A 141,020-nucleotide genomic window follows, 5' to 3' on the forward strand; every position below is an offset into this window, starting at 1 on the left:
TATCACTTCACTCCACATACTCGCGGGCAATAACTTTCAATCTGGATAACAAAACAAAACAAATTATAAGGCCAGAGAAATATATCGACCAATATCATCAATACAATCAACACCAAAACATGTCAGAAAGTAAGCATGGAGAACCAATCCCCAAAAGAAAACGTGACTCCTCAACGGACACAGACAATGTATTCTTTTCACCACTGGGAATGGTATGCGTGGAAACTGACTTGCTAAAGTTGTCAAATTATAAACTGATCATACTTGAACAAGTCAGTAAAGATATAAAGGATTTGAAGGCGAGCCTCGAGATGATTGACGAAAAAGCTGTGACAACGGAGAAAGAAAGAAACAAGCTAAAACGTACACACAATGCAATAAAATTAATTAAAGAACTTAGAAAGGAGAACACGTTTCTGAGAGAAGCCTTACTTGAAACACAGACTACATATATGAGAGAAAATCTAGTACTTACTGGTATCAAATAAAAGAGGGTGAAGATCCAGAATATGTGGTGAAAGAATTCTTTCTTATAGCGCTACAGATCTCAGGTGATACTGTCGACAAAATTAAACTCTAACATTTCGGAAAGAGGACAGAGATATGAGCGCCCAATCGTTGCCCAATATGCATTCTTTGAAGATAACCTAATGATTAAAAGCCTGGGTAAAATATTCGCTGGCACAAAAATAGGCATGAATGATCAGTTCCCGAAGGAAATTACAGAACGGTACAAAGATCTGAACCTCTTCAAGGTGAATAGATTAAAGGGAAACGTGTAGCTCTTATAGTCGATAAACTGTATATTGACAACCAATTGTTCCGAGACACCAAGACTACTCCATGGCTATTTTAAATATTGCAAGTTCCCATAGAGGAGTTGAATAATGGAACACCCAATACTATCCATGGTAGGGATTGTAATAGAAAGAAACTAGGAAAACAATAAAATACAACAATCGATAAAGAAATAAACTACAAATAGACTACAAATAGACTATACCATTCAAGATAGGGAATGTTGTAAAATAATTAGTATTCAACTTCCTATTTATAGTGTTAATCAATAGATAAGACAGCATTAGGCGAAAGATTGATTATTTATATAATACATCTTCAAATGTAAGGAAAACAAAAGTACACAAAAGCCAGATATTAGGTAGGAATCAACATGTTCGGAATAAAACACAGCAAACAGAGGACATAGATGGCACAGTATGTGGGTATGTGCAGGTGTAATGTGATGGAAGGTGGGGGGGTGTGTGTTTTTGTGTTTGGAAAAGTGTGGAGATAAGTGAGTGAAAAAGGAAAATGGTTGTAAATGCCAGAGGCCATATGCATCTGCCAGCTGGAGTTGTGACAGAGAGAGCTTTCAATTTTGTGCAGATATGGGATATACAAAATATTGTTTATTTATTTATTGTCCTATCATGATAGAACAGTGACCAACCCTTGTAATGTGGACACTGGGAGTCTAGAAGCAGGTGGTAAGTTTAATATAACAAAGAACATGGAACGATAGGAGTAGTGTGTTGACATGAATCAGAGAAACAATACTGCCTGGGGAAAGAACATAAGAGAGTGTAAGATAAACGGGAGGTAAAGAGAGAGGTAATGGAGTCCAGGTGTGCCTCATGATGAAGCGCAGGTGGGCGTAATGATTGATGCCAGGTGCACGTAATGATGGTTGCTAGTAAACCGGAGGGGAAATAGACATGACAGTACCCTCCCCCTGACGCGCGGCTCCAGCCGCAGGACGACACCGGCCGTTCCGGGCGGTTCCACCGTAACCCAACACCGCTCCTCTGGGCCGTACCCCTCCCAGTCCACCAGGTCCTGGAGCCAACCCCCACGACGTAGGTAGTCCAGTAGGGATCTGACGGCATAGGCGGGACCTCCCTTGGTGTCCAGGGGGTCCGGAGGGGTGTCTTAGAGGACAGCATTAGCCAGGGGATCAGGAACCACCAGCCTGAGAAGACAGACATGAAAAGAAGGTGAGATACGGTAGTCACTGGGAAGCTGTAACCTATAAGTCACCTCGTTGACCCTCCGGAGAACCATGAATGGTCCCACAAATCTGGGGGCTCAGCTTCTTGCAGGGCAGGCGGAGTGGGAGGTTCTTGGTAGAGAGCCAGACACGATCCCGAGGATGGAACACTGGAGTCTCACTGCGGTGGCCGCCTGCCTGCTCCTTCTGAAGGTGGACAGCATGCTGGAATCTCACGTGAGCCTCGCTCAACACTTCTTATGTGCGCCTGAACCACTCAACCACCACAGGAGCTTCGGTCTGTTCCGGGGTCCACGGAGCCAGGGCCGGCTGAAAACCTAGGACACACTGGAAGGGAGTCAGCCTGGTGGAAGAGTAACTTAACAAATTCTGGGCGCACTCCACCCATGGAAGGAATCGGGCCCACTCTCCCTGCCGGGCCTGGCAGTGACTCCTCCCCAGCTCCTGGTTCATCCTCTCCACTTGCCTGTTTGACTGAGGCCTATACCCTGAAGTGAGGCTGACCAAGACTCCAAGCTTCTCCATAAAGGTTCTCCATACCTGTGATGTGAATTTGGGGCCATGGTCAGAGACAATGTCCTCCGGAAGGCAATAATGCTGGAAGATCTGCTGGAACAGTGACTCACCGACCTGGAGAGCAGTAGAGATACCAGAGAGAAGGTTGAAACAACAGGATTTGGAAAATGTATCCACAACCACCAAAACGGTGGTGAAACTGTTGCTGCTACTGTCTCTTATGACCGAAAATAACTTCTGGACATCAGAAAAGTGAATACTCACCCTGGACTGGAAGAAACTTTTTCCTGAGTCTGACAAGAAGGATATCCTGCTTCCACTGGAACAGGCACAGATCCACGCCTTTTTGTTGAAGAAAAGACTCCAGAAAAGGGGCCGCAGATCGGGCAGCCTTCCAAGAATCCGTAGGTAAGCGAGTAAACTCCCACTGCAATCTGTTCTTCTTGCTAACGTGCAATCATTGGAAAATAAAATTGATGACCTACTGTTAAGATTATCCTACCAATGGGACATTAAAAACTGTTACATCTTATGTTTCACTGAGACTTGGCTGAACAAAGATATGGACAATATAGACCTAGCAGCATTTTCCATGCACCGGCAGAACAGAGACTCTGGTAAGACGAGGGGTGGGGGTGTGTGTCTTTTTGTCAATAACAGCTGGTGCGCAATGTCTAATATTGTTTTCTTGCGACTAGGGGGCAGTATTTTAATTTTTGGATGAAAAACATTCCCGTTTTAAACAAGATATTTTGTCACGAAAAGATGCTTGACTATGCATATAATTGACAGCTTTGGATAGAAAACACTCTGACGTTTCCAAATCTGCAAAGATATTGTCTGAGTGCAACAGAACTGATGTTACAGGCGAAACCCAGATAAAAATCCAATCAGGAAGTGACGCATTTTTTGAAACCGCTTCATGCCAATGACTCCTTATATGGCTGTCAATGAGCTACGAATGAGCTTACGTTTTCTACGTATTCCCCAAGGTGTCTACAGCATTGTGACGTCTTTTTACGCATTTCCATTAAAGAATATCCGTAAGGGACCACATTGAGCAAGTGGTCACATGGTGGCTCCCGCAGAAAATCTTGCATAAAGGACTGAGGTGGCCATTTTTCCAATCGCTTCTTATGAGAACCAACTGTCCCGGTGGATATATTATCGAATAGATATGTGAAAAACACCTTGACGATTGATTCTAAACAACGTTTGCCATGTTTCTGTCGATATTATGGAGCTAATTTGGAAAAAGTTTGGCGTTGTAGTGACCATTTTCCGGTCGATTTCTCAGCCAAACGTGACGAACAAACAGGAGCTATTTCGCCTACAAAAATAACATTTTTGCAAAAACTGGAAATTGGATTCCTCCCTGCCAGTTGCAATGTGGCTATCGGAAGTTAATAGTTGTATCCCTTTGGAGAAAATCACTTACTGCTTGAGGAATAAGTTAAAGACATTTTATAGAATTTGGCAACCTTTTATTGACTATATGGAGAATCTCCCCCCACATCTCATTGATTGAGTCTATATATAATCCTCACATAATGTTTCACGGCAGGTGATCCAATGTCTCGTTATAATTTTTTTTCTTATTGTATGTTTGTTTATATAATTATTAGTATTTTTTATTTTTTTGTTACGCTCGTCTGTTACTGTCACTTTGTCCTATCGTTGTCTAATATCTTTTCACTTTTGTTTTGAATGTTCTTAATTGGAAAATGCAAAAATAAAATATAAAAAAAAAAAAATAATAATAATATTTTTGGAAAAAAGGAACATTTGCTATCTAACTTGGAATCACCTGAGTGAAAACATCCGAAGTTCTTCAAAGGTAAATTATTTAATTGGATTGCTTTTCTTATTTTCGTGAAAATGTTGCCTGCTGCCAGCAGAGCCTAGCATAGCATGATAGGCTCTGCATAGCATGATAAACTTAGCATAGCATGATAAACTTACACAAATGCTTGTCTAGCGTTGGCTGTAAAGCATATTTTGAAAATCTGACATGACAGTGTGATTAACAAAAGGCTAAGCTGTGTCTCAATGTATTTCATTTGTGACTTTCATGAATAGGACGATTTTGTAGGAAGATTTATATCTGCTGCGTTATGCTAATTAGTTTGAGGTGATGATTACGCTCCCGGATCCGGGATGGGTAGATCAGAGAGGTTAAAGAAGTCTCTCGAGGTATTGCTCGCCTAAGGTAGAGTACCTTATAATAAGCTGAGGACCGCACTATCTACCAAGAGAGTTCACATCTGTATTATTCGTAGCCATCTATTTACCACCACAAAACGAAGCTGGCACTAAGGCCGCACTCAACCAACTCTATAAGGCCATAAGCAAAGAAGAAAATGCTCACCCAGAAGTGGCGATCCTAGTGGCCGGGGACTTTAATGCAGGCAAACTTAAATCAGTTTTACCAAATTTTTACCAGCATGTCACATGTGCAAACAGGGGGAAAAAAATCCTAGACTACCTAGACTACTCCACACACAGAGATGCATACAAAGCTATCTCCCGCCCTCCATTTGGCAAATCTGACCATAATTCTATCCTCTCCTCTGCTTACAAGCAAAAACTAAAGCAGGAAGTACCAGTAACTCGCTCAATACGGAAGTGGTCAGATGACGTGGATGCCACACTACAGGACGGTTTTGCTTGCACAGACTGGAATATGTTCCACAATTCATCTAATTGCATTGAGGAATACATCACCTCAGTCATTGACTTCATCAATAAGTGCATTGATGACGTCGTTCCCACAGTGACTGTAAGTACATATCCCAACCAGAAGCCATTGATTACAGGCAACATCCGCATCGAGCTAAAAGCTAGAGCTGCCGCTTTCAAGGAGCGGGAGACTAATCTGGACACTTACAAGAAATCCCGCTATGCTCTCAGACGAACAATCAAACAAGCGTCAATACAGGATTAAGATTGAATCCTACTACACCAGCTCTGACGCACGTCAGATGTGGCAGGGCTTGAAAACTATTATGGGCTACAAAGGGAAACCCAGAAGCGAGCTGCCCTGTGACGCGAGACTACCAGACGAGCTACATGCCTATTATGCTCGCATCAAGGCAAACACTGAAGCATACACAAGAGCACCAGCTGTTCTGGATGAGGCAAGGGTCTGGTCAATAAAATTCTCGCGGCATCGGAATTCGTTAATGCTGTAGAAACAGTCCATGAGGGACAGTCAACTAGTGTGTTCGACACCAAAAAGGGTTTGGCAGAAAGGGATGAAGAGGGGATACTCACTCCTGCTCCTGCAGTAGTTGGAGTAGGCGCTCACCTTCCTCTCTGCCCTCCGGTGGACGGTCGAAGATACCTCTGAACAGTGCCATGAACCCCTCATACGAATCCAGCTTCTCCTCTCCTCTCTTCCACATGGCTGTGGCCCATTCCAATCCCTGCCCAGTCAGCAGAGAAATAACCGTGGCAACCTTGGACGTCTCAGTGGTTGGGGGCTCCCATCTGTTGCGCAAAGTAAAGGGAGCACTGTAGTAGGAAGCCATGGCATTTAGATGGGGTGGCGTCATATTTTTCCGGTAGGGACAATAGGGCATCGCTGACTTGGGCGGGTTGTTGAATGGGCTGGTGTGCTGGGTCGACTGGTGGTAGAGTATCCTCCGCTAGATGCAGGCAACGCCTCTCGGGTATGTTCGAGTCATTGAACACTGCGAAGAACCACTTTCATAGCCATTCCCAGTTGCGCCAGCTGGTCATGGGGTTGACAAACTAGGTATCCCTGCTCGTCGACCGTCCGGGAGATGTTATGATTTCCTGCTGCTTCCATTTTGAGAGGTAGTATTTTGTAATGTAGACGCTGGGAGAAGCATGTGCAGGTGGTAAGTTTAATATAACAAAATACATGGAACGATATAACATAGGAGTAGCGTCTTGACATGAAACATAGAAACAATACAGCCTGGGGAAAGAACACAAGGGAGTGCCAGATAAAGGGGAGTTAAAGAGTGAGGTAATGGAGTCCAGGTATGCCTCATGATGAAGCACAGGTGCGTGTAATGAGTGATGCCAGGTGAGCATAATGATGGTTGCCAGGACCGGTGGGAAGGAGTGGGAGTAGACGTGACAACCCTATACCCTAGACACCCACCTGAACAACCCATACACTGAGAAGTCCTTACCTGTCTTATAGGCTTACTGCAAGTAGCATACACACAGCCAAGACAGAAAGATAAATGCAATCAGAGACCCACTAAAGCAGCACTGCTTCCTCAAGATTCTGAGCCTGCCTGGCAGGGTTGGTCCTACAAACCCAAAGCCCCACACATGGGTGAGCATAATATACAAGGAATTTCTCAATGCTGCTAATGAGAAACTTGATGATCTTGTTACTAGCCGATTCCGGTGGAGATTCCAGTAGGGTGCCTCCATCCAGGTAGTGGCAGTACTGGCAACACTAGCTGCAGTAAACCTTGGGGAGGGGTCACACTCGAACAATCAGAGAGGGGCCCAGATGGCGTTGGAAATGCTTTTGGCGGTGGATCTGCTTCTGTTCTCTGGGTGGCACTGCGCTCTTTTTGAAGGATGAGTCCCGGTCTCTCGGGGGCTCTGGGATCTGGAGAGATGGGGGGTGGTTTGCCAATCACTGGGGTGACAACTCAACAAAGGGATGGTGGGAGGTTTAGTGTGTGGAATAGAAGAGAACAATTGGAGGTTTACTTAGTAGCAGTAAACAATATCATGGTACAGCTATATGGACACTCAATCATTATGGTATTTTTTAATGGTAAGTTTACAAACATATATTATGATAAATAGAATTGAAACTTGTATCTCATTATTGTAAACAAACAATAATTTTCTTCAGAATGTGCAAATTCTCCAAACAGATCTGCAAGGTAGAATATTTAAATATTTTATTGGACCATAAATCGATTTGGCTCATTAATCTAATCAAAGGTGATTCACTCTTATTTGAAAATATATATAAAATGATCAAACCTACAAGCAATACAAGAGTCTATTATTATGGTGGGAGATTATAATACGATTTTAAATACCTCAATTGAGGGTAAAGGAAATAAAACTACAAAACTATCACCCTCATACACTTTAAGTAAATAACAAATATCATGGATATATTGGAACTAGTGGACATATGGAGGCTTAAATATCCTGACCTAAGAGGCTCAATCAATCTAGTCATGTTGACTACTTTCTTATGTCATTCTTGCTGGCACCAAAAGTTTAAAAAGTGTTGATAGGGGACAGAATGCGGTCGGACCATCAAATAATTGGCATATATAGTTGAAGTCGAAAGTTTACATACACTTAGGTTGGAGTCATTAAAACAAATTTCTTGTTAACAAACTACAGTTTTGCGAAGTCGGTTAGGACTACATCTACATCTAAGTTATTTTTTGAACAATTGTTTACAGACAGATTATTTCACTTATAACTCATTGTATCACAATTCCAGTGGGTCAGAAGTTTACATTAGTTCACTGTGCCTTTATACAGCTTGGAAAAATCCAGAAAATTATGTCATGGCTTTACAAGCTTCTGATAGGCTAATTGACATCATTTGAGTCAATTGGATGTGTACCTATGGATGTATTTCAAGGTCTACCTTCAAACTCAGTGCCTCTTTGCTTGACATAATGGTAAAATAAAAAGAAATCAACCAAGACCTCCACAAGTCTGGTTCATCCTTGGGAGCAATTTCCAAACGGCTGAAAGTACCACGTTCATCTAAACAAACAATAGTCCGCAAGTATAAACACCATGGGACCACCAGCCATCATATCGCCCAGGAAGGAGATGCGTTCTGTCTCCTAGAGATGAATGTACTTTGGTGCAAAAAGTGCAAATCAATCCCAGAAAAACAGCAAAGGACCTCGTGAAGATGCTGGAGGAAACAGATGCAAAAGTATCAATATCCACAGTAAAACGAGTCCTAGATCGGCATAACCTGAAAGGCCGCTCAGTAAGGAAGAAGCCACTGCTCCAAAACCGCCATTAAAAAGACAGACTACGGTTTGCAACTTCACATGGGGACAAAGATCGTACTTTTTGGAGAAATGTCCTCTGGTCTGATGAAACAAAAATAGATCTGTTTGGTCATAATGACCATGTTTGGAGGAAAAGGGGGACGCTTGCAAGGCGAAGAACACCATCCCAACCGTGAAGCACGGGGGTGGCAGCATCATGTTGTGGGGGTGCTTTGTTGCAGGAGGGACTGGTCCACTTCACAAGATAGATGGCATCATGAGGTAGGAAAATGATGTGGCTATATTGAAGCGATATCAGTTAAAGTTAAATAATTGTCTCAAATGGGTCTTCCAAATGGACAATGACATACTTGCAAAATGGCTTAAGTTAAAGAGTTAAAGAGTGAGGTAATGGAGTCCAGGTATGCCTCATGATGAAGCACATGTGCGTGTAATGAGTGATGCCAGGTGAGCATAATGATGGTTGCCAGGACCGGTGGGAAGGAGTGGGAGTAGACGTGACAACCCTATACCCTAGACACCCACCTGAACAACCCATACACTGAGAAGTCCTTACCTGTCTTATAGGCTTACTGCAAGTAGCATACACACAGCCAAGACAGAAAGATAAATGCAATCAGAGACCCACTAAAGCAGCACTGCTTCCTCAAGATTCTGAGCCTGGCTGGCAGGGTTGGTCCTACAAACCCAAAGCCCCACACATGGGTGAGCATAATATACAAGGAATTTCTCAATGCTGCTAATGAGAACCTTGATGATCTTGTTACTAGCCGATTCTGGTGGAGATTCCAGTAGGGTGCCTCCATCCAGGTAGTGGCAGTACTGGCAACACTAGCTGCAGTAAACCTTGGGGAGGGGTCACACTCGAACAATCAGAGAGGGGCCCAGGTGGCGTTGGAAATGCTTTTGGCGGTGGATCTGCTTCTGTTCTCTGGGTGGCACTGCGCTCTTTTTGAAGGATGAGTCCCGGTCTCTCGGGGGCTCTGGGATCTGGAGAGATGGGGGGTGGTTTGCCAATCACTGGGGTGACAACTCAACAAAGGGATGGTGGGAGGTTTAGTGTGTGGAATAGAAGAGAACAATTGGAGGTTTACTTAGTAGCAGTAAACAATATCATGGTACAGCTATATGGACACTCAATCATTATGGTATTTTTTAATGGTAAGTTTACAAACATATATTATGATAAATAGAATTGAAACTTGTATCTCATTATTGTAAACAAACAATAATTTTCTTCAGAATGTGCAAATTCTCCAAACAGATCTGCAAGGTAGAATATTTAAATATTTTATTGGACCATAAATCGATTTGGCTCATTAATCTAATCAAAGGTGATTCACTCTTATTTGAAAATATATATAAAATGATCAAACCTACAAGCAATACAAGAGTCTATTATTATGGTGGGAGATTATAATACGATTTTAAATACCTCAATTGACGGTAAAGGAAATAAAACTACAAAACTATCACCCTCATACACTTTAAGTAAATAACAAATATCATGGATATATTGGAACTAGTGGACATATGGAGGCTTAAATATCCTGACCTAAGAGGCTCAATCAACCTAGTCATGTTGACTACTTTCTTATGTCATTCTTGCTGGCACCAAAAGTTTAAAAAGTGTTGATAGGGGACAGAATGCGGTCGGACCATCAAATAATTGGCATATATAGTTGAAGTCGAAAGTTTACATACACTTAGGTTGGAGTCATTAAAACAAATTTCTTGTTAACAAACTACAGTTTTGCGAAGTCGGTTAGGACTACATCTAAGTTATTTTTTGAACAATTGTTTACAGACAGATTATTTCACTTATAACTCATTGTATCACAATTCCAGTGGGTCAGAAGTTTACATTAGTTCACTGTGCCTTTATACAGCTTGGAAAAATCCAGAAAATTATGTCATGGCTTTTACAAGCTTCTGATAGGCTAATTGACATCATTTGAGTCAATTGGATGTGTACCTATGGATGTATTTCAAGGTCTACCTTCAAACTCAGTGCCTCTTTGCTTGACATAATGGTAAAATAAAAAGAAATCAACCAAGACCTCCACAAGTCTGGTTCATCCTTGGGAGCAATTTCCAAACGGCTGAAAGTACCACGTTCATCTGAACAAACAATAGTCCGCAAGTATAAACACCATGGGACCACGCAGCCATCATATCGCCCAGGAAGGAGATGCGTTCTGTCTCCTAGAGATGAATGTACTTTGGTGCAAAAAGTGCAAATCAATCCCAGAAAAACAGCAAAGGACCTCGTGAAGATGCTGGAGGAAACAGATGCAAAAGTATCAATATCCACAGTGAAACGAGTCCTAGATCGGCATAACCTGAAAGGCCGCTCAGTAAGGAAGAAGCCACTGCTCCAAAACCGCCATTAAAAATACATACTACGGTTTGCAACTTCACATGGGGACAAAGATCGTACTTTTTGGAGAAATGTCCTCTGGTCTGATGAAACAAAAATAGATCTGTTTGGTCATAATGACCATGTTTGGAGGAAAAGGGGGACGCTTGCAAGGCGAAGAACACCATCCCAACCGTGAAGCACGGGGGTGGCAGCATCATGTTGTGGGGGTGCTTTGTTGCAGGAGGGACTGGTCCACTTCACAAGATAGATGGCATCATGAGGTAGGAAAATGATGTGGCTATATTGAAGCGATATCAGTTAAAGTTAAATAATTGTCTCAAATGGGTCTTCCAAATGGACAATGACATACTTGCAAAATGGCTTAAGGACAACAAAGTCATGGGATTGGAGTGGCCATCACAAAGCCCTGACCTCAATCCTACAGAATGTTTTTTGGCAGAACTGAAAAAGCGTGTGAGAGCATGGAGGCCAACAAACATGACACCCACAACCAAATACTAATTGAGGGGTATGTTAACTTCTGACCCACTGGGAATGTGATGATAGAAATAAAAGCTGAAATTAATTATTCTCCCTACTATTATTCTGACATTTCACATTCTTAAAATAAAGCAGTGATCCTAATTGACCTAAGACAGGGAATTTTTACTAGGATAAAATGTCAGGAAAGGTGGAAAACTGAGTTTAAATGTATTTGGCTAAACTTCCGACTTCAACTTTATATACTGTATTTTATTCCATCTTTTGCAGCTTGCCTATGCCGCTCGGCCATTGCTCATTCATGGACTTACATGTACATATTCTCATTCACCCCTTTAGATTTGTATGTATTAGGTAGTTGTTGGGGAATTATTGGATTAGTTATTAGACATCACTGCACTGTCGGAACTAGAAGCACAAGCATTTCGCTACACTCACATTAATATGTGTATGTGACAAATAAAATACAATTTGATTTGATTTACAGTGGTCTAAAGAAATGATCAGGACATACTCAGTATTAATATCCCGAAAGAATAAAATTATCTGACACACGCAGCTAACAAAAATATATTGAATTGGTTGTTATTTGGGGTAGAACAGACAACAAATTGCATCATTATCGTAAAAATAGAAGAAGCAAGTTGTAACCGGAAAAAGTAAGGAACTTGTCTGTCGGCCCTGCATTAAAGACCAAAATTGGATAAAGAAAATTGTGATAAATAAAAAAAGGTATCCTCTTTAATTTAAGGACCAAACAATTGACAGCTGTGCCTTTTAGCTTGCAAAATAGTTGGGAAGAGATTTTCGATGTACCGATTCCATGGCACATGGTTAATGAACTGACGACGACACCGGATTCAAAACATTCTTGCAAACAATAGAATGTTATTTTTGTGCAGGATACAACCATCCCCGTGCTGCAGATTTTGCTGCAAAAACACAGAATCAGTGGATCATTTCTTTTGGTACTGTCCATATTTAGCTTGTTTCTGGTCACAGGTCCAGGAATGGCTGAAGAATTGTAACATTTACCTGGAGCCAACTCTGAAAATAGCAGTGCTGGGTGATTTCAGAAGTCATAGTCAATCGATCAATAATATAATAATACTTTTAGCAAATGTTTTATCTTTCATTTCCAATCTGTAGAAACTATGTAAATAGAAACATTTTGTAAAACATCAGCACAGTATATACACACAGCACACAATATACGGCAAATAGAAATAAGAACATGGATGGTGTCAAGAGATAGATGGGAGGGGTTGAGTGGGGTTGAAGGTTGGGACTAAAACAACAAGATAACTAATGTAAAACATACTGTGTCTGTAAAATGTATGAAGTTTCAGAACGTTTGTTAAACAGAACAGTTAAAAATATATGGCAAATAGAAATCAAATTGGATGGTCAAAGATACAGTGAGGAAAAAAGTATTTGATCCCCTGCTGATTTTGTACGTTTGCCCACTGACAAAGAAATGATCAGTCTATAATTTTAATGGTAGGTTTATTTGAACAATGAGAGACAGAATAATATTTTAAAAATCCAGAAAAACGCATGTCAACATTTTTCTAAATTGATTAGCATTTAAATGAGGGAAATAAGTATTTGACCCCCTCTCAATCAGAAAAATGTCTGGCTCCCAAGTGTCTTTTATACAGGTAACGAGCTGAGATTAGGAGCACACTCTTAAAGGGAGTGCTGCCTAATCTCAGCTTGTTACATGTATAAAATACACCTGTCCACAGAAGCAATCAATCAATCAGATTCCAAACTCTCCACCATGGCCAAGACCAAAGAGCTCTCCAAGGATGTCAGGGACAAAATTGTAGACCTACACAAGGCTGGAATGGGCTACAAGACCATCGCCAAGCAGCTTGGTGAGAAGGTGACAACAGTTGGTGCGATTATTGGCAAATGGAAGAAACACAAAATAACTGTCAATCTCCCTCGGCCTGGGGCTCCATGCAAGATCTCACCTCGTGGTGTTGCAATGATCATGAGAACAGTGAGGAATCAGCCCAGAACTACACGGGAGGATCTTGTCAATGATCTCAAGGCAGCTGGGACCATAGTCACCAAGAGAACAATTGGTAACACTACGCCGTGAAGGACTGAAATCCTGCAGCGCCCGCAAGATCCCCCTGCTCAAGAATGCACATATACATGCCTGTCTGAAGTTTTCCAATGAACATCTGAATGATTCAGAGGACAACTGGGTGAAAGTGCTGTGGTCAGATGAGAACAAAATGGAGCTCTTTGGCATCAACTCAACTCGCCGTGTTTGGAGGAGGAGGAATGCTGCCTATGACCCCAAGAACACCATCTCCACTGTCAAACATGGAGGTGGAAGCATTATGCTTTGGGGGTATTTTTCTGCTAAGGAGACAGGACAACTTCACCGCATCAAAGGGAAGATGGACGGGGCCATGTACCATCAAATCTTGGGTGAGAACCTCCTTCCCTCAGCCAGGGCATTGAAAATGGGTCGTGGATGGGTATATTCCAGCATGACAATGACCCAAAACACACGGCCAAGGCAACAAAGGAGTGGCTCAAGAAGAAGCACATTAGGTCCTGGAGTGGCCTAGCCAGTCTCCAGAGCTTAATCCCATAGAAAATCTGTGGAGGGAGCTGAAGGTTCGACTTGCCAAACGTCAGCCTCGAAACCTTAATGACTTGGAGAAGATCTGCAAAGAGGAGTGGGACAAAATCCCTCCTGAGATGTGTGCAAACCTGGTGGCCAACTACAAGAAACGTCTGACCTCTGTGATTGCCAACAAGGGTTTTGCCACCAAGTACTACGTCATGTTTTGCAGAGGGGTCAAATACTTATTTCCCTCATTAAAATGCAAATAAATTTAGAACATTTTTGACATGCGTTTTTCTGGATTTTGTTGTTATTCTGTCTCTCACTGTTCAAATAAACCTACCATTAAAATTATAGACTGATCATTTCTTTGTCAGTGGGCAAACGTACAAAATCAGCAGGGGATCAAATACTTTTTTCCCCCATAACCTGCTATATAAACATTAAGCTGACCCCCGTGCACCTGGCTATGGCTAGTCTAACCCACTGAGGTATAATAAGAACTGGACACAAGACGTCCAACTTGTTTTCAAGGTAATCTAATCTACTCACGTTCGCATAGGCCGATTCATGAACAGTCAATATCCGAGTTGCATCGGGTTTAATACGGAACATCACATGCGCACTAACTCTCAGTGTGGGTCCAAAATATTGCTGGCCCCAAAAAAATCATTAATTTAGATTTTTGTGCAAATATATAAAAAATATATTTGAAAAAAAAACATTTACATAAGTGTTCAGACACTCTACTCAGTACTTTGTTGAAGCGGCTTTAGCAGTGATTACAGCCTCGAGTCTTCTTGGGTGTGACGATACAAGCTTGGCACACCTGTATTTGGGAAGTTTTCCCATTCTTCTCTGTAGATCCTCTCAAGCTCGGTCAGGTTGGATGGGGAGCGTCGCAGCACAGCTATTTCCAGGTCTCTCCAGAGATGTTCAATTGGGTTCAAGTCCGGGGTCTGCCTGGGCCACTCAAGGACATTCAGAGACTTGTCCCGAAGCCACTCCTGCATTGTGTTGACTGTGTGCTTAATTAAGGTCGTTTTTCCTGTTGGAAGGTGAACCATCGCCACAGTCTGAGGTCCTGAGTACTCTGGAGCAGGTTTTCCTCTGTACTTCTGTCTGGCCACTCTACCATAAAGGCCTGATTGGTGGAGTGCTGCAGAGATGGTTGTCACCTCCCTGACCAAGGCCCTTCTCCCCCGATTGCACAGTTTGGCCGGGCGGCCAGTTCTAGGAAGAGACTTGTTGGTTCAAATTTCTTCCTTTTAAGAATGATAGAGGCCACTGTGTTCTTGCGGACCTTCAATGCTGCAGGTTTTTCTTTGTTTTTACAATTTTCTACATTGTAGAATAATAGTGAAGACATCCAAACTATGAAATAACTTATATGGAATCATGTAACATTCCAGGTGTAGCTGGTTGAGAGAATGCCAAGAGTGTGTAAAGCTGTCATCAAAGCAAATGGTGGCTACTTTGAAGAAACTATTTTGATTGAACACTTTTTTGGTTACTAAATTATTCCATATGTGTTATTTCATAGTTTTGATGTCTTCACTATTATTCTACAATGTTGAAAATATTCAAAATAAAGAAAAAACATTGAATGACTGGTGTGTCCAAACTTTTGACTGGTACTGTAGATTTCACCTTATTCATATAGTTGGCAGAAATTGTAAGGGATTAAATATAGACGACTGGCGGAAGGAGAAGAGGATCTGGTAAAATAAGGGTATGTTGCTAACATCTCGGTAAGTAGCTATTGTAACTAGCGAGCTAGCTTCTTTGCAATACACTAACCTAGTATTCATTGCAAATATCTGACTGCTACTAGGATAGTATTCTGTACCAGACCAAATGCAAAAATAAGACAAAAAATATACTTAAATAAAATATGGAACAAATGAAAATGCTCAATATCTTTCTTTTTGGATCAAGGTAGATAGTAGCTAGTTAGCTGACGGCAAATATGTGCAGGAGCTTGCAGGGATTTGTAGTTATGCATGATGTCTACGTTGACGCTAATTAGCATTTTCAAATCGGAGAGTTAATACAGTGCCTTGCAAAAGTATTGATCCCCCTTGGCGTTTTTCCTATTTTGCTGCATTACAACCTATAATTTAAATGGATGTTTATTTGGATTTCATGTAATGGACATACACAAAATAGTCCAAATTGGTGAAATGAAATGAAAAAAAATAACACGTTTTAAAAATTCTCCAAAATAAAAAATGGAAAAGTGGTGCATGTATTTGTATTCATCCCCTGTGCTATGAAGCCCCTAAATAAGATCTGGTGCAACCAATTACCTTCAGAAGTCACATAATTAGTTAAATAAAGTCCACCTGTGTGCAATCGAAGTGTCACATGATCTGTCACATGATCTCAGTATATATACACCTGTTCTAAAAGGCCCCAGAGTCTGTAAGACCACTAAGTAAGGCGCACCACCAAGCATGCGGCACCATGAAGACCAAGGAGTACTCCAAACAGGTCAGGGACAAAGTTGTGGAGAAGAACAGATCAGGGTTGGGTTATAAAGAAATCTACTAAACTTTCAACATACAACGGCGCACCATTAAATCCATTATTCAAAAATGGAAAGAATATGGCACAACAATAAAACCTGCCAAGAGAGGGCCGCCCACCAAAACTCACAGACCAGGCAAGGAGGGCATTAATCAGAGAGGGAACAACGACAAAAAAAGATTACACTGAAGGAGCTGCAAAGCTCCACAGCGGCGATTGGAGTATCTGTCCATAGGACCACTTTAAGCTGTACACTCCACAGAGCTGGGCTTTACGGAAGAGAGGCCGTAAAAAAGCCAATGCTTAAAGAAAAAAATAAGCAAACACGTTTGGTGTTAGCCAAAAGGCATGTGGGAGACTCCCCAAACAAATGGGGTGAAAGTGCAGATGAGACTAAAATGTAGCTTTTTGGCCATCAAGGAAAACGCTATGTCTGGTGCAAACCCAACACCTCCCATCACCCCGAGAGCACCATCCCCACTGTGGTGGCACCATCATGCTGTGGGGATGTTTTTCATCGGCAGGGACTGGGAAACTGGTCAGAATAGAATGAATGATGGACGGCGCCGAATACAGGGAAACTCGAGGGAAACCTGTTTCAGTCTTCCAGAGATTTGAGAGTGAGACGGCAGGATAATGACCCTGAGCATACTGCAAAAGCAACAATCGAGTGAAACATTTACATTTCTTGGAATGGCCTAGTCAAAGCCCAGACCTCAATCCAATTGAGAATATGTGGTATGACTTGCTGTACACCAGCGGAACCAATCCAACTTGAAGGAGCTGGAGCAATTTTGCCTTGAATAATGGGCAAAAATTCCAGTGGCTCGATGTGTCAAGCTTATATAGACATACCCCAAGAGACATGCAGCTGTAATTGTTGCAAAAGGTTGCTCTACAAAGTATTGACTTTGAGGGGGGGTGAATAGTTATGCACTCTCAAGTTTTCAGTTTTTTTGTCTTATTTTTTTTGTTTGTTTCACAATAAAAAATATTTTGCATCTTAAAAGTGGTAGGCATGTTGTGTAAATCAAATATACAAACCCCCCCCAAAATCAATTTTAATTCCAGGTTGTAAGGCAACAAAATACAAAAATGTCAAGGGGATGAATACTTTTGCAAGCCACTGTAGAGCCGAATATATTGATAAAAGTCTCCTTGTCCAAGAGAGATTAACAGTTATCAAAATATAACGCCAAGGAAAACAAACATTAAACACACACCTTGTTTGAAGTGGTTTTAACATCCCCTATGAGAAAAATGTATGAAAATTAATTGGGACCATTTACATGTTTGACTGCTAGGTTTTATGTGTATTATGATGCATCCACTGTGGGGTTCTATGGTAAATTAAATTAAAAGCCAATTTATGCTTGATCCAAAAATGTGGTAGGAGGCTTCGTATGAAAGCCCTGATGTTTTCGCAGTAAATTCTGTACGGCCTTTTATCTGGAGATGACATCCTGGTCTTTGCAACCACCGAACTGCAGTACCACATTATGCCAGTAGAGATCACTCATACCACATGAGTAACATGAAAAACAAATCATTTTGGAGAAAGTCACAACTTACAGGGACATTTGTAACCCTGTTACACCTGGACCACTAACACTCCCTCAAGGCTTTTCATAATACCTGAGAATCCTAGAAGAAATATGATTACTTTAATTTACATAGGCATGCATGTAGGTTGATTGGCAGAAAACTCAGCACTGTACAATAATACACCCACTGGAACTCAAGGTAGGACCATAGGATGACTGAAAACAGAGTTTGTATGTTTATTGGATTGGATAGAGAGAGACAGGAGAGGCAAGAAGAGTGTGTTGAAAGACCCTTGGTCAGATTTCAAATCATGCTCTAAGACTCTCAGTGGTACATAGCGTTCTAGAGGAAGCAGCTTAGACCGTTAGAGCGGCTAGACCACCCCAGGCCTCTGGTGGCTTTACTATCAACTACATTCAATTAAATTTATATATCAATAATATCAATAACTGATAAAGGTCAGAAAACAAATTAGAAACTTTTATAGTATCACTTTTTATTAGAAATGTACCACAGAACATAGTAAAACAATTTGTATAAAATTGACAAAAAATACAAAAGATTGTTAGTGGATATGCATGCGTAACTTAATGTAAACTAAGGCATCAGATTCTGCACTGTATAAAGTAATCAGTTCTGCTAACAATTATTTTATGTGGAAACCAGTTGCCTAGAACCATTTGAGTAACCCAAGTATTTCAGTGTTCAATACTTAAAGTAATAAAGTGACATCACCACCCATATGGTCTTCTTAAGTTGTAAATACTTAACTGTTGAATGTTTTATGAACTTTTTGAAACTAAATTGCATGATGTATTCTGATCTATAACAATTGAAGTTACTTGAACATGGATATTTGTTGTAGTGAATGGACACACTTACAGTCTCTCTCATTTCAAAAAGGAGTTTGATAAAGTACAATTAGAATTTACATATAAATGCCTGGATTACTTTAATTTCGGTGAATCTCATATACATAGGGTTAAAGTTATGTACAGCAATGGTTACTTAGAAAGTATTGAGCTTTTAAGAGGAGTAAAAGGCTGTCCATTGTCTCCATATATATTCATTATGGCCATCGAAATGCTAGCTATTAAAATCTGATCCAACAAGAACATCAAGGGGTTAAAAACAAAAATGTGTCAATGTATGCCGATGACTCAAGTTCTCTTAGGTCTGCAATCTGGATCCCTGCACAGTCTCATTGAAGATCTTGATAACTTTTCTAGCCTCTCTGGACTAAAACTTAATTATGAAAAGTGTACCAGATTACGTATTGGATCGTTAAAAGTCAGTTTTTACACTACCTTGCCGATAAAATGGGCGGAAGGTGAAGTAGACATATTTGGTATTCATATCTCAAAAAATATAAATTAACTTACCACAACCAATTTCAATAGAAAGTTTGCAAAAATAGATAAGATTCTGCAACCATAAATCACATTTATTAACTATTTGGTTCTATCACAGTTTACTTACTAATGGCATTGCCTACTCCAGGCGACTTGTATTTTTAAAATCATATGAGCAACAAATAATTCACTTAATTTGGAAAGCTAAACCAGACAAAATAATTATTGTGTTTAGGGGCTAACATATTAAATATTAAAGCATTAAACCTCTCACTAAAAGCTTCACTCATACATAGATTACACTTAAAACCAAAATGGTTTTCCAGTAGATTATTAAGAAAGGTTAATCCTTTGTTCAAAAAATGCCCTTATACAGATTACAACTTCTCATTTCCGACTAATTGAAAATGAAACTTTGTTTAAAGTGTGCCCTTTCATAAACAAGCCATACAAAGCTGGTTACAATTTCAATTTTACCTCCAGAAAAGACAGAACAAATATTATGGTTAAACTCAAATACTGATTAATTTAAAAAAACATTCTTTATGGATTTTTTTTTTTTAAATGGTATTTTATGTATTATTGATATTATGAATAGAGATAGTGGAGTTAAGTAACATATGCAGCTATCAAAAATATATGGGAATGTCTGCTCAATGCAAAGTTACAACCAATTGATTGCAGCATTACCAAGGGCAAGGGGAAGAGGGGGAATGTTTGGAACTTGTTTGTCTGCCATATACTAAAGATACAAAATTGGCAGAAAATGATTGGCATAAATAGAAAAATATACCAGTTTCATTTGAGGGCAAAAATGTTGACCCTGCGCCATAGAGGTTGCAAAATAAATGGGAAGAGATTTTCGATGTACCGATTCCATGAAGCATGTTATATGAACTGATACAAAAAACTAAATTTGATTCAAGACTGACTTTTTCAATTAAAATTATTATACAAAATTATTGCCACCAATTTCATGCTATACATTTAGGGCATACAACAATCTCAGCACTGTAGATTTTTCTGCGAAGAGATCATTTATTATGGTATTGCCTTGTGTTTGGTAATGTATTATTATTATTATTATTATTAATATGTGATTGCTCTATAAAAAAGTACCATGTGTGTAAAATGTATATGTAAAATGTGTGTATACAGCGTATTCAGACCCCTTGACTTGAATGGTAAATAATGTATGGTCATTTTGGAGTCACTTTTATTGGAAATAACAATAGAATGTTTCTAAACACTTCCATTGTACATTATTGTGGATGCTACCGTGAAAATGGAAAATCCTGAATGATTCGTAAATAATGACAAGTGAGAAAGTTACAGACACACAAAAGACACACAAAAGACTCTCACCATTACAATAACAGAGGAGGTTATATTTTTTTTTTGGGGGGGGGGGGGGTTTGCTATTTCTGCATCTAACTTTCTCACTCATCATTATTCACAATTTATTCAGGATTATCTGTAATCATGGTAGCATCCACATTTTAACATGTAACGTAGAAGTGATTAGAAACATATTATATTCTGATTTACAATAAAAGTGACTCCATCATGAAACACTACATTATTTACCATTAATTTCTATTGGTCACAAAATAATCTGAGGGAGGGAGGAAGGCTTGGGTGATTGTTAGGTCAGTAATGCTGATCTAGGCAGTGGGGTTGAAGGTACCATGGAAACCGTAGGGAATATTGACAGGCACCTCGGCTCTCCCCAGCTCCTCCCATGTCTTTGCATTCAGAACCAGGAGGAATGTACTCTTATCCTGCACAGAGAGATAGAAGCTTCCAGATTAATCTACAACAACACTGTAGAACATTCTAGATTAACCTCTATCAACACTAAAACAGTTGCCATAAAGTGTTTCTTTACATGACCTTTGACTGTTGTGAAGCACAGTAGTGATCTAGTGGTGACATTAGGAACTGCATGTTACTGCATAGTTTTAATTTGGCGCAGTTTCAGATTTACTTTGAGACAAAGTTTAATTCATTCAGCCCTTCTTGTTTAATTGTGTGCTTGTGGTGCTTCAGCATAAACACTTTTGCATTCCTATCCACTGCCAAAAATAGGTACAACTTAAAAATGTGTCTAAGAAGGTAAACTGAACAAGTGTTTTGTATTTTTATATAAAGCTAATTATTTTTCCACATTGTATTGTTACAGCTTCAATTCAAAATCGATTGAATAGATCTCACTCATCTACACACAATACCCCATAATGACAAAGTGAACATGTTTTGTTAGACATTTTTTTTTGTTGTTGACATTTTTGAAAATGTATTATATTAAATAAAGACATCTAATTTACATATATATTCACAACCCGAGTCAATTAATGTTAGAATCAGCTTTGGCAGCGATTACAACTGTGAGTCTTTATCGGCAAGTTTCTAGAGCTTTGCACACCTGGATTGTACAATAATTACATTTTTAATTTTTTATTCTTCAAGCTCTGTCAAGTTGGTTAGATTTACAAGCCAAAATAAGTCAATATTGTGACTAGGCCACTCAGGAACATTCAATGTCATCTTGGTAAGGCACTCCAATGTATGGTTATGGTCCTGCTGAAAGGTGAATTTGTCTCCCGGAATATTCTCTAGGATTTTGTCTGTGCGTAGCTCTATTCCTTTTATTTTTATCCTGAAAAACTCCCTAGTCCTTGTTGATGATAATCATTCCCATAACATGATGCAGCCACCACTTTGATTGAAAATATGAAGAGTGGTACTCAGTGACGTGTTGTGTTGGATTTGCCCCAAACATAACACTTTCTATTCAGGACATGAATTTATTTTCTTTGTCACATTTTTTGGCGGTTTTACTTTAGTTCCTTATTGCAAATATATTTGTATTCTGTACAGGCGTCCTCCTTTTCACTGTGCCATTTAGGTTGGTATTGTGAAGTAACTGCTACAATGTTGTTGATCCATCCTAATTTTCTCCTATCACAGCCATTAAACTCTGTTTTAAAGTCAACATTGGTTTCATGGTGAAATCCCTGAGCGGTTTCATTCCTCTCCAGCAACGGAGTTAGGAAGGACACCTGTATCTTTGGAGTGGCTGGGTGTATTGTTAGACCCTCCAAAGTGTAATTAATAACTTCACCATGATCTAAGGGATATTCAATGTCCGCTTTTTTAATTTTATCCATCTACTATTAGGTGCCATTCTCTGCGAGGCATTGGCAAATCTCCCTGGTCTTTGTGGGTGAAATCTGTGTTTGCAATTCACTGCTCGACTGACGGACCTTACAGATAATTGTATGTGTAGGACACAAAGATGAGGTAGTCATTCAAAAATCATGTTAAACACTATAAGTGCACACAGTGTGAGTCCATGCAACCTATTATTTGACTTAAGCACATTTTTACTCCTGAACTTATTTAGGCTTGCCGTCACAAAGGGGTTGAATACTTACTGACTCAAGACATTTCAGCTTTTCATTGTTAATTAGTTTGTAAAACATTTCTAAAAACAGAATTGCACTACAACATTATGGGGTATTGTATGTAGAGGGTATTATGGGGTATTGTACACAACCTCTCCGGCTGTAACACAACAAAATGTGGAAAAGTTCAAGGACCTGAAGGCACTATAGTTGCTTTTTGGTGGTTATCATGTAAACCACAAATAAAATATTCTTACATTTAAATTAGAATATTTAGTTAATAAATTATAATTTGGAGCACATTGTGTAATAAAGAGGGTTTGTGTTTCATTCCATTTCTTAAAAAAGTAATTTAAATCGGTAGATATATGGGTAATATGTGACTTTTGCCTCCCTAAAATCCCATATCGGTTGGCCTGAATTTTGTTGTCTGAGTGAGTAAAATGCTGTAAATTACAAGGACTCTGTGCATTTTGGAAGATAAGATCTTGAAGATTATAATAAACACAGATTTGATGATACAAGCATGGGTCCAAATGCGCACTTCACATTTCCATATCATAAAACTTATGTAACGTTTATGATCACTACCTATCAAGATGACATGATGTTATACCCTGGGTTGTCCTGAACAGAACAGCCTGTTTGTTTTATTGTGAGGAAAATTTGCTACAGACCACACATCAGAATGCACTCATGACTCCATTCTATGCACACCAAAATTACAATCTGCTTCTCGGAATTTCCTTGTGAAAGCCTAACTCTGTAAGATCATATTTTATAATTTCGCTAGTCATGTGTGCGATATAATGACCCATGACCTTTACCTCAGTGGGCGTGACCACCACGGACAGGATGACCCCATCGTCCTCCTCCACGGCGTCCGGCGAGGGAACGAAAACAGGCTCTGAGGGGAACAAACCCTTCTGGTACCACACCTTGAAACAGAGAGAGAGCAGAGATGCAAACTGGGACCCCAAAAGGTAAACATGGTCAATCTTTGAAAAGTGAAAGATAATATTTTTTTTCTTCAGAGAACAACAAGTACATAATATATATTTTATTAGTCTCATTACTCCTAACTTCCCAAAACACAATTGACAGAGAAAATAGTGTCCCGGGGAACGGGGGAGTTGGGCTCTTTGGTCTGCGTTTAAAGTTTATCATGACATGCAACGATAATCTCAGTCTTCCCAGAGAGGAATACATAAGGCACAATCACATCTTTTTTTTTTTGCCAAATTACTTTTTGTCGGTTTTGTTTTTCTAGGTTTGAGATATTTTTCAGATTTTCACTCTCGTAATCACAATTTTTTTAATAGGAACAAAACCAAATTGGATGTTCTAAGTCCACAACAATGCTTAAACCTTAGAGATCAAATTAAAATTACAAGAGGGGATTGGTCATAAACCCTCAAAGTTCAATAATGGAGATAAAATGGCAGCAATCTTGGTCAGAGAGAAATCCAAAAATGAATCTAATTGGAATGTATGGCAGTAAAGCATATGTGATGCATTTCCTGCTTTTACTTATGCAGGGGGAAAAAAGTACAAAAAAAAGTAAGGCATTAGAATTATAATCAACCTAAAAAAATAATAATAATAATTCAGTTTATATCGGTTTTTATACACTTTTTCCTGTATAAATTGCCTCTAAACAACATGTAAACATACCATAAATGTCTCAGATGTGTTTTCTTGAAAAGCTGTGAATGAGTACTTGTTGCATTTACAACGTGTCTAAGTTCTATCATCAACTGATTTCAGAAAGCAGTACTGCCAACTCTCACACACTAGCCGTGAGACAAGTATTTGACCTTCTTTACACACTCACACGCATTGATTTCTATCCCGTTCTATATACTGCTATATCGGTCCGCTAATACAGAACAAGTAAAGGGCCCATTGTTATTTCATAGTTTTGATGGCTTCACCATATTCTACAATGTAGAAAATAGTAAAAGTTAAAGAAAAATCATTGAATGAGTACTGTGTGATACACTACTGTTCAAAAGTTTGGGGTCACTTTGGGGTCCTTGTTTTGAAAGAAAAGCACATTTTGTGTCCATTAAAATAACATGAAATTGATCAGAAATACAGTGTAGACATTGTTAGTGTTGTCAATGACTATTGTAGCTGGAAGCGGCTGATTCTTCATGGAATATCTGCATAGGCATACAGAGGCCCATTATCAGCAACCCTCACTCCTGTGTTCCAATGGCACGTTGTGTTAGCTAATCCAAGTTTATAATTTTAAAAGGCTAATTGATCATTAGAAAACCCTTTTGCAATTATGTTAGCACAGCTGAAAACTGTTGTTCTGATTAAAGAGGCAATAAAACTGGCCTTCTTTATACTAGTTGAGTATCCTGGGGAATTAGCATTTGTGGGTTCGATTACAGGCTCAAAATGTACAGAAAAAAAAACTTCCTTCTGAAACTCGTCAGTCTATTCTTGTTCTGAGAAATGAAGGCTATTCCATGCGAGAAATTGTGTACGCTGTGTACTACTCCCTTCACAGAGCAGCGCAAACTGGCTTTAATCAGAATAGAAAGAGGAGTGGGAGGCCCCGGTGCACAACTGAGCAAGAGGACAAGTACATTAGTGTGTCTAGTTTGATATACAGACGCCTCAAGTCCTCAACTGGCAGCTTCAGTAAATAGTACCTGCAAAACACCAGTCTCAACGTCAACAGTGAAGAGGCGACTCCGTGTTGCTGGCCTTCTAGGTAAAGTTGCAAAGAAAAAGCCATAGCTCAGACTGGCCAATAAAAAGAAAATATTATGATGGGCAAAACAACAGAGACACTGGACAGAAGAAGATTGGAAAACAGTGTTTATGGACAGACAAATCTAAGTTTGAAGTGTTCAGATCACAAAGAAGATCATTCATGAGTTGCAGAAAAAATGAAAAGATGCCGTAGGAGTGCTTAATGCCCTCTGTCAAGCATGGTGGAGGGAATGTGATGGTCTGGGGGTGCTTTGGTGGTGTTAAAGTAGGAGATTTGTACAGGGTAAACGGGATCTTGAAGAAAGAAGTCTATCACTCCATTTTGCAACGCCATGCCCTTTGGCGCTTAATTGGAGCCAATTTCCTCCTACAAAAGGACAATGACCCAAAGCATAGCTCCAAACTATGCTATAACAATTTAGGGAAGAAGCAGTCAGCTGGTATTCTGTCTATAATAGAGTGGTCAGCACAGTCACCGGATCTCAACCCTATTGAGCTGTTGTGGGAGCAGCTTGACGTATGGTATGTAAGAAGTGCCCATCAAGCCAATCCAACTTGTAGGAGGTGCTTCAGGAAGCATGGGGTGAAATCTCTTCAGATAACCTCAACAAATTGACAACAAATTGTACTGAAGAGATGAGTAGGCAGGTATGCTACACGTACACTACGGTCACAAGATACAGGCCTCCTTACTGTCCCTAGAATTTCTAAGCAAAGAGCTGGAGGCAGGGCTTTCTCCTATAGAGCTCCATTTTTATAGATTGTTCTGCCTACCCATTTGAGAGACGCAAACTCGGTCTCAACCTTTAAGTCTTTATTGAAGACTCATCTCTTTAGTAGGTCCTATGATTGAGTGTAGTCTGGCCCAGGAGTGTAAAGGTGAACGGAAAGGCACTGGAGCAATGAACCGCCCTTGCTTTCTCTGCCTGGCTGGTTCCCCTCTTTCCACTGGGATTATCCTGCCTCTAACCCTATTACACTGGCTTACTGGTGCTCTTCCATGCCGTCCCTAGGAGGGGTGCATCACTTGAGTGGGTTGAGTCACTGACCTGATCTTCATGTCTGGGTTGGTGCCCCCCTTGGGTTGTGCCGTGGCGGAGATCTTTGTGGGCTATACTCGGCCTTGTCTCAGGATGGTAAATTGGTGGTTGGATATATCCCTCTAGTGGTGTGGGGGCTGTGCTTTGGCAAAGTGGGTGGGGTTATATCCTGCCTGTTTGGCCCTGTCCGGGGGTATCGTCGGATGGGGCCATGGTGTCTCCTGACCCCTCCTGTCTCAGCCTCCAGTATTTATGCTGCAGTAGTTTATGTGTTGGGGGGCTAGGGTCAGTCTGTTATATTTGGAGTATTTCTCCTGTCTTATCCGGTGTCCTGTGTGAATTTAAGTACGCTCTCTCTAATTATTTCTTTCTTTCTTTCTTCTCTCTCTCTCTCTCTCTCTCTCAGAGGACCTGAGCACAAGGACCATGCCTCAGGACTACCTGGCTTAATGACTCCTTGCTGTCCCCAGTCAACCTGGCTGTGCTGCTGTTCCAGTTTCAACCGTTCTGCCTGCGGCTATGGAACCCTGACCTGTTCACCAGACGTGCTACCTGTCCCAGACCTGCAGTTTTCAACTCTCCAGAGACAGCAGGCGCAGTTGAGATACTCTGCTGCCAACTGACATTTATCTCCTGAGGTGCTTGTTGCAAACAACGTTTTCACACGAATGCTGCCATCAATCCACGGTTTCTGGTTAGGGAATGTTTTAATCTGCCAGCGTGCTATGGAACCCTGACCTGTTCACCAGACGTGCTACCTGTCCCAGACCTGCAGTTTTCAACTCTCCAGAGACAGCAGGCGCAGTTGAGATACTCTGAATAATCGGCTATGAAAAGCCAACTGACATTTATCTCCTGAGGTGCTGACCTGTTGCACCCTCAACAACCACTGTGATTATTATTATTTGACCCTGCTGGTCATCTATGAACATTTGAACATCTTGGCCATGTTCTGTTATAATCTCCACCCGGCACAGCTAGAAGAGGACTGGCTTCATAGCCTGGTTCCTCTCTTGGTTTCTTCCTAGGTTCTGGCCTTTCTAGGGAGTTTTTCCTAGCCACAATGCTTCTACACCTGCATTGCTTGCTGTTTGGGGTTTTAGGCTGGGTTTCTGTACAGCACTTTGTGACATCAACTGACGTAAGAAGGGCTTCATAAATACATTTGATTTGATTTGAACTAGAATGCCAAAGGTCTGTAAGCTATAATTGCTGCAAATTGAGGATTCTTTGACGAAAGCAAAGTTTGAAGGACGCAATTGTTATTTAAATTAAAAATAATTATTTATAACCTTGTCAAAGTCTTGACTATATTTCCTATTCATTCTGCAACTAATTTCACGTATGCTTTCATGGAAAACAAGTGACCCCAAACTTTTTAATGGTAGTGTATGTATATATTTCCTGAGTTTTTAAAAATATTTCCTTAATTTAGGACAGACACTTGAAATCTTTGTTTCTTATGATTTATTTTTTAATATCCTTTTTGCCATTCATGAATGTGTTATTCGATGCACTTCTATAGGTTTTAGTAGTAAAGGCCAACATCAATATTCTTTCAAATTATGTATTTTTTTGGGTTACCTTAAGGGGTCTTAAAATTCTAAATCAACTAGTCATACTGGATCATTTAGCTATCTTAAAACAATTCCATATGTCAGACAATTCCATATGTCAGATATGTCAGCACTCCACCTCCCTTCCCCAATGGCTTAGAATGAATACAAGTTAAGGAATTAGAATTTAGGATAGCCTTAAACATGTGGAATTTAGTTTGGTGTATCTAGGTTGAACTGTTCAAGAATAACTGTTGGTGAGAAATATGATTCTAATTTATGCAAATATATAATCTCCACCAGGCACAGCCAGAAAAGGACTGTCCACCCCTCAGAGCCTCATTCCTCTCTAGGTTTCTTCCTAGGTTCTTGCCTTTGTAGGGTGTATTTCCTAGCCACATGCTTCTACATCTGCATTGCTTGCTGTTTGGGGTTTTAGGCTGGGTTTCTGTATAAACACTTTGTGACATCTGCTGATGTAAAAATGGCTTTATAAATACATTTGATTGATATAGTTATACTAGAGTTTAAGTTTTAAAGCATTTGAAGTTAGGATAGCATGAACCTGTGAAAGTTTGAAATGATAAATTATTGTTGCTATTATATGCAAATCTTATGCACATTTGAGTAGTTATAATTTATAGCACAGACCAGAGCTAGACCAGAGCTAGTGCGAGCCAGAGCTAATGTAGCTAGCTACATCCAGTACCTGAGCTGAACCAGAGCTTGGGCAGACCAGAGCAGTAGTTGTGTGGTTGTGATTAGTATTTGTGGTCTGTATTTATCTTCAGCAGTGGTCAGTAGTTGTTGTCAGTGGTTTAGTGGTCAGTAGTTGTGGCGGTCAGTAGTTATGGTGATTCGATGTGTTGTCAGCAGTTGTGTGGTCAGAAGTTGTGTGGTTGTGGTCACTAGATGTTTTCAGCAGTTTTGTGAATGTAGTCAGAAGTTGTGTGGTTGTGGTCAGTAGCGGTCAGTTGTTGTGGTTCAGTAGTTGTGTGGTCAGAAGTTGTATGGTTGTGGTCAGTAGTTGTGGCCAGGTGGTTGTGGTCAGTAATTGTGGTGGCCAGTAGTAATGGAGATTTAATCTGTGGTTAAGTCAATAATTGTGATCAGTAGTTTTTTTCAGTAGTTGTGTGGTTGTAGTCAGTAGTTGTGTGCTTGTGGTCAGTAGTTGTGTGCTTGTGGTCTGAATTTGTGTGGTTCAGCTGTGTGGTTGTGGTCAGTAATTGTGGTCCCTCTTCACCCTTGTCATAATTTTTGCTCTCTTTTCGTCTGTGAGTACCCTTAGCAAAGGCTCCGTTTGGGCTGCCCAATGATGACACAGAGCTGTTAGAATACATTAGCTAACCATTGTTTGTCATTCTAAACTCTGACTAACAGTTGTAACTTTTTATTGGTAGAAGCCATTCCTAATCTGCTTTATCCAATCAGTGGGGTACAGCCTGCCCTCCTCTTTAGAGACTAGCCAGTTGAGTTATTTAAAGCACGGAGCATGATCCTGAGAAGGCGGACAAACCTAGTGAGCATTAGAAATATTCTCTTTATCATTCTAGGTCACCCAGACGGGGAAGCAATCAAAATCTTGGCGATTGTTGTTCAGTTAGAAACAGATTCACAAATCATGGGAATTTAGGAAGCTAGGAAGACATTAGCTAGGAAGACATTAGCTGTGTTCAAATACTCATACTAACTACAGGGGTAGCACTAGTATGCTCAACTGAAATGATACGTTCGTTTACAGTATACTAAAATGAACTACTAGTATATACTCATTAAGTATGTAGTATACAATATGTTAGTATGGATATTCGAACACAGCTATTATCTCCTTTGAGTCAAGCGTTGCTAAGCAACAGTAGCCTTGGCAACACTGCTCCCTTATGGCTATATTCAAGTGTGAGAAACATCCCAGTCGACACGCTGGGTTCGGGCCTATTCCTTTTGAGACTCCGAGGACTCGTAATCGACTCGGACTCGGGGGGGGCTTGATACGGGCCGAGCTCTTCTCAAGTCCGGCAGAATCATATTACTCTGGGTTCTGGCTAATGGTACTCGGGCCGAGTCCACCCCAGCATATCTGACCGATTAACTTTTTCAGAAGTAGGACCATATGTTTTTATTCTGCAGGTGATGAAAGAATAAAACAATTAATTAATGTAATAATTTCACCTCAAATTTGTAATTTAAATTCAAACTATTGGGCTATTAGAGGGAGAAGGACCCTAGAGAATATATGCTAAAAATGAACTAGATTTGACTACTGATTTTTTGGGGAACCCCACTCACACTAAATCTAATAATTTTAGTCCCACGGCAAATCCTGGCTGAAGAAGTGATGCAGCCTACAACCATGAATGTTGAATTAATGCAATAGCCTATTAAACTGTTACAAATTTTGACTGTTGCCTATTAAAATAGCCAAATAAATAACGACAGGCAAGGGAAAAAACCATGGTGCTCGAAAGGTCATAATTGAAGGTCATGATTGGGTTCGATTTCCGGGACCACGAACAGAAACTGAATGCATGTATACTGTCGCTTTGGATAAAAGCGTCTGCTTAATGTTACATGTATTATTTTTGCACACCTCATATTTGTGAGACATTGAACATGTTGACAGTGGCTGTGTGTGTGGCTATGTGCTGCCTGCACGTTCTGAGAAGTCAGGAGAAAATAAAACAACGCATCTAAAGCGGATAAAATATGAATTGCATGACCAACAGTGTAACTTTGTCATAGTGTTTCTTTGTCATAACACAAGGATGCATGCCACATTTTTGCTGAACCTAAACATAGACGAAGTCTATGTCAAGATTGAGATCACACATCAAGTCAAAAATAGGCTACTATGTCCTGTCTGTTTTATAAATCTGTGATTGTAATTTTCAACATATATACAAACATACAAATAGCAGCATAAAGTACATGTATCGGCAATTGACAACATCAATGCTTTCTGAAGTATCCTTAATAGGGAACTAGCATTACCTCTGAAGATACCAAAAACACATGATCCAGCAGCAGTAGCCTCTGCTGCTCGAGCCATCTGCTTTGCAGCTCGCGCTGGACTGATTTTCCAACGGTTATTGTCAGAGTCAGTCAGTTGATTAATAACAGTCGAGGCCAGCAGGAGGAGATACCAGAAAAAGGTCATTGTAGCTATTGTATTTGTAATAGTGTATTTCGTCAGTCACTAATTAGTTTGTGATATTCTAGGTAGCTTAATTTCTGGACTGGTCATGGTTGTTGTCAAAGTTTCTCCATTAATGTCAGCTAACGTTAATGGTAGCTAGCTATCTCAGCTAACTGTTAGAGCAGAGGTAGCTAGCTAATATGTTTAGTTTCTATCCTATGTGATATTAGGTAGCTAATCTAGTGTTTTTTGTTAGCTAAGACTAGGCAAGAAAGCACCCAGTTAGCAAAGTTAGCTAGCTAACAGTCACAGTTAGCTATGCTATCTAGCTAACGTTAGCTAGCTATGTCCAGTAGTCACAAAGGACTCACGCGACCCCCAAAAGGTCTCAAGTGGAGATGGCAGAGTGCTCCAAGATGCGATGACGGTTTATTTCATTTCATGTGTACTATGGAAGCATTTTTTTTTTTACATATGGTCCCGGTGGTACTGTGTAACGTTAGCTACCTGCATTATTTGGATGTAGTTAGTTTTGCGAAACTATTCATGGTTGACCCTATACAGTCAATGGGTCAATCAGCTACAGTCTTCTTTCATTGAAAAGCAAATCTATAAAAAAAGATAAATGTAATGTAAAACAACATTCTATAGGTTGAATGATTAGTTTCCAGCTGATCCCATTCCTTACTTGAACCCCATGTAAAGCAATGTGCTCTACAATACGTCTTCTTGTTAGTTTTCTTGCCAGCAGACTATCCCCACCCTCAGCCTCTGACGGACTGTATCCACCTTCCACCACCATGTCCTAAATACTTACTGTTCACAGACAGAAACGTATCTGTGAAAACAGTTATCACTCATACTAACATTATTTGTTGAACAACAATTACAGTCCATCCATTCTGATTTAAAATACATTTTAACTTTCCACTAATAATAACGTAAAACATTCTATAGTTTTTTATTTTACCTTTATTTAACTAGGCAAGTCAGTTTAGAACAAATTCTTATTTTCAATGACAGCCTAGAAATGGTGGGTTTAACTGCCTTGTTCAGGGGCAGAATGACAGATTTTCACCTTGTCAGCTCGGGGATTCAATCTTGCAACCTTTCGGTTACAAGTCTAACACTCTAACCACTAGGCTACCTGCCACCCCCAGGTTGAATGATTAGTTTCCAGTAACCACAGTCTTCACTTAAACCCTATGTCAACTGATGTGCTCTACAATATACACTAACTGTCAAAAGTTTTAGAACACCTACTCATTCAAGGGTTTTTCTTTATGTTTTCTACATTGTAAAATAATTGTTAAGGTTTCAAAACTATGAAATAACACATATGGAATCATGTAGTAACCCAAAAAGTGTTAAACAAATCAAAATATATTTTATATTTGAGATTCTTCAAACAGCCATCCTTTGCATTGAGGACAGCTTTGCACACTCTTGGCTTTCTCTCAACCAGTTTCACCTGGAATGCTTTTCCAACCGTCTTGAAGGAGTTCCCACATATTCTGAGCACTTGTTGGCTGCTTTTCCTTCACTCTGCGGTCCGACTCATTCCAAACCATCTGAATTTGGTTGAGATCGGGGGATTGTAGAGGCCAGGTCATCTGAAGCAGCACTCCATCACTCTCCTTCTTGGTAAAATAGCCCTTACACAGCCTGGAGGCGTGTTAGGTCATTGTCCAGTTGAAAAACAAATTATAGTCCCACTAAGCACAAACCAGATGGGATGGCGTATCGCATGCTTTACAGTGGGAAATACACATGCAGAGATCATCCGTTCACGCATACTGCATCTCACAAAGGCATGGCGGTTGGAACCAAAAATCTCCAATTTGGACTCCAGAACAACGGACAAATTTCCACCGGTATAATGTCTATTGCTCATGTTTCTTGGCCCAAGCAAGTCTCTTCTTATTATTGTTGTCCTTTGGTAGTGGTTTCTTTGCAGCAATTCGACCATGAAGGCCTGATTCACACAGTCTTGTCTGAACAGCTGAACTATGTGAATCCTTTATTTGGACTGAAATTTCTGAGGCTGGTAACTAATGAATTTATCCTCTGCAGTAGAGGTAACTCTAGGTCTTCCATTCCTGTGGCGGTCCTCATGTGAGCCAGTTTCATCATAGCGCTTGATGGCTTTTGTGACTAAACTTGAAGAAACTTTCATAGTTCTTGAAATGTTCCATATTGACTGACCTTCATGTCTTAAAGTAATGATGGACTTTCGTTTCTCTTTCCTTATTTGAGCTGTTCTTGCAATAATATGGACTTGGTCTTTTACCAAATAGGGCTATCTTCTATATACTCTCCCTACCCTGTCAAAACAACTGATTGGCTCAAACCCATTAAGAAAGAAAGAAATTCCACAAATTAACTTTTAAGAAGGCACACCTGTTAATTGAAATGCATTCCTCATGAAGCTGGTTGAGAGAATGCCAAGAGTGTGCAAAGCTGTCATCAAGTTAAAGGGTGTCTATTTGACAAATCTCAAATATAAATTAATTTATTTACAATGTAGAAAATAGTAAAAATAAAGACAAACCCTTGAATGAGTAGCTGTTCTAAAAACTGACCGGTATTGTATGTCTTCTTGTTTTCCCCTCTACGAGCAGATTCTGTCTCTCCAACCTCAGCCTCTCTGATGGACTGTCTCCTTCCACCACTGGGCGCCAAATTCTCAAAATGTGAATCTGAAGGCTGGCACCCTGAACCTGAGCTGGTGTGGCCGGACAGTAAAGGAGTCAATCTCAAATGTGAAAACTGTTTAAGGGTGTGTAGACTTTCACTAGGCCATTGATTCTTGAAGAAAATAAGTTATACATTCTTGTCGAGCTTAGTTTAACTGTTCTTCCCCATCTTCCCCACCAAATATAGGCCTGTTTAACTGAAAACACTGTATAGACTTAAAACATGGTTCAAACTATAAGTCCTTGCATCCATAACTCCTACAGTGCCTTGCGAAAGTATTCGGCCCCCTTGAACTTTGCGACCTTTTGCCACATTTTAGGCTTCAAACATAAAGATATAAAACTGTATTTTTTTGTGAAGAATCAACAACAAGTGGGACACAATCATGAAGTGGAACGACATTTATTGGATATTTCAAACTTTTTTAACAAATCAAAAACTGAAAAATTCAGCCCCTTTACTTTCAGTGCAGCAAACTCTCTCCAGAAGTTCAGTGAGGATCTCTGAATGATCCAATGTTGACCTAAATGACTAATGATGATAAATACAATCCACCTGTGTGTAATCAAGTCTCCGTATAAATGCACCTGCATTGTGATAGTCTCAGAGGTCCGTTAAAAGCGCAGAGAGCATCATGAAGATCAAGGAACACACCAGGCAGGTCCGAGATACTGTTGTGAAGAAGTTTAAAGCCTGATTTGGATACAAAAAGATTTCCCAAGCTTTAAACATCCCAAGGAGCACTGTGCAAGCGATAATATTGAAATGGAAGGAGTATCAGACCACTGCAAATCTACCAAGACCTGGCCGTCCCTCTAAACTTTCAGCTCATACAAGGAGAAGACTGATCAGAGATGCAGCCAAGAGGCCCATGATCACTCTGGATGAACTGCAGAGATCTACAGCTGAGGTGGGAGACTCTGTCCATAGGACAACAATCAGTCGTATATTGCACAAATCTGGCCTTTATGGAAGAGTGGCAAGAAGAAAGCCATTTCTTAAAGATATCCAGAAAAAGTGTTGTTTAAAGTTTGCCACAAGCCACCTGGGAGACACACCAAACATGTGGAAGAAGGTGCTCTGGTCAGATGAAACCAAAATTGAACTTTTTGGCAACAATGCAAAACGTTATGTTTGGCGTAAAAGCAACACACAATCCCCACTGTCAAACATGGTGGTGGCAGCATCATGGTTTGGGCCTGCTTTTCTTCAGCAGGGACATGGAAGATGGTTAAAATTGATGGGAAGATGGATGGAGCCAAATACAGGACCATTCTGGAAGAAAACCTGATGGAGTCTGCAAAAGACCTGAGACTGGGACGGAGATTTGTCTTCCAACAAGACAATGATCCAAAACATAAAGCAAAATCTACAATGGAATGGTTCAAAAATAAACATATCCAGGTGTTAGAATGGCCAAGTCAAAGTCCAGACCTGAATCCAATCGAGAATCTGTGGAAAGAACTGAAAACTGCTGTTCACAAATGCTCTCCATCCAACCTCACTGAGCTCGAGCTGTTTTGCAAGGAGGAATGGGAAAAAATGTCAGTCTCTCAATGTGCAAAACTGATAGAGACATACCCCAAGCGACTTACAGCTGTAATCGCAGCAAAAGGTGGCGCTACAAAGTATTAACTTAAGGGGGCTGAATAATTTTGCACGCCCAATTTTTCAGTTTTTGATTTGTTAAAAAAGTTTGAAATATCCAATAAATGTCGTTCCACTTCATGATTGTGTCCCACTTGATGTTGATTCTTCACAAAAAAATACAGTTTTATATCTTTATGTTTGAAGCCTGAAATGTGGCAAAAGGTCGCAAAGTTCAAGGGGGCCGAATACTTTCGCAAGGCACTGTATATGTTAATGGTCAGTGCTAACACGGATCCTTGGGACATCCCTACCCTAAACGATAACCCTAACCTTAACTCTTACACATAACCAAATCCCTAACCTTAACTATTTTAACAATGGGGTAGGGACATCCAAAGGATGCTGAATAGCATGGACTACATGTTTATTTTCTGAGATCTGTATCCATGAATACTGGGCAGGGGCACGAGATGAGAGTCTGGTGTGAGAGAGACAGTGGCCTGGCCATAGAATTAGGAATAATAATTGTATGACATATCCTGACAATAGATCACAGAAAATAGTTATATTCCCAGGGAAATTGATCCCAGGCCTTTGCGGCCCAGTGTTGCCCATGCCTGACCTAGAATTGTGAAATTCTGTGCATAGTTCCCTCTTCGCACAAGGAACAAATTTGCCTCAAGGACCCACAAAGAATGCCATGATGTATTTTATGCCAATTTGAATTCCTGAAAAACACTTAAATGACATCTCCTCCGGAGCGACAGGGCCGATCTGGATTAAACCCTGATATACGGCATCTATGGATAAATGTCTTTCAATGCAACATTTTCCAGACTAGTATGTCAAACAACTGACCAATAAACATTAATGTGGGCATGGTCTGGCACATAAATACATATAAATCAGACAGACATTTGTGTGGTAAACATGTTCTTAACCCTGTCAAGACTCAACATATGCAAGCAGATTTAGATTGACCACATGGTGGTGCTACAACAGGCACATATTTATCTCTTTTGATCTGTTTGACTCCATGCTGAAATTGAAAACCTCAATAACCTGGTTATTGTGACTTGTTGATGTGCTTCCCATTTGAGGTCTGGATTGTGATTCCTATGATTTTTGTGTGGTGTCAAAATCTGAATGATTGTTGCAACAACTTCTTTTGGTCTTTTTTTCTGTTATTCAAAAGGTGCTGTCAAGAGAAACAAATTGATACCATTTCATCCTTCCACTCTGACATGGTTGTTAGTTCTATCAGTTAAGTTGCTAGAGAAGTGGACTTATTGTTGATTTTATTTGTTTGATTGCTATGCAGCCTGGCAATGTTCTTATCCCTTGCTTGCTAGCTAGCCATCTGTGGCTGATACAGTCAAGTCAACTCTGCAGATACAGTGCATTCGGAAAGTATTCAGACACCTTGACTTCTTCCACATTGTGTTACATTACAGCCTTATTCTAAAATGTATACAATTTGAATTTATCATCAATCAACAGACAATATCCAATAATGACAAAGCAATAACCGTTTTTGGGGAATTTTTGAAAATGTTTATATTTCAGTTGTTTTATATATCACATTTACGCAACTATTCAGACCCTTTACTCAGTACTTTGTTGCAGTTCTTTGGCAGCAATTACAGCCTTGAGTATAACATTACAAGCATAGCACACCTGAATTTGGGGAATTTCAACCATTCATGAATGCAGATCCTCTCAAACTCTATCAGGTTGGATGGGGAGTGTCAGGTCTCTCTGTAGCTGTTTGATCATGTTCAAGTCTGGGCACTAGCTGGGCCACTCAATGACATTCAGAGACTTGTCCCGAAGCCACTCCTGTCTTGGCTGTGTGCTTAGGGTCATTGTCCTGTTGGAAGGTGAACCTTTGCCCCGGTCTGAGGTCCTGAGCGCTCTGGAGCAGGTTTTCGTGTACTTTGCTCCGTTAATCTTTGCCTTGATCCTGACTAGTCTCCCAGTCCCTGCCGCTGAAAAATATTCCCACACCATGATGCTGCCACCACCATGCTTCACCGTAGGGATGGTTCCAGGTTTCCTCCAGACGTAACGCTTGGTATTCAGGCCAAAGAGTTCAATCAGGCCATAGAATCTAGTTTCTGATGGTTTGACAGTCTTTAGGTGCCTTTTGGCAAACTCCAAGCAGGCTGTCATGTGCCTTTTACTGAGGAGTGGCTTCCGTCTGGCCACTTTACCATAAAGACCTGATTGGTGGAGTGCTGCAGAATTGATTGTCCTTCTGGAAGGCTCTCCCATCTCCATAGAGGAACTTTGGAGCTTTGTCAGAGTGACCATCTGATTTTGGTCACCTCCCTGACCGAGGCTCTTCTCCCCCAATTGCTCAGTTTGGCCGGGCGGCCAGCTCTAGGAAGAGTATTGGTGGTTTCAAACTGTGTACTTGGGGAGATGGCTGGGTTCTTGGGGACCTTCAATTCTGCAGACATTTTGTGGTACCCTTTCCAAAAATCTGTGCCTCGACACAATCCTGTCTCGGGAACTCTAAGGACAATTCCTTCGACCTCGTGGCTTGGTTTTGCTCTGACTTGCACTGTCAACTGTGGGACCTTATAGAGACAGGTTTGTGCCTTTCTAAATCATGTCCAATCATTTGATTTTACCACAGGAGGACTTCAATCAAGTTTTACAAACATCTCAATGATGATCAATGGAAAAAGGATGCACCCGAGCTTAATTTCGAGCCTCATAGCAAAGGGTCTGAATACCTAAGGCATCTGTTAGTTTTTTTAATCTAAATTTGCAAAATTTAGGTAAATGAAGAAAACATTTTTAAAAATACATTATAGAATAAGGCTGTAACGTAACAAAATGTGTAAAAAGTCAAGGGGTCTGAATACTTTCCGGATGCACTGAAGAATATCAAAGTTGCAGCATTTGTATTTGTTTAATCTGTTTTCTAATGACATTTATTTGGATACATCCATTCCACTGTTGAGGGATGACACAGACACAAAATCAATTAAATCTATTTAAATAAAAGTTTAAAATTAGAACATGTCATGTCTTTTGTTGTTCATGGTTCAGTTGATAGCTGCAATATTACTACCTACATTTAAGAAATATTACTACCTGACTCAGGCCTGATCCAGCAGCCAGACCCGGGCCAGCAGTTTTCGATCTGGAATACTTGAATCAGGCCAGATGTGGGCCAGATGTTTGCTAACATACAGTACATTTATGCTTAAATACTAAATAAATACTGCACTCTGATCCACAGAACTTACATGATAGTGTTGTTAGACAAAGCAAGGAAAGTCAACTTCAAAACATTATGTAGTTGTATTAGAATTTGCAGCTGTTGTTGGTAAATAATTAATATCCGAGCTTCTGACATGACTAACTGCAGCTAGAAAGAGAGCAGTTGATGGGTTACTTAAACAGCTCTATCTACTGATTGGTAAACGTTATTCCTAATCGGATTTGAAAAGCAGAGAAGTAGGGGAAGATTTTATTCCCTCTAACTTTTTGTCTAACTTGTTGGGGTAGTGGTGAAAAACCGCAGTTGTTTGTAGAAAAAGTTACAGCAAATGATGAAGCGGTTATTGAAACAGCTCCGCATTTAACCCCATAGTACCCTCCAGATTTGTCATTAAGCTCGAGACCCAGGGTCTCGACCCTGCCCTGTGCAACTGGGTCCTGGACTTTCTGACGGGACGCCCCCAGGCGGTGAGGGTAGGAAACAACATCTCCACCCCGCTGATCCTCAACACTGGGGCCCCACAAGGGTGCGTTCTCAGCCCTCTCCTGTACTCCCTGTTCACCCATGACTGCGTGGCCATGCACACTTCCAACTCAATCATCAAGTTTGCAGACGACACTACAGTGGTAGGCTTGATTACCAACAACGACGAGACGGTCTACAGGGAGGAGGTGAGGGCCCTTGGAGTGTGGTGTCAGGAAAATAACCTCAATCTCAACGTCAACAAAACAAAGGAGATGATCGTGGACTTCAGGAAACAGCAGAGGAAGCAGCCCCCATATCCACACCGATGGGACAGCAGTGGAGAAGGTAGAAAGTTAAGTTTCGTGGTGTACACATGCTGGACAAACTGAGATGGTCCACCCACACAGACAGTGTGTTTTCTACAACTTGATTGGAGTCCACCTGTAAATCCACCTGGTAAATTCAATTGATTTGACATGATTTGGAAAGGCACACACCTGTCTATATAAGGTCCCAGAGTTGACAGTGCATGTCTGTTAGTATAATTTAATTATGCCGATGTGCTTTCATCAATTGAAAGCCCTTCATCTATTTTATGAGAATTTGTAAGATTTCTTGTTTGCATAAAATAGACCAGTCTTTAAATAATAGGTAATAGAATTTATTCTCGGAGCGCGCTATCACTTAAACACATCCATGAGTTTATATACAGATCATGACGTCATTTCACTGCCTTAACCGAACCCCCTCCTCTCGACAGGACAAAGTAAGGTGAAAAGTTCATTCTAACTTACTAACACACTCCCAGATAACTTTTGATCCCTCTACATTATCGATCACCACTGAACTGACAGTTGTAATTAACAGAAACCCTAGGAATGCACTCACTGCCTAATCTAAAAACCCTAGAGCTAAGTTTCAGGTTGGGTCAACCATAGGCTAACGACCTTATGTGTTTACACAGTCCACAACCCATTTGTTCCTGCCCAATTGGAATGGTGTTCTTTAACATTTTATTACTCCTTTCTCCTGTCACATAATTTCTTCTTATGAACTCATATTGTCTATTAAACATACAGAGTATAAGTTTACCTAGATACAATTCTATTTAAAATGGGGATATTGTTTATTCATTTATCCATAATAAATCCATAATAAATTCAACAATGTCAGAGCAATACCCAAACCATGAGGTCGAAGGAATTGTCCGTAGAGCTCCGAGACAGGATTGTGTTGAGGCACAGATCTGCAGAAGGGTACCATAAAATGTCTGCAGCATTTAAAGTCTCAAAGAACACAGTTTCCTCCATCATTCTTCAATGGAAGAATTTTAGAACGACCAAGATTCTTCCTAGAGCTGGCTGCCCAGTCAAACTGAGCAATTGGGGGAGAAGGGCCTTGGTCAAGGAGGTAACCAAGAACCCGATGGTCACTCTGAAAGAGATCCCGAGTTCATCTGTGGGGATGGGAGAGCCTTCCAGAAGGACAACCATCTCTGCAGCACTCCACCAATCAGGCCTGTATGTTAGTTGCCAGACGGAAGCCACGTCTCAGTAAAAGGCACATGACAGCCTGCTTGGAGTTTGCCCAAAGGCACCTAACGGACTTGCAGACCATGGAAAAACAAGATTCTCTGATCTGATTAAACCAAGATTGAACTCCTTGGCCTGAATGCCAAGCGTCACGTCTGGAGCAAACCTGGCACCATCCCTACCGTGAAGCATGGTGGTGGCAGAATCATTTTGTGGGGATGTTTTTCAACGGCAGGGACTGGGAAACTAGTAAGGATTGAGGGAAAGATGAACAGAGCAAAGTACAGAGAGATCCCTTATGAAAACCTGTTCCAGAGCACTCAGGACCTCAGACTGAGGCTAAGGTTCACCTTCCAACAGGACAACAACCCTAAGCACACAGCCAATACAATGCAGGAGTGGCTTCGAGACAAGTCTCTGAAAGTCCTTGAGTGGCCCAGCCAGAGGCTGGACTTGAACCCGAACAAACATCTCTGGAGACCTGAAAATAGCTGTGCTCCCCATCCAACCTGACAGAGCTTGAGAGGATCTGCTGAAAAGAATGGGAGAAACTCCCCAAATACAAGTGTGCCAAGCTTGTAGTGTCATACGCAAGAAGACTCGATGCTGTAATCGCTGCCAAAGGTGCTTCAACAAAGTACTGAGTAAAGGGTCTGAAGACTTATGTAAATTATCAGTTTTTAATTGTTTATACTTTTTCAAACATTTCTAAAAATCAGTTTTTGCTATGTCATTATGGGGTATTGTGTGTAGATTGAGGGGAAAAAAACGATTTAATCAATTTTAGAATAAGGCTGTAACATAACAAAATGTGAAAAAAGTCAAGAGATCTTAATACTTTCCGAAGGCACTGTAAGTCAGGAGGACTTCAAGAGTTAGGTGTTAGCAAAACCATTGACTAACTGCAAAGTAAAAGTACTTGTTTGTCTGGTACAACATAACACAATTTGAAGTCATATGGGGCAGAGTCTCAAAAACATTAGAAAAGGATTGTGTGTGGATACGGTGGGAACATGTGGATCTGAGCAAGTGTGATGTCATTAATGTTGGTAAATGCTAAGTCTATTGTCTATTGTTTTTGTCAAATTATGGTTTTTATTGTTAAATATTTAATTGTTTGTCTGCTTTACTACAGATTGTTCAGGACTTTTACATTTCAAACCCGGACTGCTTGGGGAAACTCACTGATAACTGGATCATGGTCTTCAAGGACAAAACTGAGAGAAGCAAGCCCAAGATCTTCTCTTTAAAGTGCAGGTATAGTTTGAAATGACCGTGCTGGAGCCTCAGATGCCAATTAATGTTTTGACTGAAACAATCAAGTAATTCACTTAACATTCTTCTCTCCAGATACACAAGGTGACATCGCTTTAAGACTTCTGCCAGTGGTCCTCCCAACACCAGTCTACAAGATGGGCAGGAAGATATTCCGACCCAGCTTCAATGCAGTGGAGGCTCCTTAGAGGAGGAACGGGAGGACCATCCGCAGTATATTTAATAAAAAATCAAAATTGTAAAACATGTTTTTTTTAGATAAAACTATAGTAAATACAATCACACTATTTTGCGATGAAGGACTACAGTAGCCACAACAGCACTGTAGGATAGCACCATGGTGTAGCCGGAGGACAGACAGCTTCTTTCCTCCTCTGGGTACATTCAATACAAAACCTGGGAGGCTCATGGTTCTCACCCCCTTCCATAGACTTACAGTAATTATGACAACTTCCGGAAGACGTCCTCCAACCTATCAGAGCTCTTGCAGCATGAACTGACATGTTGTCCACCCAATCAAAGGATCAGAGAATTAATCTAGTACCAAAAGCATAAGCTACAGCTAGCTAGCACTGCAGTGCATCAAATGTGGTGAGTAGTTGACTCAAACTGAGAGAAAGAAACTGTTTAAGAAAATAATTTCTTCCTAAATGAAGAAGCAAAGAAATAAAGTATTTGTTTTCAGTTTCACTTAGCTAGCAAATGCAGCTAGCTAGTTTTGCTTACTGAAACACCCTGCTCAAACAGAGGGATGCTATGTTTGCTAGCTGGCTATGATTATCCAACACAAACTATTCCAAGTCAAGGTAAGCTTTTCGTTTGACAAATTTATTGTCACCGTGGCCCGGCAGCTTACTTACTGTACTACTCTGACAAAACCCAGCAGCATTGCAGTTCTTGACAGACACAAACCAGTACGCTTGGCACCTGCTACCATACCCTGTTCAAAAACACAATATGTTGTCTTGCCCATTCACTCTCTGAATGGCACACAAACACAATCCATGTCTCAAGGCTTAAAAATCCTTCTTTAATTTGTCTCCTCCCCTTCATCCATACTGATTGAACTGGATTTAACAGGTAACATCAATAAGGGATCATAGCATTCACCTGGACAGTCTGTCATGAAAAGAGCAGGTGTTCCTAATGTTTGGTCACTCAGTGAGTACAGTTACATGCACATAATAATATTATTATTTTGTCAGATTAGTATAATAGTTTGTTGAAAATGTTTACATGCTTTGCAAGAAGAACAATTTCCATAATAGCCCTGTTTACATGCTCATTTCTGAAAACAGGCCACCTGATGGGACTTAAATGCAGAAAATCACCAATCAAAATAAACTTTCTGTCACAGCGACTATGCTATTTTTGCAAAGCATATTTTATTCTGAATTCGGACATATAAAGTTCGGACATATACATAAGTAGGAGGCTTGCGCTACTGGCGCGGGCAGATATGCAGATCAAATACACCACCTGAACGCCAATTAAGCTGTTTACATGTACTAATTATTTGAAAGAAAATTTGCTGTTTTACTGAAACACCCTGCTCAAACAGAGGGATAATATGTGAGCTAGCTGGCTATGATTATCCAACACAACACAAACTATTCCAAGTTAAGGTAAGCTTTTCATTTTCCTAATTATTGTCACCGGGGCCCGGCAGTGTAACTGCTTACTTACTGTACACTAACGTTACAGCATGATTGTAGTGGGTTTACTAACGCGTTAGTTCTATTAGCTATGCTGACTATGACGTTACTTTAGCTAATATGGTAACAACGATGTAGGCTGTACGTAGGAGTTTGGCTTGGAAAGTTTTTTTGCCTGTTCATTTACAGCTGATGAGTTGTGCATTGAACTCCAAAAGTGAAGGGAAGAGGTGAAAGGAGGAGGGCGCATAATGTATACAAAGTGGCTGCTATGAAACTGAACTGCGTTTGCCGGTGATCAGAGGTGTATTCATTCCGCCAATGCTGTTGAAAAACTTTCTTAAACAGAAGTGAACAGAACAAAATTGGGGATAAACATACCTGAATTTGTCCAAAAGAAACTCTCGCTGTGACAGAGTAGCATTACATTTGTTACAAAACTCACCTTGACTTTCTTTCCCTCCAGGTCAATCTTGAGGAGTGAGTCTCCCACCAGGTGCCTAAAGCCACAGCCGTAGAAGTAGCGATAGGGCCGCGTGTTGTACTTGCTGTAGTTGATCTGGGGGAACTCCAGGCCTCCGTACTCATAAAGGTCCTCTCCATGGAGATCCTCAAACTGGCACACCACCTGACCAGGACGCAAAGAGACGAAGCTGAACAAGAGCTGATTAAAGGTAAAAGCTGGACACTTTAATCCCCTTCAACGATTTAAAGAATGCTGACACTTTTCAACACAAGCATCTTCATCAGTGATTGAGTGGCTATTTACAGTTCCCACAGAAGTGTATATGTACTGTAATGGTAATAAAGGAAACACTTGAGTAAATGATCAGATCAAAATACATCACTGGAACGCCCATTAAGGTGTTTACATGTCCAAATCATTTGAAAGATTGTTCAGAAAACCAGATGTTTTAATCGGTGTACACTTACTTTGACTTTGACCTTACACTGATTAAGATAAGCAGAGTAAGGTGTTTACATTACTATTGTATTATCTGCCGGCTGCCATAATCAGTTTAATATAGATTTTTTTGAGTGCACTCAGTGACTTTGAACAAGGGGTCTTAAAGGAGAACAGGGGGTTTAAACCGTGTGTGTCTCAGTCGCCAGAGTTGTGTACTACGAGCAAGCTAGATCTACTGAGGCTTTTGTAAAGCTAGACCACTTCAGTTAGCTTCACATTCCAGGTCAGGCTTCATCCGCGTTACGACAGTGGATATTGCTCGCCCGCCTGCCACTAACTCTAGCAGGCTTGTAACTGTGCATGCATGTCACACATGGCTAGTCGAACGCAGGACTCTTCATTGAGACAATTAATCCATGGGTGAGTCAGTGCCGTATTTTTGAAAATTCAGCAAGCTATGGTGTGATAAGCTTTTAGATGTTTCGTCTTTATTTTATTACTTATCATTAATGCAGTCTTTGATGTGCAATGCGCAACCACCATTTTTTCCCTATTGCTCCTTCTATCTGTGGAACAGCTTGTTGTGTTGTGGCCATAGACATATAATCCATAGAAGGGTTTTGGAAACTCTAACCCTGGCAATTTGACTGTACACTAGCAATGGCTGCAAGTCTTGACTTGAAAGGGAACTGCCATCTATGGATTATAAACTGCATTTACAAACATTAGGAACACCTTCCTAATATTGAGTTGGACCCCCTTTTGACCACAACCACCTCAATTCTTTGGGGCGTGGAAAACTTCCCAAATTTGTGGCAAGTTGGCTGGATGTCCTTTGGGTGGTGGACCAATGTAGATACAAATGGGAAACTGTTGAGCTTGAAAAACCCAAGAGCATTGCAGTTCTTGACACACATAAACCAGTACGCTTGGCACCTGCTACCATACCCTATTCAAAAGCATAATATTTTGTCTTGCCCACTCACTCTCTGAATGGCACACATACACAATCCATGTCTCAAGGCTTTAAAACCCATTCTTTAATTTGTCTCCTCCCCTTCATCCACACTGATTGAAGTGGATTTAACAGGTGTCATCCATAAGGGATCATAGCATTCACCTGGACAGTCTGTCATGAAAAGAGCAGGTGTTCCTAATGTTTGGTCCCTCAGTGAGTACAGTTACATGTACACAATAATATGATTATTTTGGATAGATTAATATAATAGTTTGTTTAAAATGTTTACATGCTTTGCAAGAAGAACGATTTCCATAATAGCCCTGTTTGCATGCTCCCTTCTGAAAACAGGCAACCTGATGGGACTTAAATGCAGAAAATCACCAATCAAAATAAACTTTCTGTCACAGTGACTATGCTATTTTTGCAAAGCATATTTTATTCTGAGTTCGGACATATAAAGTTTGTATGTGAAAACTACTTCTAATATGCATAAGCCCGCACTTAAGAAGGACGCTTGCGCTACTGGTGCTGGCAAATATGCAGATCAAATACAGCACTGGAACGCCAATTAAGCTGTTTACATGTACTAATAATTTGAAAGAAAATTAGGTGTTTAAATCGACGTGTGCTATTCCCTCCGTAAGGCAATCAAACAAGCTAAGCGTCAGTATAGAGACAAAGTAGAGTCGCAATTCAACGGCTCAGACACAAGGTATGTGGCATGTTCTACAGTCAATCACGGATTGCAAAAAGAAAACCAGCCCCGTCGCGGACCAGGATGTCTTGCTCCCGGACAGACTAAACAACTTCTTTGCTCGCTTTGAGGACAATACAGTGCCACTGACACGGCCCGCTACCAAAACCTGCGGACTCTCCTTCACTGCAGCCGTTGTAAGTAAAACATTTAAACGTGTTAACCCTCGCAAGGCTGCAGGCCCAGACAGCATCCCTAGCCGCGTCCTCAGAGCATGCGCAGACCAGCTGGCTGGTGTGTTTACGGACATATTCAATCAAACCTTATCCCAGTCTGCTGTTCCAGATGCTTCAAGAGGGCCATCATTGTTCCTGTTCCCATGAAAGCTAAGGTAACTGAGTTAAACGACCCGTGACTTCCGTCATCATGAAGTGCTTTGAGACTAGTCAAGGACCATATCACCTCCACCCTACCTGACACCCTAGACTCACTCCAATTTGCTTACCGCCCTAATAGGTCCACAGATGACGCAACCACACTGCAAACTGTCCTAACCCATCTGGACAAGAGGAATACCTATGTGAGAATGCTGTTCATCGACTACAGCTCAGCATTTAACACCATAGTACCCTCCAAACTCGTCATCAAGCTCGAGACCCTGGGTCTCGACCCCGCCCTGTGCAACCGGGTACTGGACTTCCTGACGGGCCGCCCCCAGGTGGTGAGGGTAGGTAACAACATCTCCACCCCGCTGATCCTCAACACTGGGGCCCTACAAGGATGCGTTCGGAGCCCTCTCCTGTACTCCCTGTTCATCCACGACTGCGTGGCCATGCATGCCTCCAACTCAATCATCAAGTTTGCAGACGACACAACAGTGGTAGGTTTTATTACCAACATCGACGAGACGGCCTACAGGGAGGAGGTGAGGGCCCTCGGAGTGTGGTGTCAGGAAAATAACCTCTCACTCAACGTCAACAAAACAAAGGAGATGATCGTGGACTTCAGGAAACAGCAGAGGGAGCACCCCCCTATCCACATCGACAGGACAGTGGTGGAGAGGGTAGTAAGTTTTAAGTTCCTCGACGTACACATCACGGACAAACTGAATTGTTCCACCCACACAGACAGCATTGTGAAGAAGGCGCAGCAGCGCCTCTTCAACCTCAGGAGGCTGAAGAAATGTGGCTTGTCACCAAAAACACTCACAAACTTTTACAGATGCACAATCGAGAGCATCCTGTCGGGCTGTATCACCGGCTGATACGGCAACTGCTCCACCCACAACTGTAAGGCTCTCCAGAGGGTAGTGAGGTCTGCACAACGCATCACCGTGTGCAAACTACCTGCCCTCCAGGACACCTACACTACCCGATGTCACAGGAAGGCCATCAAGGACAACAACCACCCTAGCCCCTGCCTGTTCACACCGCTATTATCCAGAAGGCGAGGTCAGTATAGGTGCACCAAAGCAGGGACCGAGAGACTGTAAAACAGCTTCTATCTCAAGGCCATCAGACTGTTAAACAGCCACCACTAACATTGAGTGGCTGCTTCCAACATACTGACTCAACTCCAGCCACTTTAATATTGAAAAATGTATGTAAAAAATGTATCACTAGCCACTCTAAACAATGCCACTTAATATAATGTTTACATACCCTACATTACTCATCTCATATGTATATACTGTACTCTATACCATCTACTGCATCTTGCCATCTTTATGTAATACATGTATCACTAGCCACTTTAACTTCTTGCTCCTACTTGAGACGCAGATGTCTCAAGTAGACACCTGGAAATGCAAATGCGCTACGCTAAATGCTAAATGTACTCGTTAAAACTCAAACGTTCATCAAAATTCACATGCAGGGTATTGAATTAAAGCTACACTCGTTGTGAACCTAGCCAACAAGTCAGATTTTTAAAATGCTTTTCGGCGAAAGCATGAGAAGCTATTATCTGATAGCATGCAACACCCCAAAATGCCTGAATGCGATGTAAACAAAGATATAGCTTAGCCGGCGCTACACAAAACGCAGAAATAAAATATAAAACATTCATTACCTTTGATGAGCTTCTTTCTTGGCACTCCTATATGCCCCATAAACATCACTATTGGGTCTTTTTTTCGTTTAAATCGGTCCATATATACCCAAAATAGCTTTCTATGGAAGCTGTGTCATTCAGAAAAAAAAATCGTTTTTAAACGCTGCGTCATTTTTTTAAATTAAAAAAGTCGACGATAAACTTTCACAAAACACTTCGAAATACTTTTGTAATCCAACTTTAGGTATTAGTAAACGTTTATAATCTATCAAAATGATTACAGGGCGATGTATATTCAATAGCTCCTCGTTTTCAAATCAATGGCTGCCAATGTGCACATTCAAAACATCCTGGTGGAGACCGGAAGAAATGGAATCCAGTTAGTTGGATTTACCAAGAAAAAAGTCCCTTGAAAATGACGACAATGGCGACATCGTGTGGAATCTGTAGGAATTGCATGCAGATCCATAATTAATTTTGTGCCCTTTTAACAACCCATGAAAGTGACGCATGGAAAATATTTTTAGCTTTCAGAGAGCAGTTTTTCTTGCGTTTTTTGATGAAACAAACGATCTGTTATAGTCACAGCCGTAATTTAACCAGTTTTAGAAACTTCAGAGTGTTTTCTATCCACACATACTAATCATATGCATATACTATATTCCTGGCATGAGTAGCAGGACGCTGAAAAGTTGCGCGATTTTTAACAGAATGTTCGAAAAAGGAGGGGGTAGACTTAAGAGGTTTTAAACAATGCCACTTTTATATGTTTACATACCCTACATTACTCATCTCATATGTATATACTGTACTCGATACTGGAGGTCGACCGATTATGATTTTTCAACGCCGATACCGATTATTGGAGGACTAAAAAAGCCGATACCGATTAATCGTCCGATTTTTTTATTTATTTATTTGTAATAATGACAATTACAACAATACTGAATTAAAACTTATTTTAACTTAATATAATACATCAATAAAATCAATTTAGCCTCAAATAAATAATGAAACATGTTCAATTTGGTGTAAATAATGCAAAAACAAAGTGTTGGAGAAGAAAGTAATATGTGCCAATATGCAATGTGCCATGTAAAAAAGCTAAAGTTTAAGTTCCTTGCTCAGAACATGAGAACATATGAAAGTTGGTGGTTCCTTTTAACATGAGACTTCAATATTCCAAGGTAAGAAGTTTTAGGTTGTAGTTAATATAATATTTATAGGACTATTTCTCTCTATACCATTTGTATTTCATATACCTTTGACTATTGGATGTTCTTATAGGCACTATAGTATTGCCAGTGTAACAGTATAGCTTCCGTGCCAATCCTCGCCCCTACCTGGGCTCGAACCAGGAACACATCAACAACAGCCACACTCGAAGCATCGTTACCCATCGCTCCACAAAAGCTGCGGCCTTTGCAGCGCAAGGGGAATAACTACTCCAAATCTAAAAGCGAGTGACGTTTGAAACGGTATTAGTGCACACCCAGCTAACTAGCTAGCCATTTCACATTGGTTACACCAGCCATTAGGCTGATAGGCTTGAAGTCATAAACAGCTCTGTGCTTGCAAAGAGCTGCTGGCAAAACGCACGAAAGTGCTGTTTGAATGAATGATTACGGGCCTGCTCTATCAAATCAGACTTAATTATAAAATAATAACACACAGAAATACGAGCCTTTGGTCATTAATATGGTCGAATCCGGAAACGATCATTATTTCAGTGAAATACGGAACCGTTCGGTATTTTATCTAACTGATGGCATCCCTAAGTCTAAATATTCTTGTTACATTGCACAACCTTCAATGTTATGTCATAATTACATAAAAATCTGGCAAATTAGTTCGCAATGAGCCAGGCAGTCCAAACTGTTGCATATACCCTGACTCTGCGTGCAATGAACGCAAGAGAAATTACACAATTTCACCTGGTTAATATTGCCTGCTAAACTGGATTGGTACCGTAATTGCTGGACTATTAAGCGCACCTGAATATAAACCGCACCCACTGAATTATTAAAAAATATGTATTTTGTACATAAATAAGCCGCAGGTGCCTACCGGCACATTGAAACAAATTAACTTTACACAGCCTTTAAACGAAACACGGCTTGTAACAAAAATAAATAGGCTTTAACGAAACACGGATTGTAACAAAAATAAATAGGCTTTAACGAAACACAACAAAAATAACAAACATTTAACAGTAGCCTACCAAGAAAGTCATTGGTCACTATCTTCCTCCTCCTGTGCACTGAAACCACTGAAGTCATCTCCTTCGGTGTCGGAGTTGAATAGCCTCAGAATTGCTTCATCCGATGTTGGATCGCTGCCCTCTTCAACACGCAGCAGCAGTCCAGCCTTTCGAAACCCGTTGATGATAGTGGATTTTTTGACAATGCTCCACGCTGTCAGCAGCTCTATTTCCTTTTCCAACAGCCAGATCGATCGCCTTCAACTTGAAAGCTGCATCTCCGTGTCTTTGAGGATGACATAATGACTACCGTAATCAGAATGATGGGAAGTTTGAGCACGCTCGATTTACGTCACATTATGTGACGGTGGTCAGTTTTTTTGGCGGCATGAATCTTGTGAAAACGGGAAAAATCCATAAATTAGCCGCGTCATTGTATAAACCGCGAGGTTCAACGCGTGGGAAAAAAGTAGCGGGCAAGCTGCTCGTGGAGTGCAATGGTTAGAGTGTTGGACTAGTTAACTGTACTGTTGCAAGATTGGATCCCCTGAGCTGACAAGGTGAAAATCTGTCGTTCTGCCCCTGAACAAGGCAGTTAACCCAGCGTTCCTAGGCCGTCATTGAAACTTGAAATCGGCCCTAATTAATCGGCCATTCCGATTAATTGGTCGACCTCTACTTGATACCATATACGGCATCTTGCCTATGCCGTTCTGTACCATCACTCATTCATATATCTTTATGTACATATTCTTCATCCCTTTACACTTGTGTGTATGAGGTAGTTGTTGTGAAATTGTTAGGTTAGATTACTCGTAGGCTATTATCGGAAATAGAAGCACAAGCATTTCGCTACACTTGCATTAACATCTGCTAACCATGTGTATGTGTATGACAAATAAAATTAGATTTGATTCAATTTTGATTTTAATCCAATTAAGATGAAGTATTTACATGACTATTGCCATACTCAGCCTACTGCCATAATTAGTTTATTAGAAAATTATTAGTGTGCATGTAAACATACTCAGTGTATGGCTATGGTATGTCAGTTTCCCTTTCACAGATTTCTAAATACAATCATTTTAATAATGTACTGCTTGGAATGCAAATGCCGCCATTACTAAATGTGTAAAGTGATAGTAATTTTAACATTAATATTATTTTACACACCAAAAAACTTGTGATTTAAATATTTTATTAATCATTCGTCATCCTCAAATTAAGGGTATGATAACACAATCTTTGCAAGAGGAAGGGTATCTGATATAATTGCTCCTCAACTCAGTCACTTCATTCAGGATACATGGAGTTAGTCTTGAGTTATCCTACCCGAAGCAGGTTAGTTCCGAAGGTTTCGTTGCCATAGAAATGTACCTGGCTGAAAGGTGAGCAACTTTTGTGGTACCGGTTATCCCGAGTGTTACTCAAGAGTTGACATAAGTTACCGTGCTAACTCCTCAAACCTGATTCATAGTATAGGGATCTGATCTCAACCCAATTGAACACTTTATGGAAGATTCTGGAGTGGCGCCTGAGACAGCGTTTTCCACCACCATCAGCAAAGCACCAAATGTGGTAATTCATCTTGAAAGAATGGTGTTGCACCCTTCAATAGAGTTCCAGACACATCTATACCAAGGTGCATTGAAGATGTTCTGGCGGCTCGTGGTGGCCCAACACCCCAATTAAGAAACGTTATATTGGTGTATCCTTTATTTTGGCAGTTACCTGTATATCATAACTGTCTCCATACTAGGGTTGAATGGCAGGAACCTGGTCGCCGAGATTTACCGGGATTTACCGCCCAAAACCACTCCCTTTTCCCAGGATAAATAACTCAGAGAAACAGGTAAATTATAATAAATTATTATAACACCTGTGCTCCTCAGGCCTCTACTTAGAAATCTCTCCTTTCTTATACCAAAAGACTATGCGAAGAGGGATGCAAGCTCTTTTTTTGCTGAATGTTAAAAACAGCAGCCCAATAGAACTCATAGGTAATTTGAAAGAGTGAACGCGCGATGGCAGTAGGCTATATCATTTATTTATTCAGACCCATAACCATTCAATCTGGAATATGAATGAGAGGCTTCCATTTAAGAACAGCCTCTGTGTTCTGTGAGACAAGTAAAGCCATAACACTTACGTTTTTTGCAGCAGCAGACTATGATCGATAATGTCAAACCTGCACTGAAGTTTAACAAGACAGCCCCCACAACCATTTTGTCATCAATTTCTCTCAGCCAATCATCAGTCATTTGTGTAAGTGCCGTGCTTGTTGAGTGTCCTTCCCTATATGCGTGCTGAAAGTATGTTGTCAATTTGTTTACTGTGAAATAGCATTGTATCTGGTCAAACACTATTTTTCCATAAGTTTACTAAGGGGTGGTAACAGGCAGGAGTGTACAAAGCTGTCATCAAAGCAAAGGGTGGCTACTTTGAAGAATCTAAAATCAAAAATATATTTGAATTTGTTTAACACTTTTTTTGGTTACTACATGATTCCATATGTATTATTTTATAGTTGTTCATGTATTCATTATTATTCTACAATGTAGAAATCTGTAAAAAAAAAAAAAAAGAAAAACCCTTCAAAGAGTATGTGTGTCCAAACTTTGCAAAAAACTGTCATCAACAACCAGACTTGGCAGGGGAAAGGTTCCAGAGCATGTGGATAGGTTGACCTACAATCACCACAGTACGATAACAAGTACACTGGAACTCTCCACAAACACTTATTTTGTTGTCACACTTGAGAAGGTCGAAAACATATACAAAAATAATAAAAATACGTTGGCAGTTAAGTACAGTAACTCCGCCCCAACCTGATCTTTCTCATACATGAACAAAAGGTGATAACTCATCCCCCCTGGTCATATCTTTCAAACACAAAGAACACAGAAAAACAAGGACACAATCAGAGTACAGAAACATGCACATTTCTAAAATACCAAACTAGCACTAACAACAACACATACAGATAACAGAAACATGTACATTTCTAAAATACCAAACTAACACTAACAACAACACATACAGATAAAAGAAACATGCACATTTCTAAAATACCAAACTAGCACTAACAACAACACATACAGATACCAGGAACTTGCACATTTCTAAAATACCAAACTAGCACTAACAACAACACATACAGATAACAGAAACATGCACATTTCTAAAATACCAAACTAGCACTAACATATTAGATAACAGAAACTTGCACATTTCCAGCATACCTTATCTTTAGCTGTTTTGAAAGAAGTGGCAGAGCTGGTGGGACGTGTGTTGAGGTTCACACCTGTCGGTGTGTCGTTGGTCACATTGAGGGGCAGAACAAAGCGCCGGGGGAACGCTCTGTACATGGTGTTGTAGACCTGTGGAACAAATACAGCGCACGTGAACATCAAAACATCACAATGTCACAGTATAAATGTGCGGTAACAATGGGTGTGTTTTGAGTTTCTGTGTTTAGGTTTCTGTGTGTTGTGTGTGTTTGCATGTGTTCGTGCATGCATGCGTTGGTGTGTGTACCCGCTTCGGAAAAAAGGTGCTATCTAGAACCTAAAAGGGTTCTTCGGCTGTCTCCATCGGAGAACCGTTGTGAACACGGTGCCCCATGGGGGCTGTGGTGTTATGGATGGGCAGGCATAAGCTATAACAAACACAATTGCATTTTATCGATGGAAATGTGATTGCACAGAGATACGTGACGAGATACCGAGGCTCATTGTCGTGCCATTCATCCGCCCCCATCACCTCATATTTCAGCATGATAATACACTGCCCCAAGTCGCAAGGATCAGTACACAATTCCTGGAAGCTGAAAATGTCCCAGCTCTTCCATTGCCTGGATATTCACCAGACATGTCACCCATTGAGCACGTTTGGAATGCTTTGTATTGACATGTTTGACAGCTTGTTCCAGTTCCAAACAATATCCAGCAACTTCGCACAGCCATTGAAGAGGAGTGGGACAACATTCCACAGGTCACAATCAACAGCCTGATCAACTCCATGCAAATGGTGGTCACACCAGATACTGACTGGTTTTCTGATCCGCTCCCTTTACCCTTTTTTAAGGTGTCTGTGACCAATGGATGCATATCTGTATTCCCAGTCATGTTGAATCCATAGATTAGGGCCTAATGAATTAATTTCAAATGACTGATGTCCTTTTATAAACTGTAACTCAGTAAAATCTTTAAAATTGTTGCATGTTGAGTTTGATATTTTTCTTCAGTGTACAATAGTTATTCAACACTTCTTTATAAATGTGTTATTCTATTTGTGTATTGTGTGATAGGATTTGTGCAATTTAGTATTATTTGTGTTTTTGTTAGCAATGGGGTAATAGTGTAATAATTTGTTTCAATGTTTTATTTGTATTTATAAATTACAATTTGTATCTATTTGTCTTTGTTACTCATTTTTTATATTTTTGAGTCTTATTTTCGTATATATTTGTATATTTATATAGTTTTAAATGTTATTATTATTTATTTGCATTGTTCCAAATGTTTGAAAAAAATTACAGTTTTTTTTGAGGAGGGAATGGGGAGGGGGCGCTGAAGGGGGTTTTGCCCGGGGAGCCAGATAAGCTAGAACCACCACTGATTACAAGCATATCCATAACATGATGCAGCCACCACTATGCTTGAAAATATGGAGAGTTGTCACCTTAGTTCTTTTGTTATGTCTTTGTTTTAGTATGGTCAGGGCGTGAGTTGGGTGGGTTGTCTATGTTCTTTTTTCTATGTGGTGTTTTTGTGTTTGGCCTGGTATGGTTCTCAATCAGAGGCAGGTGTCGTTAGTTGTCTCTGATTGAGAATCATACTTAGGTAGCCTTTTCCCACCTGTGTTTCGTGGGTGATTATTTTCCGTTTCAGTGTTTGCACTATTTGGGACTGTTTCGGTTTTCATTTTGTTTCTCTTGTTCTTTTTGTATTCATTCGAATTAAATTACATTATGGATACATACCACGCTGCATTTTGGTCCTCCGATCCTTCCTACTTCTCCTCTTCAGAAGAGGAGGAAGAAAGCCTTGACAAGAGTGGTACTCAGTAATGTGTTTTATTGGATTCCCCCTAACATAACACCTTGTATTCATGACAAAAAAGTTTGTTGTTTTGCACTATTACTTTAGCACCTTTAGCAAAAAGGATGGGTTGTTTTGGAGAGAGTCTCAGTCTTAAATCAATTTCCACACACAGTCTGTGCCTGTATTTAGTTTTCATGCTAGTGAAGGGCCAAGAATCCAGTCTCACATAGGTACGTGGTTGCAAAGGGCATCAGTGTCTTAACAGCTCTGAGCGCAGACCTATCCAGAAATCTGGCTGTGGCTTCTGATTAAATTAATTTTTTTGTTGCAATTTTGATGAGGCTCTCTTGTTCAGATATCGGTAAGTGGACTGGAGGCAGGGCATGAAAGGGATAACAAGTTGTTTGTGTCATCCGTTTCGGGAAAGTACCGGCGCAATTATGCACCCAGCTCATTCAGGTGCTTCGCTATATCACATTTGACATTGTCCGTAAGATTGAGTTCACACAAAAATCATACAATGATGGAAAGACCTGTTTTCCTTGTTAATGCAGACAGAAAAGAGCTCCAACTTCTTAATCACAGCCTCAATTGTGTCCCGCACATTGAATATAGTTGTAGAGAGTCCCTGTAATCCTAGATTCAGATCATTCAGGTGAGAAAAAACATCACCCAGCTAGACCAGTCGTGTGAGAAACTCGTCATCATGCAAGCGGTCAGACAAGTGAAAATTATGGTCAGAAAACTTTAAGCTTGTCTCTCAATTTTAAAAAATGTGTCAATACTTTGCCACTTGATAACCAGCGCACTTGTGTATGTTGTAAAAGCGTTACATGGTCACTGCCAGTATCATTGCATAAAGCAGAAAATACATGAGTACAGGGGCCTTGCTTTACCTAAGGTAACCATTTTCACTGTAGTCTCCAAAATGTATTTCAAGCTGTCAGGCATTCCCTTGGCAGCAACAGCCTCTCGGAAGATGCTGTAGTGTACCCAAGTGGCTTCGGGAGCAACTGCTTGCACGTGCGTTACCCGTCCACTATGTCTCCCTGTCATGGCTTTTGCACCATCAGTACAGATACCAACATATCTTGACCACCAAAGTCCATTTGATGTCACAAAGCTGTCCAGTACTTTAAAAATATCCTCTCATGTTGTCCTGGTTTCCAGTGGTTTGCAGAAGAGGATGTCTTCCTGAATGGACCCCCCATAAACGTAATGGATATATACCAGGAGCTGTTGACTCATCCAGCTGTAAAGCATATAATTCACTGGCTTGTATGCAAAGCAGTAATTGATTCAAAACATCTCCTGCCATGTCAATAATGCGTCGTGAAACAGTGTTGTTTCATGAAGGCATTGTCTGTATAGTTTTTTTGCGGCGTTCTCCCCCAGCATTGTCCCAGCCATATTCGCAGCAGCAGGAAGAATTAAGTCCTCCACAACAGTATGGGGCTTGCCTGTCCTAGCCACTCGGTAGCTCACCATATAAGACACGTATTAATGGTATCTGTTGCTTTTACACGTGTCTTACTACTCAAAAGTTTTCTTTATTCTCGCTCAAAAAACTACTGTGGCTTATTTTTCAAATGGTCATGTTTCGTTTCAAAATGTCTGCGCAAGAGTGAAGATTTTCTGCGAGAGCGTAATGGTTCATGTGATTGGATGTTAATTATTTGACTAGGCTAACTGTATTTGTGTCATGCCCTGACCTTAGAGAGCCTTTTTATTCTCTATTTTGGTTAGGTCAGGGTGTGACTAGGGTGGGTACTCTAGTTTTTTGTATTTCTATGTTGGCCTGGTATGGTTCCCAATCAGAGTCTTTCGTTGTCTCTGATTGGGGATTATATTTAGGCAGCCTTTTTTCCCACCTGTTGTTTGTGGGATCCTGTTTTTGTGAAGTGCCTGTGAGCACTCCAGACGTCACGTTTTGTTTGCTATTTATTGTTTTTTTTTGTGAGTTTCATTTAAATAAAGATGTGGAACTCTATGCCTTGGTCCGCTCATTTAGACAATTGTGACAATTTGACATTGTGTTGTTATTTCGCTGGGCACCCAGGGAACGTATTATATGGTCAGCTACACTAGATGGTTTAATATTATTTTTGCCAGTGAAATGAGGCTACTCAGGCGAGAGAAAAAACTTCACCCAAGTATTTATACTTGATACTCCATCTAAAGTGCAATTAATAATTTCATCACGTTCAAAGGGATATTCAAAGTATGCTTTTTTTACGTTACATGTTTTACATGTTTACCCATCTACCAATAGGTGCCCTTCCCATCTACCAATAGGTGCCCTTTGTTGTAAGTGCTTGTGCACATTGTGACTGGTGTGCGACGGGTTTTGTACCCATATTTTGTTATTCTGGATGCCGTTGGTTTTGTATATTAATTAAACTGCTCCGGTTATTACCCAGTTCTGCCGTCCTGCGTCTGACTTCCCTGCCACCAGATACGCACCCCTTACACAATAGGTGCCCTTCTTGCACAGTCCATTCATCTTATTTTGTGACTTTACTCCAACTTTTTATGCTTGCCATAACAAAGGTGTTGAATACTTGTTGACTGAAGACATTTCACCTTTACATTTTTAATTAATTTGTAAAAAAAATATATATATAAAATTAAATCCACTTTGACATTATGGGGTATTGTAACAAAGGATCTCAATTTAATCCAGGCTGTAAAATGTGGAAAAAGTCAAGGGATGTGAATACTTTCTTAAGGCACTGTATTTCCATGCTGACCTGATCGAGAGCCTCCCCTGACTTGCGTAGGTTCTGGATGAGGTAGTTGTTGATTGCCTCTCCATTATCAGAGCAACACATGTCCAGCATCAGGAAGCCGTCCTCCTCATAAGCATTGATCTGGTGGAACACTGACAGAGCCTTGGTGTGGAACTTTACTGAGCTGATCTAGATGAGACAGATGAAAGAGGGACAAACATTACTGAGCTGGTCTGGTGGAGACAGAGGAGAGAAAGCAAGACAAATTACTTCACTGAGTTGGTCTAGAGGAGATAATAGAAACAAAGTTTGATAAAAATAAATAGATAATTTACTGGTCATTTAGCAATTTAGTAAGTAGCTTAGTTACTATTACTCACTAGTGAACATGACTGCTATATGTGCTACTTTTATAATAGATTAGACAAGTTATGATACAGTATCAAAGATTAGCGCTTTTGTACTTCCCATACAGTGAAGCAATAAATGCAGACTCTTGGAATTATCTTGTTTGAACGTCTTTGTATCTTGTTTGAACGACTTAGTGTCTCATTCAAATGACTTAGTATCTCATTTGAACTACTTAGTACAAATACAAATGTCATTCAAAGTTGTTCAAATGTCGTTCAAGTCGTTCAAACCAGTCAATCAAACTAGATACTAAGTTGTTTGAATTACTTATTATCTTGTTTGAGCGACTTACAGTGCTGTGAAAAAGTATTTGCTCTCTTTCTGATTTTCTCTATTTTTGCATGTGTTTGATACTGAATGTTATCAGATCTTCAACCAAAACCATATATTAGATAATGGGAACCTGAGTTTACAAATAACAACAAAAAAGAATGGATGCTTTTTTTATGCAACACCCAATTGCCCTGTGTGAATAAGTAATTGCCCCTTACACTCAATAACTGGTTGTGCCACCTTTAGTTGGAATGTAGTTGTAGATTTTTATTTTATTTTATTTAACCAGGCAAGTCAGTTAAGAACAATTTCTTATTTACAATGACGGCCTGGGAACAGTGTGTTAACTGCCTTGTTCAGGGACAGAACAGCAGATTTTTACCTTGTCAGCTCAGAGACTCGATCTAGCAGCCTTTTGGTTGCTAGTCCAATGCTCTAACCAAGAGGCTACCTGCCACCCCTACAAGAGATCAGTCTCTCACAACGCTGTGGAGAAATTCCACTCTTGCATGCGGAACTCCTTTAACTCAGTGGCATGTGTGTGTTTTCAAGCATGAACTGCTCATTTCAAGTACTGCCACATCCAATTGGTATTAGGTCTGGACTAATGACTGGGCCATTCCAAAATGTGTTGCTTTTTAACCATTTTCATGTCGACTTGATTGTGTCTTGATTGCTGCATCATCCAGCTGTGCTTCAGCTCACAGATGAATGGCCTGCCATTCTCCTGTAGAATGATCTGATACAGAGCTGAATTCATGATTCCTTTTATTAAGGCAAGTTGTCCAGGTCCTGAGGCAGCAAAGCATCCCCAAACCATCACACTATCAGCACCATGCTTGACCGTTGGTATGAGATTCTTGTTTGGTTTTCGCCATACATAATGGGACCGATCTCATCCAAAAAGTTTACCAAAGTTTGCCAGGATGCACCTGGATGATCATCCAGACTCTTGGAATAATGTTCTATGGACAGATGAGACAAAAGTAGACATTTTTGGATGTCATGGGTCCCATTATGCCTGGCAAAAACCAAACACTACACTCCACAGTAAGAACCTTACAACAACGGTCAAGCATGGTGGTGGTAGTGTGATTGAGTGTAAGGGGGGAATTATTTTTCAAATAGGGGCATTGGGTGTTGCATAACTTTTTTTAATTAAATAAATTAAAGAAGTATGTTGTGTTATTTGTTCACTCAGGTTCCCTTAATCTAATATCAGGTTTTGGTTGAAGAACTGATGACATTCATTTTCAAAAATATGCAAAAGAAGAGAAAATTAGAAAGGGAGAAAATACTTTTTCACAGTACTGTAATCGTTCCTTTGTCTAATTAGGTCTAATTTGTTATGCAGCTTGTCACAGCTAGACCGTGTAATTGTTGATGCAGCCATTCATTCACTGATTCCATCCATTGAAATGATTATTCATTGACAGTTCTTTGATAACCTAAAGCAGGGCTGCTTTTGAACACCAGAGCATGCAAGTGGACAAGTGTGTAGAGACGAGCAGAGCATAATTCAAGCAGATTTAAAAATGGTGTCAGCCTTCTCTCCTGCTCCAATTTCACTCCGGTGCTGCTCAGCCACAAGCTCTGGGCATGCTCTGCCAAGCATTTTTTATTTCCTTTATCACTGTACTTTTAATTAATGTGACCCCACCCACAATTGCCTAGTGTATATCTTGTTGATATTCTACTTTCTACTGTAACATTAGGATAGTTTCTATTATGAAGGACATGAAATGTATTAACATGTTTTAGATGGGCTACTGTAAAATGTATATTTTTTTGTTTTTCTTTCTCCAATCAAATTGTAAAAAACGCTGTAGGAAATATGATTTTATGTGGAGAAATAGAATCCACACACGGGGGTGCGCAATTCATTTGACCGCTGCAGTTTGAGAATATTTATTCACTTTTATTTATGAAAAGAAGCTAATACTGGCTAATACTGATTTGTTTCTGATATTTTAGCTTAATTACATTTATTTATATTGTTTTTATTCCAATAATTTAAAAAAGTAGCCTATGAATTGCCAACCTAAAATATCTGTTAATACATTTGAAGTCCTTCAAAATTGAAACTACATATCCTACTTTTAGAAAGTAGAATATAAACTAGATATATGCTACTGTGGGTGGGGTCACAGTAAGAAAAATAATAGTGAGGAACGGAAAGGAAAATAGCTAGGCAGAGCACGACCAGAGCTTATAGATGAACTTTACTAGAGCAAAAGTGGAGCGGGAGAGAAGGCAGACAATTTTTTTTTAAATGCTCGATTTATGCTCTGCTCCTCACTCCACACTCACCCACTTACATGCTCTGGCATTCAAAAGCAGCCCTGCTTTAGGCTATTAAAAAACACAATAAATAATCATATCAAATGGATGGAATCAGTAAATGAATGGTTGCAGCAACTTTGCACAGTCTGACAAGCTGCATAACGAATGAGGCCTAATTAGACAAAAGAACAATTAAGTTGTTCAAATGTGATAAGTAGTTGAACCGACTTATGAATTGTGACATTATTTGTAGGCTTTTTTTTAACTAAGTCGTTCAAATGAGATACTAAGTCGTTTCAAACGAGATACTAAGATGTTCAAACGAGAGAATTCAAACTCTACATTTGTATTTTTTTGTTGCTTTGGGCTTCAGGGCTTCGTAATAGAACCACGTTAGTTATTTATTTGCATCATAAAGGCCTTTAAAAGCCGTGTCCTGTCCACCTCTCACCTGTCCCGTGTGTTTGTCTACCAGGTGAAAGACAGTATCTTGTTTGGGGTCCCAGTAGACCCCCTCACTGATTCCCTTTCCCCTCAGTTTAGCTGTGACAATCTTCAGTAGGTCCATCTTGATAGGCTGCTCTATGAACACGACATAGTTCTCCGACATTGCTACAGGAAAAAGGGAAAATATATGTCACATACATTGTTTTTATCAGGGTTGGGATCAATTTGAATTGAAGATTTATCCATTTTTCTATTCAAATCACTTCCTGAATTGACTTTCATAGATTTATTTTTTTTTGCTTCAGAAAGAGAGGACGAGATAAAGTACATATACCTGTAAACACACAAGGCATTTTTACAATGATTGTCATTGCTGAGATACGGTTGTGTAGTGATTTGTGAGATTGTGTGTACATGGGTACAGGGAGAGTTAACCTTTTAACGCTTAAGTTCTAAATATTAATAACGGGCCTTACATCGTGAGTTATTTTTGCACGCATTTCCATAATTCTATGCTGCTGTTCTAGAATTAGATTGTTGCATTTTGACACTATTCTCTACACTCCTCATTGTATCGACACCACAATGTCTACTTCATATGAGGCGTTAATAAAACTTTCTTCCTATAGTAGTAGCAGCGAGTATCTACTGTATAGTATTATTGATAATTGTATAATTAAGCAATAAGGCACAATGGGGTGTGGTATATGTCCAATATACCACGGCTAAGGGCTGTTCTTAGGCACAACACATTACGGAGTGCCTGGACACAGCCCTTAGCCGTGGTTAATTGGCCAAAATACCACAAACCCCAAAGATGTCTTATTACTATTATAAACTGGTTACCAACGTAATTAGAGCAGTACAAATAAATGTTAAGTCATACCCGTGGTGTACGGTCTGATATACCATGGCTGTCAGTCAATCAGCATTTAGGGCTCGAACCACCTAGTTTAAAATTATTATCATCTATATTACATGTATTATCATCTGAAAGAGGCTCTAGTATTAGCCTGTCTGAGGGGCTGCGCATGTGAAGATAGGGCGGGAAGCCCGAGGCGCTAAATCTGGTGTATTTGATACAATAGTGGCGAACAAACAAAGTGAGAGCAGGGTATGAGCATATATTACATATGCCGACCATGGTTAAGGCTGGGAAACGCTGGGATCCTAAAAACATTTTAATAAAAAAAAATTGTATTTAATTTATTCTCCCCTGGAAAAACTAATCTACAGCAGTGGCTTTATTTCGTAACCATGTCAACGAATTATCACCACTGGACATGCCTTGTCACCAAGCAAGGAATATATTTTTCATCAAATGCGATGAGTATTATGGCTTGGATAGGTTTTAGCCTGGTCGAGGCGGAGGATAATGAGAACAGGGTGGTGGAAAGTCATGTAAACAACAAAGTGAAATAGTTTGTGCGGGTGATCAGATTGAATGGTACATGCATGTAATCAGCTATATTGTATGCAGAGACCTTTGCATGAGGGAAGCGATGTTGTGATATATTAAACAATATATATATATATTTTTTTTACCTTTATTTTACTAGGCAAGTCAGTTAAGAACAAATTCTTATTTACAATTAACGGCCTAGAACAGTGGGTGGCAGTGGGTGGCAGAACGACAGATTTGTACCTTGTCAGTGGGTGGCAGAACGACAGATTTGTACCTTGTCAGCTCGGGGGTTTGAACTTGCAACCTTCCGGTTACTAGTCCAACGCTCTAACCACTAGGCTACCCTGCCGCCCCCAATGGTGCTAAACAGGATTATCTAGGTCTATGCTTTGGCGCCATTTTGGGGCTGAATGTTACGTGGGTGGACCAGTTATCACTCTCCTTCGAAAACGTGGTTACATTTGTACAAACTTCAAGTATTACTAACTATAAAGTATATTTTTAGGACAACTCGATGTAATGTAACAACTCAAATCATTCTCTTTAGTCTACAGTAGTCTACAGGTTAGGCTAAAGGTTGTTGTATTTGGCAAAATGATAAAACATAATTGTGAGAATGCATTACAAATCAAAGAATAACAAAAGTTGGTTACGTACTTTTCCTTTTCTGTCTTATTTCAGAAATGGAGCCCAGGAGTCAAACAAAGTAAACACCCATATGTTACTTTTCTATCTTTTTTTTTTCTTTTTTTAAAGAACATTTCTCCATTTCTCACCCACTACACATCAAATGCATAAAGTCATACATTTCAACACATTTTACAATTGTTGATTGCATTCTTTTGCTGTTCTGTTTTATTTCAGAAATAGAACACAGGAGTCCAATAAAATATTTCAGTTCAGGTAAACAAACATATGTAAATGGTAAACAAACATCTATTTTTTGGGGAACATTTCCCCAATCCTCCCTGTCAAACACCTCAAGTCATACATTGCAATACATTTTCCAATGAAACATTTTTAAATATCAGCATAAATCAACAATTGATCAGCCACTATAAGCCTACTTTCCACTTAGTAGTGCTTCAGGGTGTGGTACTCGTCAAAGCAAGGAACTGCTGTGTCACATAGCTCAGACATGTACTTGGTCAACTTCCTTTGTTCTGTCATCGGGTTGATGTTAGACAGACCTTGCAATGCCTCCTTGTACTTTTTCCTTGCAGGGTGGTCTGAGGGACATAGCTAGGAAAGTGGTGTTCAATGAGGCGTAGAGGATTGTCAGAGGCAGGCCGGCCCCCAGCAGACAGACAACGATTAGTGTGGTGGTCCTCAAGGAGCTGCCGCATCAGGTTTATCCTGTACAGCTGCTATGAAATCACCTGTTCTGTGACCTGCCAGTGGACAATGTAGTTGTTGAGTAGGGCTATGTCTATTAGGTGGAAAAATACATTCTGGCACAGGTATATTCTGGCACACTCAACAAAACACTTCTGCATGTCCACTTTGTCAATTGCTCCCATCTTCTTGTTGTACTCCAAGACACAGTCTGGCTTAATTTTCCTCACTCAGGTGACATAGTTCAGTTTTCCTGTGTTCGACATTTTGGAGGTCTGCACAGTGAACAGAACATGGACATTGTGTTTGTCATGCCCTTTCACTGCCATCATCTCCCCGTTCATTTGGAACGTCACCTCCCCCTTGCTCATTTTCTTTTTGAATAGTGGAATCCCCTTCCTGTTGGATCTCACTGTGCCACAGGCCTCTGTGTACTCCCTCAAAAGTTACTGTAAAAGTGTAGGGCTGCTGTACAAGTTGTCCACAAAAACAGTGTGCCCTTTTCTGAGGAAGGCTGCAGCATGGCGATCACCGCTGATCCAGATATGCCAAGACCCTCAAAATGGCTTATCTGTGGTGGTGCAGTTGTAGATGATCAGGTCCTGTTCATATCCCATCTGACGGTCACATAAAACAAAGAACTTGACTCCAAATCTGTGGGGCTTTGATGGGATTTATTGGCGTAATGAAAGTCTTTCTTTCCAAGCCATGAGAGACTAATCAATGGACTGTGAGGCACAAACACTCTTCTAAATGCCCTGGTGACCCTGCCCAGGACGTTCCAAATTTTGTGATGGGGGTCAGCAAGGTTGGCAGTGGCATTGTTCTCAAAGTGGAGCACACTCAGCAAAACAAGGAAGTGGTCCTGGTAGATAAAGGTTGGAAAAAAATGGGTCTGCAGCATGGGGTCAGAGGTTCATTAGTCCCTCACAGAGCCCCTTTTCATTAGCCCCATCAGCAGCACTGTGCCCAGGAAGGTATACATTACACTGATAGTAGTGTAATCCTTCTACACTAGGGGCAGTCTTCTCTTTCAGTTCATGAGAATACCTGCAAACAAATATGCATATTTAATAGGCTAAAGGCATTCTGAATTTTGATTCATTTGAAGAGAGCCTTGGGTTTTTCTGTTAGATGATAATGGGTAAACTGTTGGTTTCCTGCACCACACTCTCCACCAATTCCTCATCAAGGAACAGTTTAAAACACTCTGACTCTGAAGGGGTTGGCAGGGTGCTTTGTACGCCAGACAGGGTGTCATTGAAGTCTATCTCTGATGGTGTGAAGAGACAGGATCTCTAGCAGCAGGGACCATCCTCTTTAACTTCAACCTCTTCTCCCTCACAGCCTATAAGATTGGCAGCAGCACCAGCATCATGGGGAGGTGAGGGATGCTTATTGCATGCAAGGTAGAGGTGGACACCATTTTCCTCAGACATCTCACGCTCATAGTCCAGAAGGTTGGGGGGGCAAATATTCCTCGTCACTATCTGATTGATCCGACTCACTCTCATACCCAGATTCGTCATCAGAATGACAAAATATTTATCGTATCTCCTCTTCAGTGAGGCATTTCCTTTTGAAATCAGATATTATCTCTATAATCAATGGCTATCAGTGTCTATCAAGAGTTATATTTTTCGTAACTATGATTACCATGGGCTGCCAGTTCAGACCCCCTTTCCTGACCCCCCATTTATTGATAAATTCCCCATCATAGTAATATTTCCTCCATCATATCCCCCCACGATACCTCCCCCCATTTCCACCCCCGTGCACTTGAACCCCCCCTCCCCACAAATGAAATTAACCCCTCCACAAACACCCATAAAATGTTTTCACCCAAATCTGGCAACCCTGGTCGCCCTACGGTTAGGCTAGGCAGTGGGCTTGTATTTGTGCGATGATCTGTGAGGCGGTAACATTTTAAACTGTAAACAACTTGTCAAGTCATGTGCTCCGGTTCTAGTATACACCGTAACATTCACATGCAGCTGCTGAAAGTGACCAAAGTAAGTGGATATTTTTTGGGCAATGGACCATATTTGACTTTGTTTATTTGCCTCTTATGCCGCGTTCAACACAACTGGGAATTCTGAAAAATAGAAGGTAAAATCATGACATCAGTGATCTTCAGGTCGGAAAGTCGGAGCTCTATAAAGAGGTCTGAGTTCCAGAGTTGGAATTACGAGTTGGTTGACCACTCAAATCAATTATTCCCAGTTGGAGCAAAAAAAAATCTGAGTTCTCAGTTGTTTTGAATGCGGCATTATAGTAAATGGCATTCTGGGATTAGAACGTTTTTCACTTGTCAAACATAAACAAACATGGCTGTGGATGTGTTCCGTGTAATGCTTGGGTGATGAAGTTCACAAAACTGCGTAATAAAGGTTAATACCTTTATTTTAAATCAGTACAAAAAAAATGTAAATGCTGTTCAGACAACAATGGTGTTAAGTCGCGTTTTTTGCGTCATAAGTTCTGTTGCTGCTGTTCCAATCACATATTTGTGATGGTACACTGCAGGGACCATACAACAATGATCACAAATATGTGATCATACAGGTCAAAGTGTTAAGGGCCCCCCTAGAGTCGATATGTCAATCTAAATTACATAACAAAATAAATCCCCATCAAAATCCGTCAGTTTAAACGAGAGATACAATACCAGTCAAAAATTTGAACACACCAAGGTTTTTCTTAATTTTTTACTATTTTCCACATTCTAAGATAATAGTGAAGTCATCCAAACTATAACAAAACACATATGGAATCATGTAGTAACCAAACAAGTGGTTAGTAGATATGAGTAGAAAATTCCACATTTTTGATTGGTACTGTATTTTTTGTTGTTGCAGTGGATGCATCTCAATCCACCACATCCGCCAAACTCGCACTTCCAGTGAAAGGCTGCTGAGCTACAGCAGTGTTTGTCAGACCATGAGACACCCCGAAAATCAGTATTCTGAAAACGTCTGTAGCGTCCGATCGGTTTGACCTAGAACCTATTATGACTACTCTATGGAAAGGAGACTCTCATGAACACAAGTGTCAGGGGGCATGTCTGAAGTCGGTGCCGTCGATGTGCCAACTTCTGTTTGCAAACGTTTGGACCATTTGGGCTACAAACTAATGGGAACCCACTGTGGAAAGGGGAGATTCTCATGAACATGATGGTTTTCTTCGTCTTGCACTACGACCCCCATAAGTGTCACGGAACTCATCTGAAGGTAACCAACCGGTGGAGCATAAAGGTAGTTTTGTGTCTTCCCCAAAAGAGGGGTTAAATAAGTGTCAAAAAATATATACATATATTTACAAAGTTTTATTTTGCATCTCCTAGATTTAGGACAGACACTTCAAAACCTTGTTTCTTATTTTACATTTTTTGACTGTCCATTTTGCCATTTATGAAGGTATTATTCAATGCATTCCTATTTTTTTTAAATATATTTTATTTAATTTTGAACGGGATCCTAAAATTCTAAGCATCATCCCCCCCCCCCCCCCCTCACAAGTTAAAATGAGACACTAATGTCAGGGTACATGGATATGTATCATATGGGCACATGGATATGTATCATACGGATATGATAGAGACGTACAGTGACAGTAAGTAATGGTTGCATCCCGAATTGCAACCAATACCTTATATAGTGCACTACTTCTGACCAGCTCTTGTCAACATAAGTGCACTATAAAGGGACAAGGGTGCTATTTGGGACACAGAAATGATTTTGTTTTGGCTCTAATTGCATAGGTATTGCAAGTGTTTGATAGGTTTACCGAAGCTGTGGTAGTAGGAGGGCCTGGCCTTGTCTGCAGGGACAATAGAGCACAGCACTTTAGCCCCCTCCAGGGTATCCTCAGGGTTGTTCTTCATAGGGGGCACTTTGATTATGTTATACAAGGCACCTAAAATGACAGGGACATAGTTAGTACACAACCTCTCACAGTGTTGTAATACTGTGTCACAACACTGGTGTATGCAATAAATAATCACCTAAACTCACAGGAACACTTTCCACACAACCTGTCACCCTGTGATATTGTGTCAGTCACGTAAAACACACACTTGTATTTAAACAAGAAATACTTGTATATAAGTATCTCACAGAGATTACAGTAAATAATATGCTGTCGGAAATTAAGACCCAGTGTGCTCATTGTTCAACACAAAAACCACTGTTGTCTATGGGGTTGTCATGACAGCTTGGTATGTTTGAGGAAGATCGTTACCCCCTCACCCATTTTAGATAGGCAAAGCGTAAATAAAGCTTGTAAAATATATCTTACCGGTTTAAATCCACACTTAATTCTGTCTCGTCACACTGAGGTTTAAGGTGCAATATGAGGTTTAAGGTGCCGTATGTATAATACAATATTTTCATTGAAGGGACACTTCAACATTTTATGTCTCCTGCACCATACCAGTGTCTACATACGGAATAAAAGGTTCTAAGAAAATGACCTCCTAGGTTGTCAAAGTTAAGAAGTGGTGAAGGGCCCCTTACATTGAGCTTGATGAAAAACCAATCACGGCTCTACAGTGCTACCATTTTGGTTGCATATGCTCCTAAATATTTTGCTGTGCTACCTGGAATTTTTATTTGGGAGCACCAGTGCAAAAAAAAAATCAAAGAAAAAAATCAAGCAACATTTAGTAGCTCCTTCACAAAAATGTATTTGTTGCTGGAAACTTCCCACAACTTCCCAACTTGCCACTAGTCGTGAATCTGCAGCAAACCTTTTGCAACTATAATATTTATTCCCTCTAGTTGCAAACAGTTCACCAGTGATCTTTTTCTGGCAGACAATTCTCTCAAGATTATATTTGTATCTGTAGCAAACCTGTGGCAACAACATTTACTGCCACCAGGTTTACCAGAAGCCGTTTCCGGTGAACACATCAGGCGGTGAAGAGAGTTGGAGGCGATGAAGAGACTTGAGTTGAAGGAGAAAGAGGCCACAGTGCTGAAGAAGATATGGCGGTGGATGCACCGCAACCAGTTGCAAATGTTATACGTCTGGACACATTTATTGCGAAGAAGGTGGATTTTTTTGCATTACACAAGTGTCCAAGAAGTCCAAGAAGCTGCACATCATTATATCTTCAGCCAAGAAGTTATTGGGCCTCCAAAACTACAAGACATGGCAGAAGCACTGCAAGGACAACTGTCGCCAGAAAATGTCCCACCCTCACAGGATCCTTCTGAGCCTGTATATGGATCTGATTAGAATGTTGTTAGAAAAGCAGGCTGATTTTGTTTAATTTAAATGTCATTATTGATAGTTATTATGGATGTGTATGTACAGTTCAAGTCTGAAGTTTACATACACTTAGGTTGGAGTCATTAAAAATAATTTTTCCACTCCACACATTTCTTGTTAACAAACTATAGTTTTGGCAAGTCGGTTAGGACATCTACTTTGCATGACACAAGTATTTTTTCCAACAATTGTTTACAGAGATTATTTCACTTAAAATTCACTGTATCACAATTCTAGTGGGTCAGAAGTTTACATACACTAAGTTGACTGTGCCTTTAAACAGCTTGGAAAATTACAGAAAATGATGTCATGCCTTTAGAAGCTTCTGATAGGCCAATTGACATCATTTGAGCCAAGTGGAGGTGTACCTGTGGATGTATTTCAAGGCCTACCTTCAAACTCAGTGCCTCTTTGCTTGACATCATCGGAAAATCAAAAGAAATCAGCCAAGATCTCAGAAAAAAAACTGTAGACCTCCATAAGTCTGGTTCATCCTTGGGAGAAATTTCCAAACTCCTGAATGTACCACGTTCATCTGTACAAACAATAGTACGCAAGAATAAACACCATGGGACCATGCAGCCATCATACCGCTCAGGAAGGAGAGGAAGTTTTGTCTCCTAGAGATGTGCAAATCAATCCCAGAATAACAGCAAAGGACATTGTGAACAGGCTGGAGGAAACAGGTACAAAAGTATCTATATCTACAGTCAAACAAGTCTTATATCGACATAACCTGAAAGGCCTTCAGCAAGGAAGAAGCAACTACTCCAAAACCGCCATAAAAAAAAGGCAGACTACAGTTTGCAACTGAACATGGGGACAAATATCATTCCTTTTGGAGAAATGTCCTCTGGTCTGATGAAACAAAAATAGAACTGTTTGGTCATAATGACCATATTTATGTTTTGAGAAAAAAGGGGAATGCTTGCAAACCCAAGAACACCATCACAAACGTGAAGCACGTGGTTGGCAGCATCATATTGTGGGAGTGCTTTTCTGCAGGAGGGACTGGTGCACTTTACAAAATAGATGGAATAACGAGAAAGAAAAATGATGTGGCTATATATTGCATATATTGAAGCAACATCTCAAGACCGGTCTCAGAGCAAATAGCCTGGATTGTTAGTCCCATCTCATTCCTCGCTCTCTTCCATGAGTCATTCAGCACGCTTGTGGGCGTGCTTGCAGGATGTACTATTTTTTATTCTTTATATATGAATCACAAAATCATGTTTCTAGTCTATTGCATAGTTACAATGTGTAATCCTTGATGTACCAGGATCAGGAGTTGTAAACACTGTTGAATTCTACAATTTTAATACATACATGCAGACAGCATCATTCACACAATGGAGTTTGATACACCTGGTATTGGATACGACAGAAAAAAAACTTCGAAATAGCGATTTTCATAAATTAACTTAATGACACAAAAATATGCACAATCGTTTGTCTCTACGTTAACTAACAGATTCCTCTCAATTGTACATTTTCTGCTTGACTCATTATGACATTATAACTACTTACATTTGCCTCCCCGTAATGTTTTGTCAGCCATATTTGCTGAAGAAAGTCACCAGGTAGGGGTGGCTCCGCGTCAAATTCATTCAATATTATTTGTCATATAAAAACCTTGGCACCCAAATGCATAATGGGTGCTTTACCTCCCCCTGTGGTGGTCTGGAGCAATGAAGCCATGACGCTGGATACCTCTGAGTCCCGCGGTGTAAACTCAAACTTTTAAAGGAGGAACCACTGTAGGTCCACCCCATGTTTTGCTCCACAAACAAATCTGATGAAAGCCCTTCATATAGTCTTAATCAAAGCCCTTGACGATGGTTTAGCTGAGCTGGTCACTCAGCTAGCCCAGGAAATAGGGAGCTCCATTAGGGAAGAAATATAAAAGTGGCAGGTCCAGCACTCATGAGCCACCAGTAATTACAGAGAAGATCATCACTCAGAGTTAGCAGGATCATCACAATATGTAGACCTCAGTAAAATGAAGTTCATCATTGAATCAGATGTGAAGGAACCTCCTACATATAGAGGAGAATTCTGAATTCAAATGTGGTTACTAGCTAGCTAAGGTATTGTATGTGGGGACAATGTCTAGTTCCTCGACTGATCCCAGTCCTTTGTATTGTGCGTCTATGTTATAGAAAGAGGTGACAATTGGCAGAACATATTTGTGCTCTACAAATGTTTTGTCTTTTCTTTAGGATGCAGAGAGAGACTTCTGATTCATTAAAACAACCTAATCTCCAAAATCCAAAGTCTATAGTCTCAATCAATCACACACAACACAGCACCGGTTACACTAACGTTAGCTTCACGACCAAGGTCACAACGCTAGTCTACTGAAGAGTTGTCACGGAATATAACTAAATGTAAATGTTTTGTTGATGTTTACTAGCTAGCTAGCTAACTATGTCAGTGTCTGTAAGTGTGGCTAGCTAAAGTTAGCTATCTAGCTACTTCGCTAGCTAAGTCTGACACTTTGTCTGGACTGTCAGACACTGTTTCACTCGTTAGCTAATGTTAGCTGGCTAGATAAGTCACATTAGCTAGTATTGACTTATTCTCTATCTGGGTTAATTTGTCAGGCTTATATCATGCTTGCATGGTGATTGATTGAGTTAGCAAATTTTCCCCCAACATCGGACACCCCTAACTTCGGACACTCTCTAACGGTTGGAGGATTAAATCACCTCGAGCTCAACATTTAATTGGACTGGAAAATACCAGTACGTTTTGCGACTAAAAACACCCTTCTAAAATAGCTGAACACCGATTTTCATTGCATTTATGTAAATTAAATTAGGTTATGAGAGTTTTCAAAAAAGTTATAGATATATATACATACAGTGCCTTGCGAAAGTATTCGGCCCCCTTGAACTTTGCGACCTTTTGCCACATTTCAGGCTTCAAACATAAAGATATAAAACTGTATTTTTTTGTGAAGAATCAACAACAAGTGGGACACAATCATGAAGTGGAACGACATTTATTGGATATTTCAAACTTTTTTAACAAATCAAAAACTGAAAAATTGGGCGTGCAAAATTATTCAGCCCCTTTACTTTCAGTGCAGCAAACTCTCTCCAGAAGTTCAGTGAGGATCTCTGAATGATCCAATGTTGACCTAAATGACTAATGATGATAAATACAATCCACCTGTGTGTAATCAAGTCTCCGTATAAATGCACCTGCACTGTGATAGTCTCAGAGGTCCGTTAAAAGCGCAGAGAGCATCATGAAGAACAAGGAACACACCAGGCAGGTCCGAGATACTGTTGTGAAGAAGTTTAAAGCCGGATTTGGATACAAAAAGATTTCCCAAGCTTTAAACATCCCAAGGAGCACTGTGCAAGCGATAATATTGAAATGGAAGGAGTATCAGACCACTGCAAATCTACCAAGACCTGGCCGTCCCTCTAAACTTTCAGATCATACAAGGAGAAGACTGATCAGAGATGCAGCCAAGAGGCCCATGATCACTTTGGATGAACTGCAGAGATCTACAGCTGAGGTGGGAGACTCTGTCCATAGGACAAAAATCAGTCGTATATTGCACAAATCTGGCCTTTATGGAAGAGTGGCAAGAAGAAAGCCATTTCTTAAAGATATCCACAAAAAGTGTTGTTTAAAGTTTGCCACAAGCCACCTGGGAGACACACCAAACATGTGGAAGAAGGTGCTCTGGTCAGATGAAACCAAAATTGAACTTTTTGGCAACAATTCAAAACGTTATGTTTGGCGTAAAAGCAACACAGCTGAACACACCATCCCCACTGTCAAACATGGTGTTGGCAGCATCATGGTTTGGGGCTGCTTTTCTTCAGCAGGGACAGGGAAGATGGTTAAAATTGATGGGAAGATGGATGGAGCCAAATACAGGACCATTCTGGAAGAAAACCGGATTGAGTCTGCGACAGAGATTTGTCTTCCAACAAGACAATGATCCAAAACATAAAGCAAAATCTACAATGGAATTGTTCAAAAATAAACATATCCAGGTGTCAGAATGGCCAAGTCAAAGTCCAGACCTGAATCCAATCGAGAATCTGTGGAAAGAACTGAAAACTGCTGTTCACAAATGCTCTCCATCCAACCTCACTGAGCTCGAGCTGTTTTGCAAGGAGGAATGGGAAAAAATTTCAGTCTCTCGATGTGCAAAACTGATAGAGACATACCCCAAGCGACTTACAGCTGTAATCGCAGCAAATGGTGGCGCTACAAAGTATTAACTTAAGGGGGCTGAATAATTTTGCACGCCCAATTTTTCAGTTTTTGATTTGTTAAAAAAGTTTGAAATATCCAATAAATGTCGTTCCACTTCATGATTGTGTCCCATTTGTTGTTGATTCTTCACAAACAAATACAGTTTTATATCTTTATGTTTGAAGCCTGAAATGTGGCAAAAGGTCGCAAAGTTCAAGGGGGCCGAATACTTTCGCAAGGCACTGTACACATGTTGTGAGACACGCTGTATATTGTCAAATTTGAATGTGCGATAGACTACACATAATTTCAAATCCAACTTTTTACCTAAATTATTCATACTCATATGTTAGTATTAAACTGTTGTTTACTTTCTCAAAACATAAGATTAATCTGTAAAACAAATAATGAGACATTATTTGGTTACAACACTGAAGATGATGTTGGTGAAGAACCATTTTTAATTGTCTACAGGATGGCGTACCGGGCTACGCAATGAAAAGTTGACAGGCATGTATTTTTTGATATTGGAAGGCTAGCCAACTAGTCAACTGTCTAGTAAACACTTCGGATACGAGGGTGGTGTCTCTGTTTTGAACACAATTAAATGGATATACCTTGTAATTGAACAAAATACTAAGGTGGCCCAAAACTGGGGAAAGTATGCCGACAATACGGGACGTATATTTTTTGCTGAACCGCTTATCAAAGAGCTGATAGTAATAGTAGTTCCACTGAAATGTCAAACATACTAATTGCTAACCCGTTAGCTAACATTTTTACGACACCAATAATCACAAAACATTGATTGCTTGATCACCAGGTAACACTGTTGAAGGTAATGTATTTCTTAAGCGCTGTTGAATATGCCGATAATACGGGGTACTACACTAGTGTTACTGTACTGGGTTTCAATAGTTTCTGACAGTGGCAGATTTAGTCAGACTTGTGAAGTAGAGGAGGATGGATGCAAATTTGTTTACCTTAAATTTTTATTTCACCTTATTTAACCAGGTAGGCTAGTTGAGACCAAGTTGTCATTTGCAACTGCGACCTGGCCAATATAAAGCATAGCAATTCGACACATACAACAATACAGAGTTACACATGGAATAAACAAAACATAGTCAGTAATACAGTAGAACAAAAGAGAACAGAATGTCTATATGCAGTGAGTGCAAATGAGGTAAGATAAGTAGAGTTAAGGCAATAAATAGGCTCTGACAGCTGGTGCTTAAAGCTAGCGAGGGAGATATGAGTCTCCAGCTTCAGAGAACTTTCCAGTTCGTTCCAGTCATTGGCAGCAGAGAACTGGAAGGAAAGACGACCAAAGGAGGAATTGGCTTTGGGGGTGACCAGTGAGATATTGCTGCTGGAGCGCGTGCTACGAGTGGGTGCTGCTATGGTGACCAGTGAGCTGAGATAAGGCGGGGCTTTACCTAGCAGAGACTTGTAGATAACCTGGAGCCAGTGGGTTTGGCGAATAGTATGAAGCGAGGGCCAACCAACGAGAGCGTACAGGTCGCAATGGTGGGTAGTGTATGGGGCTTTGGTGACAAAACAGATGGCACTGTGATAGACTGCATCCAGTTTGTTGAGTAGAGTAGGAGGCTATTTTATAGATGACACCACCGAAGTCAGGATCGGTAGGATGGTCAGTTTTACGAGGGCATGTTTGGCAGCATGAGTGAAGGATACTTTGCTGCAATATAGGGAGCCAATTCTAGATGTAATTTTGGATTGGAGATGCTTATGACTAGGGGGCAGTATTTTCATTTTTGGAAAAATAACATGCCCGTAGTAAACGGGATATTTTGTCAGGGCAAGATGCTAGAATATGCATATAATTGACAGTTTAGGATAGAAAACACTCTAAAGTATCCGAAACTGTAAAAATATTGTCTGTGAGTATAACAGAACTGATGTTGCAGGCGAAAGCCTGAGAAAAATCCAATCCGGAAGTGCCTCATGTTTTGAAAGCACTGCGTTCCAATGCGTCGCTATTGAGCAGTGAATGGGCTATCAACCAGATTACTTTTTTTCCGTATTCCCCGTAGTTTTATGCATTTATGTTGAAGAATACCCCTAAGCGGCTACATTGCGCAAGTGGTCACCTGATGCTCCCAGAGAGATTCTCGCGTAAAATATAGAGGTAGCCATTATTCCAATCGGTCCTACTGAAAAACGAATTGTCCCGGTGGATATATTATCGAATAGATATTTGAAAAACACCTTGAGGATTGATTATAAACAACGTTTGCCATGTTTCTGTCGATATTATGGAGCTAATTTTTTATATTTTTCAGTGTTTTCGTGACTGAAATTTCCGGGCGATTTCTCAGCCAAATGTGAAGAAGAGCTATACAGTTTTAGTCAGAAGTTTACATACACCTTAGCCAAATACATTTAAACTCAGTTTTTAACAATTCCTGACATTTAATCCTAGTAAAAATTCACTGTTTCAGGTCAGTTAGGAACACCACTTTATTTTAAGAATGTGAAATGTCAGAATAATATAATAATATGATGATAATGATTTATTTCAGCTTTTATTTCATCACATTCCCAGTGGGTCAGAAGTTTAGATACACTCAATTAGTATTTGGTAGCATTGTCTTTAAATTGTTTAACTTGGGTCAAACAATTTGGTAAGCCTTCCAAAAGCTTCTGACAATAAGTTGGGTGAATTTCGGCCCATTCCTCCTGACAGAGCTGGTGTAACTGAGTCAGGTCTGTTGGCCTCCTTGCTCGCACACACATTTTCAGTTCTGCCCACACATTTTCTATGGGATTGAGGTCAGGGCATTGTGATGGCCACTTCAATACCTTGACTTTGTTGTCCATAAGCCATTTTACCACAACTTGGGAAGTATGCTTGGGGTCATGGTCCATTTGGAAGACCCAAGACCCAACATGATGCTGCCACTCCCGTGCTTCACGGTTGGGATGGTGTTCTTCGGCTTGCACGCCTCCACTTTTTTACTCCAAACATAGCGATGGTCATTAAGACCAAACAATTATATTTTTGTTTCATCAGACCAGAGGACATTTCTGCAAAAAGTACAATCTTTGTCCCCATGTGCAGTTGTAAACCGTAGTCTGGCTTTTTTATGGCAGTTTTGGAGCAGTGGCTTCTTCCTCGCAGAGCGACCTTTTAAGTCGATATAGGACAAATTTTTACCGTGGATATAAATACCTTTTGTACCCTTTTCCTCCAGTATCTTCACAAGGTTATTTGCTGTTGTTCTGGGATTGGTTTGCACTTTTGGCACCAAAGTGCATTCATCTCTAGTAGACAGAATGTGTCTCCTTCCTGAGCGGTGTGACAGCTGCGTGGTGCCAGGGTGTTTATACTTGTGTACTATTGTTTGTATAGATGAACAGATAAACGTGGTACCTTCAGGCATTTGGAAATTGCTCCCAAGCATGAACCAGACTTGTGGAGGTCTACAATTTTTTTCTGAGGTCTTGGCTGATTTCTTTTGATTTTCCCATGATGTCAAGCAAAGAGGCACTGCGTTTGAAGATAGGCCTTGAAATACATCCACAGGTACACCTCCAATTGACTCAAATGATGTCAATAAGCCTGTCATGGCTTTAGAAGCTTCTGACATCATTTTCTGGAATTTTCCAAGCTGTTTAAAAGCATAGTCAACTTAGTGTATGTAAACTTTTGACCAACTGAGATTGTAATACAGTATTAAGTGAAATAATCTGTCTGTAAACAATTGTTGGAAAAATGACGTGTGTCATGCACAAAGTAGATGTCGTAACCGACTTGCAAAAACTATAGTCTGTTAACAAGATTTTTGTGAAGTGGTTTAAAAACAAGTTTTAATTTCTCCAATCTAAGTGTAAACTTCCGACTTCAACCTTACATTAACAACAGCTCTGAATGGCTCAGAGTGGGAGTCAGGTTAGGTGATTGTCTTCTGGCACGCACTTCTATTAATAAATCGCTATCAGAAAATTCTTTCTGTGGTAATTATTTATTGTTTTCCTGTTTTATTCATATGTTTTCAAGTCCTGGTTATGAATCATGCATTCTGATTCTTGCATAGATTGTAATGTCAAATATTTTTTTGAATGTTGCACTGATGAGCTAAGCTAATACCAGCTATGTGTGGAGCCATGTTTGTTGACATACAATGCATTCTGGGTTTCACGTAAACGTTTGTCGCACAAAGATTTTATAACAAAATGTGGTGAGGGAGGGTTCAGAGTATACTTCTGGAAGTGAATGATGGGATGGGAATGAAGGTAGGCAACACACCCCCTTCAACATGCATACTGCAAACAGACCAAACTAATCTTGTCTCCTCTTATTATCTTTGGTTGAAGTGAAAAAACAAACATGGCGGCAAGCACAAACTTCCCATCTTCGGATAGCTTTCGATTTCTAGAAAGTGTTTAACTGAATTATTTTGATCAATGGTGAGCTCACTCGTGATGTGATTTTAAATACTAATTGTTGTTAGCTAGTTCATATTGTAGTTTCTGTCAGCCGAGAGTAAATATGATCGCTTGTGTTACATCAATTTTTCCTCAGTAGGTGGTAGGACAAACACAGCCTACATTTTCCGGTTTGGATGATTGTGTTATGCTGTAGTTACTTCTGTGAATGTCTGAACATTGCATCTGAAAATTAACACTTCACATTCAGGGCATAACTTTGTAAGGACTGTGTTTGTGCCAAATGTTTATGTGAAAAAACAGTGTGGCCAGCTCAAATGCTGTCTGTTGCATTAATCGAAACTGGACGTTCTAAAATAAATCACACCGGTTTGAGTGTACACTGCAGGGACCACTGTAGAATGATCACACCCGTTTGTTTCATCGGTTTGTTTCATCGGATTTCATCGGAAGAAGAGGAATCATCGGACCAAAATGCAGCAGGGTCATCTTTAATAATTGCACTGAACACTGAATAAACAAAACAACAAAAAGGAAACCCGAAACAGTCCTGCAAGGTGAATAACACTAAACATAAATGAACTACCCACAAACTAAGATGGCAACACAGGCTACCTAAGTATGATTCCCAATCAGAGACAACGAAAGACAGCTGTTCCTGATTGAGAACCATACCCAGCCGAAACATAGAAATACAAAAACCTAGGCATACAAACATAGAATGCCCACCCAAATCACACCCTGACCAAACAAAATTAGAAACATACAAAGCAATCTACGGTCAGGGCGTGACAGTTGGTACATGTGAAGAGGGTTATGAATGAATATGGGTTATGCATATTCATAAGTTGTTAGTCTTTTCTTGCTGTTTTCTTCATCTAGTAAAACACGTTTTTTTGTTTAACCGCCACCAATATTATTACCTATTGGCCGATGTGTTTTCTTGCTGTGTTTCCCAGAATTGTTTGCCAGAAGTTGACAAGTTGCCGCAAAATTACCGCCAAAGTTAGCCTCATTTAACTAATTTGCATGTGAAAATATGAGCTTGTGGCAAATTGGCCACAACTGTTTGCTAGAAGCCAGTTTTATCAGTAACAGAGAAAAGAAAGAAAGGAAAAGGGAGAAGCTCTCCCTATATATATGATATATATATGTATGATATATAGGCCAGATGTAGGCTACATATCAATCTCAAAAATACAATTTCATGGTGCTCCTTAACCCTATAATTTGTAATTGCTGGTAATTCTTACCATTTAATATGATTCATATTTTTCATTGTGCTCCTACATTTGTTTGTGCTCCTACATTTTTCAACTTAGGAGCATGTGGGCCCAGTGGAGCTTCTATGTAGACTGACCTTTTCTGCCATATGAGTTGCCCATGTTGTACGTAGTGCCGTCTGGTTCAGTGTGGGGATGCGCAGTGGCCATATTCACAGCAATAAACTTTGTCCAATCCACCTGTAGTAGAAGAACAGGTCAGATAAAGTACACAGCTGTTACCAATATATGTCAGGTCAGGTGTCTGGGCACTCACTATAATCAATATATATTTCAAACAGGGCATCATTTACGTAAGTCAGTACATTTGTGCAAGGGTATGATTGTAAAATGTGTCTGCTCACTGAGCTTGTTGTTTTCTTTGGCTGTCTCTTATCTCCTATTATTATGTCATCACTGTACCTTATTCTGTGTCTCCAGGCTCTCTGGGTCCACCCTGTACATGTAGTTGGTCTCAGTGCTGACAAAACAGTCTCCCTTGTACTTTACAAAGCTAACACTGGCGTTGTCCGTTGCCTCTGCAGGGAGAAAACAGAAATAAAATGTAGAAATTGATTATTCTATTTTGATGGGGGCAATTGCATCTTGTTGCTGTTGATATTTCTTCATTTTCACTTTTCTGATTTAGACGTGCACAAAAGGAATGAGTGAATAACTTATTCGATTTTTGGACAAACTCTTTTTAAACCTTGGTAAATGACTATAGCCTGTGCATGGCTTGCATGGCCAATTAAAGATTAAAGTTGCTTGCAAACAGTCATATTTCTGGCAAATAGTTAAAGTTCTTGCAAAGATGTGCTGCTTGCAAAGAGCCCTGTTGCGGCTTGCCAACCCTTGAGAAGAGGAAAAGCCTCCCTTCTTCTTCCCTCCAATCCCCCTGTTTAAATGTTACATAACCTTCGACTGTAGCCAAGCCCCTGAGGCCTCAAACCAGTTTCCCAGGCAGCAGACCAGCTTGAGTTACAGTTTGAAGAGAGGAACACCTCATTGCATTGGGTTTACTCTCTCTGAAATAGTCTTATAAAAACCAGATCTTGAATAAAGTCCTTTCTTTGTCACATTCCTCACTGTTAAAGAGAAAAGATCAGCAGAATCTAGAAACCACACTGGAACTGACTCCACCATCTCCACAGGGATAATTTTGAGATTACACCATGAAATAGCACTGCAACATTGACAATAGGCAGCTTTACATTGCTCCAGGTTTATTCAATGCAATGTCACAGAAAATATAATTGCGACATGTGTAATGGAAATGGCAGATATATACTGAACAAAAATAAACGCAACATGTAAAGTGCTGGTCCCATGTTTCATGAGCTGAAATAAAATATCCCAGAAAGGTTCCATATGTACAAATAGCTTATTTCTCAAAAATGTTATGCACAGATTTGTTTACATCCCTGTTAGTGAGCATTTATCCTTTGCCAAGATAATACATTCACCTGACAGGTGTGGCATATTAAGAAGCTGATTAAACAGTATGATCATTACACAGGTGCACCTTGTGCTGTGGACAATAAAAGGCCACTTTAAAATGTGCAATTTTGTCACACAACACAATGCCACAGATGTTTCAAGTTTTGAGGGAGAGTGCAATTGGCATGCTCACTGCAGGAATGTCCACCAGAGCTGTTGCCAGATAACTTCTCTACCATAAGTCACCTCCAACGTTGTTTGAGATAATTTAGGTCCAACTGGCCTCACAATCGCAGACCACGTGTAACCATGCCAGCCCAGGACCTCCATATCCAGCTTTTTCACCTGCGGGATCGTCTGAAACCAGCCACCCGGACAGCTGATGAAAGTGAGGAGTATTTATGTCTGTAATAAAGCCCTTTAGTGGGGTAGAACTTATTCTGATTGACTGGGCCTGGCTCCCAAGTGTGTGCTTTTGGCTGCACCCCTGCCCAGTCAGGTAAAATCCATAGATTAGGGCCTAATGAATTCATTTTAATTGATTTGTGTCCTTATATGAACTGTAACTCAGTAAAATCGTTGAAATGTTGCATGTTGCTTTTATATTTTTGTTCAGTATAGAATAAATTATTTAAAGAATATTCTCTAAACAACATTTGTATCCGTTCAACATGGGTCGATTTTTCTTTTGTCAATCTTTCTATATTGTGACAAATGATGGAAACTGTATTTTGACTAAATTATGATTTCCGACTCATTTTGAAGGTACGCAGGGGCATGTGACGTGTCCGCATAACAATAATGCCCCACTCCACATTGAAATCGAAATGTCTACTGCTTGCAAAATAAAAATTTTCAACTATAAAAATTATGTTTATTTGCTAGACAAGGATTGTCCTGACTTTCAAGAATGCTTGAATTGCTTCGTCTTCCTTTTTCCGGTTGGCTGGCAAGTTTCACCATCAAATTATTTCAGATCTACAGGAGTCTAAGTTTCACCATGGAACGGACCGTGGCGATACGTTGTCACATGTTAATTACTAGAATATGGCAAATATTTGCCAATTACAGGATTCTATCTATGCTGGTGTTCCCAGGCTCCTAAAAAAGTAAACGGATAGGTGGAAGGGTAAACAGGCTGTCGCCAATTTATTAATGCTCAATTTGATGAAACAGTGTCACGACTTCCGCCGAAGTCGGCCCCTCTCCTTGTTCGGGTGGTGTTCGGCGGTCGACATCACCGGCTTTCCCGTCACCACCGATCCATGTTTCATTTTCGTTTTGTTTGGTCTGTATTACACACACCTGGTTTCAATTCCCATATCATGTTCCTTATTTAACCCTCTGGCATACATTTCTGTTCTGTCCGTGATTGTTGGTGTCTTAGTGGTTGTTGTAGGTGTTAGTTTGTATGTATTTTCCTATTTGGAATATTGCTTGAATTTTTGTGAGTAAACTCAGTTGTGTTGCTCAAGCCTTTGTCCTGCGCCTGGCTCCGCTACATCTCTGCACCCAATCGCTGACAAACAGGTTACGAACATCATTAAAAAAAATCACTGGACACATTAATGGAAACAGCTAGTTTGATAGCTGTTAAAATCAGATCCAACAATAATATCAAGGGGTTAGAAATCCAGGGCTTAAAAGAAAAGGTGTTATTGTACACTGATGTAAAAAATGTAATCGCTCCAAAACCTCATACAGGATCTAGATACTTTTCTAATCTCTCTGGATTACAACAAAATTATGATAGATGACACAATATTACGTATTGGATGACAAAAAAAACATTACTGTGTTGTTTACCAAAAAAATGGTCTGACGGTGATGTGGACATATTCGGTATACATATCCCGAAATAAATAAATGATCTCACCAATACATTTTTTATAGAAAGTTAACAAAAATAGATAAGATCTTGCTGCAGAAAATACCTCTCTAATTGTGGACAAATCCCCCTGATGGACTCTTTAGTCATTACCCAGTTTACCTATTTGGTCTTGCCTACATCTAGCAACCTGTTTTTTTAAATTACATGAGCAAAAATATTCCATTAGACTTGGAATGGCAAGCTAGACAAAATGACATTGGCCTATTTATATAATGAACATGAATTCGGATGGAAAGAAATTATTAAATATTAAAGCATTAGGGCCTAATGAATTCATATATCTTTATGTACATATTCTTTATCCCCTTACACTGTGTATAAGACAGTAGTTTTGGAATTGTTAGTTAGATTACTTGTTGGTTATTACTGCATTGTCGGAACTAGAAGCACAAGCATTTCGCTACACTTGCATTAACATCTGCTAACCATGTGTATGTGACAAATAAAATTTGATTTGATTAGACTTCTCACTAAAGGTGTCAGTCATACAAAGGTTATACTTATATCCTAACTGGTTCTCTAGAAAATGCGTAAGAATGTCTCACCCCATGTTCAGAATGGCCTTTTTCCCTTTATTCAGTTTACAACATCTCACTTTTGGTTATTTGAAAATGAAATAATCTCCAAAATATCACTATTTTTAAAACAAGTCATAGAAAGTAGTTTGCAATTACAGTTTAACCCAACAGAAAAAACAGAACAACAAATATTGTGGATAAACTCAAATATACTGACAGATTAAAAAAAAGGTATAATCTTTGTAAATTATGTCATAAATAGGACCATTGGAGTTATGTCAAACAGGCAGCTAACAAAAATATATGGAAATGTTTGTTCTACCCAAAATCACAACCAACTAACATTACCGCAAAAATGAAAGAGGAAAGTGGAAAAAGTAATGTCTTTCGGCCCTGCATTAAAGACCAAAATTGGTTAAAGAAAATTGTGATATATAAAAGAGTATACCAGTTTCATTTAAGGATAAAAAAAATCTACAGCTGTGACATACAGATTGCAAAATAGTTGGGAAGATAATTTCGATGTACCGATTACATGGCACATGGTTTATGAACTGATGCGCAAAACAACGCCGGATTCAAAACTGAGAAGTCAATGTAAATTATTATTCAAAATTCTTGCAAACAATAGAATGGTATATATATGAGGGATACAACCTTCCCATCTATAGCGTGGTTCTTGCTGCAAAAAGACAGAGTCGTTAGATCATTCATTTTAGTACTGTCCAAACCAGCCCCGTTGCGGATCCCGAAGTCTTGCTCCCAGACATACTAAACAACTTCTTTGCTCGCTTTGAGGACAATACAGTGCCACCGACACGGCCCGCTACCAAAACCTACGGACTCTCCTTCACCGCAGCCAACGTGAGTAAAATATTTAAACATGTTAACCATCGCAAGGATGCTGGCCCAGACGGCATCCCTAGCCGCCTCCTCAGAGCATGCGCAGACCAACTGGCTAGTGTGTTTACGGACATATTCAATCAATCCCTATCCCAGTCGGCTGTTCTCACATGCTTCAAGAGGACCACCATTCCTGTTCCCAAGAAAGCTAAGATAACTGAGCTAAACAACTATTGCCCCATAGCACTCACTTCCGTCATCATGAAGTACTTTGAGAGACTAGCCAAGGATAATATCACCTCCACCCTACCTGACACCCTAGACTCACTCCAATTTGCGTACTGCCCCAATAGGTCCACAGACGACGCAATCGCAATCACACTGCACACTTCCCTAACCCATCTGGACAAGGAATACCTATGTAAGAATGCTGTTCATTGACTACAGCTCAGCATTTAACACCATAGTCCCCTCCAAACACGTCATTAAGCTCTAGACCCTGGTTCTCGACCCCACCCTGTGCAACTGGGTACTGGACCTCTTTCTGGCTGGCCGCCACCAGGTGGGTAGGGTAGGAAACAACATCTCCACCCCGATAATCAACAACACTGGGGCACCAAAAGGGTGCGTTCTCAGCACTCTCCTGTACTCCCTGTTCACCCATGACTGCGTGGCCATGCACGCCTCCAGCTCAATCATCAAGTTTGCAGACGACACTACAGTGATAGGCTTGATTACCATCAACGACGAGACGGCCTACAGGGAGGAGGTGAGGGCCCTCGGAGTGTGGTGTCAAGAAACCTCACACTCAACATTAACAAAACAAAGGAGATTATCGTGGACTTCAGGAAACAGCAGAGGGAGCACCCCCCTATCCACATCGACGGGACTGTAGTGGAGAAGGTATAAAGTTTTAACTTCCTCGACGTACACATTACGGGCAAACTGAAATGGTCCACCCACACAGACAGCATGGTGAAGATGGCACAACAGCGCCTCTTCAAACTCAGGCTGAAGAAATTTGGCTTGTCACCAAAAACACTCACACACTTTTACAGATGCACAATCGACAGCATCCTGTCGGGCTGTATCACCGCCTGATACAGCAACTGCTCCGCCCACAACCACAAGGCTCACCAGAGGGTAGTGAGGTCTGCACAACTCATCACTGGGGGCAAACTACCTGCCCTCCACGACACCTACACCACCCAATGTCACAGGAAGGCCAAAAGGATCATCAAGGACAACATCCACCCGAGTCACTGCCTGTTCAAGGCGAGGTCAGTATAGGTGCATCAAAGCTGGGACTGAGAGACTGAAAAACAGCTTCTATCTCAAGGCCATCAGACTGTTAAACAGCCATTACTAACATTGAGTGGCTGCTGCCAACATACTGACTCAAATATCTATCCACTTTAATAATAAAAATGTGGATGTAATAAATGTATTAAATGTAGTCACTTTAAGCAATGCCACTTTATATAATGTTTACATACCCTACATTTACTCATCTCATATGTATATACTGTACTCTATACCATCTACTGCATCTTGCCTATGCCGTTCGGCCATCGCTCATCCATATATTTATATGTACATATTCTTATTCACTCCTTTACACTTGTGTGTATAAGGTAGTTGTTGTGAAATTGTTAGATTACTTGTTAGATATTACTGCATGGTCGGAACTAGAAGCACAAGCATGTTGCTACACTCGCATTAACGTCTACTAACCATGTGTATGTGACCAAAAACATTTGATTTGATGTGGCTTGTTTTTGGTCACAGTTCCAGGAATGGCTGAAGAATTGCAACATTTGCTTGGAGCTAACTCTGCAGATACTGTAGCACTACTGGTTGATTTGAAAAGTCATAGTCAACCGATCAATAATAACAATTTTAGCAAAAATGTTTATCTTTAATTACAATCTGTAGAAACTATGAGAATAGAAAGGTTCAGATCTTTTGTGAAACATCACAGCACATTTAAAATACATGGCAAATAGAAATCCAAAATGGACGGTGTTAAGAGATAGATGGGAGGGGTTGAATGGAGCTGAAGGGTGGTACTAATAACGACAAGATTACTCATGTATAATATACTGTGTCCGTAAAATGTATATAGGTTCAGAAATTTTGTGAAACAACCCAGTTTTAAATATATAGCAAATATATGTCAAACTAGATGGGCATTGGAAATAGATTAGAGAGGTTGAGGATAGAGGAAGGACAAGACTAAAAACAAACAAAATATAACTATTGTAAAATGGATTGTGTCTGTAAAATATATATGGTATGTATAAGATGGAAGTAGAAGCCTAAGTGTGGTTGGTCATTAGTTTAGTCCAATTAGGGGAGGGTGGAAAATAATAAAGGATTTTTTTTAAAGATATGTATGTATATATATGAATGTATGTATGTACAGTGCCTTGCGAAAGTATTCGGCCCCCTTGAACTTTGCGACCTTTTGCCACATTTCAGGCTTCAAACATAAAGATATAAAACTGTATTTTTTTGTGAAGAATCAACAACAAGTGGGACACAATCATGAAGTGGAACGACATTTATTGGATATTTCAAACTTTTTTAACAAATCAAAAACTGAAAAATTGGGCGTGCAAAATTATTCAGCCCCCTTAAGTTAATACTTTGTAGCGCCACCTTTTGCTGCGATTACAGCTGTAAGCCGCTTGGGGTATGTCTCTATCAGTTTTGCACATCGAGAGACTGAAATTTTTTCACATTCCTCCTTGCAAAACAGCTCGAGCTCAGTGAGGTTGGATGGAGAGCATTTGTGAACAGCAGTTTCATGAATAGTTAACGTTGCGTTATGGTAATGAGCTTGAGGCTGTATTCACGATCCCGGATCCGGGATGGCTAAGTGCTAGAGGTTAAAAGACTCAGTTTGACTCTCCTGCGCCTGACTTCCCTGCCACCTATACACATATATCTGACAAAATCTCTGACCCTTATATATGAAGTCAGCAGGAGAGGACACTACGCTCATGGAGGTGGAGGAACGCGTTCGGGAACAAGCAGAGGAGATTGACTGTTTAAGCTCCGTTATGGATCGCATTGTCCAGAATTTTGATCGCTGGGAGAGACAGGGAGTTTCTCCAGCGCCACCACCACCACAACCGGAATCTCCCTTGAACGTTTTTTCCCCTCCGGAACCAAAGATCCATTTATCCCTACCCACGGGATACAACGGAGATACTGCCGGCTGCCAGGGTTTCCTCCTTAAGCTGAACTTGTATCTGGCCACGGTCTCCCCAGTACCATCTCACCGTGAGAAGAGTTACGCCCTCGTCTCATGCCTCACCGGGAAAGCCCTGGAATGGGCCAGCGCTGTGTGTAGAAGGGAGGATGCGGCGTTGGACCATTATGAGGAGTTCACCCGCCAATTCCGGATAGTATTCGACCATCAACCCGAAAGCAAAGCACCTGGTGAGCTCCTCTATCATCTGAGGCAGGAGACGAGGAGTGCACAGGAGTTTGCTTTGGAGTTTAGGACCTTAGCTGCCGGCGCTGGATGGAGCGACAGGGCCCTGATCGACCATTACCGTTGTAGTCTACCCGAGGACGTCCGTCGGGAGCTGGCCTGTAGAGACACCACCCTCACCTTCGACCAGCTGGTGGACATGTCCATCAGGCTGGACAACATGCTGGCTACTCGTGGACGTCTAGATCGGGGTCTGGTTGTTCCATCCTCCCGCACCCTCTCTCCCGAACCTATGGAATTGGGAGGGATGGTAAGCAGGGAGACCGGAGGGTGTTCCCGCTCGAGCACCATTCATGGTCGCAGAGGGCACACTGCTGGTCGGTGCCGGGTTGGTTCCTCTGGGAATAGAGAAGGCAGGCAGGGCATTCTGGCATCACCCCAGGTGAGTAGGCACCATTCTCATCCAGAGCCCTCTGTTGCACTAATGTTTGTCTCTGTCTCTTTTCCTGATTTTTCCCTGCATATTCCCATTATAAGGCGCTAGTAGATTCAGGTGCGGCTGGGAATTTCATTAATAAAAGTTTAGCTCATAGTTTAGGGATCCCTATTGTTTCTGTGGATATGCCTTTCCCTATTCATGCCTTAGATAGTCGACCATTAGGGTCAGGGTTTATCAGGGAGGTAACCGCACCTTTGTGTATGATAACGCAGGAGGGTCACAAGGAGAAGATTAGTATTTTCCTTATTGATTCTCCTGCGTATTCTGTGGTGCTAGGCCTAACCTGGTTAGCTTGCCATAACCCCACTGTTTCTTGGCCACAGAGGGCTCTCACGGGGTGGTCGTGAGAGTGCTCAGGTAGGTGTTTAGGGGTTTCCGTTGGTGTTACTACGGTGGAAAGTCCAGACCAGGTCTCCACCGTGCGCATTCCCCCCGAATATGCCGATTTGGCTCTCGCCTTCTGTAAAAAGAAGGCGACTCAATTACCACCCCATTGACGGGGGGATTGTGCGATAGATCTCCTGGTAGACGCTGCATATCCCAAGAGTCACGTGTATCCCCTGTCAAAAGCGGAGACGGAGGCTATGGAGACTATGTCTCTGAATCCCTGCATCAGGGGTTCATTCAGCCATCCATTTCACCCGTCTCTTCGAGTTTCTTTTTTGTGAAAAAAAAAGGATGGCGGTTTACGCCCGTGCATTGATTATCGAGGTCTAAATAAAATCACAGTGAAATATAGTTACCCGCTACTTCTGATCAATACGGTTATTGAGTTAATGCACGGGCACGTTTTTTCACAAAATTGGATCTCAGGAGTGCGTACAATCTGGTGCGTATTAGGAAGGGTGATGAGTGGAAGACAGCATTTAGCACCACCTCAGGTCATTATGAGTACCTTGTCATGCCATTTGATGAATGCTCCATCAGTTTTCCAATCATTTGTAGATGAGATCTTCAGGGACCTGCACGGGCAGGGTGTAGTGGTGTATATCGATAATATTCTGATATACTCCGCTACACGTGCCGAGCATGTGTCCCTGGTGCGCAGGGTGCTTGGTCGCCTGTTGGAGCATGATCTATATGTCAAGGCTGAGAAATGCTTGTTCTTCCAACAATCCATCTCCTTCCTAGGGCATCGGATTTCCACTTCAGGAGTGGAGATGGAGAGCGACCGCATTACAGCCGTGCGTAATTGGCCGACTCCAACCACGGTAAAGGAGGTGCAGCGTTTTTTGGGGTTTGCCAATTACTACCGGAAGTTTATCCGGGGTTTTGGTCAGGTGGCCGCTCCCATTACCTCACTGCTAAAGGGGGGCCCGGTGGTCGGCTGAGGCGAACAGGGCTTTTGGGCACCTGAAGACTCTGTTTACCTCGGTGCCTGTGTTGGCTCATCCGGATCCCTCTTTGCCATTCATAGTGGAGGTGGACGCATCCGAAGCTGGGATAGGAGCAGTGCTTTCTCAGCGTTCGGGTACGCCACTGAAGCTTCGCCCCTGTGCCTTCTTTTCGAAGAAGCTCAGCCCGGCGGAGCGAAACTATGATGTGGGAAGCCGAGAGCTGTTAGCTGTCGTAGAAGCCTTGAAGGTGTGGAGGCATTGGCTTGAGGGGGCTAAACACCCTTTTCTCATCTGGACTGATCACCGCAATCTGGAGTACATCCGGCAGGCGAAGAGACTGAATCCTCGCCAGGCAAGGTGGGCCATGTTTTTCACTCGTTTTGGGTTTACTCTTTCTTACAGACCAGGCTCCCAGAACGTTAAGGCAGACGCATTGTCTCGGCTGTATGACACAGAGGAGCGATCCATGGATCCCACTCCCATACTCCCAGCTTCGTGTCTGGTGGCGCCTGTAGTGTGGGAGCTGGACGCGGACATTGAGCGGGCGTCACGTGCAGAGCCCTCTCCCCCTGAGTGTCCAGCTGGTCGTCTGTACGTTCCGACTGCTGTCCGCGACCGATTGATCTATTGGGCTCACACGTCACCCTCCTCTGGTCATCCTGGGATAGGTCGGACAATGCGCTGCCTTGATGGGAGGTACTGGTGGCCCACTTTAGCTAAGGACGTGAGGATTTATGTTTCTTCCTGCTCGGTGTGCGCCCAGTGCAAGGCTCCTAGACACCTGCCCAGAGGTAAGCTACAACTTCTACCCGTTCCTCAACGACCGTGGTCGCACCTGTCGGTGGATTTTTTGACTGATCTTCCACCTTCACAGGGTTACACCACGATCCTGGTCGTTGTGGATCGGTTTTCGAAGTCCTGTCGTCTCCTCCCTTTGCCCGGTCTCCCTACGGCCTTACAAACTGCAGATGCCCTGTTTACACACGTTTTCCGGCACTATGGGGTGCCTGAGGATATAGTGTCTGATCGGGGTCCCCAGTTCACATCAAGGGTCTGGAAGGCGTTCATGAAGCGTCTGGGGATCTCGGTTAGTCTTACCTCAGGTTTTCACCCCGAGAGTAATGGGCAGGTGGAGAGAGTTAACCAGGATGTGGGTATGTTTCTGCGGTCTTATTGCCAGGATCGGCCGGGGGAGTGGGCGAAGTTCGTGCCCTGGGCAGAGATGGCTCAGAACTCGCTACGTCACTCCACTACCCTAATACACATTGAAAAGGAGTATCAGCCGGTTCTGGCTCCTTGGCATCAGAGCCAGACCGAGGCTCCTGCGGTGGACAATTGGTTTCGGCACGCTGAGGAAACCTGGGAGGCAGCCCACGTCCACCTTCAGCGTGCCATAAGGCGCAAGAAAATTGGCGCAGACCGTCGCCGCAGTGAGGCCCCAGTGTTCGCACCAGGGGACAGTGTCTGGCTCTCGACCCGAAACCTGCCCCTCCGCCTGCTCTGCCAGAAGCTGGGTCCGCGGTTTGTGGGGCCGTTTAAAGTCCTGAGGAGAGTGAACGAGGTATGTTATAGGTTACAACTGCCCACTAATTACCGTATTAACCCCTCGTTCCATGTGTCTCTCCTCAGGCTGGTGGTGGCTGGCCCGCTCCAGGAGGCTGAAGTGCGTGATGTTCCTCCGCCTCCTCTAGACATCGAGGGGGACCCGGCGTACTCTGTTCGATCCATTTTGGATTCGAGACGTCGGGCGAGGGGCCTTCAGTACCTCGTGGACTGGGAGGGTTACGGGCCGGAGGAGAGATGCTGGGTTCCGGTGGAGGACGTGTTAGATCCTTCCATGTTATCAGAATTCCACCGTCTCCATCCGGATCGCCCTGCACCTCGCCCTCCGTGTCGTCCCCGAGGCCGGTGTCGACGCGCAGCTGGAGCCGCGCGTCACGACTTGCCTCTCCTTGTTCGGGCTGTGCTCGGCGTTCGACCTCACCGGTCTTCTAGCCATCATTGATCCATTTTCATTTTCCATTGATTTTGTCTTGTCTTCCCACACACCTGTTGTCAATCCCATTCATTACCTGTTGTGTATTTAACCCTCTGTTTCCCCTCATGTCTTTGTCAGAGATTGTTTATTGTCAGTGTAGTGTTGTTTGTATAGGTGCGCGACGGGTCTTCGTACCCATATTTGTTTATATTCATTTTTTCCATTTAGTGTTATGGAATGGAGTATGTTACTTTGGACATTTATTAAAAGACTCCATTTTACACTCAGTTTGACTCTCCTGCGCCTGACTTCCCTGCCACCTATACACATATATCTGACATACCCTTTTTTCCTCCAAACATAACGATGGTCATGATGTCCAAGCAGTTCTATTTTTGTTTCATCAGACCAGAGGACATTTCTGCAAAAAGTACGATCTTTGTCCCCATGTGCAGTTTCAAACCGTAGTCTGGCTTTTTTATGGCGGTTTTGGAGCAGTGGCTTCTTCCTTGCTGAAGGTCTTTCAGGTTAGGTCAATATAGGACTCGTTTTACTGTGCATATAGATACTTCTGTACATGTTTCCTCCTCTTCACAAGGTCCTTTGCTGTTGTTCTGGGATTGATTTGCATTTTTCGCACCACAGTACGTTCATCTCTAGCAGACAGAAAGTGTCTCCTTCCTGAGCGATATGACGCTGTCCAATGGTGTTTATACTTGCGTACTGTTGTTTGTACAGATAAATGTGGTACCTTCAGGTGTTTGGAAATTGCTCCCAAGAATGACTTGTGGAGGTCTACAACTTTTTTTCTTAAGTCTTGGCTGATTTCTTTTGATTTTCCCATGATGTCAAGCAGAGGCACTGAGTTTGAAGTTAGGCCTTGAAATACATCCACAGGTACACCTTTAATTGACTCAAATGATGTCAATAAGCCTATCAGAAGCTTCTAAAGCCATGACATTATTTTCTGGAATTTTTCAAGCTGTTTAAAGGCACAGTCAACTTAGTGTATGTAAACTTCTGACGGACTGGAGTTATGTTACAGTGTTAAATATAAGTTAAATGATCTGTCTGTAAACAATTGTTGGAAAAATTACTTGTGTCATACACAAAGTAGATGTCCTAACTGACTTGCCAAAACTATAGTTTGTTAATAAGGAATGTGTGGAGTGGTTGAAAAACGAATTTTATTAACTCCAACCTAAGTGTATGTAAACTTCCGACTTCAACTGTAAATAAAGAAACGTCTTCTCACTGTCAACTGCATTTATTTTCGGCAAACGTGACATGTGTAAATATTTGTATGAACATATCAAGATTCAACAACTGAGACATAAACTGAACAAGTTCCACAGACATGTGGCCAACTGAAATGGAATAATGTGTCCCTGAACAAAGGGGAGGTCAAAATCAAAAGGAACAGTCAGTATCTCGTGTGGCCACCAGCTGCATTAAGTACCTCAGTGCATCTCCTACTCATGGACTACACCACATTTGCCAGTTCTTGCTTTGAGATGTTACCCCACCAAGGCACCTGCAAGTTCCCGGACATTTCTGGGGGGAATGGCCCTAGCCCTCACCCTCCGATCCTACAGGTCCCAGACATGATCAATGGGATTGAAATCCGGGCTCTTCGCTGGCAATGGCAGAAGACTGACATTCCTGTCTTGCGAGAAATCATGCACAAAATGAGCAATGTGCCTGGTGGCATTGTCATGCTGGAGGGTTATGTCAGGATTAGCCCACTGAAAGGGTACCACATGAGGGAGGAGGATGTCTTCCCTATAATGCACAGCGTTGAGATTGCCTGCAATGACAATGAGCTCAGTCCGATGAGGCTGTGACTCACCACCCCAGACCATGACGGACCCTCGATCCTGTTCCAGAGTACAGGCCTTGGTGTAATGCTCATTCCTTCGACAATAAACCCGAATCTGACCATCACCCCTCGTGAGACAAAACCACGACTTGTCAGTGAAGAGCACGTTTTGCCAGTCCTGTCTGGTCCAGCGACGGTGGGTTTGTGCCCATAGGCGACGTTATTGCCGGTGATGTCTGGTGAGGACCTGCGTTACTACAGGCTTACAAGCCCTCAGTCCAGGCACTCTCAGCCTATTGTGGACAGTCTGAGCACTGATGGAGGGATTGTGCGTTCCTGATGTAACTCGGGCATTTGTTGTTGCCAACCTGTACCTGTCCCGCAGGTGTGATGTTCGGATGTACCGATCGTGTGCAGGTGTTGTTACACGTGGTGAGCAGGGACCCTGGTCATCTTTCTTTTGCCGTTTTTCAGAGTCAGTATTTTTCATAACTGTGACCTTAATTGCCTACTGTATGTAAGCTGTTAGTGTCTTAAAGACCGTTCCACAGGTGCATGTTCATTAATTGTTTATGCTTCATTGAACAAGCATGGGAAACAGTGTTTAAACCATTTACAATGAAGATATGTGAAGTTTTTTTTTAAAAACTAATTCTCCTTTAAAGACAGGGTCCTGAAAAAGGAACGTTTCTTTTTTTGCTGAGTTTATGTGTATATATATTTATCTGTCTGTCTGTCTGTCTGTCTGTCTGTCTGTCTGTCTGTCTGTCTGTCTGTCTGTCTGTCTGTCTCTGTCTGTCTGTTTCTATATATATACAGTACACGTCAAAAGTTTGGACACACCTACTCATTCAAGGGTTTTTCTTTAATTTTACTATTATCTACATTGTAGAATGATAGTGAAGACATCTGTCACGGCTCATGTCAGAATGAGTGGACCAAAGCGCAGTGTGGTAAGTGTTTACGATAAATGTATTACTCAAAACACTCAAACAAAATAACAAAGAGGGAAAACCGAAACAGTCCTGTCAGGTGCAGACACTAAACAGAAAAAAACTACCCACAAAATCCAAACGAAAAAGGAAAACTTATACAGTGGGGAGAACAAGTATTTGATACACTGCCGATTTTGCAAATCCAGAAAATCACATTGTATGATCTTTAAGTAATTAATTAGCATTTTATTGCATAACATAAGTATTTGATACATCAGAAAAGCAGAACTTAATATTTGGTACAGAAACCTTTGTTTGCAATTAAAGAGATCATATGTTTCCTGTAGTTCTTGACCATGTTTGCACACACTGCAGCAGGGATTTTGGCCCACTCCTCCATACAGACCTTCTCCAGATCCTTCAGGTTTCGGGGCTGTCGCTGGGCAATACAGACTTTCAGCTCCCTCCAAAGATTTTCTATTGGGTTCAGGTCTGGAGTACCCCCCCACCCCCCCTGGTGGCCCTGGTGCATGAACCTTCACTGGAGGAACCGGGCCGCAGATCATCGCCTGACGAACCAGATCACCGATCATAGCCGGAGGCTCCGCACTGGGCTGTGCTGGCGAATGTTCTTGTTTTTCTTTGCCAGGTAGGACACTAGAGTGGCAGTGGGCGTGAAGGAAAACCTGGAGGACAGGACCTGTCTGCCCTTTGACTCGAGCAGCGCCGGCGGGAGCTCGGCCTTGTTCTTTCTCACGGTGCCCACCACGGTGAGGTACCTCTCGAGGAGCCGCTGTCCCAGTTCGTAGGAGGTAAAGAAATTGTCACACGTGACGTTGCGACCGCTCAGTCCCGTTGTCAGATTGAGGACGACGCACATCCCCTGGTTCTTCTCGGGGCATCCGCCGGACGCCTTGCACCTTGCATTTTCCAATTGTAGCTGGACATTGCGTCGCAGACCACCCACGACTTGATGCCGTATTTCGCCGGCTTGCTGGGGATGTACTGACGGAAAGGACAGCGGCCTTTGGCAAGGGGAGAAGAGATTGGTGTCATAATCGGCTCGTTGGGGCCAATGAGTGCTACGTTATACATATACTAGCTCTCTCCGCACGCACGCACACACACGCACACACGCACACACGCACACACACACACATACACACACACGTCCACCGTCACCTCGGGCCCCGGGTTGTAGAGGGCCGGCAGCCGCTCCTGCCACAGGTCCCAGACCTCTCGTATGGCTGTGAGTTTGTCCGTGGTGAACCTCGCGGGTCTCGACCGGCGGTCTTCGAATTGCAGCAGCCTCGAGTACCTGTGAAAGACCTTGAGTGGCATGGTGGCTCGGAACACGGTCCTTCCGCTCTCCGCGTCCCACAGGCTGGCCGCGGCATCGCCTCGGGACCTGTAGACGCCCGCTAGGATCAGCAGCCCTACGTAGGCGCACAGGTCGGAGGCGACCATGGCTCGCCAGCCGTCGTCGCCTGATTTTCTCGCCACGTGCAGATTCGTCATGCCCACAATTATCCTTTCTATCTCCGGTGTGACAAACAGGTGGAAGGTGGACGCGATGTCGCGGGCGCGCGACACGGCGTAGGCCGTGGGGCCCGGAGTCTCATCCGGCCCGGCATGGCAGATTGCATTTGCATTCGCAACCATTTGATTTTGCCGTTTTTCGACAGCAGCAGTGTCGTTTCCCTTTGGGCTCGAGCCGAGGCAGTCTCTTCCTCGCGTTCATCCTCGCGTTCGTCTTTGTGTTCGTCCTTGCGTTCGTCCTCGGAGGCTTCATCGCATTGGTCCTCGCGTTCGTCCTCGGAGGCTTCATCGCGTTCGTCCTCGCGGTCGTCCTCGCGGTCGACCTCGCATTCGTCCTCGGAGGCTTCATCGTTTTCGTCCTCGCGGTCGTCCTCGCGGTCGACCTCGCGTTCGTCCTCGGGGGCTTCCTTCGGGTCTTTTAGACCTCGAAGAGCGCGAAGAGGTCTGGTCAATAATGTTATTCTTCAATACAATGAAGGAAGAATTTCTGTAGTTCAGATAGAGCCTGGTCAACCATGGGGGCGAAGGCATATACAACAGTATCATCGGCATACAAGTGCAGGTCAAATAAAATGGAGAGACATTTATATTCTTAATATAAAGGAAACCTGATTTGATCAGGTTCAGTAGATATACACTGTGTTCTATCTGTCATGTCATTTTTAACTCCAGACATAAAAGAGCACGTATGTATAGATTGTTTTCATGTAGGTAGGCCTATCTTTCCCACTTCAAACCTCTCTTTAGGCCCAACTGGGTTTAAATGCCTTCTTCCGTTTCATTTATTTGTAATTATTCATCAGTGTTTATTTATTTTTGCTGCTTGGATAACCTTATCTACTATTATTTATTGATATTTTAATTTCTTAATATGCGGTGCGTACTGCGCAGAAAACTAGATTAATAATTGTAAGAATCATTGTAATGTTTGTTTAACAATGTGTCCATTAATCCTGTAAGGGATGAGTTGCCAACTGTCTATTTGACTAAATAAAAGTATCTGCTTCAGAGGGAAGGCTAGACAGTATCCGTAATATCTGCATGATCCACATGGCCTAGTTTCTGAAGTCTGGTGTGGAGTTAACTCATTTTAGACATAGTATGTGCATCCTGTACTTGTTATTGTACATTGACCCTGACATAACCCTAAGCTGCAATGCATGCATAGCCTACATTTACTTTAGGAGTGAAGACATAGACACTGAATGGTACAACAACACACTGAGTAAGTTATGTCTCTGTCTAAAAGCAAGAATTTTTGAGGAAATCAGCAACCGGTCAACTACTATGCAACTGCAAAACTATGATGAAATGTATAATGACAATGCTGTTACCGTATTAATTAAAGTTACTAGGTGTAATTGCAAGTGTAAAGTGTTGCTCAAAATAAAATGTGTATAGCTGACTGGTTTATATCCACCCCCTCTCCACTCTCTGTGACTGTGACTCACCTATCATCTCGAAGCGAGAGAGGAAACGCAGGAAGAAGTTCTTGCAGGGGTCGGGCATGGCCACTGTGCCAAACTCTGACACCATGATGCGGTTCCTCTCGCTGTTCTTCTTGTAAGCATCACTCTGCAGGAAGCGACTCCTATAGGTCACCTTGCCATCCTCAATCTTAAACTGGTGCAGCATGGCCATCCCATCAAACCAGTGGTTGTAGCTGAAGAATAAAGGACAGTGGGGATAGGTAAGGGCAAGGGAAAGTGTTAAAACCCCCTAAGATTGATGTCTGCGCCCCTGAGTAAATCTAATTAGCATAATAAAAATATCCCCATGAAAGTCTGTCAATTTAAGCTAGAGACATCTGTTTTTTTGCATTGGATGCGTCTCAATCCACCACGTCTGCTTAGTTAAATAAAAGTTAAATAAAATAGAGAGGTGACATCTCTAGATCAGTGTTTGTCAGACCAAACTGGGTTCTCACAAAATCGTTTGTAGCATCCGAATTGTTTAGCCTACAAACTAATATGACACCTATATGGAAAGATGAGACTCTTATGAACATTATGGTGTTCTCTGTTTTGATCTACACTTCGTCTGATGTGGGACAAGTCTGAAATCGGTACAGCTGATCTACCAACGTCTGTCTATAGTGTCCGAACTGTTTGGACTACAAACTAATATATGGTGAGACGCTCACGAACATGTCGGTTGTTTTGCTTTAGAATGCACACAGGCTTCAAGACTTGTCTGAAGGTCCCCAATTACCTATCCCCAAAATTTATGGAAGGATATATGGAGTCTGTTTATTGAAAAAAAAAGGGTTTCGGTAAATAAAAAATAAAAAAACATCTCTCAGATATAGTGCAGACACTTCAGAACAATCTTCCTTTAGATTTTTAGGGGGAACAATCTGTTGTTCCATGTAGTGAATGTGTTATTCAATGTGTTATTCATGTAGGCTAATAACAGGGGGTCTTCAAGGGATCTTAAAATTCAAAATCAAATAGCTAAATGATCATGGTACGACCGTCATAAAACAATTCAATATAGCTTAGTAGCCGCCCCCCTAGACATGGCTTAGACTCTTATGGGTTAAAGGTTAGGGATAGGTTCAAGGTTAGTGGATAGAATAGGACAGGGAAGACAGATTAGATTAGTCATGAATAAAGTGGAAGTGGATTTATCATGCATCCATCCGTATAGCGTGGTTCTAGATCTGTTTGTATTGTCTTGCCAACTCCTATGGTTGTTGTCCATAGCACTACAGGAGTTGGCAAGACAGCACAAACAGGTCTGGAAACAGCCTAACGTCCTCATATTTTTTTTGTTAAATGTAAAATAGTTTGGTGGTGAACTGCTAAAAAGGATATGTGTTGATGTATGTCTCTGAAACCCATCCTTGTTATGCCAATGTGTAGCCTACTTATACTTATTTTTTGTTTTATTCTACTGGTCTAAAGGCTGCAAGTTGTTCCAAAAAATGTGGCTAAAGGTGTGACTCACTGTTGGTTTCCGAACTCAAACTTCCCTGGGCCATTGCGGAGGAGGCTGCCTCGGATCCAGGTTGGGATGGTCCCACACACCTCTGTGGCGATGGGCTCTGGGGTCTCCTCCACGGACCGCACCAGAGGGGCGATAGACTCCAGACCCTTCAGCTCTAGCTGGTTACACTTATTGAGCTCCTTTGGCTTGGCATCACTAGACGGTGTGATGGTCGCATCTGCAAAAAAATGATAGATACTTTTATTTGTGTGTCTCTTGAACCTCTAGGATGCTGTGAGTCCCACGACACACAAACCAAACCGTCATGCATAAGAACAGCCCTTAGCTGTGGTATATTGGCCATATACCACATTGCCTCGTGCTTTATTGCTAGATTATAAAATTAAATTATGAAGACTGTTTAGACTTCGAGCCTCACATTGGTACCTGCCTGAATCCCCCCAAGCACCCCATTGGTTCCTGCATGAACAGTAGGCTGATACTCCATTTCATGGACCCAAGATACATAGGTAAGGTTCTACATTGCAATATGAATGTCAATACACGCAATAGGTCTATAGTGAGGTGATTTCCCATAGTTAAAGTTCCCTATTATGAGCTACAATGCTAATATTTGTGTAAACTCTTCAGAATTGCAATATGTGGATGTCACTGAGTAGACTGATACCCTATTTCATGGATCCAAGATCCATACCTAAGGCTGCACATTGCAATATGCATTTTCAGTACATTGTAGACAGACTTATGAGCTGAATGTGACTCATTTCAGAACAGTTTCAAAGTCCCACAATAAGTGCTATGAAGCTAATATTAGAGAAAACTCTTCACAGTTGTGTTCTATGGGCATTACTGAGTTGGCTGACACCCCATTTCATGGGTGCACAATCTCTAGCTTAGGCTGTACAGTCAAATATCCATGTGCAATAGGCTGTATAGTGAGCTGATTTCCCACAGCTAAAGTTCTCTAATAAGACCTAAGATGCTAATATGTGTAAACTCTACATAGTTGTGTTCTGTTGGTGTCACTGGGTAGGCTGATACCCCATTTCATGGGAGCACAATATTTAGTTTAGACTGATCAGTCCAATATGCATGTTCAATGATTATAATAGGCTGAATGCTTAATGCTGCTAACTTCACACTTGTTTTTAGAGTCCCACAATAAGAACTAAGACGCTAATATTTGTGTTAACGAGTGTTTTCCACTAGCGCTTTCTGTCTGCTATACAGCAGTTAACAAACTCATTTTCAGCCGGATAGCCTATTTTTTTCCAATTTTCCAAATTAATTAGGCTACTAAGGCTGCTAAGTCAGAAAAAAAGTTAGCCGGGCCTTCTCCCACTCGAACTGGGATTGGCAACTCCAGTCCTTAGGGGCCCGGTTGGTGTCAGCCCCAGCTAACACACCAGAATCCAATAATCAACTAATCATGATCTTCAGTTTAGAATGCAATTAGTTTAATCAGCTGTGTTTGCTAGGGATGAGAAAAAAGTGTGACACCACTCAGGCCCCCGAGGACTGGTGTTGCCCATCCCTGCTAGAATGAACAAAATGCATCTCCTAGTGATCTATTGACAGGACAGGCACCTGTCAGTCACAAAGTTAACGATCACAGGGAAACTGTCTGTCCCGCCTCCGGTACCTGTGTTTGTTATGTAGGCTGTGGTGGCAGTAGAGAGGAAGAGGAAGAGATAAGTTAGTTTTAACAGTGGCCAAGTAAGCTACTATGGCTATTTGATCATAATGTAGACCTAACAGAGTGGTATACCATCGAAAACGATGGACAAAATGCATATGCATAACATTTTAATAACATGGAAATAGCTATTCAGCCTACAGTAGCAGCCAATGTGTGGAGTTAAATGTAGGCCTACATTCCATTAGACTTTGGGGGAAAAAACATGCATGGCTTGACCATTAACCTGTTCATCCACTTGTCCTTCAAACAAGGAGGTTGTCACATCCTGATCTATTTCACCTGTCTTTGTGATTGTCTCCACCCCCCTCCAGGTGTCGACTATCTTCCCCATTATCAATTGTGTGTTTATACCTGTGTTCTCCGTTTGTCTGTTGCCAGTTCGTCTTGTTTGTTCAAGTCAACCAGCATTTTGTGTCTCAGATCCTTTTTCCAGTCTCTCTTTTCTCGCCCTCCTGGTTTCGACCCTTGCCTGTCCTAACTTCGAGCCCACCTACCTGACCACTCTGCCTGTCCCTGACCATGCCGACCTGTACCTTTGCCCCCCCCCTGGATTATCGACCTCTGCCTGAACCTGCCTGCTGCCTGGTACTGTTGCCCCACCTTTGATCTCAAAACAAGTGCATCTACTCACGATCACAGCTGTAAACACAGTCCTGTTCAGAGTAAATGGCACAGATCCATAAATAGAAATGTTCTATTTGCATATAGGGCTCCTGAGTGGCGCAGCGATCGAAGGCACTTCATCTCAGTGCTAGAGGTGTCGCTACAGACCCTGATTTGATTCCAGGCTGTATCACAACCGACCATGAGCGTCGTTCGGGTTTGGCCTGGGTAGGACATCATTGTAAATAAGAATTTGTTCTTTACTGACTTGCCTAGTTAAATAAAGGTTAATTAAAATATCAAATTAAATACTGCAGCTCTAACTGGTTATGCCGCACTGGTCTGTAGAGTATAGTATGTAGGCTGATTCATGCGCAATAGAATTCTACTGCCTACAGCAAAATCTCTTCCATAGTTGTTTTGTTTCAGTATGTTGCATTAAAAGTGACTAAAAATGTGTTGATTCAATCACAATTGCCATAGTAAAGGGAAACGTTAATAGTGTTAACTAAAAGGGAAAGCTCTAGAATGTTGAGTGAAGTTCAATCTCGTGCTTCTTAGTTTGCTGATATTTCTTCTGTGTACAGCATGGCAGTCCCAGGGAGCTGTGTGGCAGTCTCTGACTACTGCGTGCCCGCACACCGAACAGCTTAGAGGGAACATAGATGTAGGCTCACGTCAGTATATACAGTTCAAGTAGGAAGTTTACATACACCTTAGCCAAAATACATTTAATCTCAGTTTTTCACAATTCCAGACATTGAATCCTAGTAAAAAATCCCTGTCTTAGGTCAGTTAGGATCCCCACTTTATTTTAAGAATGTGAAATGTCAGAAAAATAGTAAAGAATGATTTATTTCAGGTTTTAGTTCTTTCATCACATTCCCAGTGGATCAGAAGTTTACATACTGTATACTCAATTAGTATTTGGTAGCATTAGCTTTAATTTGTTTAACTTGAGTCAAACGTTTCGGGTATCCTTCCACAAGCTTCCCACAATAAGTTGGGTGAATTTTGGCCCATTCCTCCTGACAGAGCTGGTGTAACTGAATCAGGTTGGCAGGCCTCCTTGCTCTCACACGCGTTTTCAGTTTTTTCACATTTTCTATGGGATTGAGGTCAGGGCTTTGTGATGGCCACTCCGATATCTTGACTTTGTTGTCTTTAAGCCATTTTGCCACAAAGTATGCTTGGGGTCATTGTCCATTTGGAAGACCAATTTGCAACCAAGATTTAACTTCCTGACTGACGTCTTGACATGTTGCTTCGATATATCCACACAATCTATTTTGTGAAGTGTACCAGTCCCTCCTGCAGCAAAGCAGCCCCACAACATGATACTGCTTGTGGAGTTGCTTCTTCGGCTTGCAAGCCCCCCCCCCCCCCCCCCCCCCTTTTTCCTCCAAACATAACAATGGTCATTATGGCCAAACAGTTCTATTTTTGTTTCATCAGACCAGAGGACATGTCTCCAAATAGTACGATCTTTGTCCCCATGTGCAGTTGCAAACAGTCGTCTGGCTTTTTATTACATTTTGGAGCAGTGGTTTCTTCCTTGCTGAGCGGCCTTTCAGGTTATGTCGATATAGGACTCGCTTTATAGATACTTTTGTACCTGTTTCCTCCAGCATCTTCAAGTTCCTTTGCTGTTTTTATGGGATTGATTTGCACTTTTCGCACCAGTACGTTCAACTGTAGAAGACAGAACACGTCTTTTTCCTGAGCGTTATGATGGCTGCGTGGTCCCAAGGTGTTTATACTTGCGTACTATTGTTTGTACAGATGAACGTGGCCCCTTCAGGTGTTTGGTAATTGCTCCTAAGGATGAACCAGACTTGTGGAGGTCTACAATTATTTAAAGGCACAGTCAACTTAGTGTTTGTAAACTTCTGACCCACTGGAATTTTGATAAAGTGAATTATTAATGTAATAATCTGTCTGTAAACATTTGTTGGAAAAATTACTTGTGTCATGCACAAAGTAGATGTCCTAACCAACTTGCCAAAACTATAGTTTGTTATTAACATTAACATTTTTGGAGTGGTTGGAAAACTAGTTTTGAATCCAACCTAAGTGTATGTAAACTTCCGACTTCAACTGTAGGTTGTAGATCGCAAAAGAGTGTACTGTAAAAAGTATTGCAGAGGATAAAGTTGAATATTGAAAACATTGTTCATTTCATTTCTATTTGTTTCCATAGTCACCAATTAAATTTCATAGACAAGATATTTTTACATTTAAAATAGATCAAGCAATGCCAAAAACAAATCTACATCACAATACAGTAATTGTTGCAGAATTCACCCACAGAAATGACATGCTTAGAATTACTGGGAGTATATAAAGGCCCATTGTTTTATTCGAGTAACGATTAATAAGAGTGGTGTGATGGGGTAGACCAGTGGTTGCTGGAATAGGCTCAATGCTAGAGCCATTGTCAACCTTCGTAGACTATTTTATTAAATCTCATGTGCAAGAATTTCCATCATATGTAAAATACTCTATATACCTCATAAACAAAATCTCACTAATAACGATATTAACATAAGACTGCATTTTGGTCACATTAGATGTCAAGAGTCTATATACCAGCATTCCGTCTCAAGGACAAGGTCACCATCTCTGTTGGCTGGGTAGTGAGACAGACAGTGTGTGCGTAGCAGGACATGTGTGTGCGTATGTTTGTGTGTATGTATGTTTGTGTGAATGTGTGGGAGTGAGAAGTCAGTATAAAATGAATTGTTTTGTATTCTTGACTTTAGAACGTTCCCGTGAATAAACATTTGACCATTGTAGCTGGGTCTCCGCCTGATTCATTTCAACCAGTTTCCTACAAACTCTGGGTTTCAGACTTAGAGTAATATAATTAAATTGGGTTATGTACCTGGAGAACATAATTCTCTTATCACAGCCCTAGCTCACTATTTGAGAGACAGAGATACCAACGAATACACACCAACAAACTTGATTTTAGAGCTGGCTGAATATGTTTTGTCGTATAACTATTTCAGGTTTGATGATGAATACTACCTCCAAATGAATGGAACATCGATGGGCTCCACATTCGCTCCGAGCTATGTTAATCTTTATGTGGGTATTTTTGAACAACATTTTTGTTATGTTCTGTCAATTACTGATGCCCCCTTTAAGAATTGAGCAGTGTTGATCTATGTTATTCTGGTACTAACTCGTTTTAGTAAATGTGAAGCTCCAGTTCACTTCCTTGTATTCGGAATCTTTCGTATTATATAAATAAGTAATAAGAGCTAAGACATTATAGTTTTGTTAACAATGAAAACAAAAATCTATTTTTGAATAGAATCCTGAAGTGGTATCGATATATTGACAAAAAAAATGTGCATATGGGGAGGAACGGGAGAAGAGCTGTCAGACTTTAGGGCATTACTCAATGACATTGAGCCCAATCTCAAATTCACTATTGAATGTGACTCTAAAAGTGTTCATTACCTCGATATGTGAAATGAGAAATCAAATTAAACTCTGTTTACAACACTGTATAGAAAGGAAACACACAGAAATACTAAATTACAGGGGGACAGCTTCCACCTTGAAGCATTAAAAAGAGGACTTCAAGAAGCCAGTTTTTCAGACTGCGCCATATATGACACTCCACAGAGGTCAATATAGAAAAAGCAGCAGAGATGTGCAATAGGATTCTAAAAATAGGCTACTTTCCACAATGTGTGGATGAAGCTCTTCATTTGGCATTGGGAAAACATGAGCTGAACTTCTACTAAAATGACCCATTAGAGCTAAAGAACACTCTGTAATGTTCACCGCCACATATACTTTGAACTCACAAAAGTGGGAGATGCTGTCAAGAAACACTGGCATGTTTTATCATCGGACCCAGCTTTGACAGCTGAATTTAAGAATCCCTCTCACAGCTACACTGCTGCTATAATTAATTTAGTCACTTCCTGTTGTACGGAGAATAAGGAAGAGCTTGGGTTTCTTTATTTGGAAAGTTAGTTGTTTAAAAGAATATGGTAAAGTTTTTTGTAGCTACCTAGCTTCTTATGTTGGATGACGTAACACAGTTGGCATCAGTTGCTGGGACTGCATGTATCTTTCCAGTTATCCTGCCGACCAAGGACGGGTCTGAGGAGCTTTTTGGCGTCGCAGCTAGCCTAGCTGCTAGCTAGCTGGACATCAAGCTAGCTAGGTGTTCTAGAACGCTGCCTGCAATATGGTTAGCCAATGTGGCTGGGACCGCGGATTGTCCCAGGTTTGTGGCTGTCTAGATCCCTGCTGTTTGTTGTTTTTAATTTTTCCCCATGATCTGCCCTGTCTGGAACTGCGAGGAGTAACATCCTAAGATACTTTGCTAGCTACCATGACAAAGACCAAAGCCGATGGGAGTACCGTTGAGGACAGTGCCAGTGGTGTCTTTCTATCACACGTGAAGGATCTTTTAAACAAACAAAAATAAACCTATAAGCAGTTGCTACAACAACAAGAAAATAGTTTCAAGTGTTTTGTCCAAATTCTCATGGATTCTACTAATAAAATAATGGAATACCTGGCCAGAGAGGTCCAGGACCTGAATAACTGTTTACAGTTCTCCAAGGGTGAGCTCGACGAGTTGAAACAGGAGAACGGCAAGATGACAGTAATCTGTAAGTCATTGAGAGAGGACATCAGTTCTGTGTGTGAATCCATGATAACAATGACAGATAAATTAGACAATCTCGAGGGACAATCAAGGCGAAACAACATGGCTGTGGACGGAATTTCAGAATCTCCACATGAGACCTGGATAGAGTCTGAGGACAAAGTGAGGGAAATGATCTCTGAGAAATTGAAGATGGACCACGGGAAGATTGAGATGGAGCGCGCCCACAGGACTGGAAAACCCACCACCGGCCCAGGTGAAAGGCCCAGGCCGATAGTGGTCAAGTTCCTGAGGTTCAAAACAAGGTAGCTGTTCTGCAAAGAGCCAAGAACTTGAGAGGAATCTTCCTCAACAAGGACTATCCTGAAGCTGTGCGCCAGAACAGGGAAGAACTGATCTGTGCGTGAGGACATTCCATACATCCTCATTGTCTATGACAGGCTCATTGTCCACCATCCCACCCAAAAGCCTGGAAGGGATGAGAGAGCCAAGCCTTTTGGGTTCGTAGCCTCAACCCCGTTTTCTCTTGCTTTGTCTGCTCTTTCAATATCATGTCTATCTCTGATAAGCTACCCAGGAAAGGGCTGAAAATAGCCCATATTACTATATGTAGCCTTAGAAATTGTAACGGATTTCCTCCTCTTCGTCTGAGGAGGAGTAGCAAGGATCGGACCAATGCGCAGCATGGTAAGTGTCCATGATACTTTAATAATCACTGAACATGACAAAATACAAAAATAACAAAGGAAATGAAAACCGAAACAGTCCTGAATGGTGACACAAACAACAAAACAGGAAACAATCACCCACGAAACACAAGTGGGAAAAGGCTACCTAAGTATGATTCTCAATCAGAGACAACTAACGACACCTGCTTCTGATTGAGAACCATACCAGGCCAAACACAAAACACAACATAGAAAAACGAACACAGACAATCCACCCAACTCACGCCCTGACCATACTAAAAGAAAGACATAACAAAATAACTAAGGTCAGAACGTGACAGAAATAAGGGTCATGAAATCAATCATTTGGTAACATGAGATAGCATTCATATATTAGCCATTTCTGAGACTAGATTGATAATTATATAATTCATTTGATGATACATCAGTAGCAATACAATGATATAACATGTATAGACGAGACAGAAATGCTTATGGGGGAGGAGTTGCTGTATATTTTCAGAGCCATATCCCTGTAATGCATAGAGAAGATATTATGTCAAGTGTTATTGAAGTGTTGTGGTTGCAGGTTAACTTGTCCTTTTCTTTTGGGGTGTTGCTATAGGCCACCAAGTGCTAACAGTCAGTATCTAAATAATATGTGTGAAATGCTTGATAGTGTATGGGATGTAAACAGAGGTCTACTTTCTTGGGGAACTGAATATTGACTGGTTTTCATCAAGTTGTTCACTCAAGAGGAAGCTTCTTACTGTAACCAGTGCCTGTAATCTGGTTCAGGTTATTAAATCAACCTACCGGGGTGTTTACAAACAATACAGGAACAAAATCATCCACATGTATCGATCACCTCTTTACTAATGCTGTAGAATGTTCTAACGCTGTATCCGTACCCATTGGTTGCAGTGATCACAATATAGTGGCTATATCTAGGAAAGCCAAAGTTCCAACAGCTGGGCCTAAATAGTGTACAAGAGATCATACCAAAGATTTTGCTGTGACTCTTAAGTGGATGATGTTAAAAATATTTGTTGGTGTGATGTGATTAATGAGGAGCATCCAGACACTGCACTTGATGAATTTATGAAATTGTTTCTTCCAATTATTGATAAACATGCAACTGTTAAGAAACTGACTGATACAACTGTTAAGGCTCCATGGATTGATGAGGAATTGATAAACTGTATGGTTGTAAGAGATGGGGCAAAAGGAGTGGCTAATAAGTCATGCTGTACATCTGACTGGCTTACTTACTGCAAATTGAGAAATGATGTGACTAAACTCAACAAAAAGAAGAAGAAACTTTATTATGAAGCCAAGATCAATGATATAACTTTGGAGTACATTAAATGAAATTATGGTTTGAAAGACAAATTCAACTCCATCTTTCATCGAATCAGATGGATTATTCATCACAAACACATTTGATGTTGCCAGTTATTTTAATGATTATTTCACTGGCAAAGTGGACAAGCTTAGACAAACAGTGAGCAATTATATTCATGCATTAAAAAAACAAATAATGAAAGAAAAGCAGTGCAAGTAAGAATTTTGTGAAGTTAGTGTGGGAGAGGTGGAATAATGACCAACTTCCTGGCATTGACAACTTAAATTGAAAGCTACTGATGATGGTGGCTGACTTTATATCCACTCCTGTCATATTTTTAATCTGATCCTAGAGGAAAGTCTTTGTCCTCAGGGCTGGATGGAAGCCAAAGTACTTCTGCTACCCAAGAGTGGTAAAGCGGGCCTTTACTGGTTCTAACAGTAGACCTATAAGCTTGCTGCCAGCTCTTAGCAAACTGTTGGGAAAAAAAATGTTGTTTGACCAAATACAATGCTACTTCTCTGTAAACAAATTAACAACAGACTTTCAGCAAGCTTAGAGAGAAGGGCACTCGACATGTACTACACTGACACAAATGACTGATGATTGGTTGAAAGAAATTGATACTAAGAAGATTGTGGGAGCTGTACTGTTAGATTTCAGTACAGCCTTTGATATTATTGACCATAACCTGTTATTAAAAAAACTTAAGTGCTATGGGTTTTCAACATCTGCCATATTGTTGAGTCAGAAGTTTACATATACTTAGGTTGGAGTCAATAAAACTCGTTTTTCAACCACACAAATTTCTTGTTAACAAACTATAGTTTTGGCAAGTTAGGACATCAACTTTGTGCATGACAAGTAATTCTTAAAACAATTGTTTACAGACAGATTATTTCACTTGTAATTCACTGAATCACAATTCCAGTGGTTCAGAAGTTTACATACACTAAGTTGACTGTGGCTTTAAACAGCTTGGAAAATTCCAGAAAATGATGTCATGGCTTTAGAAGCTTCTGATATGCTAACTGACATAATTTCAGTATACTGGAGGTGTACCTGTGGATGTATTTCAAGGCCTACCTTCTAACTCAGTGGCTCTTTGCTTGACATCATGGGAAAATCAAAAGAAATCAGCCAAGACTTCAGAGAAAAAAATTGTAGACCTTCACAAGTCTGGTTCATCCTTGGGAGCAATTTCCAAACACCTGAAGGTATGACGTTCATCTGTACAAACAATAGTACGCAAGTATAAACACCATGGGACCACACAGCCATCATACCGCTCAGGAAGGAAAATCGTTCTGTCTCCTAAAGATTAACGTACTTTTATGCGAAAAGTGCAAATCAACCCCAAAACAACAGCAAATGAACTTGTGAAGATGCTAGTGGAAACAGGTACAAAAGTATCTATATCCACAGTAAAACAAGTCCTAAATCAACATAACCTGAAAGGCCGCTCAGCAAGGAAGAAGCCACTGCTCCAAAACCGCCATAAAAAAAGCCAGACTACGGTTGCAACTGCACATGGGGACAACTTTTTGAGGAACTGCCCTCTGGTCTGATGAAACAAAAATAGAATTGTTTTGCCATAATGACCATTGTTTTGTTTGGAGGAAAAAGAGGGAGGTTTGCAAGCCCAAGAACACCATCCCATACGTGAAGCATGGGGGTGGCAGCATCATGTTGTGGGGGTGCTTTGCTGCAGGAGGGACTGGTGCACGTCACAAAATAGATGGCATCATGAGGATGCAAAATTATGTGGATATATTGAGGCAACATCTCAAGACATCATTCAGGAAGTTAAAGCTTGGTCGTAAATGGGTCTTACAAATGGACATTGATCCCAAGCATACTTACAAAGTTGCGTAAAAATGGCTTAAGGACAACAAAGTCATGATATTGGAGTGACCATCACAAAGCCCTGACCTCAATCCTAGAGAAAATGTGTGGGCAGAACTGAAAAAGTGTGTGCGGGCAAGGAGGCCTATACTTTAAACCTGACTCAGTTACACCAGCTCTGTCAAGAGGAATTGACCAAAATTCACCCAACTTATTGTGGGAAGCTTGTGGAAGGCTACCCGAAATGCTTGACCCAAGTTAAACAACTTAAAGGCAATGCTACAAAATACTAATTGAGTGTATGCATACTTCTGACCCACTGGGAATCTGATGAAATAAATAAAAGCTGAAATAAATACATTTTCTCTAGTATTAATCTTACATTTCACATTTTTAAAATAAAGTGGGGATCCTAACTGACCTAAGACAGGGAATTCTTACTAGGATTAAATGTCAGGAATTGTGAAAAAGGGAGTTTCGTGAATTCTCGTGACACAAAACCTCTCTCATTGTTATTCAAAGTGGAGATTAACCTAGGTTGTATTCACATCCTACCATGCCCTTGTCTGTATGTTATACCTTGAATCTATTCTTCCGCAACAAGAAACCTGCTCCTTTTACTCTCTGTTCCGAAAGCACTAGATGACCAGTTCTTGTAGACTTTAGCCGTACCCTTATCCTACTCCTCCTCTATTCCTCTGGTGATGTAGAGGTTAATCCAGGCCCTGCAGTGCCTAGCTCCACTTCCATTCCCCAGGCGCTCTCTTTTGCTGACTTCTGTAACCGTAAAAGCCTTGGTTTCATGCATGTTAACCTCTTAAAGCTAGGGGGCAGCATTTTCAGTTTTGGATAAATAGCGTGCCCAATTTCAACTTCCTGCTTCTCATGCCAAGAATATAAGATATGCATATTATTAGTAGATTTGGATAGAAAACACTCTGAAGCTTCTAAAACTTTTTGAATCATGTCTGTGAGTATAACAGAACTTATGTAGCAGGCAAAACCCGAGGACTAACTGTTCAGAATTAAACAAAATTAGGTATCTGTCTGTTCAGTGATTTCTCCTTAGCAAACAATATTTTTTAGGAACTTGTTTTCAGTTCCCACCACTTCCACTGGATGTCACCAGTCTTTGGAATTTGGTTGAGGTTATTCATTTGTGCAATGAAGAAGTACAGCCATCTAGGAGACTGTTGAGAGATGCGCAAGACTTGAAAAGTAGCTTGGTTTGTTGTCTTCCTGTATTGAACACAGATAGACCCCTCTTCAATTTGATCGATTATTAACGTTTAAAAATACCTAAAGTTGTATTACAAAAGTGGTTTGAAATATTTTGGCAACGTTTATAGGCAACTTTTGAAATATTTTGTATTGACGTTGCGCATTTTGGGAGCTGTTTTTTTCTGGATCAAACGCGCCAAATAAATTGACATTTTGGATATATATGGACGGAATTAATCGAACAAAAGGACCAATTGTGATGGTTATGGGGCATACAGTGGGGCAAAAAAGTATTTAGTCAGCCACCAATTGTGCAAGTTCTCCCACTTAAAAAGATGAGAGAGGCCTATAATTTTCATCATAGGTACACTTCAACTATGAGAGACTAAATTACTTACTGTTACCTTAAATTGTAAACTGTCATAAAAAAACATATAGATTCAATGTGGTGGGACTATGTCCACACAATGGTGCTAATTTAAAAAGCTCACAAAATCTCTGAAGAAGGCTGTGTGGCCGACATGTAAAGCTTATTAAAGAACAGTGATGCTATCAAGATCGGTGTGTGGGTTTCTTATTTTTTCTCACTTTATTCTACTGTTACCATGCACCTGCAAAAAAAGATAGCTCAGATGTGCGAGTGCCTTTTGATTTAAAAAAGAGGATATCAAAAATTAGACTACTTGGATAACAACGTTTACATGACAATGTTTTCTAAAGTTATTGTGATCATTTCTCTCTCACACACACACACATTTACTATCACTAACTAAACAGAAATCAAAATGTCAGCTAGCTAGCTGTAACCAACGCCTACAACAGGTAAAAGTTAGAATGTACCATGGAGGATTAGCCAGAGAGCTAACATTAGCTAGCTCAAATTAGCTAGCTACAGTAACTAGATAGCAAATATTTCTTTGACGTCCTTCTCCCCAACAAACCGCTGCTTTAGTTACAAAAGTAAAACAAGAATGCAGGAGAACAGGGACTACAACTTAGCAGTCAAATATTTTCAAAGTATATTGCATACATTTTGAGAAACAGTTGTTTTTCAGCTTTGTTGTTTTGTAGCTTACCATGCGCTCTGTCCCAACTGCCATATGGAATGTTGATGGACCTGCTCAAGCAGACTGCATTCGCGAAGAGATCTATTGCTGCGCGTGAAGCACAGTTTCCAATCCAGATTTTAGCTGGAACTTCTGGTTCTTATTTGTAAAGGTTTTATTGCCATGTTGGAAGACCACCACATTAATTATTCTGACAACAGCCGAGCGGCTACCCCAAACTGCATGATAACAGTGACTAAAACTAGTTGATTCATCAACACGGTCATTTTCTGTGGCATATTTGGCTGCTCTAACAAGGCAGGAAAGAAAACAGGAAAAAAATATACATTTACAGATGTCATGAAACACTATTGGTGACACCAATGAGATAAGACTCAAGAACTGTCAGAAAAGCTAAGAAACCTTTTTGCCCGTCAAGACCTGAACAAAGACAGCTGTCAATACAGGGTTTACTACGTTTATTTCATCACTGGTAAGTCAAGTCTGATCGATTTCAAGTTTAATTTAACTGTTATGCTAACCAGGAGTTAACACCTACCCTAAATTACCCAAAATGAGCTAGCTGGCTCGATAGCTTGTAGTCTAGCTATTAACATGTGTCACCTGAGTTTCAAGTTTTGGGGAAGAATGTGGCCTTTGATTAACCTTTCATGCAATTCTACTACACTTTATATGACATTAGCAGAATCTTTGTTGGTCCAGGCCTACTCTTCTGACACTGACAACAGATAAATAAAAGTGACCTTGTCTTGAAAGCAACCATGTGCTCTAGGCCGAAAAGGGGTCCTGACTAAAAGGGATCCAGCTTGTCAAATTAATATAAACAGTTATTTTTTTGCATTTCAGCTAACCTAACTAACCCTTAACTTAATTATCCTATCCTGCTGTTTACATTTTCCCAATCTGCTATGAAATGTCAAATATTATGTTCATTTTACAAAAGCTGGATCCCTTCTAGCCATAACCATGAAAAGGGGGGACGCAAATTCATAAGAGGGGGGGAAATGTAAGGACATGACATTATAGGACAAAGGCATCAATGAGACAGGACAAGTTGATGTGTTGACTATTGGTTGTTCCTGCCCAACAATATTTTTAATATGTATATGACAATGAAACACCTGAATTAATTAAAAACAACCAAGGACTTCAAAGCCCTGTTGGTATAGGTAACCGGAAGAAGTGATATTCTAACATCAGGTGTGCTTCTCATATCAAGACACCCATGTCAACTGGATTCCCACTGTGAAGATGAGCAATGCTGCATCAGCTTCTACTTCTACTCGGTCCTGTTCCAGATACGAAAGGAGACATCCCTCAGTTATATGAGATGGTTGTCATCTGCTGTACTTTGGACAATCTGAATGGTTCTGTTGTGCCATTTAAGTAGAGATTACATTCACCTTGGTGTCAAGACAAAAGTGCCCCCTTAAACTGTATGAATATATACAATGTAATTTCGAACTTGTAAAATACTATTGTTGATATTGTAAACATACTGTACTTTAATAATAGGCTATTTTGTTGTATTGGTGAAATGAAAAGTATGTTGTCATCTCTGCTTTGCCTAGCCCCATTGAATAAAAAATATTTCTTATAGCCCAACTATTGTCTTTCTTTTACACATTTAGCATAGATAATGTCATTGTTGTGATAGTCTTGGTAATAGCAGTTGTATGTTTTAAGTTAAGGATCCCATTATCTCCTCTTTCCAGACATTTCACCACCTAAATTACAAGGGTTGGATATGTACTGAACAATTTAATGTCAGCACAAGTAATGTAGCTTCAAACATTGTCTATTGGTATTGTTTTTAAATTGAACATATAGCTGACCAATGTAAACAATGTGCGAGTAAAGCTATTCTCTGCTTCAGATGCACAATATCAAGGGGTAGGCTGTTACGGTGACTACATTACCACGAAACCGGCAGTCACGAGTCATGAAGGCTGTCAAATTACACATGACCATTTAGTCATGGTAAATTAGGCTTCTCCAAGCTCTGATGCTGCTGATGGTCATTAGTAGACTACAATAATTGATAACTGTCTGGTACTCAGCACTCTATTGTTCCTCTAATCACCCTGACATCAATGCAAATGTAATTAAAAATTGAATCAAACTCTTAATGAGAGCCGATGAGCTCATGTTACACAACATTTCTCTAGGCTTTGCAATTGTGTGAGAAAACAGAGTGATTGACTCTATTAAAACTAAGAGGATCCCATCAGCTTTCTATAGGCTAGGCCTCTCCCTAATGTCAATATGCCGTGTCCATTGCTGTTTTGGTTAGTCATTATTGTCTTATTTCACTGTAGAGCCTCCAGCCATGCTCAATATGCCTGTCATGACTTGTCCTGATCAGGTCAGGTTACAGGAGACCACATATTATCTCTTAACCCCAACAGAGGAGGAGAGATCTAGGGGTCTGAAGATGTGGGGGTTTTATGACCCCTCACGCCCCTGGTAAATCTCAGGCCACAGACAAATTCCTTTGTTCTGTTACTATGGAGAACCAGCCTCAGAACATTAAACATGAAATAAAGGGACTTTGGAACAATGGTTTCCGTCAGCCAAAATGGTGGTCATGACAATAGATGGAATATGAAAATGTCATTTTTGTTTTGTTATTAAAGGTTAATAGATGACGTTAATACGAAAACACTGTAACGTGAAGAGTTTTCCTAGTATATGTTTGATGTTTATACATTGTACGTTGTATGGAAAATATCCAAATCAAAGAGAATGTTTTGGGAAAGATAAAATGTGAAGTTAGTTGTCTAAAATTGGATTTGAGTCAAATCTAGACCTTGCCCTCATAACTTGGTACACCCAGAGAATTGCCCTAAAGGCAGTTACGCCCACTTCTGACCCAAGGGTATAAAACCTGTGAGTAAAGAATTTACAGGAAAACTACGTGACCCAAGTTTCTACCCAAGCTACGGATGAGTAGCTGTGTCTAAGCGGGTGAATTCAAGTCGAACCACCTAGCCTCCATCTCCCATCGAATCGTGGTAACTACACTGTTTCATTCCAACGCTGTGAGCTCTGAGCTACAGAGTTGTCTGTCCTCAGAAGACCCCTTCCAGAGCAAGGGTGAGGGAACAGACTCCTAAGCCAAAAAGACACTGACATCGGGAGGACGATCAGAGAGGTGCCCCAAACGTAATTACATCATTATATTCTGACCCATAAGAGCGGCAGTTTGGGGCAAGGCTAGGGTCAGAATAGCATAGCTGACAAATTCACCCAAATGTATATCTGTCTCGTGTACCTTCTTTTTTCTCTCTCTCCTTGAAATCCCAATTTTGGGTAACACGCGCCATAGTGTGTTGGCTCGTTATACTAAGTTCTAATCAATAGCCTATAATGTGTTTTGTCTATGTGTATCTTTTATCATAATTTTAGCTTTTTTAGTAAATAAATATCCAACTAAGATTGGTGTGGTACGAACTCATTGGTGAGACCCGGGGCAGTGCAGATTCACGGACTATACGGCGTTCAGAACGAGATTGCAGGTTAATTAGCGCCTGTTGTAAAATCGATATTCTGATATTCTTTGAGTTAATTTGGGAAATAGAAACTCAATAAAAACTAGTTTTCCCATGGTCCCCCAGGTTAATGTGTTAATAATTGCTTGATTCAGTTAATCACGCAATTAGAAACTTGTAATCATTCAATGCGCAACAGTCGTCACATTAACTAATACAACGTCACGACATGCCTTGGCTTGCCCTTTTGTTCCACCTCTCACACGTGGTGACCTCACCTGGTTTAAATGGTGTCTCTAGAGACAAAATGTTAATGGGATTTATCTGTTATTTGAATGATTAAAATATTCCACCCTGAAAACATATAATTGTATGGAATTGATTAGAATTAATACAATTATAATCAATTAATGTGTAGTTCTACTCAGAATTAAGGTAAAACAATATAGGAACAGGATAGGAACATTTGCTATCTAACTGGGAGTCTCCTGAGTGAAAACATCCGAAGTTCTTCAAAGGTAAATGATTTAATTTGATTGCTTTTCTTATTTTTGTGAAAATGTTGCCTGCTGCCAGCAGAGCCTAGCATAGAATTATGCAATGATAAACTTACACAAATGCTTGTCTAGCGTTGGCTGTAAAGCATATTTTGAAAATCTGAGATGACAGTGTGATTAACAAAAGGCTAAGCTGTGTCTCAATATATTTAATTTGTGATTTTCATGAATGGAGGATTTTGTAGGAAGATTTATGTCCGCTGCGTTATGCTAATTAGTTTGAGGCTATGATTACGCTCCCGGATCCGGGTTTGATAGTTGCAAGTTAAGTTAAAGCTAGGGGGCAGAATTTTCACTTTTGGATAAATAGCGTGCCCAATTTCAACTTCCTGCTACTCATGCCAAGAATATAAGATATACATATTATTAGTAGATTTGGATAGAAAACACTGAGGTTTCTAAAACTGTTTGAATCATTTCTGTGAGTATAACAGAACTTATGTAGCAGGCAAATCCCCGAGGACTAACTGTTCAGGTTTTTTTTTCTTCCCCCATCTCTGTTCACTATATTGTCTTTACCATTGGATATTTAATAGTAACCAATTTTCAGTTCCTACCGCTTCCACACGATGTCGCCAGTCTTTGGAATATGGTTGAGGTTATTCCTTTGTGCATTGAAGAAGTAGGCCAACTCGGAACTGGAGACGCTTTTGTGAGTTGCGCAAGACATGAAAAGCAGAGCTGGTTTCTTTTCATTCATGTATTGAATACAGATTGCCCCGTCTACAATGTGATCGATTATTAACATTTAAAAATACCTAATGTTGTATTACAAAAGTAGTTTAAAATATTTTGGCAAAGTTTATAGGCAACTTTTGAAATATTTTGTAGTGACGTTGTGTTTTTGTAAGCTGTTTTTTTCTGGATCAAACGCGCTTTATAAATGGACATTTTCGATATATATGGACGGAATTAATCGGACAAAAGAACCAATTGTGATGTTTATGGGACATATTGGAGTGCCAACAAAAGAAGCTCGTCAAAGGTAATGCATATTTTATATTTTATTCCAGCGTTTTGTGTAGCGCCTGCTACGCTAGCTCCTTTGTTTACTGCAGGTGCAGATGGGTGCAGGCTATAAGATAATATCTTCTTATGCTTTCGCCGAAAAGCATTTTAAAAATCTGACATGTTGGCTGGATTTACAACGAGTGTAGCTTTAATTGAGTATCTTACATGTGTGATTTAATGAAAGTTTGAATTTTATAGCATTTTTTTAAATCTGGCGCTCTGCATTTCCCTGGCAATTGGCCAGTTGAGACGCTAGCGTCTCCCATATCCATAAGAGGTCATTAGAAGCCTCCTCCCTAAGTTTGTTTTATTCACTGCCTTAGCACACTGCCAACTCGGATATTGGACTTTACCGCCTAAGTTATGAAATAGGGTATAAAGTATCAGCCTACTTGGTGACACCCACAGAACCACTATTTTTGCACAAAAATGAATTCTCACACAAGTTTTCGAATACCACTGTCCATTCCGATATTCTAATATTCCTATAACGTACCTGTCCCTATATTCTATTCTATCAACAGATGTTTCTGCATTAAAGCATACCGGAAGACAGTGTTTACAACATATCCTTCAGAAGGTATTCATACCCCTTGACTTATTCCATATTTTTTTTGCATCACAGCCTGAATTCAAAATAGATTTAAAAAAAAATGAATAATCACATGTACACATATACCCCATAATCACAAAGTGAAAACAGGTTTTTAGAAATGTCATGCACATTTATTGAAAACGAAATACAGATATATCTAATTTACATAAGTATTCACATCCCTGAGTCAATACATGTTAGAATCACATTTGTCTGCGTTTACAATTCTGGGTCTTTCTAGGTAAGTCTCGAAAAGATTTACAAACCAGCATTGTACTATATTTTTCAAGGTGGTTGTTGATAATTGCTAGACAGCCATTTTAAAGCAGATTGAGGTCAAAACAGTAACTCGGCCACTCGGGTATATTCACTGTCTTCATGGTAAGCAACTCCAGTGTATATTTGGACAAGTGCTTTAGGTTATTAACCTGCTGAAAGGTGAATTCATCTCCCAGTGGCTGGTGGAAAGCAGACTGAACCAGTTTTTCCTCTAGGATTTTGCTTGTGCTTAGTTCCATTCCTTATATTTTTCATCCAGAAAAACTCCTCAGTCCTAAACGATTACAAGCGTACCCATAACATGATGCAGCAACCACTGTGCTTGAAAATATGGAGAGTGGAATGTGTTGTATTGAATTTGCCCCAAACAAAACACTTTGTATTTAGGACAATTGATTTGCTTTGCCACATTTTATGCAGTATTATTTTAGTGCCTTGTTGCAAACAGGATGCATGTTTTGGAATATATCAGGCTTCCTTCTTTTCACTCTGTCAATTAGGTTATTAATATTGTGGAGTAACTACAATGTTGTTGATCCATTCTCAGTTTTCTCCTATCACAGCCAATGAACTCTAACTGTTTTAAAGTCACCATTGGCCTCATGATGAAATCCCTATATGGTTTCCTTCCTTTCCAGCAACTGAGTTAGGAAGGTTCCCTGTATCTTTGTAGTGACTGGGTGTTTTGATACACCATCCAAAGTGTATTTAATAACTTCACCATGCTCAAAGGGATATTCAAGGTATATTTTTTTTGTCATACACTTCTACCACGAGGTGCCCTTCTTTGCGAGGCATTGGAACACCTTCCTGGTGTTTGTGGTTGAATCTGTGTTTGAAATTCACTGCTCGACTGAGGGAACATACAGATAATTGTATGTGTGGGGTACAGTGGTGAGGCAGTCATTCAGAAATAATGTTAAGAACAATTATTGCACACAGAATGAGTCCATGCAACTTATGACTTGTTAATCACAATTTTTTACTAGTTATTAAGGCTTGTCAAAACAAAGTGGTTGAATACTTATTGACTCAAGACATTTCAGCTTTTTGTTGTTAATGAATTTGTCCAAAAAAATATAGAAAAACATAATTCCACTTTGACATTGTGGAGTATTGTGTGTAGGCCAGTGACACACAATTCCAATTTAATCAACAAAATGTGGAAAAATAAATACTTTTGGAAGGCACTATGTGCTTCCATTGCAAACAAGAAAGTAAACATACTTTACAGCCAGCATTGTTATAGTCTCTATGACCAACATGTCTTGTCTTTCAGTCAAACAGGCTATTCCAGATTAACATTTGTATTTGCCACCTGTTTTTAGTAAGGACAGGATACACACCCACACAGAGGGAAACAACAGTCACGTGCAGCTATAATATGCAGTAAAATAGCATAGGAAACAACAGTAAAATTCACATATAATAAGCAGTAATATGCAGCTATATGCTGTAAAACGTAGCCTAGCAAACAACCGTAAAATGCAGCTATAATATGCAGTAATATGTAGCCCAGGAAACAGCAATCACATGCAGCTATAATATGTAGTAATATATAGACTATGAAACAACCAATATGCCAACAGCTGTAGTCTGGGCAAAAACAGTCATATTCAGCTGTAGCCTAGGATACAAAAGTAATATGCGGCTATAGGTTATAGATAAAGAGATTAAGATGCAGGATTAACCTTTAAAGAGGAGAATAACCTTACCTGATACCTCAAGCTTTACTGGTGGCATGGCTTGACTTAGAACACTGCTGCTGCTGTGTGAAGAATGCTGTGTGTGGAATTCAGTTAGCTACAGAAGTCTACTGTCCTTTTATAGAGAAAGCTTTTTTTGCTAGTTGGGCACTACACTGCTCGCTAGTGAGCTACACACTCTACTGGCAGTCAATATGGAGGCGGTGCATTATATAATCCTGGTATATAACCCATTGCTGAGGAACAAAGGGACAGGGAGGGGAGAGAGAGTGGAAAGAGAGCCAGCATCATTCAGGGATGAGAATACAGAGACAGTTATAGAACAGTCCCTTTTCTGATCTTCACACCAGGGTCAGGGGTTCATTTCAATGTATAGAGGCAGAGAACCATTGCGATAGGTCCTATTTCACTGTAGTACTTTTTTTTGTTTACTTCCTGAATTGAATGAAATGACTGCTTCTCACAGGCAATTCTTGTAGTTTTAAGCATTTTTAGATACTTTTTGCATGTTGTTTCCTAGTATGTGCAGTGCTTTTAGGCTTGAACTTGAACCTTTAGGCTAAGTCATCTTGTAGTGGGAAGTGATTATGACCTAATTTGGGCTATTTGTACAGCTTACCTAACAGGGGCAAGGGTCAAATTAGTTTCATTGCTTTCATCCCACACACACACACACACACCTCTACTATTAGTATTAAACTATTCTCTAATGGCACTATAATGAAAAATGCATAATAGTTCTATATCTATACATTCACTGGACATTTAAACCAATATATTGTGTATTTTTTTAATCAATTATAAGGATGCTGGCCTGTTCAAATACTTGTGTAATAAAATAACAATATGGACATAGAGAATAGACCGGTGGCAGTTAATGTGCACTGGTTGTCTTCACTTTCCCCGGTTCAGTCAGTGGGTCAAACATTTATGGCCGGACATATACTGTGTATGGGCTAAAGGCTACACGCAAAGACAGTGTAAACCTGTTACACGTTCAGATCATCTCTGATATACTAGCATACAACTCCCCCTTGTGGCTATTCAGATGATGGCTAAACAGTGTAGTACAGTAGAACCTTGGACATTTATTACCACTCTTTGAAAACCAATGCACAAATAAATATTTTTTTTACTTAGATTTAAATAATGAAAAGAAAAATCCGTTATTAGGCTATACAGTCATTCTACATGGACTTTGAATTCAGTTTTAGAAACACAATGTGTTAGTCTTTCGTTTGAGGAACATGCAGCAAGCTATGCATGCCTAGTTTGTTAATTTACCCTAGCAGATGCTCTTATATTCCCATGCCCTAATCACAGTCACCGCAAATCTATTTTTAACAACAATATCATTAAATAAAATAAACTTGAAAACTATACTTTCCCAAATGAACAAAAGTTGCAAGTGCATATAGGCCTAACTGATTATATGCAGTTGCTGTGTTAAAAAAACCAAATGGCTTTTTCTCAAATTCAGTGATGATTAGATACTTTTTTGGTTTATTTTTATTTCACCTTTATTTAACCAGGTAGGCCAGTTGAGAACAAGTTCTCATTTACAACTGCGACCTGGCCAAGTTAAAGCAAAGCATTGCAACAAAATCAACAACACAGTTACACAAACAAACGTACAGTCAATCACACAATAGAAAATGATATGTACAGTGTGTGCAAATGTAGAAGAGTGGGGAGGTAAGGCAATAAATAGGCCATGGAGGCAAAATAATTACAATTTAGCATTAACACTGGAGTGATAGATGTGCAGATTGTGATGTACAAGTAGAGGTACTGGGGTGCAAAAGAGCAAGATGATAAGTAACAACATGGGGATGAGGTAGTTCGGTGCAGTATTTACAGATTGGCTGTGTACAGGTACAGTGAATGGTGAGCTGCTTAAAGTTAGAGAGGGAGATTTAAGACTCCAGCTTCAGTGATTTTTGCAATTCGTTCCAGTCATTGGTAGCAGAGAACTGGAAGGAAAGGCAGCCAAAGCAAGTGTTTGCTTTGGGGGTAATATATACCTGCTGGAGCGCGTGCTACCGGTGGGTGTTGCTATGGTTACCAGTGAGCTGAGATAAGGTGGGGCTTTACCTAGCATAGACTTACAGATGACCTGGAGCCAATGGGTTTGGCAACAAATATGTGGTAAGGGCCAGCCAACGAGAGCTGGTGGGTAGTATATGGGGCTTTGGTGACAAAACGGATGGCACTGTGATAGCAAACTGGATGTAGTCTAAGTAGAGTGTTGGAGGCTATTTGGTAAATTACATCGCTGAAGTCAAGGATCGGTAGGATAGTCAGTTTTACGGGGGTATGTTTGACAGCATGAGTGAAGGAGGCTTTGTTGTGAAATAGGAAGCCGATTCTAGATTTAATTTTGGATTGGAGATGCTTAATATGAGTCTGGAAGGAGAGTTCACAATCTAACCAGACACCTAGGTATTTGTAGTTGTCCACAAATTTTAAGTCAGAACTGTCCAGAGTAGTGATGCTAGTCGGGCGGGAGGGTGTGGGCAGCAATCGGTTGAAGAGCATGCATTTAGTCTTACTTGCATTTAAAAGCAGTTGGAGATGGATACAGAATGTTATCTGCGTAGAGGTGGATCAGAGAAACACCAGCAGCAAGTACGACATCATTGATATATACAGAGAAAAGAGTCGGCCTGAGAATTGAACCTGTGGCACTCCCATAGAGACTGCCAGAGGTCCGGACATCAGGACCTCCGATTTGACACACTAAACTCTGAGAAGTAGTTGGTGTACCAGGCGAGGAAGACATTTGAGAAACCAAGGCTATTGGGTCTGTCGATAAGAATGCGGTGATTGACAGAGTCGACAGCCTTGGCCAGGTCGATGAAGACTGCTGCAAAGTACTGTATTTTATCGATGGAGGTTATGATATCGTTTAGAAATTTGAGCATGGCTGAGGTGCACCCATGGCCAGCTCGGAAACCAGATTGCATAGTGGAGAAGGTACAGTGGGATTCGAAATGGTCTGTGATCTGTTTTTTAACTTGGCTTTCAAAGATTTTAGAAAGGCAGGGCAGGACGGATATAGGTCTATAACAGTTTTGGTCTAGAGTGTCTCCCCCTTTGAATAGGGGGATGACTGTGGCAGCTTTCCAATCTTTGGGGATCTCAGATGATACGAAAGAGAGGTTGAATAGGCTAGTAATAGGGGTTGCAACAATTTCGGTGGATAATAGAAAGAGAGGGTCCAGATTGTTGAGCCCAGCTGATTTGTAGGGATCCAGATTTTGCAGCTCTTTCAGAACATCAGCTTCCTGGATTTAGGTGAAGGTAAAGCGGAGAGGCATGAGAGGCTTGGACAAGTTGCTGAAGGGGGTGCAGTTGGCCGGGGTAGGGGTAGCTAGGTGGAAAACATGGCCAGCTGTAGAGAAATTGATTATCGAAGATTTATAGGTGGTGACAATGTTTCCCATCCTCAGTGCAGTGGGCAGCTGGGAGGTGCTCTTATTCTCCATGGACTTTACAGTGTCCCAAAACATTTTGGAATTAGTGCTACAGGATGCAAATTTCTGTTTCAAAAAGCTAGCCTTGAGGAAAGCACTTTTAAAGAATATCCAGGCATCCTCTACTGACGGAATGATCACCTAACAATACAAGCTCTGAAGATAGATGGGGGGGCAATAAATTCACATGTGCTGTCCAGGTTACAGCTGGGGGCTGAATGGGGGTCTATAACAAGTGGCAATGTTGAGAGACTTGTTTCTGGAAAGGTGTATTTTTAAAAGAGGAAGCTCAAATTGTTTGGGCACAGACCTGGATAGTATGACAGAACTCTGCAGGCTAACAATTCAATTCAATTTCAATTCAAGGGCTTTATTGGCATGGGAAACATGAGTCATTGCCAAAGCAAGTGAGGTAGACAACATACAAAGTGAATATATAAAGTGAAAAACAACAAAAATTAACAGTAAACATTACACATACAGAGGTTTCAAAACAGTAAAGACATTACAAATGTCATATTATATATATATATATATATATATATATATATATATATATATATATATATATATATATATATATATATATTAGCATGGCTGTGTCTTACAGTTACAGCATATTGTGTTTTAACAATGTACAAATGGTTAAAGGACACAAGATAAAATAAATAAGCATTAATATGGGTTGTATTTACAATGGTGTGTGTTCTTCACTGGTTGCCCTTTTCTCGTGGCAACAGGTCACAAATCTTGCTGCTGTGATGGCACACTGTGGAATTTCACCCAGTAGATATGGGAGTTTTTCAAATTTGGAAATGTTTTCAAATTCTTTGTGGATCTGTGTAATCTGAGGGAAATATGTCTCTCTAATATGGTCATACATTGGGCAGGAGGTTAGGAAGTGCAGCTCAGTTTCCACCTCATTTTGTGGGCAGTGAGCACATAGCCTGTCTTCTCTTGAGAGCCATGTCTGCCTACGGCGGCCTTTCTCAATAGCAAGGCTATGCTCACTGAGTCTGTACATAGTCAAAGCTTTCCTTAATTTTGGGTCAGTCACAGTGGTCAGGTATTCTGCCGCTGTGTACTCTCTGTTTAGGGCCAAATAGCATTCTAGTTTGCTCTGTTTTTTTGTTAATTCTTTCCAATGTGTCAAGTAATTATCTTTTTGTTTTCTCATGATTTGGTTGGGTCTAATTGTGCTGTTGTCCTGGGGCTCTGTAGGGTGTGTTTGTGTTTGTGAACAGAGCCCCAGGACCAGCTTGCTTAGGGGACTCTTCTCCAGGTTCATCTCTCTGTAGGTGATGGCTTTGTTATGGAAGGTTTGTGAATCGCTTCCTTTTAGGTGGTTGTAGAATTTAACGGCTCTTTTCTGGATTTTGATAATTAGTGGGTATCGGCCTAATTCTGCTCTGCATGCATTATTTGGTGTTCTACGTTGTACACGGAGGATATTTTTGCAGAATTCTGCGTGCAGAGTCTCAATTTGGTGTTTGTCCCATTTTGTGAAGTCTTGGTTGGTGAGTGGACCCCAGACCTCACAACCATAAAGGGCAATGGGCTCTATGACTGATTCAAGTATTTTTAGCCAAATCCTAATTGGCATGTTGAAATTTATGTTTCTTTTGATGGCATAGAATGCCCTTCTTGCCTTGTCTCTCAGATCATTCACAGCTTTGTGGAAGTTACCTGTGGCGCTGATGTTTAGGCCAAGGTATGTATAGTTTTTTGTGTGCTCTAGGGCAACAGTGTCTAGATGGAATTTGTATTTGTGGTCCTGGTGACTGGACCTTTTTTGGAACACCATTATTTTGGTCTTACTGAGATTTACTGTCAGGGCCCAGGTCTGACAGAATCTGTGCATAAGATCTAGGTGCTGCTGTAGGCCCTCCTTGGTTGGTGACTCTGCAGTAGATTGAAGATTGAAACTCCGCCCTCTTTGGTAGTTCAGAAAATGTTAGGGGTGGAAAAAAATAGTTAGGGGTGGAAATTTCAGGATTTTTGGTGGCCTTACTTAGCCATGATTCAGACCCGGCTAGGACATCAGGGTTGGCGGAGTGTCCTAAAGCAGTGAATAAAACATTAATGAAACCAAGGCTTTTGCGGTTACAGAGGTCAACAAATGAGAGCGTCTGGGGAATGGGAGTGGAGCTAGGGGCTGCAGGGCCTGGGTTAACCTCTACATCACCAGAAGAACAGAGGAGGAGTATGATAAGGGTACTGCTAAAGGCTATAAGAACTGGTCCTTGAGTGAGTGACGATGAGTGAGGTTTTGTCTCTAGAGGCACCATTTAAGCCAGGTGAGGTCATTGCATGTGTGGGGGGTGGAACAAAAGGGCTAACTAAGGCATATTGAGAGGGCTGGAGGCTCTACAGTGAAATAAGACAATAATCACTAACCAAAACAGCAATAGACAAGCATATTGACATTAGGGAGAGGCATTTGTAGCCGAGTGATCTGGTCCAGTGAGTAGCTAGGCGAGCTGGAGACACAGTGATTCAGACAGCTAGCAGGCCAGGGAAAGCCTGCATGGGACTCCATGTTGGCAGTAAAAAGGTCCAGGCCAATTGGCAAATTAGGTATTGTAGCCCAAGAATTGGCTGATGGACCTCTTCAGCTAGCCGGGAGATGGGCCTAGCTCGAGGCTAGCTCCAGGCTAACTGGTGCTTGATTCGGGACAGAGACATTAGCCAGGAGTAGCCAGTCGGATAACAGCTAGCTAGCTACGATGATCCGGTGTAAAGGTTCAGAGCTTGCGGTTGGAATCCGGAGATGTGGTAGAGAAAAAGCAGTCCGATATGCTCTTGGTTGATATTGCGCTGTGCGGACTGGCAGGAATTGACCAGAATGAGGCTGGCTGACGTCCGAGTTAACGGTGCTAGGGGTGCTTCACTTGAGTGGGTTGAGTCACTGACTTGATCTTCCTGTCCTGGTTGGCGCCCCCCTTGGGTTGTGCCGTGGCGGAGATCTTTGTGGGCTATACTCGGCCTTGTCTCAGGATGGTAAGTTGGTGGTTGAAGATATCCCTCTCGTGGTGTGGGGGCTGTGCTTTGGCAAAATGGGTGGGGTTTATCGTGCCTGTTTGGCCCTTTCCGCGGGTATCGTCGGACGGGGCCACAGTGTCTCCCGACCCCTCCTGTCTCAGCCTCCAGTACTTCTGTTGCAGTAGTTTATGTGTCGGGGGGCTAGGGTCAGTCTGTTATATCTGGAGTATTTCTCCTGTCTTATCTGGTGTCCTGTGTGAATGTAAGTATGCTCTCTCTAATTCTCTCTTTCTTTCTCTCTCTCGGAGGACCTGAGCCCAAGGACCATGCCTCAGGACTACCTGGCCTGATGACTCCTTGCTGTGCCCAGTTCACCTGGCCGTGCTGCTGCTCCAGTTTAAACTGTTCTGCCTGCGGCTATGGAACCCTGACCTGTTCACCGGATGTGCTACCTTTCCCAGACCTGCTGTTTTCAACTCTCTAGAGACAGCAGGAGTGGTAGAGATACTCTGAATGATTGCCCATGAAAAGCCAATTGCCATTTACTCCTGAGGAGCTGACCAGTTGCACCCTCGACAACCACTGTGATCATTATTATTTGACCCTGCTGAACATTTGAACATCTTGGCCATGTTCTGTTACAATCTCTACCCGGTACAGCAAGAAGAGGACTGGACACCCCTCATAGCCTGGTTCCTCTCTAGGTTTCTTCCTAGGTTCTGGTCTTTCTAGGGAGTTTTTCCAAGCCACCGTGCTTCTACACCTGCATTGCTTGCTGTTTGGAGCTTTAGGCTGGGTTTCTGTACAGCACTTTGTGACATCAGCTTATGTAAGAGGGGCTTTATAAATACATTTGATTGATTGATTGCCGTGGCTAACTGACTACTAGCTAGTAGCTAGTTAGCTGGCTAGCTGCTGATGGGGGTCCGGTTCTAAAGTGTAAAAATAGCAGATCCGTACCATATTAGGTGAGGCGGGTTGCAGGAGAGTATGTTCAGTCCGTAGATGGAAATTGAGATAAAAAATATACAAAATATATACGAAGGAAAAGATATATACATGGGATGGGACAAGACAAACAGACTGCTATGCCATCTTGGATGTTGTAACTTGGTTCTATTGTGCTCAATTTTTACAGGTGACAGACAACCTTAGCACTGTTCCAGACTTAGATTATCCTCTTTCTTTAACAATAGCCTGTATATAAATCAAAACGTCTCTGGTGCTGCAGCATGCACTCATTTGTTGTCATGCTCTGTGGTGGTATTAAAAAGATTTTGCTTGTCTCCAGTCATCTGCGATTATGTGAAATTGCATGAAATGTATTTATAAAAGGCTATTTTTTTCTCGGACTGCAAATAAGATGATAGAATTAAGCAGTGTTTTTATTATAATGGAGACCCCTACCCTCTGCTAATCCACAACCTTCTGGCCACTTTGCCATGTAATGCTTACAAAGCATACATAGTTCCCCAGACAAGCCCCTCCCCACCCAGTACATTTTGATCTGTCACTTGGTATATGGATAAGGCTATGAAAAAGAGGACACATTTTATGCAAACATGATTCATGTGGTTTCAACTATACTGAACAAAAAAATAAACACAACATAGTAAAATCTAGGAAATTGTTGTCAGTTAAAGTTCAGATAAGGAAATCAGTCAATTTAAATAAATTCATTAGGCCCTAATCTATGGATTTCACATGACTGGGCAGGGTTGCAGCCATGAGTTGGCCTTGGAGGGCACTTGGCAGCCAGGCCCAGTCAATCAGAATAGGTTTTTCCCCACAAAAGGGCTTTATTACAACACAGAAATACTCCTCAGCACCCACCCACCACCCCCCCTCAGACGATCCCGCAGGTAAAGAAGCTGGATGTGGTGGTCCTGGGCTGGCGTGGTTACACGTGGTCTGCAGTTGTGAGGCTGGTTGGACATACTGCCAAATTCTCTAAAATTATGTTGGAGGCAAGAGAAATTAATATTTAATTCTCTGGCAACAGCTTTGGTGAACATTCCTGCAGTCATCATGCAAATTACAGTCCCTCAAAACTTGAGACATCTGTGGCATTGTGTTGTATGTCAAGAGGCCTTTTTTAATCCCCAGCACAAGGTGCACCTTTATAATGATCTGTTTAATCAGCTTCTTGATATGCCACACCTGTCAGGTGGATTAATTATCTTGGCAAGGGAGAAATGCTTACTAACAGGGATGTAAACAAATCTGAACACAAAATTTGAGAGAAATATGCCTTTTGTGTATATGGAAAATATCTGGGATTTTTTATTTCAGCTCATGAAACATGTGAACAACATGTTGCGTATATATCTTTGGTCAATGTATTTTTTTTATACAGGGGATCGTTTTGAGGCATCATAGTCAAAACATTGGGTAAAATGTCCCATTTCAAAGTGTGGACAAAAACAACAATAATATGTGATACAACAGATTTAACCATGCAAATCTTGTCCAAGTTATAAACAAAAAGGATCACTATAAAATAGTATAATATAAACCCACATTATACGTTTGTGACAAAAGGGCTTAGGTTATTAACCTTGTAGTTCTTACTAACATAACAAAGTCAGCCTTGTTTGAAAAGGTTAAGTTCCTGATATCAAAGATGAAATTGTCCAGGCATATGGGGCAAAATGTACACTGAATGATATGGTCCCTGTTCAGTGTCTGTACCTTCAGTATGGTCTATATCCCCCACAGCATAGCAACGGCCTTGCGGATCCCCACATCATGGTAGCTGAAAAGGCAACGGTGAATAGGCCAGACTTGACCAGTTTTATCTTCAGGTCACCTTGGACATAGTTTGTCAGCAAAACCCCTGTGATGCACAGAGCTGGTCTATATGGGTCAATAAAGCCCACTGCATGAACGTTACACAATATTCTTCTGGGATGGGGTCAACTGGTGACATTTCAATTTAGGAAGTCAACTGAAATTCCATTTCTACTTTCAATTTTCCTTAGAATGGAATTTCAGTTTTCAGATTCAAGACTACCTTGAATTGACTGAATTGAAATGTAATTGATCCCAACCCTGATATTCAGCCCAATGTCCCATCCCCTTTGAGGCCATAGTAGAGCCACCTTACCAGTGTCCATGGAGGGTGAGGGCAGCTGCCATAAAGTAGTCCAGCACTGGCCCAGGGTGCATGTAGGTAGCAAGTGAGATGAATAGCAGCAGTGGGCTCACAACACTCACCTGTCAAGTGCAGGGACACAGCCTTGTTTGCAGCTGCTGCTGCTGGTTCCAACACAGCTGACAGGGAGATATTAGCTAGGCCTACCTCAGAGAAAGTAGAGACTCAGCGGCACCACGATCACAGGCAATCATAAATCATTTTTCAAACAAGACTCAGCAATGTGACTTGATCATGAGCACCAGTGTGCCAGAGAATGTGAGGCAAGAGGATGCACTCGTCAGCACCATCACCGATACTCAGAACAAATCTCAACAAATATCAGTGCTTCAAAAAGCATGGAAAAAAACACACGCAAACATATCAAACGCAAACAGAAAGATGTGAGCAGGATGATGAGCGTGAGCAGCAGTGCAGCCAAAGATATTGTCGACAGTGTGAAGAGAATGCACTCATCAGCACCATCAAGGATACTGTTGTCTGCGCATGAGGTAATGACGAGTCCAGTATTCAGTAAAGCTGGTCTTTTGAGGTGAATATTGATGAGTCTATCTTTAAGTAAAAAAAGGTAATATATATTATATGTTGATCAAGCAGATACATTTTTTGTTGTAGTTGTATTTTACCCTCTTCTCTCCCCAAATTTGTGATATCCAATTACGATCTTGTCTCATCGCTGCAACTCCCCAATAGGCTCGGGAGAGGCGATGGTCGAGTCATGCGTCCTCTGAAACATGACCCGCCAAACTGCAGTCCTTAACATCCACCTACTTAACCCGGAAGCCAGCTGCACCAATGTGTCAGAGGAAACATCATTCAACTGACGAATAATTTTGCACGCCCAATTTTTCAGTTTTTGATTTGTTAAAAAAGTTTGAAATATCGTTCCACTTCATGATTGTGTCCCACTTGTTGTTGATTCTTCACAAAAAAATACAGTTTTATATCTTTATGTTTGAAGCCTGAAATGTGGCAAAAGGTCGCAAAGTTCAAGGGGGCCGAATACTTTCGCAAGGCACTGTATGTCACCGAATCTCTGGGACAGGGATACATTCAGCCTTCCATTTCACCTGGCTCCTCGAGTTTCTTTTTTTGTGAAGTAGAAGGATGGAGGTTTGCGCCCGTGTATAGACTATCGAGGTTTGAATTAAATCACAGTAAAATACAGTTACCCACTACCTCTCATAGCCAGTATGACAGAGTCATTGCATGGGTAGGGGGGGGGGGGCGGCATTTAGCACCACATCCGGGCACTATGAATATCTTGTCATGCCGTACGGGTTAATGAATGCTCCATCAGTCTTGCAATCCTTTGTAGATGAGATTTTCAGTGACCTGCACAGACAGGGTGTAGTGGTGTATATAGATGACATTCTAATCTACTCCGCTACACGAGCCGAACATGTGTCTATGGTGCGCAAGGTGCTTGGTCGAGTGTTGGAGCATGATCTGTATGTCAAGGCTGAGAAATGTCTGTTCTTCCAACAGTCCATCTCTTTCCTAGGGTACCGCTTTTCCCTGTCAGGGGTAGAGATGGAGAATGACCGCATGACTCCAACCACGGTAAAGGAGGTGCAGTGGTTCTTAGAGTTTTCCAACTACTACCGGAGGTTTATCCGGGGTTTCGGTCAGGTAGCGGCTCCCATTACCTCCTTGCTGAAGGGGGGACCAGTGCGGCTGCAGTTGTCAGCTGAGGCGGACAGGGCATTTAGTCAACTGAAGGCTCTGTTTACCTCGGCTCCCGTGCTGGCTTATCCTGATCCCTCCTTAGCGTTCATAGTTGAGGTGGATGCGTTCGAGGCTGGGATAGCTGCTATCTCGGCGCTCAGGTACACCACTAAAGCTCCTACCCTGCGCTTTCTTTTCGAAGAGTCTCAGCCCGCAAAACTATGATGTGGGGGACCGGGAGCTGTTGGCTGTTGTCAGGGCTCTGAAGGCGTGGATATATTGGCTTGAGGGGGCTAGACACCATTTTCTCATTTGGACTGACCACCGCAATCTGGAGTACATTCGGGCAGAACTGAATCCTCGCCAGGCGAGGTGGACCATGTTTTTTACCCGCTTTGTTTTCACTCTATCCTACAGACCAGGTTCCCAGAACGTTAAGGCAGATGCACTGTCCCGGATGTTCGACAAGGAGGAGAGGTCTGCGGATCGCACTCCCATAATTCCAGCTTCTTGCATGGTGGCATGGGAGGTGGACGTGGACATCGAGCGGGCGTCACGTACGGATCCCACTCCCCCACAGTGTCCAGTTGGGCATCTGTACTTTCCGTTTGATGTCCGCGATCGTTTGATCGGTTGGGCCCATACGTCACCCTCAAGTCATCCTGGCATCGGTTGGACAGTGCGCTGTCTTGTTGGGAAGTACTGGCGTTCCACTTTAGCTAAGGACGTGAGGGTTTATGTTTCCTCCTGCTCAGTGTGCGCACAGTGCAAGGCACCTAGACACCTGCCGAAAGGGAAATTACAGCCTCTTCCCGTTCCACAACAACCGTGGTCACACCTATCGGTGGACTTCGTGACGGATCTTCCCCCGTCACGGGGTAATACCACGGTTCTGGTCGTTGTGGATCGGTTTTCTAAGTCCTGCCATCTTCTTCCTTTGCCCGGTCTCCATACGGCTCTGCAGACTGCGGAGGCCTTGTTCACCCACGTATTCCGGCACTACGGGGTGCCTGAGGATATAGTTTCTGATCGTGAGGTCCCCAATTCACGTCTAAAGTATGGAGGGCATTTATAGAATGCCTGGGGGCCTCGGTCAGCCTCACATCAGGTTTTCACCCCGAGAGTAACGGGCAGGTTGAGAGAGTCAACCAGGATGTGGGTAGATTTCTGAGGTCCAATTGCCAGGACCGGCCGGGGGAGTGGTCGGTTTTCATCCCCTGGTCGAATATGGCCCAAAACTCCCATCGCCACTCTTCCACTAACCTATCCTCTTTCCAGTGTGTGTTAGGTTATCAGCCGGTCCTGGCACCGTAGCATCAGAGCCAGATCGAGGCTCCTGCGGTGGATGAATGGTTTCGGCACTCGGAGGCCGCTCATGTGCGTCTACAACGGGCCATCAGGCGGCAGAAGGCGAGTGCCGACCGCCACCACAGTGAGGCCCCGGTGCATACCAGGTCTGGCTCTCAACCCGAAATCTGCCCCTTCGCCTGGCCTGCCGGAAGCTGGGTCCGCGGTTTGTGGGGCCATTGAAAGTCCTGAGGAGATTGAACAAGGTTTGTTATAGATTACACTTTCCCCCTGATTACCGTATTAACCCCCTGTTCCATGTGTCTCTCAGGCCGGTGGTGGCTGGTCTGCTCCAGCAGTCTGAGGGGCGGGAGGTTCCTCCGCCCCCTCTGGACATCGGGGGGCCCCCGGCATATACTGCTGGAGCCGCGCGTCACAGGGGGGGGGGGGGGGGGGTACTGTCACGACTTCTGCTGAAGTTGGTCCCTCTCATTGTTGGGGTGGCATTCGGCGGTCGACGTCACCGGCTTTCTAGTCGCTACCGATCCATGTTTCATTTTCGTTTGGTTTTGTTCTATTACATTAATTATGTTCCTTATTTAACCCTCTGGCTTCCTTCTCCACATTGTGCATTATTGTTTGTCATGTGGGTTCGTGTTCTTGTTCTTTTTGTTTTTTCCATGTTGGAATATTGTGCCTTCATTTTTGAGGAGACTATACTCCTCTGTGTCCTGCGCCTGACTCTACCTTTCTCCATTCACCAACACCCTCACAGGAGGCAATACATTCATTTCCTTCATAGACCGGTTCATACCTAAGGGTGTTTTCACACTTGGTCCCTTTCAGCCAACTTTTGTGAACTATGTGCAGTTTGCTTAATGTTTTGTGTGGTGTGAACACTCCAAAAGGAACTCAGACCCCTCAAAAGAAGCAAAATGATGATGTGCAGGTTCGCCAGAAAACATATGTGCTGATTTTGGATATTGATTAGAGATTGTCAAGGATGCACAGAAATGGGGGAGTTTTTAGTTTAGTTTGTTTGTTTGCAATATGTGATCTATAGGCTAGGAGAGGTTCATAAGCTGTTTATTGATTGTGGATGTTAATGGTATCTTCTGATTACAATTATTGTCTCATTTTAATTAAATGCAATATATTAGCTTCCAAAATGTAAGTAGGTATATCTAGCTGTCCGATAACACATTCTGATGGAATGGCTTGTCCTGCACTTTGTAAAAATCTACAGTACATTGAGTGAATGTTGGAAAAAGATCATGGTTCCTTTATACAGCATAACATAGCAATGTGAATGCAAAGGGGACTCGTTCCACAAAATAAGTGAATTGAACTGGCAAAAGAGTACTCATTCAAAGGCAATGGCAATGTGAATACAAAGAGAACTGAGTTTTTTTGCTTTTGAATTTTTTTTAAGTTCACTTGAAAGAATTTAGATTGGTTCTTTTAAAGAGGACAATAGGTGAAAAAAACCTAAAACATTCTCCATTCAGGCTGCAGAGGCTACGATTTCCTCCTTAACTTTATTTAATGACAAAAAGGTGGAAATAAACAGGGAAGTATGCATACTTTCCTTATGAAACACTATTTTCCACCACCATGCTTAAGTGGCTAAATGCTAATCCCGGATATTGTGTATCGCGTTCAGCCAGTCAGGTTGCAGCAGTCTGTTCTCAGGGCATGTCTGCCAGTGTTAGAGCCGATTTGGACATATTTGTATAAAAGACAGAACATATATAGCTCCATGTACGTTTGTGTAATATATAAATATGAATGTAAATTATGAAATGTTAGGTACGTACCTTTTTGATTTATATTTACCTGACTTGAGATATATTACCGTTATTAGTTTGAATTAGTTTTAGTAAAAGTGACTTTTTTTGGATGCCTAGGAGAATATACGCAGCAGGTTAAGAACCTAATTCTCCTAACCTGCCATGTTAATTAAGGTTAGAAAAAAGGTTATGGTTAGCTAAAATGCTAAACATTTTCCCCAGTGTGACTCAAACATATCTAGCTACAACCACATCTTCCCTAAGAACAGGCTTGGTTTCCATTAATGCAATGCTGCTAAAGCAGTAGGCGTTTCTCTTAACTTCTGATGGCTGCAGGGGCAGTATTGAGTAGCTTGGATGAAAGGTGCACAGAGGTGCCCATATTCAACGGCCTGCTCCTCAGTCATAGTTGCTAATATTTGCATATATTAGTATTCGATAGAAAACTCTGAAGTTTCTAAAACTGTTTGAATTATGTCTGTGAGTATAACAGTACTCATATAGCAGGCAAAAACCTGAGAAATTCCACTTTCTGTTTTTTTTTCTTCCTGGGGGTGGCAGATTATCAAACAGGCTCTCATTGAAATTACAGCGAGATATGGATGAGTTTACACTTCCTACACCTTCCACTAGATGTCAACAGTCAATAGAACTTTGTCTGATGACTAATGTGAAGGGGGGTCGAATGAGACAGGAAATAGTCACCACTGCCACGAGTTGACCATGCATTCACTATGCGCGTTCACAGGGAAGGATCTGCGTTCCACCAGTCATCTGAAGTAATTCTAATTCTCCGGTTGAAACGGTATTCAAGATATATGTAAATAACATTGTAAAGATTGATTCAGTACATCGTTTGACATGTTTCTACTGACTGTTACGGAACTTTTGGACATTTTGTCACGTTATAGTGGACGCGCTTTGTGACTTTGGAATTGTTTACCAAACGCTCTAACCAAAGTAGCTAATTGGACATAAATAACGGACATTTTCGAACAAATCAAGCATGTATTTTGGAAATGGGCTCCCAGGACTGCATTCTGATGAAGTTCAAAGGTAAGAAAACATTTATCATGTATTTTCTGGTTTCTGTTGACTCCAACATGGCGGCAATTTGGCTAATGTTCTAAGCTCCGTCTCAGATTATTGCATGGGTTGCTTTTTCCGTAAACTTTTTTTGAAATCTGACACAGCGGTTGCATTAAGGAGAGGTACAGTGGGGCAAAAAAGTCAGCAACCAATTGTGCAAGTTCTCCATCTTAAAAAGATGAGGCTTGTAATTTTCATCATAGGTACAGTTCAACTATGACAGACAAAATTAGAAAAAATGAATTTATTTGCAAATTATGGTGGAAAATAAGTATTTGGTCACCTACAAACAAGCAAGATTTCTGGCTCTCACAGACCTGTAACTCTTCTTTAAGAGGCTCTTCTGTCCTCCACTTGTTATCAGTATAAAAGACACCTGTCCACAACCTCAAACAGTCACACTCCAAACTTCACTATGGCCAAGACCAAAGAGCTGCCAAAGGACACCAGAAGCAAAATTGTACACCTGCACCAGGCTGGGAAGACTGAATCTGCAATAGGTAAGCAGCTTGGTTTGAAGAAATCAACTGTGGGAGCAATTATTAGGAAATGGAAGACATACAAGACCACTGATAATCTCCCTCGATCTGGGGCTCCACGCAAGATCTCACCCTGTGGGGTCAAAATGATCACAGAACCACACGGGGGGACCTAGTGAATGACCTGCAGAGAGCTGGGACCAAAGTAACAAAGCCTACCATCAATAACACACTACGCCGCCAGGGACTCAAATCCTGCAGTGCCAGACGCGTCCCCCTGCTTAAGCCAGTACATGTCCAGGCCCATCTGAAGTTTGCTAGAGAGCATTGGGATGATCCATAAGAAGATTGGGAGAATGTCATATGGTCAGATGAAACCAAAATATACCTTTTTGGTAAAAACTCAACTCGTCGTGTTTGGAGGACAAAGAATGCTGAGTTGCATCCAAAGAACACCATACCTACTGTGAAGCATGGGGGTGGAAACATCATGCTTTGGGGCTGTTTTTCTGAAAAGGGACCAAGACGACTGATCCGTGTAAAGGAAGGAATGAATGGGGCCATGTATCATGAGATTTTGAGTGAAAACCTCCTTCCACCAGCAAGGGCATTGAAGATGACTGGCTGGCTGGGTCTTTCAGCATGACAAGGATTCCAAACACACCGCCCGGGCAACGAAGGAGTGGCTTCGTAAGAAGCATTTCAAGGTCCTGGAGTGGCCTAGCCAGTCTCCAGATCTCAACCCCATAGAAAATCTTTGGAGGGAGTTGAAAGTCCATGTTGCCCAGCAACAGCCCCAAAACATCACTGCTCCAGAGGAGATCTGCATGGAGGAATGGGCCAAAATACCAGCAACAGTGTGTGAAAACCTTGTGAAGACTTACAGAAAACGTTTGACCTCTGTCATTGCCAACAAAGGGTACATAAAGTATTGAGATAAACTTTTGTTATTGACCAAATACTTATTTTCCACCATAATTTGCAAATAAATTCATTAAAAATCCTACAATGTTATTTTCTGGAGAGAAAAAAATTCTAAATTTGTCTGTCATAGTTGAAGTGTACCTATGATGAAAATTACAGGCCTCATCTTTTTAAGTGGGAGAACTTGCACAATTGGTGGCTGACTAAATACTTTTTTGCTCCACTGTATATCTATAATTTAATGTGTATATTTCACGTGTATCATCTACATTTATGATGAGTATTTCTGTTGAAACGATGTGGCTATGCAAAATCACTTGATGTTTTTGGAACTAGTCAATCTAATACGCCAATGTAAGTACATATTTAAATAAAAAAATCTGAGTTATCAAACAAAACATGCATGTATTGTGTAACATGAAGTCCTATGAGTGTCATCTCATGAAGATAAAATTAATCACTAACTTTGAATTATCTTTATTTCTGCTTTTTGTGAATTCTATATTTCGTTGGAAAATGGCTGTGCTTATTGTGGTTTGGTGGAGACCTAACAATCTTGTAGTGCTTTCGCTGAAAAGCCTATTTGAAATCGGACACTTTGGTGGGATTAACAACGAGGATATCTTTAAAATGGTATGAGACACGTATGTTTTAGGAATTGTAATTATGAGGTTTCGGTGGTTTGAATTTGGCGCCCTCTATTTTCACTGGCAGCCATAACAAGTTTTTATAGTCTGATAGTTTCAACCTGATCGGATGAACTTGATACACAATACCCAGGATTCGAATTTGGCCACTAGCATGGTGGTGGAAAGGGTGTTTCATAAGAAAAGTATTTCCCTCATTTTGTTCTCGCCTTGTCGCCATTAAATAAAGTTAAGGAGGAAATCGAATCCTATTGAGTACCACAGGTTGAGTCATAATAGCCATAAAAACCAACCCATTCACTTTTCCGTCAGGACGATAAAACTACTTCATAAATTGTAAGGTCTGTGTTTTGTGTAGGCATACCCTGGCGTGACGTTTTGATAACCATGCAAATCTCTCTCAGACAAAGTCACTTATCATTCATTATATGCCTGTAATTACCCTCCAAAAACAAAATGCTAATTAGTCTCTAATGTGACTATCATACAGAACTACACATCTTGTTGCAAACTTTGATGTCATCCCTCAAGGCATATTTCTCCATGCAAACTCATTGACAAATAGCAAGCAAGGTTGCCATGTTCACGGTTTTCCTGTATTGGGCAACTTTGAAAACGCTGTTGCGGGTGAAAATGTATTGGTTGTAAGTTTTTGGGCTACTTCTAAGTTGCACCGCGGCCACCATGGCATTTCTCTTAAAATATATGTATATTTCACTGTGACCTGCTCCTGCTGACTATCAGACAGTGAAGCAGGCTGTTGTTGAGTGAGTGAGTGGTGGGGAGGGCCAGAGGGGTGTACAGTGCCTTGCGAAAGTATTCGGCCCCCTTGAACTTTGCGACCTTTTGCCACATTTCAGGCTTCAAACATAAAGATATAAAACTGTATTTTTTTGTGAAGAATCAACAACAAGTGGGACACAATCATGAAGTGGAACGACATTTATTGGATATTTCAAACTTTTTTAACAAATCAAAAACTGAGAAATTGGGCGTGCAAAATTATTCAGCCCCTTTACTTTCAGTGCAGCAAAGTCTCTCCAGAAGTTCAGTGAGGATCTCTGAATGATCCAATGTTGACCTAAATGACTGATGATAAATACAATCCACCTGTGTGTAATCAAGTCTCCGTATAAATGCACCTGCACTGTGATAGTCTCAGAGGTCCGTTAAAAGCGCAGAGAGCATCATGAAGAACAAGGAACACACCAGGCAGGTCCGAGATACTGTTGTGAAGAAGTTTAAAGCCGGATTTGGATACAAAAAGATTTCCCAAGCTTTAAACATCCCAAGGAGCACTGTGCAAGCGATAATATTGAAATGGAAGGAGTATCAGACCACTGCAAATCTACCAAGACCTGGCCGTCCCTCTAAACTTTCAGCTCATACAAGGAGAAGACTGATCAGAGATGCAGCCAAGAGGCCCATGATCACTTTGGATGAACTGCAGAGATCTACAGCTGAGGTGGGAGACTGTCCATAGGACAACAAAGTCATATATTGCACAAATCTGGCCTTTATGGAAGAGTGGCAAGAAGAAAGCCATTTCTTAAAGATATCCATAAAAAGTGTTGTTTAAAGTTTGCCACAAGCCACCTGGGAGACACACCAAACCTGTGGAAGAAGGTGCTCTGGTCAGATGAAACCAAAATTGAACTTTTTGGCAACAATGCAAAACGTTATGTTTGGCGTAAAAGCAACACAGCTGAACACACCATCCCCACTGTCAAACATGGTGGTGGCAGCATCATGGTTTGGGCCTGCTTTTCTTCAGCAGGGACAGGGAAGATGGTTAAAATTGATGGGAAGATGGATGGAGCCAAATACAGGACCATTCTGGAAGAAAACCTGATGGAGTCTGCCAAAGACCTGAGACTGGGACGGAGATTTGTCTTCCAACATGACAATGATCCAAAACATAAAGCAAAATCTACAATGGAATGGTTTAAAAATAAACATATCCAGGTGTTAGAATGGCCAAGTCAAAGTCCAGACCTGAATCCAATCGAGAATCTGTGGAAAGAACTGAAAACTGCTGTTCACAAATGCTCTCCATCCAACCTCACTGAGCTCGAGCTGTTTTGCAAGGAGGAATGGGAAAAAATGTCAGTCTCTCGATGTGCAAAACTGATAGAGACATACCCCAAGCGACTTACAGCTGTAATCGCAGCAAAAGGTGGCGCTACAAAGTATTAACTTAAGGGGGCTGAATAATTTTGCACGCCCAATTTATCAGTTTTTGATTTGTTAAAAAAGTTTGAAATATCCAATAAATGTTGTTCCACTTCATGATTGTGTCCCACTTGTTGTTGATTCTTCACAAAAAAATACAGTTTTATATCTTTATGTTTGAAGCCTGAAATGTGGCAAAAGGTCGCAAAGTTCAAGGGGGCCGAATACTTTCGCAAGGCACTGTATTTGTCACACCTGCTCCCGCTCTTCCCCCCTGGCACTCGAACGTGCCAGGCTCTCCAGCATTACACACTCCTGCCACCATCATTACAAACACCTGCCTTTCTGATTAAATGTTGACTCCCCGTACCTGCTTCTCTTCTCCATCGGCCCTTACATAATGCAGCAGCCATCAAATTAAGCATCGGGGAGTGCTGGCGGTTCGGTTGGTGGTGACGTCGGGTCAGGGGGCTGCCACCGATGGAACCGGGGGTGCCTTAGCTGGATCGTCGGGTTTCCATGCCCTAGCCAGCTCGAGAGGTTTCCTTGCCCCAGTTGGCTCGGGAGACGCCCATCCTACTTCAGGCCTCAGCCAGATTGTCAGGTTTTTACACCCAGCCGGCTCGTCAAGCTGCTACGCCTCAGCCGGATCATCGGGCTCCCACGCCCAGCAGGATCGACAGGTTTTCACGCCTCAGCCGGATCGTCAGGATCCTACAGCTCTACCAGTTCGTTGGGATTTTACAGGGGGCACCCCTGCGGGCATTTGAAGGCGCCAGGCTCCCCAGCATTACGCACTCCTGATTGGTTAAAAGCGCATTCCAGCCGGTGTCTATTCCACAAGTTACCACCTGCTAAATCTTAATTATCACTTGGTAAATCTACAACGTTAAAATGCCTATTTACTCTGTTCCCCCTGACTGTTCCACTGTATCATTAGCCCAGGTAGGGAAGTCATGAACTTGATCTCCAATATAAAAAGCATCTAGACATTGTCATTTCTTTTAGACAAAAGTGTAGTTTTCAACAACGTAGATTTGCATAATCCTTGCTGTCCGTCTCTCCTACATTTGCAATGTTGTTTCAATATTCAAATTCAATCTCCAAATGTCCCATAGTAATGAATGTGTCGAGGTCAGGAGTTAGGATGAGAGAGAGGGGCAGGCAGCGTTTCTCAGCCAGTTGAGATCATGAATCAGCTGGCATCATTTTTATGGATATATGCAAAGAAATGTCAATTGAAAAAAGGTAAAACGAAATGAAGTGTAGCTGGTTTGCAGTCTTTCCAGCTTCAGTTTTAAATTATGGTGTTAGCTGTGTTGTTGGTTAGGGCACTGTTGTTCAGAGGAGCTAACGAGAGTGCACATTTTCTATGCCAGGCGAAATCACGCCTCATTAGATCATTGTTATGAATGTATCCAAATAAATGTAGCCAGAAAACATTTTAAACAAATGCAGCTACTGTTGATATTCTGTCTGTACTGTTTGACTTAACTGTAAGTTAGCCGTAGTTGGCTAGCTAGAAAGCAAGGAATAAGAACGTTGCCAGCCAGTATGGCGATGGAACATTTAGAACGAATGACTGGGTCACGTCCATAGGTACAAAAACAAAAGACTGAACGACTGGGTCGCATCTCTGGCAACCAAACCAATAGAATAAGCGACCAGCCGGATTGGGTGCAACCCTAGATTTTTGACGGGACTATATCTTATGGAAGGATGAAATAGTATCAATATATTAATACAAATAATGTTTTTAATTAAAATATGTCAATAATTGTTTGAATATGTTGGTAACCCATTGTATTGTAGTATT

At 41.2% G+C, this 141,020-nt stretch overlaps 1 protein-coding gene across 2 annotated transcripts; it reads right to left on the reverse strand.

Moving 5' to 3' along the window:
- Nucleotides 1-18,523: 18,523 nt before the first annotated feature.
- Nucleotides 18,524-119,851, reverse strand: LOC139418734 (carotenoid-cleaving dioxygenase, mitochondrial-like). 2 transcript variants are annotated; one of them, XM_071168400.1, is made up of 12 exons: nucleotides 119,546-119,851; nucleotides 98,814-99,030; nucleotides 97,316-97,527; nucleotides 80,047-80,162; nucleotides 79,722-79,824; nucleotides 68,240-68,368; nucleotides 61,718-61,878; nucleotides 58,321-58,488; nucleotides 53,768-53,905; nucleotides 44,157-44,339; nucleotides 23,631-23,741; nucleotides 18,524-21,177 (listed from the first exon to the last, which is right to left on the reverse strand). In XM_071168400.1, exons 1-12 carry the CDS (start codon nucleotides 119,571-119,573, stop codon nucleotides 21,061-21,063), a joined length of 1,683 nt encoding a protein of 560 aa, XP_071024501.1. In that variant the 5' UTR covers nucleotides 119,574-119,851; the 3' UTR covers nucleotides 18,524-21,060. The 2 variants fall into 2 exon arrangements, with proteins under 2 accessions (XP_071024501.1, XP_071024502.1); XM_071168401.1 differs by lacking the exon at nucleotides 68,240-68,368 and having other exon boundaries at nucleotides 20,787-21,177; nucleotides 119,546-119,721.
- Between the last annotated feature and the right edge of the window lie 21,169 nt (nucleotides 119,852-141,020).

This window comes from Oncorhynchus clarkii, chromosome 10 (genome assembly GCF_045791955.1).
Source record: "Oncorhynchus clarkii lewisi isolate Uvic-CL-2024 chromosome 10, UVic_Ocla_1.0, whole genome shotgun sequence".
In the NCBI taxonomy this organism is placed as follows: Eukaryota; Metazoa; Chordata; class Actinopteri; order Salmoniformes; family Salmonidae; genus Oncorhynchus; species Oncorhynchus clarkii.

Excerpts from the sequence above, each read along its gene's own strand:
- LOC139418734 (XM_071168400.1), bottom strand. The coding sequence starts at position 119,573 with ATGCCACCAGTAAAGCTTGAGGTATCAG. Across the intron at positions 97,528-98,813 it reads TTTGAGTTCGGAAACCAACA|CTACAACCACTGGTTTGATG; the intron begins GTGAGTCACACC and ends TTTATTCTTCAG. Across the intron at positions 21,178-23,630 it reads TGGTGGTCACGCCCACTGAG|GATAAGAGTACATTCCTCCT; the intron begins GTAAAGGTCATG and ends CTCTCTGTGCAG.